The 125,221-nt window shown below is 36.3% G+C and overlaps 1 pseudogene; it reads right to left on the bottom strand.

Moving 5' to 3' along the window:
* Positions 1–16,524: 16,524 nt before the first annotated feature.
* On the bottom strand, positions 16,525–124,813 carry LOC109453548 (peptidyl-prolyl cis-trans isomerase D-like; annotated as a pseudogene).
* Between the last annotated feature and the right edge of the window lie 408 nt (positions 124,814–125,221).

Below are 125,221 nucleotides of genomic sequence, written 5' to 3'. Positions count from 1 at the left end.
TCTATATATAGCATCATGTCATCTGCAAAGAGTGATAATTTACCTTCTTCATTCCCAATTTGGATGCCTTTTATTTCTTTCTCTTGCCTAATTGTGCTGGCAAGGACTTCCAACACTATGTTGAAAAGCAGAGGTGATAGGGGACAGCCCTGTCATGTTCCTCAACGTAGAGCAAAGGGCTTCAGTTTTTCACCATTAATTATGAGATTAGCTGAGAGCTTGTCATATATGGCCTTTATTATGTTAAGGTATTTTCCTTCTATAACTATTTTATTAAGTGTTTTAATCATAAATGGATGTTGTATCTTGTTAAATGCTTTTCTGCATCAATTGACATAATCATATGATTTTTGTCCTTTATTTTATTTATGTAATGTATCACATTGATGGATTTGCAGATGTTGAACCATCCTTGTATTCTGGGATGAACCCCCTTAATCGTGATGAATAATCTTTTTGATGCATGATTGCATTCGATTTGCTAGAATTTTGTTTAGGATTTTTGTGTCTGTGTTCATCAGAGATATTGGTCTGTAGTTTTCTTTTTTTGTGTTGTCTTTACCAGGTTTTGGTATCAGAATAATGTTGGCCTCATAAAACGAGTTAGGGAGTAATGTCTCTTCTTCAATTTTTTGGAAGAGTTTGAGCAGGATTTGTATTAGATCCTCTTTGAATGTTTGATAGAATTCACTAGTGAAGCCATCTGGCCCAGGACTTTTGCTTTTGGGAAGGTTTTGGATGACTGATTCGATTTTGTTACTGGTGCTCGGTCTGTTTAGATTTTCCAGTTCTTCATGGTTCAGCCTAGGAAGGCTATGTGTTTCTAAGAACTTGTCCTTTTCTCTAGGTTATTGAATTTGGTGGCATATAGTCCTTCATAGTATTCTTGGATGATCCTTTGTATTTCTGTGGTGTCCGTGATAACTTCCCCTTTTTCATTTCTGATTTTGTTAATTAGTGTCTTCTCTCTTTTTATCTTAGTGAGTCTAGCCAAGGGTTTGTCAATTTTGTTAATCTTTTCAAAGAACCAGCTCTTTGTCACATTAATTTTTTCTATTGTCTTTTTGTTCTCTATTTCATTTAATTCTGCTCTGATTTTTGTTATTTCTTTTCTTCTGCTTACCTTGGGTTTCATTTGTTCTTCTTTTTCTAGTTCTTTAAGGTGTAACATGAGGTTATTTATTTGGGAGTTTTCTTGTTTCTTGAGATAGGCCGGTAATGAAATAAATTTCCCTCTTAAAACTGCTTTCGCTGCATCCCCAAAATTTTGGTAGGATGTATTTTCATTGTCATTTGTTTCTATGTACCTTTTGATCTCTCCTCTAATTTCTTCTTTGACCCAGTCCTTCTTTAAAAGTATGTTGTTTAATCTCCATGTATTTGTGTTTTTTCCTGCTTTCTTTTTCCAGTTGATATCCAATTTCAAAGCCTTGTGATCAGAGAATATGCTGGGTATGATTTCAATCTTCTTAAATTTGCTGAGACTGATTTTATGTCCCAATATACGGTCTATCCTTGAGAATGTTCCATGTACACTAGAAAAGAATGTATAGTCTGATGTTTTAGGATGAAGTGCTCTATATATGTCAATTATGTCCGTTTCATCTAATGTGTAATTTAGAGTTACAATTTCATTATTTATTTTCTATTTGGATGATCTATCCATAGCTGTCAATGATGTATTTAAGTCCCCTAGTATAATTGTGTTTTGGTCAATTTCTCCCTTTAGTTCTGTTAGTAGTTGCTTGGTATATTTCAGTGCTTCCTGATTGGGGGCATAAATATCGATGACTGTTATGCCTTCTTGTTGTATAGTTCCCTTTACCATTATGAAATGTCCATCTTTGTCTTTTGTTATCTTTTTCACCCTGATGTCTGTTTCATCTGATATCATTAAGGCTACACTGATTTTCTCTGGGTACCGTTTGCTTGGAGTGTCAATTTCCACCCTTTCACTTTGAGTCTATGCTTTTCCTTGTAGCTGAGATGTGTCTCTTGGAGACGGCATATGGATGAGTTTAGGTTTTTGATCCAATCTGCTACTCTGTGCCTTTTTATTGGTGAGTTCAGTCCATTTACATTTAGGGTGATTATTGATATGTGAGGATTTCCTGTCATTCTATCTTTAGTTTTCTGGTAAGGCTGTGTCTCCATTGTTTCTTTGCCTTTTTGTTGTTGTCTATTATTTCTGTGTGGTGGTATTCTATGATGTATCCCTCTGTTTCTTCTTTTATTATAGTATATATTTCAGTTCTGGATTTTTTTTTAGTGGTTATCCTTAAGTTTATGTAAAAGAAAGTTTGATAGAGTATTCCATTTTCTTCAGCACGCTTACTTTCTCCATTCCCATGTTCCGGTTCAGGCCTTTATTCTCCCCTTTTTATGTTTTGGTTGCCACAAAATGTCCCTGTTGATGGTGGTCGAATAGCCTCCTTTAGTATTTCTTGTAGTGCAGGTCATGTATTAGAATATTCCCTCAGCTTCTGTATGTCTGGAAAGGTCTTTATTCCTCCTTTATAACTAAAGGATATCATTGCGGGATATATTCTTCTTGGCTCATAATTTCTCTCTTTCAATAGTTTGAATATTTGCTTCCACTCCGTCCTGGCTTGTAGAGTTTCTGCTGAAAAATCTGATGATAATCTAATGGGCTTTCCTTTGTAGGTTACCGTGTTCTTTTCCCTGGCTGCCTTGAGGATTCTTCCTTTGTCATGGATGGCTCTTGAGAGTATAATGCTAAGCGAAATATGTCAGACAGAAAAAGCAGAGAACCATATGATTTCACTGATATGTGGTATATAAACCAAAAACAACAAAAGAGCAAGACAAACAAATGAGAAACAAAAACTCATAGACACAGACAATAGTTCAGTGGTTACCAGAGGGTAAGGGGGGTGGGGGGTGGGAGATGAGGGTAAGGGGGATCAAATATATGGTGATGGAAGGAGAACTGACTCTGGGTGGTGAACACACAATGGGATTTATAGATGATGTAATACAGAATTGTACACCTGAAATCCCTGTAATGTTACTAACAATTGTCACCCCAATAAATTTAAAAAAAAAAAGAAAGTGGAACTCTCTGGTGACTTTGACAACAATATGGTCCTAAAATACTATATTAAATATTAATACTACACACTAAATTCTATATACTATATTCTATATGAGTATATATACTATATACTAAAAATATATATTAAATCTTTGATACTATAAGTTTTTCCTTGTGCTGTGTCATGAGAAAAGTAGTTGGGCACTGAGTTATGGAATCAGGTCCCAAACCTAGATCTTCAGACCCTAACTTTCTGTTCTCTTTCTTCATACTATGCACCCTTTTTAATTTATCTTGTCTGCCAGGATGGAGGCAGTTTTCATCACAACAACTCTCTAAGGGTTATAGTCTATTTCTTGAGTTGGGTAGTGATTAGTTTGTAATAAATTATCAAGAGGTAGACAGGATTTGTGTGTTCTTCAGTGCGCATATTTCAATTTTAAAAGTTTATCAAAAGTCAGTTTCTGGCTGCTGTGTGAAAAAATGGATTGACAGGAGCAAAACTGGCATCAGAGAAACTAGGTAGATGTTCATTTGATTACAGATAATTTTCTAGTCCTACATATGGAACAAAGAGCAAATTTATTCCTGTAGTTGCACCAGACTTTGCACACATAGTGCAGACTCCCAAGAGAGCAGTAAACCAAGAGCCAGCCTTACTGCTTCCTTCTGTGTCCCTAGAATCAGTGAGCAAGGAAGAAGAGAGCTTAGGGCAGGGCGTGAGGCAGCCCATACAATGGGAGGACGGGCACCAATCTGTGAGCCATGAGTTTTCCAAAAAAGACTGGTCTCGCTTCCTGTGGTTAAGGGGAGAATAACAATTGACCTAGAAAGTCTTAGCAGGTGCAGAAGAAGCAGCATGGCAAAAATGGGGGTCTGGTTGCCTCAGGCTGTCCTAGCGATAAAATTTAAAAACAAAACAAACAAACCAAAAAAATCTTGCTTCTATGGGGCCAGCCATGTGTCATGTTGGATCCTATGGAGAGAATCCAGGCATTCAGAGTCTGGCCTGGTCAGGCACATGTCATCCACAAATTCTTTTACAATATTTTGTCATATTCCAATAACCTCCTTATATTGTAAACATAGCATTGGTACCTAAATTCAAAGAAGTACGTTACAGTGTTAATTTTCTGTCCAAAGCCCGTTAGCTTCTTTTAACTTAAGTGATGTAGGGAGAAAGTGTCGTTAAAAACCGGCATTTGGAAGAGATGCAGGCCCCAAAATACATCTACTGATATTTGAGCTCGGCAGAAATCCAGATGAGAGATGAAAGACTAAAACGATGGCACTTGTGATACAAAAGCATGGGTGATACAAAATACATTTTGAAGACAGTAGTGACAGGATTATAGAAAAGGTGAGTAAAAGGAAGAGGAAAAGAATGCGTAGGTTTCTAGATTTCATATCTGGACAGACAGTGGAGTGCTGTTTATTGGGAGAGGGAAGGAAGGTTGTAGACCTGACTGTAAGACTATCAAGAGCTCTGTTTCGGACTTTGAGGAGATACTCACATGAAAATAACAGCTGGGTATCTGAGTCTGGAGGTCAAAGGCGAGGTTTGACATGAAGATATACATTTGGAGAATGTTGACAGATACACAGTATTTAAAATCATAGTTAAGAGTGAAATAACCTTGTTTGGGAGAAATGAAGATAAATAAAAGATGTTAAGCACAATAGAAACAAAGACAAATCAACATAAATACAGCATGAAGGTCATTAGTGAAATTAACAAGAGAAGTTTCAATGGGGTGTCGGGCAAGAAGCCAGATTACAGTTGGTTTAAGAGTGGAGGTGAGGAGGAGGAAACATATAGAACATGTCTTTCAAAGAGTGTTGTGTTACATGCATTAATTTGTTTTATTCTCTCACCAACTTTATGAAATGGGTACTGTCATTATTCTTATTTTGCAGATGAAGAAACTTAGGCTTAGAAAGAGTAAGTAATTTGCCCAGGGTCACACAGCTATTAAGAGCCAGAATTGGGATTTGAACCCAAGTGACTCTAACTCCTAAACCCATTCTCTTAACTACTATTCAATATGGCAAGCTACATGGCACAAGATGAAATGCAGATTTTGGTATTCCCTAATTCATTTGTTTAATGTACAAGTTAAATCAAACAATGAATTCAGAGATGTTTATCTAAAACAGAAGTAATGTTAAATACCTGAAAAACTAGATTTGGTGTTCAAAAACAAGTATTGTAATTGGGGTTGAAATGTTAATTAATTCATCAATTTCTCATCCTATAGAAAAGGATAGAATGCAATATCAATTCCTGGTTAAAAAGAAGAAAAAGAAACACTCAGCTTCCTCTACGGATAAAGTATTTCTCAAAAGCCAACAGAAACCATAATATTCTAGGCTGAAACAAAAGAGCACAGATCCTCAAACTGGTATTAAAGGAGGAGATGTCCACAAGTAGCTAAAAAAAAAAAAAAAAGAAAACAGTCTTCCCAAGAACAAATAAGTTCATTTGTTTAGCCATTAAGCAAATTAAGCAGGTTTCTTTTATACTGGGGTATTTCTCAGGAGTTTTTAGTTGCTAATGTGTTTTTTCTGTGACTTCCCTGAAAGGAAATTTAATGGACTGTTTCCCAAGCTTCTTTTAATATGAACCCTTTGGGAACCAGTGTCCACACAGTTTAGAAAAGGCTGCTCTACAGCACTGAAAGCATGTGCACTAAAATTACTAACAAATAAGGATTCCCACTCTGACAGCTACTATCCACCATTACTCTAGATGACCTAACTGATGCAATAAGAGGAAAAGAATAAGAGATAAACATTGAAAAGGAAGAAAAAATACTATCTGTAAATGATATGATTGCCTACATAGAGAACTTAAGATCAAGACAGTCAATGACAACCTTAAAAAATACAATAAGTTAGATAAGTTGTTAGATACAAAGTAAGTATGTATGTGAACTGGTTTCTACTCTCAATGAGCTCACAATTTGTCCAGGCAGGTTTATGTGTAGTCACAAATATCAGCTGGAGTATCATTTTATTGATGTAGTATTCTTGCTCAAACTTTGAAGAATGAGTTGTCAGAAGACATCCTGCCTTTGCTAGTGTAAAATAGGCATGATTTTAAAATAAGTTGTTCAAATTATTGATCTATTTTTGAAATATTCGGTGACCATCTATCAAATGTCTATTCTGGGGTTAAGGTAAGTCACAGCCTGAAAGATGTTCAAGTAGCACGACTACATTCTTCATTGCCACTTTGTTCTATTGTTCAAGACATCCCATAATAATTCCATCTACTGAGTAAGGAGTCAGCCAAAAGAATTATACCACCCATTTCTACATGGGAGATGAGAGAGAGAGAGAGCCCCATTGTTAAAGAGAAATTTCTTAGTCCCAAGGATTTATAAAGATTCCTAGTAACAGAATAGCTAAACAAAAAAAAGTTCCAATAAAAGCAAACAAAAGTATATAAATCATCCATGCAGCCCTTGTAAAACCTACTTAGTCATACAAGAAGACTTACAGTATAAAAATAAATAGACAGAAGAAAACAAAAATATGGTATTGAAATACAGGCTTGAGGAAAATGTGGTCACATTCAAGTATGATAAAGGCTGAAAGACACCACACCAGTCACATCTCTGGACTGAGGGGTGGGTGAGAGCCATGGGAGGAGAAAGCAGGAAAGCATAGCCGTCAGTCCTCTCACCCTGAAGCCCTCTCAATTACTGAGACACCTTGGTGTATAGTATAGGGAAGACAACTCTACACAGCAATGTCTGAGTTGTCTCCAGTTCCCTGTGGTATTTTACAACTGAGAGATTAAGAACACAGTAATCTTCCCTAAACTTTGTTTTTGCAGTTATCCCCGCTGTCCTGCCTTATCAATGTCTCCCCCTCTATTCAATGCTCCTGAAGCATTCAGACATGCTCGAAGGTCTTCCCTCCTGGACCCACACCCCCTCTAGCTATCGTCCCATATCCCTGCTCCACTTCACAACAAAGGTAAGCAAAAAGTTTCACAATATTCTGTCACCACTTCCCTACCCTCCATTCCCTTTTCTTCTCAACATGCTTATTTATTTTTAATTAAGTAAATGATACTTATTCATTGTGCCTGGTAAAGAAATGCTAGGGTATAAGGATGTTTTGTGTAAGGTAACCAATGTTAATAACATGGCTTGTATTGGTCCACACCTTCTTCCATGTGCACAAACATATACGCATGAATAGAGGGGTTTTGTTGTTATTGTTGCTTGTTCTTACAGTGTGAAATTGTATGGCAAGAAGTATTTGTTATTTGCTTTACTGATTTGATAAATTATGATAGAACCCACATCAATCTAGCTTCTGTCCTTCTTTCCATGCCCTTGAAACTGCTTGTCAATTGCTATACTACCCCCCATTATTACCTATCTCCATGCTGCAAGTACAATGGTCACTTCGGTGGTTTCCACCTCACTCTGGCAACCAGCTGAGTGGGAGAGGTGACTACCCCCAGCTTCTGAAAGCACAGTGCTCACTAGTTTTGTGATGCCTCAATTCCTCTTGATCTCCCTATCTCACTGGGTGTCCCTTCAGTCTCGTTTGTTGTCCCCTCCTCTACTGACCCATAAATGATGGAAGTCTTGAGGCTCCATCCGGGGCTCTTTTCACTTTTCTATCTCTGCAATGTTAACTTATATCTGACAGAAATTTTATATTTCTTATGTTCAAAATTGAATTAATTTTCACCAACTAACCATTCACTCCAACAAACATCCAAGTGGATCATCACAATGGCAGTTGAAGATCAAGGAAGAGTTGTAATATATTAGCCATCAGTAATAAATGGTATTTACAACCTCAGACACGAATGAGATAATCCAAGGAGAGATTATAGTCAGAGGCTTTCCCGTCTTTTGTAGAAATCAAAGAAAGGATTATTTTATTAATTTAAAGCTTGAGTGTTTTCCTAAAAGGAAAAAGCAGTGTGGAGACCGCAATATATTATGTCATGACATGGATTAGTCCTCCAGCCCTAACAAAGAAGAGGCTCTCATTGCAGCTATTTGAATAGCTCAGAAAGACAAGACAGTCAGAGGGTTGTAAAGGTCTACAGGACCCAAACTGAGTCTAGCTGCCTCCAGTTAGGGCAGCAGATGTAATGCCTTGGACCCCTTTTCCTAATCAGCTTTTACATACAACCTTTACTCCAGCTACATTTATTTATCAAAAGCCAAAGAATAACTATCCTCTTCATTAGCTTTAGAAGGAAACTTATACCATGAGTTACATGCTGTTTTGAGAAACACAAAAATATATAATGAGCTTCTCTGGGTTTCTTATTTGAAACTCAAGCCCACTGCTAGAGCTATAGGTACCGACTGAGCCAGATGAAATACTTACATCAAGTGACTGATCCATAGAATATATGGGCTGAACAATAGTCACATAAAATCCATGAAATAACCATGAACTCCTGCCTGCCAGATAAAATTAACTTTCAGCCTTAAAAAAAAAAAAAAAAAAAAAAAAAAAAAAGTGTAATTACCATAAACAGATTGCTCAGGATAGTAGTTAGCCTTTTTGGAGAAGATAATGTCATATGTGTAATTTAAGATTTACGTCTGAGTTATGGAAAACTCAACTAAATACATTGTGAGGCTGAGCCTATGTAATAACATTTAACCAATATGTCCAAACAAGGATTTAATGTCATGTATTGCAAGAATCAGGAGAATGAACTACTGTTTTGAATGACGTTGGTTCCATATGAGGAAATTAAGAATATCACCTATGAGTGTTCACAGAATAAAACCATTCATATTCTACCCTAGCAGTTCATGCCAACCCATTATCATATCAGATATCAAGTAAACTCTTGGAGGGAGAATCTATAATCTAGGTAGTAACCCAAAGAAGCTACATCTCTCAAAGCAACACTCATTCCTTTGTTCAATAAACACTGATGGACAGCTGTGATGTGTTTGACACTCAGCACTGGAGAGACAGCTGCATGACACACAAGCAAAGGCATCATAGCCTAGTGGGGACACACTTATGAACTCAAAATATTGTAAATACTATAATGGGATATATGTATACTATGAAGATTTGTTTTTCACCTTTGACTAATGAGAAAGGAGCTTACACAAGACTAAAGATGAAAGGGACCTTCAGAACAATAGTAAAGTGATGATGGTAAAGAAAGGGTCAGTACAAATCACTGACATAAGGAAAAAGAGTAGCAAGAAGTTCAATTTCAGAAAAGGATAGCATAGAAAAAAGTTCAATGTATAGGAAGTTTATCCATGTCAGAGTTGAGAAAATTAGCTTATCTTTAAGAAAACAATGCTCAGTACACAAGATGATATTTTCCCTCTGTAAAAGCAAGTTCAGCAACCTAGAAAAAGTTCTGAACAAAAGATGTCTAAACACCAGAAAAACACAAAGGACCATGTAATTCCTGAAATGGGGTCGAATAACATGGGAACTAAGAGCCGAGACCCCTGAGACAGATTCCCTAAGTTCGAACTCTGACTCCACTGTCTATTATATTGTGTGACTTTGGGCAATTACTAAACCTCTCAGTGCATTATTTTCCTTGGTTTTATATTTAGACAAAGTCAATAATAGCTTCTACATTATAGATTTATTGTGAAGCTTAAATTAAGTAATCTACTTAAAGCACTTAGCTCAGCTCTTAGCATATAGGCAGGACTGAAATAAGCATTTCCTGTTATTACTAGTTTTTTAGGGAATTCATATTTTAATTTTTCACATATTTACTGGGCACCTTAAATAGATTATACTCAGCCTGAGCTGTCACTGAGGAGACATTGGGAAACTAAATTGACAAGATCCTTGCCCACAAAGGGCTTTCAATTGGCAGAAAGAGGAAGAAATATTAATAATAGGTAATCGCAATGTAATGTGAAGATAGAAAAGGAAAATGGGGATATATGTAATTCCCATAAAGATAATAAAAACTAAAAACTTTTAGTCAAACATTGGATTGACTGACTCTATTTATTAAATGTACTGATTGATTAGGCAAATTGAATTGACCATCTGTTTCAGCATCATAACACAGCATGCCAGTTTTCTAAGTTAAGGTAGCTGTAGTAGGAAGAAGGCAAAGTAAAGAATGAAGCAGGAATAAGGGGGTGAAAAGAGTCCAAAAAGATCAGGCCGCATCCTTCCTGTAAAGTGAAATAGCAAATGTGCGTTCTCTTCTCTATGCTTTCTCCTTCTCTGACCTCACCTGGTGTAGAAATTTGCAAATTAAAAACTTGGTAATGGGTTATGGGGAAAACAGTCCAAACAAACAAAAAATGGGAATTAAAGAAGTTTTAATTACAGTTTTACTACTTTTAAGCATATAAAATAATGAAGTTATTTTATAGGCACCAGGGAGGATATATATCTTGAAAGCAGGAACTACATATAATCACACATATTTATATATATATATAAAATCATAGTGTATATATATATATATACACACATACATGTATGTATATGCACACACACATATATAATTATATATAATTCCCTGCTTTCAAGATGCTCAAAATCTAGCGAAGAAAATAACGTAGTCTCTGCAATTGTGTCTAACTTATCTCTGCCTCTATTCTTTCTGCGTTCCAATCCATCCAGGAACCTGGATGATCTTTCTAAAAGCCATCTGATCAAGACCCTCCTCTGCTTAAAAGCCCGCTTTGCTGTTAGGATAAAATGCAAATTGTTGAGCATCATACAATCCCCCTGTAATCTAGTCCCTATTACTTCTGCAGTTTCATCCTTTGTCATCACCTCTCCATCCTCCTCTTCCTCCCCTCCTTCCCTTGTCCTGGACCCTACTCTCCCAGCCACACTAAGTGACATACATTCCTTGAAAGTGCCTGGCTTTGTTTATGTGCCTCTCTCTGTCTGGAATACCTTTCCTTCTATTCTACCTGATAAACGTCCATTGCACAGGGCATCCCAAGCATCGCCTCTTCTATGGAAGCTTTCTCTGACATAGATAGACACACACACACACACACACACACACACACACACACACACACACACACTGCCTCTTCATTCTCCATAGTATCGCCAAACTGTTCCACTACTGAGTTATACTATGTGTACCACGCTGTCATGTGTGCTGTCCAGATCCCCACTTCACAACTGAGGCACTGAGTCTCAGTTGAATACCTTCAGGGAAATTTTCCTTCACTGAAATGACCCTGTTTTTCCTAAGGCAACTCAAATCCCATGATTAGTCAATGAAAAGGATAGGATACAAAAGTGCCCTTGCTGCAAAGTGAGACAGGTGTGAAGTGCCACCCCTGCTCCAGGACCCCTGGAAGGACCATAAGGTAAGAGTTCGACTCCTTCCTCTGCCCGATCCTCTTCTGTTCACTTCCCACAGGGGTTGATCAATGCACTCCCCAATAAACCTCATCTCAGAGTGTATTTTCCTGGGATGCTAAGTTGAGACACTCTGTTTTACACTTACGTTTTTAGAGCTATTTTCACAAACCATCTGTAAGCATTTTAAGGCGTGGTCTGTGTGCACTGTTATGTCCCTCAGTACTGCCTGTCAATAAAGGCACGCAAAATAACGAATAAACAATATATGAACCAAGTTATACGAAGTTTGTTCCTGGTCAAGACTGCATGATATCTCCAATAATAATCTCCCCTCTTCTACACTCAAAAAAATCTTTACATTTTAACAGACCCATGACCACCCAGAATGGAACCTACATTTCTCAGCTACCCTTATACCTAGCTATGGCCACACGACTAATTATTGGTCAGTGGGATATAAGCAAAAGTGATACGTGCAACTTTTGCATCATATCCTTAAAACAGAAAAATGTGCCCTCCTTTGTCCCTGCTCTGCCCTCCTCCCACTGGATGTGATGTGGATGTAATGATTTATAATGGTTTGGACAAGGCCAACACCTTGGGATGGAAGAGCCTGGGTCCAATACCAAGGAGCTTTAGGCTCAGTCTGTTAAATGAAAGAGATATCAATTTCAATTTTAAGGCCTCAGATCTTAGAGTCTATATTATAGCATCCTATAACATTAACATAAACAACAACAGAATGCTAATTTGCCTAAAGATCAATTTGTTAAATGCCAACTTGTCAAATTTACCACATGTATCTATTAACCAAGAACTTTTTCTTTTACATGTTTATAAAGTTGTCATAAGTTTATGGTCCTACAATAAAATACTGTGGGAAGCCAAGACTCGAAGCTCCTCAGACTCTCCTCTGTCTCCATCCCCTCCTTGTCTGTCTGCTCCTTAGTCTCCCCACTCTCCAGAAGAGACAGTTGAGGCTGTGCTTGACCTACTCTTCTTCTTCCTTCAATAAAAGGTTGCTATCTCTGCCCTGCCTCATTTCAGCTGCAGTAGCGTGGTGGGGGGGCAGAGACAAACTCAACATTCCTTTAAAAACTGTTGTGAAGAAAAAAGGAAAACACATCAATACCTAACAGAAATTATCAAAAACTGCTAAAAATTATTAAAAGCATTACTATGCTATCCAATATAAACTTTTATAAACTTTATAAATATCTAAAAGAAACACAAGCATTTAGTAAAAGATAAATTAGGAACTTGTGTTAAGTCATATTTAGGCCAGGAGCAGAAACCTTATCTTCAAAGCCATCTTGTCTTGATCCTGTCTTGCTTTATCTCCTTGGAGCCTGTGATCAGCCGGCCTGTGCAGGCCTGGGAGGTCCGGATGGTGACCTGGGGCCAGGGTGTGGAGCCGGAGGGCTTGGTCATGCCCTGAAACTTTGTCAACGAAAAACCCCTGTGAAGCATTGAAGGGGGAACAGCTGTGTTCACCCCCTCCTATAAAACTCTAGACCCCTCTTTGCTTGGGGAGGTTATGATCTTTTCCCTCTGCTCTAGCCTGACCTCCTGCAGCTCCAACATGCCAAATAAATTCTAATAGACCAACCTTGGTCTCCTGCAACTCATTCCTCTGGCTGTGCCTAACAACTTGATCATTTGATTCTTTGGTGGACAGCAATTCAAATAATTGATTTCAGGTACTTAGACTGGGATTTCTCTTTCCGGAAATTATGTATTGGCTTATTTCAAGTCTACCTTACAGCCGAAAACAAAGAGAAAATGCGCACATACCAGTTTTGCAAAACTCTACTTGAGGGTATCAGTAATGCAAGCTCAAGAGAAGGAAAGCACAGAGAAGTTAGCCTGGAATTTGAATTGCTATTCCTCTTGAAGTATTTTCTGATATAACACCTGCAGCTGAGGATCTGAAGCGACAAAAATTGAAATTCAGGACCCACCAAGGAGGAGGAGGGGGTCTTGTAAAACAGCTAAAGTTTTCAAGCAGGTCCTTGAAAGCATATACCTTAGAAGTAGAGGAACATTTGTGACAACATGGATGGATCTTGAGAGTATGATGCTAAGCGAAACAAGTCAGACAGAAAAAGCAGAGAACCATGTGATTTCACTGATATGTGGTATATAAACCAAAAACAACAAAAGAACAAGACAAACAAATGAGAAACAGAAACTCATAGACACAGACAATAGTTTAGTGGTTACCAGAGGGTAAGGGGGGTGGGGGGTGGGAGATGAGGGTAAGGGGGATCAGACATATGGTGATGGAAAGAGAACTGACTCTGGGTGGTGAACACACAATGGGATTTATAGATGATGTAATACAGAATTGTACACCTGAAATCTATGTAATTTTACTAACAATTGTCACCCCAATAAATTTAAAAAATAAATTAAAAAAAAAAAAAAAAGAAGTAGAGGTAAAGTAGACCGGATCAGTCCTTCCTAAGACTGAAGACCAGCTGCTATTCAGATCAGTCCTTGACTGAATTAAAGAGATCTGCCCCCTGCTCTACGTGCTTCTCAGAAGTAAAAGTAAATTCTCTCTGAAAAAGAACATTATCCACAACTTCAAATTATCTCTACAATTCTTCATAAATAAAGCTGTTATAGTGAAATTGTATCACTTAAAATTCATATGCCTAAAGCCTAACTCCCAGTAGCACATAATGTGACTGTATTAGGAGATATGGCCTTTAAAAAGGTAATTAATTTAAAACAAGGCCATTAGGGTGAAGCCTAATCCAATCTGCCTGGTGTCCTTATAAGAAAATGAGATTAAGACACAGAGAGACACCAGGGATACACAGAGCAAAGACCATGTGAGGACACAGTGAGATGGCAGCTACGAGTATCTCAAGGCCAAGGAAAGAGGTCTCATGAAAAAACAAACCTGATACCACCTTGATCTCAGATTTCTAGACTCCAGAACTGTGAGAACATAAATTTCTGTTATTTAAGCCACCCAGTCTGTAGTAGTTTGTTATGATAACACTAGCAATCTAGTACAACTACCTAGAAGTTAATTTTTAATAAGAAAAAAAAAGGAACTGACCACAAACTAAGGGGAGAAAAACAACACAGAACAGACCCATGGGAGATCCAAATATTAGAATTAGAAAATATTTTGAAATAGTTGTTATTCATATGTTCAAAAGGTGAAAAGAATAAAAAAGAAAGAATAGACATCCTAGAAATTTTAAAAAGGCAACCAGTTGAAGTTAAAATGAGTTTAACAGCACAGGAGACACAGCTAAGGAGAAAATTTGTGGATGGAAGACTAATCAGAAGAAAGTGTCCAGATTGATGCAAAGAGAGACATAAGGGAATAGTGTAAAGGTATAACATACATGTAATTGGAGCTCCAAGAAGAGACAAGGAGAAAGAACTGAGCAGAACCAATATTTAAAGCGACAATGGCTGATAATTTTCCAAAATTAATGAACGACATCAAGCCATACTTTCAAGAATCGCTACATATGAGATGAGCATGATCTCAAGGATGAGAGTGATCAACTATGTCAAATGGCCCTAATAAGTCAAGAAAGATGAGAATTAAGAAATGACTATTGGATTTAGCAACAGGGGTCACTGGTAACCTTGACAAGAGCAGTTTGGGTGAACTGATGAAAGTAAAAGCATGATTGAAGTGGGTTCAAAAAAGAAAAAGACAACAGGCATCAGATACTACAAGCACAGACAACTATCTGAAGCAGTCTTTCTCTAAAGGAGAATGGGAGATTGAGACAATGGCCAAAACAGAAGTGGGATCAAGAGAAGTGCCTTTTTGTTTGTTTTGTTTTTTTAAGGAGGATGGAAAGAAAAGAAAAGAAAAAAAAACAGCCCATCTCTGTGCTACTGGAAATCATCCGGGAAAGAGAGAAAGGAAAATTTCTTAAGTGACACCTTAAGTAGGTGGAAAGAGATACAAACACATGTGCAAGGGGAGACATTAGCTTTAGATAGGAGCATGGACATTTTATACACAGTAATAATATAGAAGACACAGAGTCCGTGTGTACAGATGTGCATAGCTGGATGGATGCAATGGAAGCTCAGGGATGTTTCCTGCACAATGCTTCTATTTTCTTAGTAATATAGAAAGTAAGGTCATTACCTAAGTGTCAGGATGGAGGAGGAAATGTTTGAAGTTTGAAGAAAGAGGAGAAATAATGAAATTATCGTCTAGGAGAGTGGAAGAGAGGAGACTAAAGAAACAGGGTGTTATTGCTGAGCAGCATTGAAGCTTCCAAATAAAGTCAGCCTGCAAAGTATAAAGGGAGTAATACTAAGCTAGCTAAGGTAAGAGAAAGGAAAGGCCAGAGGGAGGGAGGGAGGGAAGGAGGGAAGAACGTAAACTTGTAAACTACTTCCACCTATTTAGACTCAGGATCTTGCTTGGGGGTCTCTTCACAGACTCTTGTCTCATAAATCCATGCCTATGATCATATTTCTTTTGCCTAAAGTAGCCTTTCTTCTTTTTTTCCTGGCAGAACTCATTTTCATTCTCTGTGGCTTCCCCTGACCCACAGAAAATCTTTGTTTTTTTCCATCCTTTGTGCCACCATTGTCCTTAGTACATACTTCTATTACTGTATTGAGCACAATGTGATATTTTTAATGTTAGTCTTCCTACTGAACTATGCGCTCCCTTAGGGCAAAGACTATCTCAAGCATCTCTGTATTCTTACCTAACACCCTGTCTAGGTATTCAATAACTGTTTATACTGGGAACTGAATGGACATTTTCTTATCTTTAATGAGAGTATCAGAACATTCCTAAATCTTTTTTCTAACAAGGAAAATTAAAACCTGCACAAAAAAAATTTTTAAAGCTTTCATCTGTTTATTCAATAAGATGTGTATTTAGGAGTTTAAAAATAGGTTGGACCCCATTATTCTTTGTGAATAATGCACATCACCGTGAAAAAAAATCAACTTCACTATATTTTATAACACTTTATTAAGACTGAACCCATATCAGTATTCCTAAACTGTAAACCATGGGGAACTGAAGTATCAAAGGATACACATTAGGGATTATATGTAATAGATTAAATGCCTTAAATTTCCTTATTGCCTTAATACAATAAATGTATAATATTTAAGCAAAATTGAATTCCTTATTAAGCAAACATGTTTGCATACACTGCCTTCTCTTTATCTTTCTGTGCCTTTTTTTAAAATTCAACTTTCAGCAATTGTGCCTGGATAGCTTTAGCTTCCGGTGCTATCTCCTGAGCTTTCTTAAAATCAGCTAATGCTTGATTGTGTTCCTTTAATCCTTGCCATCCTTGAGCTCTTTAGTTCAGTGCTTTGGTATTTGATGGGTCTATTTCAAGAGCCTCCAACTGTCAGTTGCTCCCTGCCAATTTGATATCTTCAGTTTACGAATATCGACATTCAGCATAGCATGCAGCTTAAAAGCTACAGGTTGCAGTTTCAATATATCTGCTTTCTCAGTAATACCCTTTGAACCATCCGCATATCCTCAAACTTCCGTATATTTTTTAATGGTCATTGCTTAGTTCTGGGATTTGAAAAAAGTATTTCTGGTGTTTTCTAAGTCTCCTGTTATTAATGTCTCATATGCATCTTTTAAATCTATATCTACATCCTCGGGGAAATCTGGATGACTGTCACCAGAACGATCTTTTGGGAATATTCCCCAGTCATTCCCTTTCCTTCAATTCTCCGCATTCTGCAGTAACGCAAAACTTGGCCAGTTTTTCACCTTTCACTTCTACACTTTCCAGAATTTTTCCCACACCAATTCCTTTAAATACTGGCCAAGTACCACACGTTTCCCATTCAAGTGAGGAGCTGGAAGTGTTGTGATAAAAAAACTGAGAACCATTTGCATTTCAGCCTTCATTTACCATGCTCAATAAACACTCCTGGTCATGCTTATAATAGAAATTTTCATGTTCAAATTTTTTACCATAAATACTTTCTCCACCTGTCCCTTTCTGATTTGAGAAGTCTCCATCCTGAACCATAAATTTCTTAATAATTCAATGGAACAACCATCCTTTGAAACAGAGAGGTTTCCCAATGGTGGCTCCAATGCCTTTTCCTCCTCATATATAATGCAGGAAAATTTTCTGCAGTTTTGGGTACAATTTCTGCAAACAATTCTAAGACTTCAACCAACTCACTCACCTCCCATGTCTACATCAAAGAAGACTTGTGGGTTACTGGGGTTGGAGGGGTAAGCTTGGGGGTACGGATGTGGCAGTTTGACTGCAGATGCACTTGGAAGCAGGCTCAGAGCACCTCGTGGTGGCCAGGCAGCTGAAACCCCAGAGCAACTCTCTGAGCAAAGACCTGGTGGCCAAAACCTGCACAAATTTTTAACAAAATATTGTTTACGTGATCTGTGTAATTGTCTACAACTGTTATATGAAAAGCAGCATTGTACATGTCCTTTCTCTTTATTCATCTCTACCAGCTTGTTGCAATGCCCAATAAAATCTACATTAGAAATCCACTCTTTCAAGTACATAAAATATAAATAAGGAATATCCTAATCTTTTTAAGAGGAAAAGTAACAGTTAAACATAAGCAACTTTTCTAATGTGTACCTATTGAATTGTCCCCCAGCCCCTCTTTCTGCTCAGCATCCTCCCTCACATCCACCCAGCCCCATTTACATGGGGAAAAGAATGGCTCCCAATAATCATGCTTGTACATATGACTCCCATCTACTGGCCACAACGGACTAGTGTGAAAGTAAGTATCTTAACCAAGTTGGGCTAGTAAGAGTTCTGCCTCTAAAATTTGGAATTTGGGGCAAAAGAAAAATTTAGCCTCTCTTCTGGTGGCTGAACTTGTTACAAGTAAATTCAGAAACTAGGAGCCATGTTCTTCCATGTAAACCAAAAAAGTAGAAGAAATCTGTCTAGAGGAGAGAAAACTGATACAGACTCATCGAGGGTAGTTAACGAGAGACCCAGACAGAGTCTGATAGTATACCAGCACCTGGTTCTAGATGTCACTACTACTCAATCCTTGGGCGCCATGAGATATCTATGCATCTTCTTTCTGCTTTAACTGAGCTCAAATGGAATTCTGTTGCTTGCACCAAAAGAGTAATAAGAGAAATTTATTAGAAACTGTCCAATTAAAGCCTAATGTCATTCTTCAACAAAGTAATGTGAGCAATTATCATTAAATAGTGGAAGACATTTCCAACACTCTTCTCCCCAGCATGGTGCTGGCTATCCACACGGTAAACTGTGATGAGAGAATGGTTTAGGGACCCCACAGTGGTGAATTTAAATAAATCTGTGTGGCCGAGACTGTAAAGAGTAGGCACAGCCACAGAACACTGGGCACCTGGAGAGAAGCTAAGAGTTACAAAGGAGGAATAGGTTTGCTGAGTAGAAGGAGAGTAGGGTTGACATTTGCCAACTTTGCAATTCACAACATCAAATCAAGGATACTATTATTGAGATATACTCAAGAAAAACAATGAAATAAAAAAAAAAGAGGAGCAAGAGGAAGAAGAGTAGAAGGAGGAAGAGGAGGGGGGAGGGAGAAGAGAAGGAGAGAGGGAAAGGAAAGAATAATGAAGGAACAAATGAGATAAACTCTCAAGTTCTCTTCAAATTTCAAGAGGAAACGAGCTATGAATGGAGAGAAGCCAATTCTTGAATATAACAGTTCAACTGTAATAAGAGTATTGCTGCAGATTTTTAAAATCAAGCAAACAACATGCCTGTTAAATTACTGGGTTTTCAAACTCCAGCAATTCACTGAAAAAAGAAAATTTGATCTCCCTCAAATTTCTTATAATTGGATTTTTTTCTTTAGTAAAAGAAATAAATGATCAGACACCATCACAATAAAAAGTTTCTAAGTAATGGGCTAACTTCAGAACACTTTAGGTTTGGTGATTATTTCAAGATATTTTTCAAATGTCTGCGGCTTTACCAAACCCAAAACATGTTCTGTGTTTTACCAAACCCCAAATAAATTTTGCCAAGTTCTTTTTTTACATTTAATTTTTTAAGTCATGTGTATTTTATGTGAAATTTAATTCATATGTTTCTGATTTTATACACAAATAATCAAAATTGTTTTGTAAGAACTATTTGATGTTCACAGACACATTTCGCAAACTATGAAAAGAATTTTAATAATCTTTTAAAGCCGTTTTTCCTAGAAATGGGCAATTTTTTTTCCTTGAATTTAGTTAATGTTTCTCCTTTTCCCCCAAACTTAGACCCCAAAAGTAATTAAAATATAAAAGGCTAGATTTTTTGTTTGTTATTTTTTTAATTACAAATGAAGAAAGTTCCATGTTTTTCTGAGTAACACAAAGATAGAAAACTGGGGAGATTTTCTTACTAATCCCTTCCTCCTTTTTGCTATTCTTTCATTTCTTTTTTTCTACACTTTATTAACGAAAAAAAATGTTATGTATGTTTAATGGGAAAATTTAGTGCAAAGAATTTAATCTCCTAAAAAAAAGTGGCAACTTCGGTAAAGTCTGTGTAGAATAGGCAAAGATGAACAATAGTTACGTAAAGAAGTAACACCATAGTACCATATTATCGCTGATAATGCTAACACCAAAATGACACTAGGCAAAATTGACAAAAAGCCATCGTTGATGGTCAGCTCTCTAAAATAAGATGTAATCAAGGGAGTTAATTAAAATATTTTTATGCATCCTTTACCATTCGCTCTTTCACCTGTCTCTCTCTCTCTCTGTCTCTCTGTCTGTCTCTCTCTCTCTCTCTGTCTCTCTGTCTCTCTCTCTCTCTCTCTCTCTCTCACACACACACACACACAAACACTTTTAAAATGAGACCTTAGAATTTAACATTTGAAATCACAATATAATCCTTTTTATCTTTTCTTCTAAATAACCTGGAAGAACTATGCAAACTGTCTTCATTAGTTTGAAGAGGTTTTTGCTTCTCTGTAATAAAAATACCAACAATAATAAAATTTGTCTATTTCATTAGAAGATTTAATTCTGTATAATTACTTATGTTCCTACATTAATAGTTTACCCCTTTAATATTCCCTTCCTCTGTGAGAATTCTTCCTATTCCTACATTACTAGAGCTTACTTCCTTAACCTTTTATCCCTTTGCCTAAATATTTCATTCATTTTTTAAAATAACATTTATTAGACACCTACTATATGTCATTCTATTACATTCTAGGGATACAGACGTGACCAAAACTGACAAAAAAATCTGTCCTTTTGGCCTATGTTCCAAAATATTATCATAAAATTAACTAGAAAGAAAGGATAGTAGTAGTTACATAACTTACAATTAAATGTTTTGTTTAAGGATATGATTAAGTGGATTAACTATGGCCACATTGACACTTTTATAATCAAAAGTATTTCATTCTTAAGTTGTTTACAATTTTACCTGATACTTGAGCACCTTTCATAATGTTTGCATCAAAAAATATCATGAATAAATATTAGGACTAAAAGCCACAGCCCTGACATCTCTATGAATATTAAGTTTCTGCTTATATAGCATATCATTCTATTAGATCAAGAAACTATTTAAAGGATTCCACCCGTGAAGGCTTAGAGAAATTAAATTATCATCACAAGAACACAAAATTCTCAAATAAGTGTCACATTTATTTCATTACACAAAGTTTGGGATATCAAATTTCCTCAAACTGAATCTCTATATGTGGATTTAGAAACACCTTGCCATTGGGAAAATACAGCTTGCCTGCAGCACTCAGCATACAAGAAGGAAATTAAGAAATTTGCAAAACATTGCATTTCAAGAGTAAAAGAGGCATAAAAATACACGCCTCCCAGTAACTACAAATTATTACTCAGAATAGATTTTAACAATAATACACTTTTTGTTTGGAATTTCTGGCCTGAGAGCCCTCCTAGTACATGTGTTGTAGACAATTATCTAGCAAATGCACTATTTTGTAGTCATTCAGTGTGGCAGGAGTGAGGGCTGTGGGGTCAGTGCAGATTAGAACACTACCTTGATTACTTTCTAGCTGTGTGACATTGGCTGGGTCACTTTAACCTTGTTGAGATTTATAGGGTTGTTATCAAAATTTAATGAACCAGATACTACCTATTTTATTTCATTTAATCATCACAACAATCCTGTAATAATTCAATAAGTAACACCCTGTAATAATTTAATAGGTATTTTAGAGTTAAAGAAATTATTTAAATGTCTGTCATAGTACTTGGCACATAGTAAACACTCATAAGTTAAGTCCCTTCCCTACTGCGTGAGAGTACACAAAGTCTCTTGTATGCATAAGGAGAGCAAAATGTATATTCAGCTGTTTAGTTACTTAATACTTGTCTTAGGCTTAATAAACACTGTTCATTCTTTTTAGAATCAGTTTGCATGACTAACAGATGGCCGTAAAAAGTAGGTCCCTAACCTTCTACTGCTTGGTCTATCCTTTCACACGTCAAAAACAGCAAGGCTTATAGTAAAGACTAAAGACAAATGAGTTTAGTCATCTCACATTCCAGTAGATTCCTATCTTTCTTTTGGTATCTCTTCAGGGAAAAAGAAGGGCCAATTCTCCTCTTCCTTCCATTTCCCCCATTTTATTTCATTTTTGTCATATATTTTATTTCTACATGTGCTATAAATCCCATAACAATTTATTCATTTTACTTTAAACAGTTATCTATTAAAAAATAACAAAAGTTAGTACTTTACAGTTATGCACATATTTTTCATTTTCTATGCCTTTCATTCCATCCTATGGGTCAGTATTATTCACAGTGCTAAAACATGGAAACAACCAAAGTGTCATTCCATAGATGAATGGATAAAGATGTGATTCATATATACAATGGAATACTGCTTGGCGATAAGAAAAAATGAAATACTGACATTTGTGGGAACATAGATGGGTCAGTCCTGAGAATATCATGCTAAGTGAAATAAGTAAACAGAAAAAATCGAGAACAATATGATTTTACTCATATGTGGGTTATAAAACTGAAAGCAACAATCAAACAAACAAAAAGTCACAAATACTGAACAGTACAGTGGTTACCAGAGAAAAGTGGGGAGAGGTAGAAAGGGTAAAGAAACTCAAATATATGGTAACAGAAAAATATTTGACTTTGCGTAATAAACACACAACACATTGTACAGATGATGTATTACAGAACTGTACACTTGAAACTGTATAATATTATTAACTAATGTCGCCCCAATAAATTTTTATGAGTTAAAAATACATAAATAAATGCGATTTTAGTCTAAAGGGAAACATATGGCTTATGATACTCTATATAGCTTTACTTACATATGTATTATACATATTAAAATATATATAATATGTAATACATATCCTTGTGTGTGTGTGGGTGTGTGTATGTGTATGTGTATATATATATGTAAACTCAAGAAGGGTCAATTCTTAAGAGTGACATCTTCCATAAAGAAAGGTGAGTGGGTAGATTTCCGGTCAAGACAGTGAAGTAGGTGAACACTGTGCTTGTCTCCTCTCATGACTACATCCAAATGACAACTAAACTATAGATCAACATTGAGAATTGCCTGAAGTCTAGCTGAACTGAAGTCCAACAAGTAAGGACATACAGAAGATGCCTCAAGACTGGTAGCAGGAGTAGAGACATGGAACAGGTTGGTATCAAACCTATGTGAGACCATTAAACATCAGGAGGGATATCTTGGCTGCCACGGTGCTCCCAGAAGAGTGACGGGTTCCAGACCCCCACCAGGCTCACCAGCCCAGTATGCCAGTGACAGGAAGAAAAGGCCCCATAACTTCTGGCTGTGAAAACCAGCAGAGATTGTGGCTAGGTGAGACAGAGAATGACTAGAGTTCGAAGGGTTCCTCTTAAAAGGCCAACACATAGACTTACTCGCTGACAGACTCACTCACTCTGAGCTCCAGCTCTAGGGCAGCAGCTTGAAAAGTACCAAGTACATACAGGGCAGAACTGAGTTGTCTGGCTTCAGAGAAAGCAGGAGGCACAGCTTTCTCCCAGAAGAGTGCTAGCAGAATGTATTGTTTCTTTGTTGTGCCTTCCCTGTTCCCAGAGTGCAGACACAGGTGGCTGCCATATCTGGGTTTCTATCAACCTGGCTCACATCATTTGCCTGCCCCACCTTCGTGATTCCCTGAAACCCCAACCCACCCAACTTTTGGGTACACCCAAGCCACTTCCAGTAGCTTTTCCAGGCAAACAGCCTATCTTGGCTCCTGCTGTGTACTTTATTAAAATCTCTCAAAGGTTCACAAAACCCAAATAAGCAGCATCTGATTTCCACATGTCTTATATATCTTGTTGAGTAGCTCCAAGCTTGGCACTAGTGGCAGCTGGCCTCAGTTCTCAGCTTGGCTTCTTAAGGCACCTCCAAGCCTAAAACAAATGATGACCATCTGTGTATTGCTTTGTGGCTCATGCCAGGTGGCTCTGGGCAGGGTACAGGCTGTGGCTGAACTTGTCCTAAGGCTGGACCCCTCCCAGGAAGCCCTGAGGCTGGCATCCCCAGTGGCCAGCTTCAGAAGAAGTGGGAGCATCACCCTGCTACCCACAAAGACAACACACCCAAAGAACAGACTTGGCAGGCACCAGAGCCCCATTAAAGCAAATCCTGCTCTGCACGGTTAGCCCCTGCACCACAACTCCTCCACTGCAGTCATGGCCAGTCCTCACAACCAATGAGTGTCAATACCTCCTATTGACATGCAAACATCAACAAAGACTCAAGAACAACAGGAGGGCATATGCAACCCACACAAGGACACACATGAAGTACCCAGCTCAGGTGACCAGGAAGACTGTGTCACTGAGCCACACAGCACACCTACTACATAAGACCACTCTAATAAGACTGGGAGACATAGCAGCTCTACCTAATACATAGAAGCAAATGCAGGAAGGCAGGCAAAATGGGGCGACAAAGAAACATGTCCCAAATAAAAGACGAGAACAAAGCTCCACAAAAAGAGCTAAACAAAATGGAGACAGGCAATCTACCACAAGCAGAGTTCTAAACACTGGTCATAAGGATGTTCAGTGAGCTCCTGGAGAATTTCAATACAGAGAAAACATAAAAATGGAGATACAAAACATAAGAAAAAATTAGTCAGAAATAAAGAATACAATAATGGAAATGAAGAATACATAAGAGGGAATCTAAGTAGATTAGAGGAAGCAAAGGATCGGATCAGCAATTTGGAAGATAATGTAGCAGAAAACACCCAATCAAAACAGCAAAAAGGAAAGAAAAATGAAGGGTTTAAGGGGCCTCTGGGACAACATCAAGTATACCAAAATTTGTATCATAGAGGTGCCAGAAGGAGAAGAGAGACAGCAAGGAATTGAAAACTTATTTGAAGAAATAATGACAGAAAACTTCCCTAACCTGGCAAAGGAAACAGACATACAAGCAAGTGCAGAGAGTCCCAAACAAGATGAATACCAAAAGGCCCATATCAAGACACATCATAATTAAAATGTCAAAGCTTAAAAACAAAGAGAGAATTTTAAAAGCAGCAAGAGAAAAGCAGTTAGTTACCTACAAGGGAGCTCCCATAAGACTGTCAGTTCATTTCTCAACAGAAACTTTGCAGGGCAGAAGGGATGGGTATGAAACATTGAAAGTGATGAAAAGAAAGGACCTAAAACCAAGACTACTCTACCCAGAAGGCTATCATTTAGAATCAAAGGACAGACAAAGAACTTGCCAGCCAAAAAAAGCTAAAGGAGTTCATCCCTACCAAACCAGTATTACAAGCAATGTTAGAGGGACTTCTTTAAGATAGAAAAAAAAAAGGTCAAAAATATGAATAGTAAAATGGTAATAACTACATATCTATCAACAATTACTTTAAATAAAAAAGGATTAAATGCCCCAATCAAAAGACATAGGGTGGCTGAATGGATAAGAAAACAAGACCCTTACAGATACTGCCTACAAGAAACTCACTTCAGATCAAAAGACACACTCAGACTGAAAGTAAAGGTATGGAGAAAAATAGTTCATGAAAATAGAAACAAACAACAAAAAAAGTAGCAACACTCATACAAGAGGAAATAGACTTTAAAACAAATGCTATAACAAGATACAAAGAAGGACGCAGTAATACCAATTTTGGGTAGTTTTTCAAAGAAACCCGACATGCTACTTCGAGGGGACATGTGTATCCATAAGTTTATTGCAGCATTGTTTACAATGACCAAGATGTGGAGGCAACCTGACTGTCCATTGATAGATGAGTGGATAAAGAGGAGATGGTGCATGTATACAATAAAATATTGGTCAGACATAAAAAAGAATGAGATCTTGCCATCTGTATCTACAAAATGGACCTAGAGGATATTGTGCTGAGTAGAGTAAGTCAGATAGAGAAAAATGGACATAATGTGATTTTGCTTATAGGTGGAATTTAAAGAACCAACAAACCAAACATACAAAACAGAAACAAACTCACAGATACAGAGAATATTTTGAAGGTCACCAGATGGGAGGAGGGTTGGTGGATTGGGAAGAAATTAAGATATACAAATTGGTGTTAGAAAGTAGTCATGTGGATATAGAGTATTGCATAAGGAATATGCTAATATCTACATATAGTACCAGGTGGATACTAGACTAGTTGGGGGATGATTTCTTAAATTATATAAATGTCTAACCACTATGCTGTACACCTAAAATTAATATAAAATAATATTCAATGTCAATTGTAATTGAAAAATTAAGAAAGGGGGGAAAAGGTGAAGGGGAAAAAGAGGTTCAAATGTCCAGGTTTAAAATAAGTCATGGGGATATAATGTAGAGCACAGGGAATACAGTCAGTAATATTGTGATATTGTGATATGGTACCAGATGGTTGCTGGACTTATCATGGTGATCACTTCTTTAGGTATATAAATGTTGAATAACTATGACGTACACCTGAAACTAATATATATTAGCTATATTTTTAAATAAAATATTAAAAATAAATAAATGTTATTGTTCCTCTTTTTTAAGCATTACAAAGGGTGGTATGATAAGACATTGAAGAGAGAAATTAAAGAAGAGACAAATAAATGGAAACATATACCATGCTCATGGATAGGAGGAATTAATATAGTTACAATGCCCATACTACCCAAAGCAATAAATAGATTCAACAAAATCCCTATGAAAATACCAATGACATTTTTCACAGAACTAGAACAAATAATCCTAAAATTTATATTAAACAATAAAAGACCTCGAATAGCCACAGCAATCCTGAGAAATAAGAACAAAGCAGGAGGGTACCATGCTACCTGACATCAAATTATATTACAAGACTATTGTAATCAAAAGAGTATGTTGTTGGCATAAAAATAGACACATAGACCAATGAAACAGAATAGAGAGCCCAGAAATAAATCCATGCCTATATAGTCATTTAATCTATGACAAAGGAATCAAGAATTCACATTGTTGTAAAGATAGATGGTGCTGGGAAAACTGGACAGATGGACAGACACAAGCAAAAGAAATGAAACTGGACCACCGTCTTATGGCCTATACAAGAATAAACTCAAAGTGGATTATTTAAGACTTAAATGTAAGACTAGATATCATAAAACTCCTAGAAGAAAATATAGGAAATAAACTCTCAGACATTACCCTTAGTAATATTTTTACTGATATATCTACTCAGACAAGGGAAACAGAAGAAAAAATAAGCAAATTGTACTACATCAAACAAAAAAGTTTTTTCACAGCAAAGAAAACTATCAACAAAACAAAAAGGCATCCTACTGAATGGGAGAATATATTTGTCAAAGATACATCTGATAAGGGGTTAATATCCAAAATTTACAAAAAACTCTTATAACTCAATATCAAAACAATCTAATTTAAAAATGAGCAGAGGACCTGAATAGACGTTTCTCCAAAGAGGACATACAGATGGCCAAGAGACATATGAAAAGATGCCCAATGTTACTAATCACAGAAATGCAAATAAAAACCACAACGCAATACCACCTCACTCTTGTCAGTATGGCCATCATTAATAAATCAACAAACACGTGCTGGTGAGGGTGTGGAGAAAATAGAGCCCTTGTATACTGTAGGTGGGATTGCAAATTGATGCAGCCACTATGGAAATCAGTATGAAGTTTCCTCAAAAACTTAAAAATAGAACTGCTTTATGACCCAGCAATTGTACTCCTGGGAATTTATCCAAAGAAATTCAAAACACTTAGTCAAAGAAATATATGCATCCCTATGTTTACTGCAATGCTATTCACAATAGCCAAGATATGGAAACAACTGAAATGCCCATCAATAGACAATTAGATAAAGAAATCCTGGTGCATTTATACAATGGAGTGTTACTCTGCCATAAAAAAGAATGAAATTTTACCATTTGCAACAACATGGATGGACCTAGAGGATATTATGTTAAATAAAATATATCAGCTTGAGAAAGACAAATACCATATGATCTCGCTTATACATATACAGAACCTAAAATAAATAAACAAACAAATAAATAAATGAACAAACACAGTAGAAATAGACTCATAGGTACAGAGAATAAATTAATGGTTGCTAGATGGGATGGGGGTTAGGGGATGGGTGAGAAAGGTGAAGGGACAAGGAAGTATAAATTGATAGTCACAAAATAGTCACAGGGATGTCAAATACAATATGGGCACTAAAGTCAATAATGTTGTAAAGACTATGTAGGGTGTCAGATGGGTACTGGACTTTACAGGGGCTCACTTCATAGATTATATAAATGCCTAACCACTGTGCTAGACACCTGAAACTAATATAAAATAATATTGAATGTCCAAAAAAAAAGAAAGATGGTGACTACCTACATTTTTTTTTTCTACCTGAAGGGGAAATGCACACAATAGTTGGGTTGGTTAATACTGAAGAAAAGTACCCAGAGAGGAGACAGAGGAATCCCTACCCGGCCAATAAACTTGAACATTTTTGAAGGGTACTGGGAGAACACTTATTTAATTGTTGCTCTTATTGCTTTCTTCTCTACATAACACTGAATTCTTAGTTACTGACTCGCAAGAAATGTGCCCACTGAAGATCCCTGAAGAATCACAATGTTAGGACAAACAGCCAGGCAACAACTCTCTTCATGTATCTCCCTGTCTGCTCTGAAGTTTAAATCCTGAGTACTGTTTCCATTTGGAGCTCCCTGACCCACAGGGACCACTTAATGGTTTCCTTGTACTGCAGGGTTTTCCTCCTATAACTACAATACTTAATAATGCTATAACTACAACAGAGCCAAATTTTAGGGTAGATGGTTTCTCTAGTCATACTGTCATATTTGTATTCTAAGTTTAAACTCCTTATTTGTATGGAGTTATTTGTATGGCAACTTATTTGTATGTTTGGAAAATTTTTCTGTAAAGAGTTGTCTCAATATTTATAATTTTTTTTATTTCTTAAGACCGATATTAATGTCTAATTCATTAATATAATGCAAGTCCTCTACCTTTATACTTATTTTATACTTGAGATTTCAAACTTGTTAATAATTTAAAAGTGAATTGTTGACAGTGAGTAAGCTTTTGGCATATATTTTTAAGTTCTAACCTTTATTAAGCTGCCTAAAGAGTTACTGAATTGCTAACATGTATTTATTGAAACTTAAGAAACATCATACTTCCTTTGTGCATAGCACTATGCTAGGTTCTACAAAATAATATGTTTGAGATTTAAACCAAAGTAACTGCAGCAATGTCCATGTATTACTAATACCAACAATAATAGAATCTCTACAATTCAGTTAAGAATATAATTGCATATAGTGTAATAATTATTTCTCCCCTATGTCAATAGTTTTTAAACCCTTTAATGTCCTAAAATCTTTTCTTTCCCTACTTTAGTTTGGCTATCTATTATTCTATTTTAGTTTAGCTATTTATTACTCTATCCATGTGACTAGGATACAAATTAATTTGTTAAACTAAACAGTAAAATATAGAAACAATCTTACTTTTTTTTTAAGTGGTGGCCCTATCTCCCACTTCTGTAGAATATATTGTAACTACCTCATAAGTACCTGTTTTCAGCATGCAGCCATACTGTTTTCTTCCAGCAGCTGAATAACTTGTTTTTCTGTTTAAGACTAAATGGTCCAACAGTTTATCACCAATATGAAGCTCAGTCATAAAATTTAAATCATCTTCATAGCAGGGTCCAGCTCTCTGGCAAAAACAAAAACCACATTAGAACTTTATAATTCACAGAAAATTTAAAATAATTTTCCAAATAAATAGCCCTAGATTGTTTTACGAGATGACTGTTAAAACTTTCTAACTTGAAAAACCAACGAATTGCTCAATTCTCCACATCACTTCATAGAGACAAGGATCAATTCCTCCATCTACACAATATGTACAGTGATATTTGTTGCTCACCCACCCAGGCATAAAGTCAAAATATATGAGTTAGTGTTAAAGGCAATGAGTGGCTCATATAAAAAGATAATGAAAATACCAAGTAACATCACATCATTAGAATAACGACTGCTTGAGTAAACACAGCAAATGGAAAGACCTCTAGAACCTGCCACACGATTTTATTCCCTCCGCCTAGAGCCAAATTCAGGCTGGCCCTCCTCTCCTATGCTTGGTTCCAAACATTTTATAATACCCTACAAAGTTTCATAATTTTATGGGTTAGGCTGTCTAGTGGAATTTGTTTTAAACTCTGGGCCAGACTCCTATTTTCATTTACAAAATCTTCTTTCTTAATAATTGGGTGAAAGAGAGCTATAAATTTCTTTTTGCATAAATCACGTTTTGTTTATTGTTGCTTACTTGAGGGAAACTATAAAACTAAGACTACATTCTATTTATTATAGAAGAATTAAAGCATACTAATTGAATAATTACAACAGGTGCCAACACCAGACTAAAGCAAAATCCTGGAAATCTAAGCATGTTTTCCCCACTGTGATGCTGGTATCCAAACAGGGTGGTGTCAGCAATATTATGTGACATACAGATCATCAGAATAATTTTCTGCTACTCAACTTCAATGCAGATGTAGAGAGAACATTGACAAAATGAGAGATTCTCAATGCCCCTGGAGCCATCACCTAACTTCAGACATAAATATTTGTTGAAATTGTCATGATCTCACTTGGCTCCTGACCAACAGAAGTTAAAGGAGTGGGAGGTGGCCTTTGGAATCAAAACAAGGCAATGATACAAATATTTATTAGCTCTTTCTTTCTACAGCTTTCATAATGGGGATGAATATTCTCCCCATACAGATTCCTCTAAATATAAAATTCGTACATCAATACTGAGCTAGACGTTAGATAGATGGGTAGATAGACGGAGAGACAGTAAGTTTGATAAGGAATGGGGGTGTCAAGATAGTCTCAAACTATGTCCTTACAAAATGCTTATTACAAAGAGTAATAAATCACAAAGACAGACTGGCAGATACCACCTTAAAGTGAACATCATCAATAATGGGACAAATAGAAATCATGATGGGATACAATGAGAAGAACCCTGCACCACTTCTGTGATATTCCTGCCAAAGACACATAAATGGAATCTAATCAATAGTAAACAAGGAAGACATATATTGAGGCCACACCTCCAAAATAAATGCTCTATAATCTTCAAGGTCAGAGAAGTCAAGGAAAAAGTGAGGAACAGTTGAAGGAGACTAAAGAGGCACACGTGGCAACTGAAGGCAACGTGAGATTTTGACCTGGATCCTTTTGCTACAAAGGACATTTTCAAGATTATTTATGAAACTTGCATGGTATTTGAGGACAAGATGATAGTCAAATATCAGTTTTAATTTCCTAATTTTGATGTTTTTTTGTGTTTGTGTGATTCCTTAGGAGAATGCTGGCAGTAGTAAGAAATAAACTAAAGTATCCAAGGGTGATGGAATTATGAAGGCAACTTGCCCACAAATAATTTAGGGGGAAAAAATTTTTTTGTATGCTCTTCTTGCAATTTTTCTGTAAATTTGAGATTGCTTCAATGTAAAATATGTTTTTATAAATTAACACACTGATGTAAATGCACTGATGTTCAATAACTTGAAAAGTTCAATAATGAAAAGACAAAAGCAGAGCTGTCAGAACAATAATTGCTGCAAGCTATCTGGCAAGTTTTACATAAAGGTTTGTAAAACAAAAATGCTTTTATTGTTTGTTGTACGGCCATTTCATTTCTGATTGTCTGGCTGCTGCCACCAGTGCTGATTCTGCCACTGCTTTTCAAGTGGAGCACATACGTAGTAGACACTGGAGCAGTAAAGTGACTCTGTCTCTAGTAAGAGCACAGTATGTTCCCATGACAACTTTGAATTCCAAGATCCACAAGCACAGCCCATACCTTTGTTTACCTACTGGCATGGGAAACCCTTCACGTCATCATGATTTCATATCCAAGCTAATTTTTTAAAACTAAAATTGGCACTCCATAGGAGTAATTCAGTATCCGACAGACAGCTTGTGATACATGTAGTTTTAAGAATGTGTCATTCAAGAGGTGACAAGTACCCTACACTAAAGTGGCTGACAGGTTGATAGTCAATAGCAGTAAATACACAGCCTAAGGATGCATGTGATGTTCAGCCCTGGTGACATAGAATGCAGTGTTAAAAAAAAATCTTGGGCTTTATGTCTCTGGTGATGAATCATTTGAGAATTTTCACATATAAAATGTATCTAATCAATGATCTCATACAAATCCTACTTCTCAAATATAATCTAGGTCTAGGCCACGGCAAATGTGAATCTATAGCTAACAACCACACAGATATAGTGATATATCTTTTCTTGTTTTAATTAAAGTTTATTGGGGTGACAATTGTTAGTAAAGTCACATAGGTTTCAAGTGTACGGTTCTATCTTTAAATCGACTCAAAAGGCTCTGCTGCTCCAGCACAAGCTCCCAGCTCCAGGAGGGAGTTTATAACACATCACAAGTAAAGGTAATCTCAGTCATTTTCAAAATTAATGATTTTTTTACTGTAGTGGTTTACATCCTCTCAAGTTTCCCCAGGCAAGGACATACATTGATTTTAATTTTATTTAAATGGTATACATATAGTCTATGTATTTACTTTGGTCTATTTTTTTCTTCCCTTAGCAACATATTAAGACAGAATTATTTCTTATGTCAAGAAACATTTTTCAGAACCTGGCTGCATAGAATTCCCCTGAATAGATGTACCTATCCTATTTCCTTGTTAGTTGACAAACAGTTGACGCTATCTGAATCTCTGATTATTTCCTTTGATAATAAAAGTTAATTTAAACCACTGAGTCCAAATGTGTACACACAGTATGGCTTTTGATAGTACTAACAAATTGCCCACCAGCAAGGTTTTAACAATTTGTTGTCTCATGAGCCTCTTCTCCTTCCCCTTGTCAGCACTATTATATGTCAGTGAAACAAATTGAATTATTAAGGAATTAAATAATTATATCTAATTGGGTAGGCCACTCCTTGAAAAAAAAATTACTTAGAGATTGATGTCTTTTGAGCACCAGAGAGTTTTTTGTTTGTTTTTCAGAGAATACTATTGCCTTAAAAGGCTGGTTATCTGCTTATCTCAAAGAATAAGCATATCCTTCTGGATACTACCAGCCTTCACAGAGATGGCTGGCTAAAGAGATGGATAGCTTTGCCCACAAAGCAAAGAAATATTTCTTGGACTTCTTTCTGAGTTCTACACCAGTCACTTCAAATATTGCAACTCGTTTCCTTTTGCCAAAATCAGGTCATTCACCAACTGTTTTTAATTAGCTATGGTTGAGATGATGTTTTCATTTTGCCCCCTCAATCCCCTTTTCTGAAACCTAAGTTTCCAAAACAATTACCTATTAGGCTGGAAGTCTCATGCTTTTTGCTAAGCTTGAGGGTGAAGCAAAGTTTTGTTTGTTTGTTTGTTTGTTTTTGGTTAGCACTTGTTTTGGAAAGTTTGTAAACCCATCTAGTTCTTTCTGAGGATCAGATAGCCAAATAAATATAGGTGCCATTTTGATAGTATAGTTATTAAAATACTGTGCATTCTTGTTATTCTACTTGGTGTTGGCTTTCTAAAGTACTACTACAGAAAACACATAAGCTTATTGACTCCATTCACATTATTATAAACATAAAGGTGCAAAGACAAGATAAGGCACTTGAATTTAGCTAATTAAATATATTCAGAGAAAAGCATACTTAAATGTATGTGAGCAAACGTCTAACTTATTTACTTGGGCTTTTCAAAATTAATCTTTCTCATATTACCAAGAAGTAGAAATTTCTCTCCTCACTATCCCATTATTATTTTTTATTTGAAATATGTTATAGTATAAAAGGTAATATACTATTAAGAAAGACATTGTAAGTGAACTGAGGGGGAAAATCTTTATATGATTATTATTGTGTAGCCCTTTTCATTTTAATGTTTGCTGTGGTATAATGAAAATCTCAACTTAATGTTGCATAAAAAATCATTTTTGTATTTAAATTTTCTTTCTCCTACACAATACCCATTTGGAATAAGGCACATGGAATTGGATTTTTTTTTATTAATTAACCTAGAAGAATGATGCCTTATGAATGGTTTTCAGCTGCTATTGCATGTTCCAAACTACATCTGCAAAATAGTTCAGTCTAGTGACACAAGGAAAAAAATAACCTAACAGTTGTATTTCTTCAGAACTCCTAGACTGAGCATGTGAAACCAGGAAGCAAACTTCACAGTTTATGAGGCTCCACAGTATTCAGCTTGACTCTGTAATAACTCAACAACAACAAAAAAATCCATTTTAGCTTCAAAATGGAGCTTTTGTTCTTCTACACATCTCTTTTTTTTTTTTTTTAAATCTTGGAGTTCTCTTATCTGATTCTTTTAAGATGGTATGTGGATATTTCTTTTGCCAGAGCAAATAATTTTGGGTACGTCACGGAGAACAAGTTAATTGTTAGCTGGACTCAATGTATTGATCATTGGCCCCATTTCTGCATGTTGTCAGGACCAGTTCTCAGAGGAGCTATGTCCACCAAGCTCAGACTGAGTTTTGGACGCAACAGACAAACAGGATCTCCGGATGTGGTGTCAATCCCATTCCTGTCACTTGCTGACTGTTTGACCTTATGTATGTCATTTGACTTTCATGTCTCAGCATTTTCAACTGTAAAATGGAAAGAATAGCAATACTTGCCCGACAAGGGTGTTATGAAGATTAAGAAATATAATGTATATAATCCTTTGCAGGGTTTGGGACATTATATGCAGTGTAATCTGTTAGCTATGTTTATTATCCTTTTATTTTACTCTGCCTATAGTCCAGAAAGCATTCACAGAAAACATAGAAACTGGATTATATTCAAAATTTAAGTTCACTGGAATGTTTCAAATTTTATCATTTCTCTTTTTTTGACCACTCATGATATAGCCAGCTTTATAAATTTCAGCATTTCAAATACTTATATATAAGATGTAAATATGAGATTTTCTTATGTATACATTTCTCACATTTTAAAAATATTTTCAAAATTTAAAAAATGACAAAATTGCATGTTTGGAAAGACTCAGGATAGCTTTAAAATATAACTATTTAAAATGTTTTTGTAAAGTAAAATTATTGATGAAGAAAAAAATTATCTTGATGCTCAAAGAAGTATATTTTTCCCATATTAAAGGCTAATTAATTTATTCAACAAAAATCTCATTTAATAAGCATTATCAAGAACCTACTATGGTAAGTACTGCTAAGTAGGTATTAAGTACCTTCTTCAAGGAACCGTGCTTGGTGATGAGCAGATAGAAGCAGATTCTGGCTTCCTCACAGAGCTCACTAACACCATTCAGATCACTTTGTTCACAGTCTTAGCACACTTGATAGGAAAATCCTAGGATTTATCTTTTCAAACATATACCTGTTTTTAAAAATGAACAAATAAGACACTCAGATTCTATTTACAACTCTTTTTTTCCTGGAGCTTTTCCCATATAAAACCACGATTTCTAAGGTCTGTGAAGAGAGTGGATATAGCCTAACTTATTTTTATAAAAATCTAATGGCTGTATCTATACAATGACAAAGTAAATTATTTTTAAATTTTCAATTTCAGCTGAGCTCGTTGCTTGAAATCACATAAACTGCCCCATAGAATAGTTCTGAAGATTAAATGACATAATGTTTATACAACACCTAGTACAATGTAAGAACACAATAAATGACAGCTATTAGTATTATTATTTACAGCTAAGGCAATAGAGAAAAGGATTCTTATCCACATTTTAGGTGGCATAGCATTAATCGTTCGTCTTGTGTGGCCAGTATGCTTCACAGTGCAAATGTAACCCATGTAATAACAACTTTCATATTATAATTATAAATATTTTCAATTATTGAGAGGCTTTCTCTGGTCTAAATTTCCATACATTGATTTCTCATAATAATTTTGAAAGGTAGATATTCATTTCATCATTTTACATAGGAAGAAACTGAGGTTCCTCCAGAGTGAAATAATCATGCCAAGTTGACATGGTTAGTAAGTGACAGAACCAGGATTCAAACCTAGACTTGTCTGGCTCCAGAGTCTTTCCATTTGTCATGCTGCCTCTATTGGAAAAATTTGTTAATAAAATTGAATTTATAAAGTTGTTTTCTCTTCAGTCCAGAATTCCTAAAGACTCCAAAAAGATGTCTGGGATTTGCTCACCACTATTTCAACAAAACTATACACAACTCTTTAGTTTGATTTTGTTAAACAGAATAATTTCCCAATATCAGAAAAAATGAAGATGATTTTAGAGTGCAAAAGCATTACCTGGACAGTTTAAGGTTTGGGCTGATAATATACAATTCTTTTCTCTCTCTCATTTTGTCTCTTACATAACAGAAACCAAAAGACAAAATGCAGGAATCTCAGGTAGAGGTTTTCTCACTAAAGTGAACACATCCTGCTGATACCCGCAGTCTTCTCACATGGCTGAAAAGACTATGGCAACTTAGAAATCAGACCAAAATTAGGTGACAAACATGTTCTTACAGCAAATAAAAAGTATGAAATGTCTTTTATTTCAAAATGGAAATACAGTCACGGCTAAAACGTCTCGTACTTGTCAGCTTCTAAACTGACAAGCTAATTCTGTAGGGAAAACTTTGATGGATCAAATTTGGTTCCCATTAGAAAGTCCAAGAGAGATAGAGAGGCAAGCTGAAGAGTTACCCCTGAAATAAATAAAAGCATATTCTTAGGGCAGGCAAGGAATATCGGTGAAGTACAAAAAGGAACAAGACTTGAAGTACGTTTTTTAAGGCAGAACATAAAATTAAGCAAATTAATATGATTCAGTAGTGAATTCATGATTTTTTTCAAATCACATAGCGGTAACTTTAGAGGCAAGTATTCATTTACGTACTCTGAATTTCCCTTCAATCTGATTTCTCATTTCCTTTCTTATTTAAGCAATTTTTTGAGGACACTTAACATATTCATTGATGGTATATATTTTGTCCAATCTCTTACCTCAATACAGAATCAATATCTTTAATCTGTTCAATACTCAGGAATTACAGTGGAAGGGAGAGGAAAACCCCCAGAGTTCTTTTGCCTGGTCACTCTAGTCAGTCCTACAACCTCAAGCAAAGCTGATTGAGCCAAACACTTATCAATACAAATAAAACACTGCAAGAGACTTGGCAGGCCTTCGTGTGTTGTCTGAACATTTTCCACTAGGCAAAGCCAGCTCCATCACCACTTACTACTCCTATTCATCTTGCAGTCAAAACTCCAACATCTGGAAAGAATAATCATAATTTTTAACATGTCAGTCCTTAGAGGGCTCATGAAAGTAGAGAAAATAAGAATCCCCCAGGATGTCTAAGTCACTTAGAAAGTTAAGTGGTAAAAACTAGTCCTTCTTTCCCCTACATTTGTAATTAAAGAGGGAGAGCAAAAATTAAATATGCACAGGGAGCTGCCTTTTATTGGTATTTACAATGTCTTACAAATCTTGTAGATTCTACTGGCACTTGCAGTTTAGCAGGAGTATTCTCCCAGTAAACTCTTAAATGCTAGCTGCAGGACAATGTCATTCTTTCTTGTTAAATCCTCTAAATCTTAACTGACTATAGATCATGGTGGTGTCCATACTGGGAAGTAGCATGAGGCAACAGAAAGAACAAAGGCGTTATGGTCAGATAACCCTAAGTTCCAATCCTAGTTTTGTCACTTAATGGCTTTATTACCTTGGGCAAATTATTGAACTCTCAGATCCTAGATTCCCTCATTTGTAACAGAGAGCTAATTGGGTAACCTTCAATTTCAAGAAAATTAAATGGAACACGCTACGATCTAGCATATTGCCTAAGACATAATAAGTGCAGAATAAGTGTTGGTTGAAATAAAATTAAATAAAAAATCTACATGTATCAGACCTGTAAGCCCCTTGGAAAAACAATGAGGAAGACTGTGGTATAATGTTCAAGATGAATACACTAAGCATAACAAAGAGTTGCTCCAACTTGAGTAGGAAATGCCCACCAAAATACTATAAGAAAATCACTTTACAAGTAGGAGTCTGTCAAAAGAGTCAGGTGCGGCCTTAACTGGATCACTGCTAGAGAGTGACGACTTTGAGTTCATAGGGGTGAGGCCCATCCAATATCCCCAGGTTACCTTTTGTGGACACAAAATCTCATGCCCTGTGGAAGAATATTCCTCAGTTCTAAGAACTGGGCCACTGACACTGCTCCAAGAGCAGTGGCAGAAGTGAAGACACTAAAAGATGGCAGCCTGGGGTCAATGCAAGAAAAACAGGCTGCAGCAATATGGCAAACCACAGCTCACAGCCAGGAGCACTCAGGTTAGAGCCAAAGAGACCAGTTACCACCTTGAGGAATCAGAGTGCAAACCATCCTCATGACTACCCATATTCTTGGATAACTTTGTCACAAGGACTACAGAAAGGAATCCTACATATTTTATTTAGTCAATATTCAATGCAGTGTAAGAGCCATGGCTTGGGTTCCACTTCTGATATGACTACAGTTTTGTGGATAGTAATCCTATAGAATTTTTGGTGTAGACAGACAGAAAAATGGAATAAACAGAGCACTTCCTTGATTGTTTTGAAACAAACACTTCACATATCTGAGCTTCAGATTCCTTGACGGTGAATTAGAAACAATTCTATTTTCCCTCAGTGCTCCACCAGGTAGTTCTAAGTTTCTAATGAGATCATGTGCACAGCAGTTCCTGAAGCGGTAGGACATAGTTTTGTTCTTGCTTTGGGAAACTAAAGCAATCTCCTAGGAGTTAGTATGGAGGAAGCCCCAGCACTAGAGATCATTTAAGCTTAAAATGCATCCAGTTTAGAACCCTCAAAGAACTTGTTATCTAATCCAGGATACAAACAGAAAAATAACTATAATAAATTATGCAGTACATGCATAGATAAAGTGCTATGGAAACATAGTAAATTATGCTTGAGAGATCACTGAAGAGGTCACATATGAGTAAGGAGGAGTTTTCAAAAGCATGAAGTGTGGAGGACATGTGTGTGCAAGTAGGAGGGGTAGGACCTTCTAGGTTAAGTGGAACCATGTGAGCAACGGCAAAGAAGCATGACAGTGCATGATATATTTGGGGACCAGCAAGTATTCTTGCTTGGCCACAGCCTAAGACACATGAGAAGGAGTAGGTAGAGACTGGAAAATTAATCTAGGATCAGAATGCAAAACCGTACTAAGGAATTTGACCTATTTTCATTAGGCAACAAGAACGTCACTCAAGGTTGTTAAGCAAGGAGAGTGACATAATCAGATTCCTGTTTCAGAGAGCTCACCCCAGCAGCAGTGAGCAAAACAAACTGGAGATAATTGCAAAGGGCTTCATATTTATTACCAAATATGTGTCATTTAAGTGCTTTTCTCCAGCAGACCAGAAAGAGTGCATGTTTTGTCTACTGCTGTATCTCATTGGATACACAGTGCCTAATATCGTGCCTTGTTTATGGCAGGGCTTCGTAAATACTTGTTGAATTAATTCATTGTTATATGAATGATTGTGGAGATTCGTTACAAATGTACCTACACCATATGTACCCCTAATCTGCAATATGCCACCCTGTTCTCACCCTGTATTTATATCTTAGTCATCTTTATATTCCCAACAGCTGGCTCACTCTCTGGCATACAATATAGGAGCTCAGTAATTCCTTGTGAACTGGACTGAACATAACAGCATTCACATGACCTGCCCAAATGGACACAGGAGATGTGAATACTACTCTTGATCTTTAGCAAAATAAAGGTGCCCAAATTATTACTGGCACTTTTCATTTTGACCTGAATTTACAAAACAGGTAAGTCCACTCCTGAAAAGTAAAAATCATATGTATGTTTTCACTGGTATGTGCACTTTGTGATATAAAAATGTGACAAATCAGTTAACCAGACAATGCAGAAGCTCATCATTGACCCATTGGACTTCTAGAAGTAAATGAGCAGAGCACTTTAATTTCAAATTTGTGATGAAAACATTAAATTTTGAAGGGGAAAATCAGTGAGTTTGTAAAAATAATTATTAGTATTAGTTGCCATTTTTGTAAGTCAAAAATGGCCCAATAGCAATTTCACGTTGATCAAGCTGTTTGTTCAATCCATATCTGTCAGGTTTTTTGAGTAACTCTTCATGACAATGTATCTCAATGAATTCAAAGACAAGTAAAAAAAATAAATAGACATGAATCTTTCTTGCTGTATATGTGAAACCAGAGAGACTATGTTAGGAAGCTTATTACACATTAAATTCTAAAACTTATTAGCAATGTTAGGTAGACTTAGGTACCAAGGAAAATTTTATTTACTTTGTGGTAAAGATTTTTAAAACTTGAAAATTTTCAATAAGTTAACAATTCTTATAGGTCATATCTACACATGACTAAATCCAACAGCCACAAATCTGAAAATGTCGTTAAATCAGTTACTCATCATTACAAAGAATAATGAAACTTAATGGCTGAATTCAGTCAAATTGATCTGCATGTGTGGATACAACCACATCATGGGAGAGATTTGCAAATGATATTAAGACTTATTATATCCTAAAATGGCTTGCCCCAGAGGGAAACTGACTTGACAAACAAAATAATTTATAAACAAATAGAGCTTAGCAGTCCAAGAGTTGCTGCTTGAACAAAGAACGACTAATTCACCAGTAGAAAAAATATAAACACAATTCAGGAAAAGAGAACTTTGGTTATGGGACATGTTTCCAACAATCAGGAAGAGACATGGTAAATATGAGAAAATAAAAGCAGACAAACAACATACAAGTCCCATGGAACAAAAGGAAAGCAAAAGGACCCCAGTCAACAGGGGTCCCCACAGTCATAGTCAGATCAGGTTACTATAACAAAATACCTTAGACTGAGTGGCTTAGACAACAGACACATTTCTCACAGTTCTGGATGTGTGTCTGATGATGGCCATTTTCTTGGTTCACAGATGGCAGCCTTCTAGTGATATCCTCACATGGCCTTTCCTCAGTGCCTGCACACAAAGAAAGATCTCTCTCTTCTTCTTCCAAGGGAACTAATCCCATTATGAGAGTCCATATTCATGAACCAATCTTAACCTAATTTCTTCCCAAAGGTCCTACCCGCAAAAACCATCACACTGGAGATTAGAACTTCAACATTTGAATTTTGAGGGGACACAAACATTCAGTCCATAACACCCATAAATCCCTAAATTTCATCATTAGCAATTCCTTCCATAATGTTAAGTTCCAGTGCCTTCTGTCTAGAGGTACTTTAAGAAATATTATACCTGGGAGGGGTAATACTCCACCTGGAAGATGCTGAAGGCTATATGTGAGATGAGAGAATGTCTGTATTAGGGGCACAGGAATGAAATACTAACAGGCACAAAAAGAGAATGTAGGGTCACTGAAGACAAAGAACTTACATCCCATCATTTACACTGATAAATCGTAAAGACTACATATAACAAAAATATTCCAATCAATTCTTAAACAATACATTGTGTAATTTTATAACCATCATTTTAGGAATGTGCAATATGGTCTATCTTCTAACTATGTTCTCACATGCCCATTAAGAATTTCTTCTTCATTTGCTATAGTTTTGTGGGTCCCATGGACATAAGACCTGTTGGGTTTCAGTACTAGGTATGCGGGTAGATCACCCCTTCAGTGGGAGTCATAAAAGTTGGAGTGCTAGGTGTAGGGCCCAAACTTCTCCTCCAGGAGAAGCTGGGAGTTGAGGGTTCCCTCCCAATGTTGTGACACTGTGCTGGCAATGAGGTTTATGGTGACAATGTGCCTCAGCCTCTCCTACCTGTTTCTATGGGGGTATTTTCTCAGTTATCAGATGTATAGGAGTCACTCAGCCAGCTTCTGGATCTCTTTCAGAGGGAATTGTTCCATGTGTAGCTGTACATTTGGTGTGTCCACGGGAAAAGTAGAACTCAGGAGCCTCCTGTGTTGCCATCTTGGAAAACTCCCGTTGTGAACTCCAGCATGAGATAGTCTTAATGAAATCAGGTACTTTACCAATAAGAAAACTAAAAATTAGTTTCCACAACAAATCACCTTTCATATACTTAAATTTTTCTGGTTATATGGCATAATGTATGTTTTCCTTTTTTAATTCAATAAAAAAATTGAAAAAATATAAAATTTTTAAAATATATAAAGAACATTTCTCCATAGTACTCTGCCAAAGATAACTAAAATTAACATTTCAATGTATTTCCTTTTGTTGTTTTTTTTCCCTATTTATATTTTAAATATAAATATATATCCAGATTTTTCTGAATCCAAAGTCAAATAATATTGCAGTGGACATGCATAAGACTTTTATTTTTCTGTTTTTTGTTCTTTATATATTTATTTCTTTAGGATACATTGCTAGGACAGGAGACTATAAAGCCAGGAATGGGCCATGAATAAGGAATGGGTCAAAATTACAGTATATGATGTATATTACCAAACTGTCTTTCAAAGTGTAAACAATTGCCTCGTCACTCTCTCCCTAATATAAGATTATCATTTTTCAAATCTCTACTAATTTAATAGGTGAAAATGAAATCTCATTCTTATATTTCATTTATTTGATTATTAGCTGTATCAAAGATTATTTCACATGTCTATTGGCCATTTGTGTTTCTTCTCTTAAGGTGCTTTTTCTTTCCATGCCCTTTAACCATCTACTATTGAGATCTCAGAACTTCTATCATTAATTTCTATACATCCTGCATATATTAAGAGTAATACTGTTTTATCATATTTGTTATAAGTAGTTTCCTATTTGTGTTTATTTTTAAATTTTTATTACATTCGTTAAGATATTTTAAGTATTTGTGTATTGAAATCTGTGAAACTTCCCATTTTTTAGCAGAATATATTTCAAAAAAGAGAGTTTAATCTGCCCCCCAGCTCATTTGGGGTAAAAATAATAAAGGCATGCTCCTGACATATGTAATGCGAGCTCTTGTTTTCTTTGACTTGGAAGAGTAATAAATTCTAAGACATGACCTTCTGCAAGATGAGGTTCAAATAGAAGAGTCCAAAGCATGAGATAGAATAACAGTCATCTTCCCAGATCAGTCAGTTAAGAATCACTCAAAACCTGTGAAAAATGCATGCCTAGTATTTTCCAAGCCTAAGAATCTATCCACTATTTTTTTCTGGGAAATCTTGCCCTTTTGAAAGACCACAAACCACTTTTAGGCCTTCATAATAGTAGGGAAATTATGCCAACCAAGCTTTGAAATCACATAACATAAACACAAGATAATAATCCCAGTAGGGCAACCACACACCACTATCAATATGCTTACTCAATTGATTGCCAGGAAGAAGACAAAGCTGTTCTAGAGACAAGGCCATTTCCTTTTTCTATCTGAAATTTCTTTCTGTCTTCTCCCCTGTTGCCTCCACCTATTGAAAACATTCAATATCCACTGTGATATCCCAGTTTCGCCATGTAGGATGGGGAAGTTGGGGGAAGATGCCACCTCCAGCAGGAGCAGTGTCAGGATCCAACCTGGTGAAAACCACTGAAAGTCAAAAATAGGCCCATCAGAACCAGTAAGACCATCTACCACGGTACAACGAAGAAATCAAATAGACACTGTTTATTTTTTCAAAATTCAGCCAAAGTCCTCCTCTGGGTCTATTCTATGCTGGGCACCTTTGAGGAATATGATGTATGATGATAAAAAATCATTTCTATTGCACATTAGAATTCTGGAGGTGTTCACACATGCATTAACCAACTGAATTCTTGGAACAATCCAGTATGGAACATAGTCGAATGCTCATTTAGAGGTAGGGAAACTAAGGCTCAGTTTCTAAGAGGGAAGGTGGCAGAGCTCAGACTAAAAGCCATTTGTTCCTTCCTTCCTTCTTTCCTTCCTCCCTCCCTCCCTCTCTCTTTCCCTTCTTTCTTTCCTTCCTTCATTGAGAAGTTGGGATTTTTCAGAATTGATTTTGGTGTAGATCTGTCATCTTTCAGAAAGACTGGCTGTTGAGACCAGAGGATCCAGGAGCCTGTGAGTGAAAAGAATGTCTGTTTTGTTAATGTGGACTCCCCAGGAAAGTGGCTGCTCTCTTACATCCAGAAGGAGGTAGAAAAGTGAACTTTGCCTCCTTCAGACTGTGCTTCCTCCTTTTGCCCAGATCCCTATAGTTAAGAGACTGAGCACACTGATGAAACCAAGGCAGCCAGCAGCTATCAGTCACACAGGCAGTGAGCTGTCACTTTACACTCTTGTTTCATTTCCTTAATATCTCTGTAAGTGTGTGTTAAAACCCCCACATTACAAATGAGAAAAGCAGGAGAGAAATAGGAAGCCAAGGTCTGCTGCATTCTTACCACTGCTCTGCAGGTCACCAGAAGCCCCCAATTTTCTCTCTCCTATACTACTGCAATAATTTCATTTGACATTCTTTTAAAAATGTATGTATATATTTAGTGAGAACCAGCAGTGTTCCGAGCTCTGCTGGACATTGGGGATATAATGATGAGCATGACATAGTGCCTGCCATTACAATGAGGGACACTACAGCAGAACAGACACGGCTAACTAACATGCGGGATGAGGATTGTAGCAGGGAGAAGTCCAGGTACAGCAAGAGCTCATGGCAGATGCACCAGTCCAGCTGAGGAAGGTGCTGGGAGATGCAGATTCTTCATGGTTCAAGGGAGGCCTGGCCCTCCATGATGAGTCCAAGCCAACCATCTTCCTAACAACTCCTTTTGTGGGTACTTTAGAAAATGGAAATCCAAGCAAACCAGTCCTCTTTCTAAAACCCTTCAGTGGCTCCCTATCACCAACAAAATGAAGGAGATGCTCCTTCATGAGGCCCACACAGTTCTCCATGTTCCGACCTCATCTCCCACTGTGCCCCAATATTTATACATATCTGTCTCCTCCACAGTGGAAGCATCTTGAAGGCAGGGCCTTGGGGCAGTTTAGTTCTTCATATCCGGGGCTCAAAACAGGGCTGCTATATAATACGTACATAATTCTGTATTTATTAAAAGAATGAATATATTCCTGAGGTATGAATCATTGTCCCCAAAGAGAAGGCCAACTCTGTTTTCCTTTTGTTCTCAGGGTAGAAATGGCCCAAGCCTCCTGCAATTTTGTTTAGTCAGTGAGGGGAGAAAAGGGATTTAATAAGGAATGGGGCACATGACTTCCCAGGATGCAAGCACCCTATTTTCTGTGGAGAACCCTATAAAGAATTCTTCCTAAGTCTTGACACAGAGGAGTGCTTGGTCAGTTTACATGTCCTCTGAATGCAGAGTCCATGGAAATTCCTCTGTGTGACCTGTCCCTTCCCCCAGTCCTTCATATTGCATCCCTAGGAGGCCCAGCCCAGAAACAGTGCTGTATGTATACCAAGCACTTAGAAAGTTCTGTTTGAAAGTTGAACACTCTACACATCCCACCAGGATGGGATTTATAATAGAGAAAAATTCTCCCCCACTAATTTTCTAGGAGAAAAGAAATGCACAGCAAGCAAGAAAATTAGGTGTCTGGAAAGGTCTCCAGCCAGGAGATTTTTTATTTTTACCTTTTGACCCCCTTTACCATATAACCTCTTTGTTATTACTATTATATTTCTTTGTGAGATGGCAAACAGCAAGAGAAGAAAAAGAGAAGAAAAAATAGGAACCATTGGGCAAATGTACGCTATAGGCAGGCACTATTCTGGGCCTTACCGGATTTAATCCCCATCAGAATCACCCTTCAAGGAAGGCAACATCATCCCTTTTTTACAATTGAGGAAATTCAGGTTCAGGGCCTTTAAGTAGATTAATTGCCCAAGATCAAAGTGAGAAATCCAATGTCAGTAATTTGACTGCTTCCTTCTCACTTAATCATCTAGAAAGTGATTGGAACAAGGATTTGAGCTCAGACTTTTCTGCTCTTGACTCCAAAGGCAATGGAGGTAAAAGCTAAAATAAACGAATGGGACTATATGAAACTTAAAAGCTTCTGCACAGCAAAAGAAACCATTGACAAAATAAAGAGGCCACCAACTGAATGGGAGAAGATTTTTGCAAACAGTGCCTCCGATAAGGGGCTAGTATCCAGAATATACAAGGAACTCATGCAACTCAACAACAAAAAAACAAACAACCCAATTGAAAAACGGGCAGAGGACTTGAAGAGACATTTCTCCAAAGAGGACATACAAATGGCCAATAGACATATGAACAAATGCTCAACATTGCTAATCATCAGAGAAATGCAAATCAAAACCACAATGAGATTTCACCTTACCCCAGTCAGAATGGCTATCATCAACAAGACAAATACTAACAAATGTTGGAGAGGCTGTGGAGAAAAAGGAACCCTCATACACTGTTGGTGGGAATGCAGACTGGTGCAGCCGTTATGGAAGGCAGTGTGGAGGTTCCTCAAAGAATTACGAATAGAATTGCCATATGACCCAGCAATCCCTCTCCTGGGTATCTACCCAAAAAATCTGAAAACATTTAGAGATAAAGACACATGTGCTCCAATGTTCATTGCAGCTTTGTTTACGGTAGCCAAGACATGGAAACAACCAAAATGTCCTTCGATAGATGAATGGATAAAGAAGTTGTGCTATATATACACAATGGAATACTATTCAGCGGTAAGAAAAGATGATATAGGAACATTTGTGACAACATGGATGGATCTTGAGAGAGTAATGCTGAGCGAAATAAGTCAGACAGAAAAAGCAGAGAACCATGTGATTTCACTGATATGTGGTATATAAACCAAAGACAACAAAAGAACAAGACAAACAAGTGAGAAACAGAAACTCATAGACACAGATAATAGTTTAGTGGTTGCCAGAGGGTAAGGGGGTGGGGGGTGGGGGGTGGGAAATGAGGGTAAGGGGGATCAAATATATGGTGATGGAAGGAGAACTGACTCTGGGTGATGAACACACAATGGGATTTATAGATGATGTAATACAGAATTGTACACCTGAAATCTATGTAATTTTACTAACAATTGTCACCCCAATAAATTTAATAAAATAAAATTTAAAAAAAAAAAAAAAGCTTAAAATATTCTGCAATTCTGATGGACTACAGAGAGCTGCCTTGGGAAACAATCACCCAAACAATTCTAGAAACTTCCATATGTTATCAGATATTTGACTTAAGAAGAGATTCCATCATTTTCCTATCTAGAGTTGATCAAATCCTCCAGTATTACCTCCACATCATTTCTCTGTCCAATACTAAAATGCAAACAAAGAACCGATTTTTTACCAAGAGTTTCGAAAATCCTACAACTGTCATAAAACAAAAAGTACTTAATATACAGTCAGTACTGAATATACATTGTACTGAATATACATTTTAGAGCGTGTTGGCAAACTCTAGTTTTAGTTGAAATATAAAGTAGACAAATCTGTATAACAAACAGTCTCCTAGAACTATTTGTCACTTGATAACAGAGGCTTCCACAATATATGACTGGAGAGCACTTTTCCATTATAAAGTATTACTACATAAGTACCAACTGATAGTAATAGAAAACCATGCCAAACTGCAATACGATGGCCCTTATGAATTGTATAAGCAAAAGCAGGATCAAGCATAGCCACTTTTCTATATCCTTTACAAACTTCAAGTGGACTAATAAATACTGTTAGACTTAGAAAGAGAAAATTTTAAAGACATACCCTTCTAGGAGTCTTTAAATAAGGTACTTTGGTTTTTGTAAATGGTGAGAGGAAAAGATGCTTTCGGCCTAAATTTTACTGGCTAGAAATGGGAGGCCATTATGGTACATAAGGCAGCCATAGTTTGAGAAAAGTGTTCAGAAAGTCAAGACACATCCTTTGAACCAAGTGCTTAAAATTTTTCAGAGCTTTTCACATCTGGTAAGTCAATTTCATTCTTCCCAAGATCCTAAGAGACCAAGTTCTTAGATTTTTCATGTTCTTCTAGTAGACATCAGTGGAAAGAAAAACAGAGTTCTTTGCCTTTTTTATGCGACCTCACCATAGGCCAAAACAAAGCCTGAGAGCTGATCAAAAGAGCCACCAGTTTCTCAACATGGCTGCTTTCAGAGAAAGGAACACCGCATTTGGGGATAAAATTTAAAAACCAACCACTCTCCTCAGCACTCTTCACAAACATATTTATTAACTCAATGACTATTTATTGAGCATCTACTGCATACCAGACACTGTGTTAATTGCTGAGATAACAGCAGAAAACCTTCATCTAATGATTCAGCATTGTTACCACCCCCATTTTCCGAAAAGAAGACTGAGGTTCAGAGGAGTTATGTACCCAGCCCAAAGAAGTCGAGTAGGAAGTAAGGCCCAGAGCTGGCATCCCAGCCTTTACCTGACTCCTCACCAGCTGAGCTCCAATTAACTGAATAATTAGTTATTCAGTTATAAGGTTCACTTCTTCCCAGTGGCTGACCTCCAGGCCACAGGGAAAATCACACTCTTCATCTCCAAGACTGAAGGAATGAATTATGGCTGAAAGGAGACAAAGTAAAGAGTCAAATGTGCGGACTTCTCCTGTAAATGAATAAACTGCAAATTAACTTGTTCTCAGTTCTGACTACCCAAATATTCTACAAACACAAATAAGCAACCCATCACATCTGAATTCTCATTCATTTTTTTCATTTCTATGTCTATATTTCTTTCTGCTCCATTAGACCATCCTTCCAGTTCTCTTACACAGTCTATCTTCAAACTTGGCTTTACCCAATCCCTAATATAAAATGTTCCTCTCTCTAGTTATTTCCTTTAATGGCATTTAACACAATGTGTAATTATATATGTATCTGTGGTTTTAACATCTCTCTCCTGTACTAAAATGCAAGCTCCACACAACCAAGGACTATAGTTCCTTTTTCCTAGCTCCTGACACAGACTAAATATAGTAGGTGGTCAATATATATTTGTTAAGTTACTAAATGAATGAATATATATTTACCTATACTCTGAAATTATAACCAAATATTACCTGTACCCAACTACTTATTTAACATTGTACCTTAACCCTGGAGATGAAAATTACCCTTTTATATCTCCTTTTTTGTCTTTTTCCCATGATTATCACTGTCTGATGCATAAGATTATATTTATTTATTTACTTACTTACTTATTTATAGTTTGTTACCCTCCACAAAAATGTAAACCTAACAAGGGAAAGGATGACAAAGGCCTAGATCTATGCCTAGCTCATAGTAGATGCTCAATAAATATTTGTTAAATGAATTAATGAAAACCTCTCTTAATCTCTTAAGATTAAGTATTCAAAGATAAACTTTTTTTAATTGTGATACATACATTTTTTAAATTGTGATGTGATATATAATATATAACATATAACATATAATATATATAATTTAATTTCTGTAAGCCTCAGTTTCCTAATGGACATTGGAATAACTGAACTCCAAGAAAAAGTTTTCAATGATTAAAAAATAGATTCACCTATTTGCATGTTATTACAATTATTAAGATAGAAAAGCTAATTAATATATTTTTAACTGATGTTCAACAAAATGTCTTTTCAGTAGATTATCCAGGGTTATCAAAGTCTTCTGTCTCTCAAAGATCCGAATTAACTGAGGCCTTATTTTTTCTCCCAGATTCCTCCGATGAAATTGAAGTTTGAGAGAGACATTATGCTGTCATAAGTCTCATGTGAAGATATATACTTTGCTATGTGACCAGATGGATAAATTGAGTCCACAAGTATTTATTGAGAGAGTATTTTATGCTTTGCACCATGCAAGTCATGGTGAGGTGTCAAAGTAAAAATGCTATTTTCAAGGAGTATTTAGTATCTTTCACTAAGGATATGGGGCACACTCATAAAACTATGAAAAACAGCAAGAAATCCTCTCTATCCAAAGTTAATGGTATAATAGCTGAATTAGGTTCTATGGGGGTGGGAATGGGCAGGGATCTGTAAGAATCATAATATTCAGAAAAGATGCCAAAGAGAATGTATGACAAACTTTTTTTTAAATAATATTAGATATCAGTCATCTACATAAGAATGTGTATACTGCCTGAAATAACGAAATAGCACTGAGAAGTTTTAGTATTATGTAGACAATCACTAGCTCATCAAAGATTCTAACAGCCTCCTCTCCTCCCTCCACGGGCTTGAACTGTCTTGAATAGTTATGGGTAGTGTTGAGTAGTTTAGGCGGCTAGGAGCTCTTTAACTTTGCTGGAAATCCCACATTTCTGTAAGAGCTCCTATAAAGTAGTCTTGAAAGATCATAAATAGGTCAATGTCAATATAATTGTATCCATCTGTCAAGAGAAATTTGCATTTAATGGGAATATCGAAATGCATCATCCACAAGGCATCTGAAATACTTCAGGAAAATCAGCATGGAATGTGTAACAAAACTTCCCCAGTGGTTGAGAGAGCCAACACATGTTAAGTTGGCTCAGCCCTCACCATTTGATATGTAAACACAAACATCTAGCACTGCAGACAGTTACACAAGAGAGACAGGGGAATCATTTCTGCCTTGGGAATGTGACCAGACTAACAAGATTGCACCATAAATTCACACAATAGAGCCATGAGTTGTTTCAGCAAATCACAGGACTTATTATACATTAGTCTTAGTCAACATTACCATCCTTAATGCAATCATGACTCATGACTCTAAAGAAAGCTGTCAAATAAAGAGTCACTGTCTTCAGTTTCATTTATTTAAAGAAAAATTTATATTGTAATATCTCAATATAATTATTTTCTGCATTACATTTGAGTTTTAGTGTTAAAGTTTTCTTTCCCCTCTATTGCTTTTTCATAATGTCCCTGTCCTACAGTGAGAAAGAAGGGTAGAAGAATCATAATGGGAAGTGATGGATAATTGTGCTTCACTCCCTGGCCTCTATCTCCTCCCATCTACAGATGTGGTCAGTCCCATGATAAACTCATCATTTGGCCATCTCAGTACCCATTTACAGCAACTGAAACTTTTACATTGAAGTTTAAGGGAATTCTGTAACAATTTCAGCCAGTTCATTAATATACAGCACCAGAAATATTGGCAAGTATGACAAGGCAGCAAAGAAATTGGGTGTCTTGAACAAAAACAGATTTTCTGAAAAAATGTGAATCAATAATTATGTATTATTATTTTATTAACAAAAATGTAATGAGTTATACAATGTATACTGCATATGTAAATTGATGAAAGAACGAAGGAAAAAGATGTACTTACAGAGCCTATTTGATAATTCTATATATAATGCAATAATAAAGACTATTTTCATTATACACTAAAAGGGCAGACTGGGCAGGCACCAGAGCCCCGCTAAAGTGAGTCCTACTTTGAAGGGTCAGCCTCTACACAACAGCTACACTGTAGTCATGGCTAGTCCTCACAACCAATCAACCTGAGGGTCAATCCTTCCAATTGATGTGCGAACAGAAATCAAGGCTCAACTATAATAGGAGGACACATACAACGCACACAGGGGACACAACAGCAGCACCCAGCTCATGTGACCAGGGAAATTGCATCACTGGGCCCCACAGGACACCACTACATAAGGCTACTCTACTAAGAGCGGGACATATAGCAGCCATACCTAATACATAGAAACAAACACAGGGAGGCAGCCAAAATGAGGAGACAAAGAAACATGCCCCAAATGAAAGAACAAAACAAAGCTCCAGAAACAGAATTAAAAAAAATACAGACAAGCAATCTACCAGATGCAGAGTGCAAAACTCTGTTTATTAGGATGCTCAATGATCTCAGTGAGAACTTCAACAAAGAGGTAGAAAACATAAAAATGGAGACAGAAACCATTAAAAAGAACCAGTCAGAAATGAAGAATATAATGACTAAAATGAAGAATACATTATAGGGAATCAACAATAGATTAGATGAAGCAGAGGATTAACTCAGTGATTTGGGAAATAAGGTATGAGCTGTGATCAAAACATATAGTGAATATTTAATTTTTTTAAAAAATTATTACAGTAAAAGACACATTGCCATTAATCCCCCTCAAAATACCCCCCCTTGCTTCGAACACACTTATCCCACTGTTCTTGCCACTTTCTGAAGCAGTTCTGGATGTCCTCTTTCACGGGTGTCTTTAGTTGTGCTGTCGAGGCTGCCTCGATGTTCTGAATCAATTCAAATGTTTACCTTTCATGGTCATTTTGACTTTGGGGGAAAGCCAGAAGTTGCACAGTGCCAGATCCAGTGAATACTGTGGATGAGGACACATAGCAATGTTTTTATTTGACGTAAATTGCCTTACCAGAAGTGATGTATGACACAGAGCCTTTCCAATGTGATCACATAATATGATGAATGCTGCTGCCAAGTGCCATGTCCAACGGAAAGGCAGGGATTTTCAATACAGGAAGCAGCATGTCGAACCTTAGTAACAGTATGTGACAAGTTTCAACTTGTTTGGTACAGTTAGTCGGGTGTGAGCTACAGTTGAGAGAAGGTGTGTTTTAAAGTGTGCTGTAAATCATCCTCCATGATGAGAACACTCTGTGTCACACATCACTTCTGGTATACGGCAATTTCTTTTAAATAAAAACATTATTGTGTGTCCTCATCCATCTTATTCACCGGATCTGGCCCCATGCAACTTCTGGCTCTTCCCCAAAGTCAAAGTGATTCAGGACATTGAGGCAGCCACGATAGCACAGCTAAAGACACTCACGAAAGACGACTTCCAGAACTGCTTCAGAAAGTGGCAAGGGTGATGGGATAAGTGTGTTTGAAGTGAGGGGGAGGATTTTGAAGGGGATTAATGGCAATGAGCTCAATGGCCATGAGCTCAGCAGTATTGTAATATATGCAGAAAAATTTAGAAGTAGAAAATAGAAAAAGAACCAAGAGAAAATCTGTTTGCATTTTCCATGATTATACTTACTATGTACTGAATTGTTTCTCTCCAAAATTCATATGTCGAAGCCCTAATCTTCAACGTGATGGTGTTTGGAAATGAGGCCCCTTGGGAGATAATTAAGTTTAGACGAGGTCGTGAGGATGGGTCCTCATGATAGGATTAATGCCCTTATAAGAAGAGACATCAGATAGCATGCTCTCTTTCTCTCTCCACCATGTGGGGATACAGCGAGAAGGCAGCCACCAGTCAGGACGAAAGCTCTCACCAGAACTTTCATCTCACGCTGCTAGCCTCCAAAATTGTGAGAAAACAAATTTCTGTTGTTTAAGCTACCCAGTTCATGGCATTTAGTTATGGCAACTTGAGCTCACTAAGATAATACTTTTTCAAAGGATGCCCCAGTTTTTGGTTCCTCTCTCCAAAAACAAAGGCTTTCTTTACCTACTGTGTCAAGCACAGCTTTGAAAGTGGCCCCTCCTGTCCCCACCAACCAGAAAGCTAAGGCTTGTCTTCTAAGACCTTTGTCCTGTCCTTCCTACCAGAAGACCTCCTTGATTTTTTTTTTAAATTAAAGTTCATTGGGGTGACAATTGTTAGTAAATTATATAGGTTTCAGGTGTACAATTCTGTAATACATCATCTACGTATCACATTGTGTGATGAGGGTAAAAGGGATGGTGATGGAGGGAGAACTGACTCTGGGTGGTGAACCTCCTTATTTTCTATTCTTTCTTCCCTTTGAGTCCTACTTTCTATGTCTCAAAATAATAGCAACCTACCTGATAAACGCATCCCTTCAAAGTAATTAACAATAAGCTTCCTGTTAGCAAGAACATTTTCTTTTTAACCAGGACCCACCACAATGACTTTCTCCAAGAGGAACCTCTCATTGTGACTATTTCAGGTATTATGACAGCTTAACTTGGAAGACATGACTGAGTAATAACACATGTAGGTGTCCACTCAAGTTATGCTTCATCTATGCACAAAGCCAAGCTTAGTCGTACTGATATTTCTAGATCAGAAATTTAATGCTGAATTTTTTTCCTCCTTTGCATTTTTATCACCTGCAAGAAAGATCCTATTAGGCTTACAAGAAGTCAAGAAATAGGTATATTTATTCAATATACATTTTTTGCATGTGTCTATATATACATTGTAAAACAAAATAATGACATTATTTTAGCACTTAACTGAAGGAGAGCTTCCATAATCATTAATCCTTTTAAGATTCATAATCATTAAAATTTGGTAACATAGATAATGCTATAACCAGTATGAACCTCATCAAAAAGTTCTCAACAGGAAATAAGAAATTAAGGGAATGGATAAAACTAGTTGGGGCTGAAGTGAGCATAGTTCTGGCTCATAATAAACACTCAACCACATGTTGAAATAATTAATACCCTCAAATCCTACTGGAGCCTAACAACAATGCAGATGTTCAACTGAGGATGGACAGAATGATGGGAAAGTAAAAGCAACTAAGCGGCATCAGAGCAAGGAGATCCATTTCAGATGATACAAAGAGCGGGAGCAGGGCTAGTCCTAGAGGTAAAAAAATGGCCACTAATAGGTAACAGAAACTAGAAGCCAGGCTATAGTCCCAGCAGATAACTAACTGAAAATCAGGTATTAGCTCAGAAAATCAACTAAAACACGAACCACCCATGATAAAGGTTAGGTAGGAAGGCTGATGTCTAAAATTCACTCACGTGCTCTCTGTACAAAGATTCCCCCAACACAGACACTAGTCATAGGATCCACAAAGCACCATTGTCAAACTATACTTAAGAACTGAGAGGGAACTCCAAACCAAGATCTAGAATTACTTCTTACTGACTAATGGTTTTAGGGGGACTAAGCTAGCAGATAGCAAATTACTAGTGGCAGTTGGGCCAACTTAGAGACAACAGAGATAGCAGAGATTGACAAGCAGATTACTACACTCATTTTTCAGAAGATGAAGCTAAAGCTTAGTGAAATTAATTGACTTGCATAAGACCACACAGCCAAGAAATGAAAGGGCCAAATATGCAACCTAAAGCCATAATCAAATCCTAGATTAGTTTAGCACAGTAGAACCTGCTTAGCGCTGACCTGCAGCAGGCTTAAGCAATGGTTATTCTTTTTGTTCATAGGCATTATTTCAAATCATTATTCACCCTTGCTACGCACAGCGTAGCCCATGGAGCCACACAGCAACATCACGGAAACTTGCTAAAAATGCAGAATCCAGACCCCAGCCCAGAACTACTGAATCAGAACCTCATTTTAACAAGATTCCCAGGTGATTTGTATGTACATTAAAGTTTAAGAAGCATTGCTCTATTCTATGTTGTTTCTCTTCTTTTCACACAAGTTTCTTCTCTCTCCTGAAGAATAACACATTGCTTTTAAATCAAGAGCAGAAATACTTTGCATCATGTAGGAAAAAGTGAGGAGGCAAGGAACTTCCTGAAGAGTTCAACAGTGCATTCAATGTGATCTTTGAAGAGATTTTGACAGTGCATTCAATGTGATCTTTGAAGAAAGGGTAGAATAGGTACACACAGTAACTGGGGACAAGGAGTGTACCTTGCACAGGGAACAGGTTCATGAAGACACATAAGGCAGGAGAGTGCAGAACATGTAGGAAAAAGGCAGGTGGTTCTGGCTGGCTGGAGCACAGGGTGGGAAGAGCAATGAAATACGTGCTTAAAAGAAACATTAAGGACAGGATAGGGAGGTTATCGGGTGACAGGAAATGGAACTTTATTGTGTAGGAGTGCCCTACAATTGAAAGGTTTTGAGCAGAGGACTAACAGGTTCACAATTAACCTTTAAGGAGGTTAATTGATATTAGGTTGCAGAAACAGAGGTAGAAGACCAACAAGGAAACTAGAACTCTAATGGTAGATGAAAGGCAATAAGAGACAACTTGGGGGAGGTGGCAGTAGGAATAAAGAGAAGATGGCAGGTTGAAGAGATGTGGCATGGCAACCTTCAAGCTAATGCTGCTAACAGGATGGAGCTCTTCAGATTGCACAGCTCCTTTAGCACTTGTTTATTAACACCACAGTGCTATATGTAGGCAGAAACTTACAGTAATTCTATCACTAAAACATGAATATTCAAAACCCAACAGAGCCCCTGCAGTGTCTTACCCATTGTAAATGTCCCAAATTTGTGCTGAATATTGCTGAACATTTGCTGACAACAAGTCATATGTACCCTGAGAGCCAAGATATGAAAAACATATTCTCAACTTGGTGATTGTCACGTTTGGTAGAATTCTCTCTCTTCATAGATTTTGTCAATCAAAATGGCATTTAACACAAAAGAAACATAGAAATATAAATTTACATTGGAAATTGTCCAATCTAAATGACTGACTACTGCAGCAAAGTAGAAGCTCTTACAGATATCTGATTGTCCTTAATGAGCTGCTGAAGTTTAATTTTCTGAACTTCCGACATTAAGGATTAGCCTGAGTTCATTATGACCCCACTCAACACATCTCTTAGATGGCATGCTCACTCTCTCTCAGAAAAATACCATCTTAACTGCAATTACTACTCCTTCAAATCTCTGTTTTTCTCTCTGTGTCTCCCACTCCCCTCCTCCCTCCTATAATATAAAAACTCATTAAGAACAAGAATCAAGATTACTTGTTAGTTATCTATAGACAAGTGTTAACAATGCAAAGTTGACATTTTGGTTCAGCTAAATCTTTAGGGAGTATAACGCAGAGGTGGGAGAAGGGACTGTTCTGTGCACTGTGGGATGTTTAGCAACATCCCAGACCTCTACTCACACTAGATGCCACTTTCATCTAGATGCCTCCACTGGTTGTGACAACCCAAAATATCTCCAGACATTACAAATGTCTTCTAGGGGGCAAGATCGCCCATGATGGAGAACCCCACTGTTCTAAAGCATAGCACACTGCAGACACGTGTTTTGCACTGAGTGATGTCATGAATGCAAGAGAGACCTGGGGGTTTCTTGGAAGCCTGACAACCCTGAAATGTGTTCGTTATTTGGAGCAGCTTAACTTAGTCAAACCACAGGCCTGCGACATTTATTGTCCAGTTGATAACGTCCTCTACAGAGTTTTCCTATGCCCCACAGAACCATCCAGGATTTCAAGTTAACCTGAAAAATGTTCACTCTACATTGGAAAATGATATTTAAGTTCCATGCCATGAGGACATAGAGTACCTAAGGTATATTTATAAGAGGCTGCAACTACAAATCTCTTTAACGATAACTCTAGGGTGGTGAGTAAAAACAAGAATAGAGGACTACACCCAGCAGACCAGGAATTACAGTTACCACTGGGCTGGGGAACTTGAAAAGAAATAACCGAAGTACTGTAAATATGCCTTTTCATCAGAGTTGATTCCCATAGCCTCAAACCTCAGGAATTTCAGCCAAAGCTCTCAATGCAATTTAGTAGTAGCCAAACCACACAACTGAAACATTGAACTTCAGAAGTAAAGCAAAACCCAGAGAAGTTTTGCCAGCTCAGACCAGAGCCACACTTATAAAAATGGCCCGCTTAATAAGAAAGCTATCATGGAAATGGAGTTTTCAGCATTTCTCCATTTGCTGGCACTGGTTATTGGTCTTGCCAAGTCTTCAGTCATATATTCAAGCCTTTGAAAATGTAGAATCCTTTGGGATTCTAGAGTGCCATTCACATATTGTTTTGCTGTTATTGTGGACCAGTGGGTAAATACTGCAGCAAATCTTTAAGTTATCTTAAATGGTTATAGACTTTAGAATTTGGAAGGAACAGCTACAGATAATTTTTCTCTAAAAAATTTAGTTGCATTATTATAGTCTGTTTCTTATTGTATTTGAGCTATTCAAATTATGTACAGCCCATAAAAGCTCAGAAAGAGCCACAGATAAAATAACAAGAGTTAAAAAAGCATAATAGGGTTTTATACTTCCAAATAGATCATAGAAGACAGCTGCAATAACATACAGCTCTTATTTGTCTTGCTCTGGATCAAGGTCTATATAATTATTCTGATAGAAGTTCTCGCTATCCTATATGAAGGGTCACAAGTGACAGATACTCAGAAAATAGATCAACAACCAGAGTATATAAATGAACATTCAAATGCATGGACTAGTCAGATAAACAAGTAATTGGAATAACTTCTTCTTGTGTGTGGCTATGATGATACACAGGGTGAGGCATGAAGTCATCATCATTTCAATTTCCGTTAGGAAAACACATGTATGGAAGAGAGATATTAGTAACCATGTCAACTGATTGTCTCCACGGTAGGTTTACTGTTTATTCACTTGAGAAACATTTTTTGAATACCTACTCTGTGTGAGTCATGCTTCCTGGCTTCAGTGAGCTTATGATAGCAAGGAGAAATAGTTTCATGACAATGACCTAGTAGTAGATAAGGCATAAGACTCAAAAGCACAATAAGAGATGTTAGAAAGATTGCTGTTGGAATTTAGAGGAAAGAGAGATTAGTTCTTGCTGTAGGAATCAAACCAGGCTCCACGGAGAAGACGACATTTTATCTGGAACTTCAAGACCTAACTGGAATGCATTCCTAAAGGAAGACTTCATGATTCCTATTGTCAAAAACTCCCCAGAGCACTTTTTTCCAAATTCTACTGCAGCTTTGGCATTAGTAAGTGTCTATCTGTCCTCCCACTAGAATAAGGCTCCTTGAGGGCTGGAGTATGTCACTTGTGATATTTCTATTCCCCCTGCTGTTGCCCAGCACAATACCTTAAGTATCACAGCTACTTAATAAACATTATAGATTTGATCTGACCTGAAAAATAAGGTGTTTTGTTGAATATTGTTATCTATGTGATTCCCTGGAGTGGAAGCTTACTTCCCCTTGCTTTTTCCCTGGTCTTGGAGTTCTCACATTCTCTCATGAACCATTAAGAACACCATCCCCAACACCTAGATTTAGAAGGGAACGTGGTTTCTATACACCTCTAACACTCCCTAAAACTCACCCAACTTCTCTCTTTGACTCACATCACCACAAGAGAGATGGAATGGCTTATCAGACTAATGAATTAGAGAATAATTCGGCATTCTCCCCATTTTTTCTTATAGGGAGGCAGCTGTCATCACAGACTTTTCCCCACGTGAGAAGGTCTATCTAGCACTGCCTGGGAATGGGTCGATGGGAACGTCTAACTAATCCCAGGATTAAATTTAAAGACAAATTCAGTCTCACACTAAACTACTTCTTCCATTTTTATTATTGAGAAAGATCATCCTTCGTATTCGATCTACCTAGTCTTAGAAGAATATAACCAACTGCACGACCAGGAATTTGGGTCTGTTTTGTTCAATGAGTATATCCCAGCTTCTAGAACAATGTCCAGCTCATCATATGCAGTTAATAAATACTTGACCATTTGTTGAATTAATTTGTTCAAAACCTGGTCGAGAGGGGGTACTATTTATTGGTCTCCATCAGAGGTCCCAAAACTACATCAAATCAATATTTAATAAAAGAGTGAATGAATGAATGAATGATCCTCTCACCAATCACAACTTCCATACATATATTGCAAAAATCTTATCCTGCTTATTATCTTTAAAAAGATATACGGTTTAAAACATGAATTTTTCCTATACTCTAACATAATAGTTTTATTTAGCCAAAAAGAATCTCGAGTTTGCCTGTTAATAGAAAGTGCTCAGTGTTTAGTCTAATTACCCCCGCCTTCAGCCCAGCTCCAGTCTTTGACCTGTGAAATAGATTTAACCAAGGATAGCTGTTCTTCTGTTCAGCCAATCAAGTGCAGCCTCATGTACTGCCAGAGTATAAACTGCTCAGAGAAAAATAATATGAGTGTGTTTGAACTAACAGGAATCTTAACTCTGAGATTCTAATCTAAGGTTTCCATTTTGAACATAAGTACAAAGAAGATAGGAACAGGTACTTCTAGAACCTGACCTTCAGCAAGTAATAATGTGAAATAAACTCATTATCTTGTTATCTTTTTGCTATTGTATTATCTGCTGTTGAAGAAAAAAAATGTTACAAAAATGGAGACAGAAAAAAATTACTTTTTTCTTCTTTGGAAATGAATCATGAAGTCATTCTGGTAAATTAAGACCAAAGTAAGGATCCAAAAAAATGCATTATCAATGAAAAGCTTTAAGATAATTATTCAATGTTTTAAAGTGTTTTTTTAATATTTAGACTAATTTAAGATCAGTCTAATTTGTATGTTTAGACTAACTTAAGATCCCTATGTGGACAAGAGCTCTGATGCAATTGACAAAAACTCCTTAAGATCTTGAAAACATTAAAACTGACAAAGATCTCCAAGATGCAAGTAAATAGCTGAAAGTATATTTAATGTATCTAGGTATACGGTAGTATTAGGTTGCCTAATAAAATAGATGATTCTAACAAGAAATGCTTTTTGGCTCAAGATACTATTATTTCCATTTGTTTTTTGTTGTTGTTATTGTAGTTTTTGTTTTCCTATGATAAAGCATTTTAAATCAATCATTTGTCTTCTCAGTATGTTCTTTGTGAGCCAAATTAGATAGGCAAACATTTTTACCACTTCTGTAATTTTATTTAAATTACAGAGAAGTAGATATGAGGAAAGATGAAAGAAAGGGGGCAAGAATATGGAATTGGTGGTATGGTCTAAAAATATATAGAAAAAAACAATCATCAGTCTGAGAAATGAACACAGAGCAAGCAATAAATAGGACAGAATGAAATCGGAATCTGGAGTTAGCAAAGATGAAAGCCTAGAAAGATAGAACACAGGTAGCAACTTCTAGAAAGATGAGTTCACTAAAACTGACCTGAAAGGAATCTCTCCTACCGCTTACTTCTCTGTCCCTATATCTCTGCAACAGCAAATGCAGTAGCATTCCTTACAGAGAGTAGTGTTAATAAAACCACAGCAAAAATCATTTATGGATGCAAAAGCCTACTGTATCTGGATTTATCCTTCTCACTCTCACTCATCTATTCCTTAGTATGACCTCCCCTTCCATGTATTTGACCTCAAGATTCATTATACTTAATAATGACAGAAACAGGACTGGGCTTTGACATCGTGGGGGATTAAAGACGTCCACACGTACTCTGACACTCCTCCAATAGAAAGAGGGAGACTATGTCCCCTCCCCTTGAATGTGGATGGACTCTGTATCTACTTTGACCAATAGATTACAGAAGTAACACTGTGACAGTTTCTGGGCCTAGACCTGATTAAACTAACAGTTCTATTTCCTATGTCTTGAAACACTTGCTCTCAGAACCCAGAGACCACATTTTGAGAAAACCCAAGCATCCCAAGGGAGAGACCCAAATGGAAAAGAAACAAGACCCCCAGCCTTGTTTCCCAGCTGAGCTACAAACTAACAGTCAGCACCAGCTTATTAGCCATGGGATGAGCCATCTTGGAAGTGGATCGATCCATCATCCACAACTGCCCCAGCTGACACCGTGTGAAAAAGAGAACAGTCACCCCTACCAAGACCTGTCCAAACTGCATATTTGTAAGCAAAATGAATAATGTTGTTTTAAACCACTAGGTTTTAGTGTAGTTTATTATATAATAATAAATAACTGGGATAGTCCTCCAGCAAAATAAGTACATTTCATGTAAACAAAACATCTCTGAAAGTAGATAAATGTTGAAAGAGGAAAGACATTTTAGTATCCAGATAAGAGTGAAGACATTTTCTTCTTTCTTCTTTCTTTTCTTCTCTCTCTGTCTCTTTCTCTCTGTCTCTCTCTGTCTCTGTCTCTCTCTGTCTCTGTCTCTCTCTGTCTCTCTCTCTCTCTCTCTCTGTCTCTCTCTCTCTCTCTCTCTCTCTCTGTCTCTCTCTCTCTCTTTAAGGACTCATCCTTCAATCTTTTGTTTTAATATTGTGAAAGACAAAAAAATAAATAAATACCCTTAAACCAGAACCTTCTGTCCTCGGTTACATGTGGTGTATTGACTCACATGGCTCTTTAAGACCTCAAAACATTAGAAACAATGACTAAGCTAAGCAAGTTAAGAGAGGCTCACATGTTATGGTCTATTTGCTCCCAGGATGCCTGTTTGCCATGTGTAGCTGTAGTCTTCAGGAAAGTCTTACTGACAGAGGCATTCCTTCAGAGGATATTTAACTGACCTTGTTTTGAATCTAAATAGCTAGTCAAAGAGATTTCTATGAGCACCATCCTAGACATTTGTGCATGGCCCACTTTGTTTTCTTCAGTAGTTATTGATTTGAAAATCAGCAGCAAAATGACAAGAATCAAACTAATGTGGTAGATTCACTCAACATTTTGTTTGGCTTCTGCATCTAGAAACAGTTACTTGCCTCTCTGCCCACATCACATGGTATCATGAGCTTCCTTATGGCATTTCCCACATTGCTTTGCAATGTTTACTTATCTGTCTCCCGTACTGGTCTGCCCATACCTGGAGAGAAAGAGCCAGGCCTCACAGACTTTGTACGCCCACTTCTTAATAGTACCTGGCATATTATTAATTGCTCAATATAAGTTTGTAAGTGAACTACTTAGAAAAATAAATATTATGCATATTAAAAGATAGTCTAAAATTCCCTGCAGATGAGCAGATAACTCCTGGAGGAGAAATAGGAAACTAGCTTTTGTCCAGAGCTTTTCGCTTCACTCTTTTTAAACACAAACATGGATCCTATCTCTGACTCGATGTCTTTGGGTGTACTTTGATATTCAGTTTTATGACTATGACCAAAGTATAATATTTATTCTGGGTAATGTTTAATTTTCCAAGTTGGGGCCACTTCATTCCAACCAGAGCCAGAGGATGAATTAGACATGAGAGAAGTTTAGACAAATGTTCTGCATTTAATGGTTCTTGGCTTCTATTTTGACTTCTTCACCTTTCATAGGTAATAGTGTTTGTTGACCAAAAATGTAAGAACATTAAAATTCTAAAACATTTTTAAATTGAAGAAAAATTTATTTCCAAAGGGAATTAAATTCTGTTCTTTTTAGAACAGAAGTCTGAATTTTCAGAGATAATTTCCATCAAAGAAAAAAATTAAAAAGATGATTTATTTCAACAGTATTTTGATTCTTTCAATAGAATAATGAAAGTAAATTTAACAGATTTTTCTCTATCCCTATAAATAATTGCCTCAAATTCTTTTTTTGTATACTATTAATATTGCTTCCTTTCTTTTTTGTTAGTATTAGCCAGTACACTTTTTCCATGCCTTTAATTTTCAAACTTTATGTATGAGTTTCTTTGAGATATTTGTCTTATAAGCATCACATAATGCTGGATTGTTCTAATCCAATCACATAAACTTTTAAGATATGTTTAATATATTTCCATTTATTGTTATTACTGACATATTTGAAGTGATTTCTACTCATCCTGCATTTTCTGTTTTCCATCTTCTTTCTTTGGTACATTTTTTTTTTCCTTTTCTGCCTTCTATTGGATGGATGAAGATTTCTATGATCCCTTTTTTCCTTCTACATGTTTGGAAGCTATAGATTATAATTTTATTCTGGGTGTTACATTTAATTGTCAAAATACATATTTGTGACAGAGACTGACTAACTGTTCATAAACCCTATTCCCCTTCTCTCCTGGGCACACAGCTAAACTATATTTTCCAGCCTCCCCTGAAGATGGGTGGGTCTGATTATTGGGCTGAGCCATAGTCAAGCCAATGGAAAGTGGGTAGAAGTGAGGAAGGTCACTCCTACGCTTGTCAACACCTTTGAAAGCCTTATTAGAAAATAGAGCATTTATCAGCCTGGTTCATTGAATGATAACATGGAACAGAGACATCACCACCACCTCCCTCTGCCACTAATTGGAATATAGGTTATCAAGAAATAAATTGCATTGAAGTTCTGAGTTTCCACAGCTAAAGTTACTTCAATTAATATAATGCTTCATTGTAAATTTTCATTTAAAAAATTAGACTTATTTAGTATCTCTGGCATTTTACACAAGAATTTAATATGATATGGCTACTCACTGAACTCTTCTTTCATAGTAGTAGTAGTAGTATTTGGAGCTTCTTTTCACATTCCTTTTTACAGTCATTAATTAACTGCACTTATTCACAGATTTTTAGAAAATTCTGAAAGTGCTACAGTGATTTCTTCCAGGACCTTAAAATAAAAGCAGTATCAAATGTCTTTTTGAGTATAGGATCTGTGTATTCATGTGTACATTTAAATATACTTTCTAATATCTTCTTTTAAAGTAACAGAAGTGTCCCCTGAGGTCATCTTATGCTCATTTTTAAGGCCATGAGATGGTTTATATCAAACCAGATATGTTGTTGAAATTTCTGCTCCTAAAGCTGTTTTCCTAATACTCCCTCCATCAATCATGGACTGTGACCCAGAAGAGTTACTTCAAAAGAGAGGCTTCCTAAGGTACACCTTTGGATTAAAGCCTCCTCTTTTTTTTCCTATGTACAGATTCTCTATAAGATATCTTACTTCTAAACTGATTTATAAAACTTTTTTCTTCCAATCAGCTTCTGAAAGTCTCATTTTCTAATGACTCCAAGAAAAAAACTTTAATTAGAAACTCAGTGAAGCTGTAGCCATAACAGCAACAATTTATAAAGAGCCCATTATGGAGCAGGCACAGCTGTGCTAAGAGCTATCATAGTCATTTTCTCATTGAATTAGCTCAACAATCCTAAGGATGCTCACTTTTATTCTCATTTTATAAATGAACAAACTAAGGTTCAGAGAGCTTAGGTAATTCATTCGATGTCCCAGTTAAATATGGCTGACCTGGTACTCAACACCAGGACTGATTCTAAATCCTACAGTCTACTTTACAAACTGCTCAAGGACTTTCTAGGTAAATGTATGCTCTATTATTAGCTAAGATTTCGACTCCAAATTACTGTCAGCTTCTTTTCTTTGTTGAGATAAGCTGTGCCTTGTGGGCTTCAAGTACCCCTCTGGCCCATTTGCAATAATGTGTAGGCTAAAAATAAACCTTTAGTAACCTAGTCCATCATCCCTTCACCCTTAGGCTCATTCGATAGTTTTTGGCTGTCGGGATCTTCCCACTCTAATGTGAAAGAAAGAAAGAGAAAAAGAGAGAGGGAGAGAGGGAGGGAGGGAGGATACCCTTCTCCCTAAGACGTCACGCTGATCATGCCAAGCAGGAGGGAGCTGTAGGCACCCTGGATGCTAAGAGCGTAAGAGAGAAGAAAGCAAAAGAATAAATCATGAAAAAAAGAAAACTTTGACTCCATTGTATTATACCCCCTTATAGTAAAGACTACTAATGTGACCTTGATAACTCCATTTTGTTTTTGACAAGGCCAGAGCTTTTGTATCTTGGGGAGAAGGGAAGAAATGCCTTGAGTCACTCCTAAAGCAGAGCTGACTAAACATTTTTGTCTCCATCTTTATAGGTTGTGATATTGTCCCCCTTGGGAGACAGTGCCCCAATTGAGAATCACTGTGATTTCTCTACATCCTCATCAAGTAAGACTCTGTTGAATTTTACTTTTTTGTAATTTGTATGATTAAAACAGTAGGTTTCCTTTTCATTTTCAGATGTGAACTTATGTACTTTTATGTACTGAACATACTTTTCAAGCTATGTATGCATCTTACCACAGAGTCTGAGGTTATTGAGAAACCATGATTGAGAATCACTACTCAGAAAGATAAAGTGAATAATCAACTGTTCTGTCTTTAAAATACAGTACTTTATGAATTTGCCTTGAAGTTTTAGAAACATGAGACTATAAAATGAGGTTACATAAAGAATTTGGGGTTTTTTCTTAGTCTTAAATTGCAAACACACAGTAATAAGTTCATAGCATTCCTATTGTCAATTTTACTACAAATGAATTTAATTCCCCATATACAAAAAAATTAATAATGCTGACACTTATTGAGTGCTTATAAGTGCCAGACACTGTGCCATGAGGCTTTCATGCTAAGAGTTCTCTCTTTCCCTTATCCCCAACAACGAGTTCATTAGCAAGTTCTGTAGGTTCTACCTACAACATATACAGAGTTCATTTCTCTCAATCTCTACTGCTGGCACTCAAGCCCCAGCCACCATCCTTTCCTGCCTGCCTCACTGCGATATCTCCTAATTGCCTCTCTGCTTCCACACTTGGTGCCTTACAATCCATTTTCTAGAATATATTTTTATATCATTAATCAATATTATACCACACATATCAACCCAATCCTCCCTGCACACACACAACTGAGTCATACCCACACTACACCCTGGCTTAAACTCTTAACTGGCTAATTATTACATTTAGAATAAAACCCAAATCTTGTCTGGTTTAGAAGGTCTTCCTTAATCTAGTTCCCACTTATCCATCCAAACTTATCTCATGCCACATTGAATTCTCTCGACAATTTTGAGGATGCTCATTTTTATTCTCATTTTATAAATGACAAACTAAGGTTCAGAGAGCTTAGGTAAGTTACCCAACCTCCGTAAATTTTGTTTTTCCTAAACACACCAATCTCTTTGTGCCTTCTGGCTTTTGCCCACCAGTTCTCTCTGCCCAGAAGTCTTTCTTTGCTCAACTTTTGACGTTTGTCTCCCTCTTATCATTAACTCTCAGTTTAAACATCACCTCCTCAGAGAGGCCTTCCTTATAGAGTTGCCAGACTAGCAAAAATATAGGTCTTCTAGGTAAATATGAATTTACAATTTTTAGCGTAAGTATATCCTGTGAAATACTTGAGACATAATTATACTTTTAAAAATTTATCATTTATCTGAAATTCAACTTTAATTGAGAGTACTATACTTTTTTTCTGTCAATCCTACTTCCTTGACCATCCAATCAAAAGTAGCCCTCATGCAACTCCAGTCATTCTCCATCAAGTTCTCTGCTTTTTCACTCCCAACTCAAGACTACCTGATAATATTTTATTTGTTTATTGTTTATTTCTCCAATAGCTTTCTGAATTGATATCAAAGTCAAGCTCACTATAATTAACCAATTTCTGTCTATCACACGTATTCTTATCCAGGGCTTGCTCAGATTTGGGTGAAGCTTTAATGCATAGAAAGATCTTGATATATGACTGAAAATGTAAAATATTATTTTTAGGATACCATTTTAAATACCTTTGATAAGTTTCCATATTGTCAAATATATGTGTTAACTATAAAACTTTTTTAAATTATATGGTTATTGACCCATAAATCAATAATTTTATTTTAATTATATATATAATTTTATCAAATTAAGTTCTTGATATTAGAAAAAGTATATGGCATAAGTGTTATCTTCAGGAGAATCAAAAAGAAAAAGAAGCAACACAGTCAGAACAAAATAGCTTTTTAAAGCATCTAAGTAATATATAATTAAATCACATGGTATGCTTGCACTTAAATATCTACTCATTCATTTACAGGATTGTCAGTTCTCCTGAACTTCTACTGTTCTGACCATCAAAAATATCCAGACAATTCTAACCCAAGGCAGAAAGAAAAGGAAAGAACTGCTATTCCTTAGATGGGATCTAACAATGTATTGAAGGCAAACGATATAAAAGGAATAAATGAAAAATATTCTGGTGGTAAAAGGGGTGTACAGAGAAAGTCACACAAAAGAACAACATTCTTTGGTAAATTAGGCAAGTTTTTTATGAAACAACCAAAATTTATTCACCTTAGATGGCCACAAAATAAAAATGCAGGGCATAAAATGGTTTTAATTGCTGTCAGAGTTAAATTTAAAACCATAGAGCAAGATTGGCACATTTTGTTCTCCACAGGGACACTCCAAAAATATTGTGGGACACTGCAAAAGTATTTGCCCAAGCCTTCTTAAGCTTTAACACACACGAAGACCATGCATATTTGCAGATCTAAAACCAACTATTTTTCAAAAAAAAATGTCTCCTGAATTTTATAAAGAGAAAATTTTGCACATAAAACACATTTTAATGTAGCTGTTTTTTTGTTTTGTTTTTTACAGTAGGTAAATATACATTTTAATAAGATAGTAAGCCTATAAAAATGGTTTGAAGATTGTTTTAGATGGATGTGCATGGGTATGCATGTCTGTACCTAAGAGAAGAATCTTTGAAAATAACTTTCATTAGAGAGTAAATTGAGAATTGAAGTGACTTAAGAACCAAATCAAATTATTCCTAAGGATCACTTTTGAGCAGGGAATAATTTAACTTAATTTAATTTAAATTAAAGTCATGACGGAGATTTCTAGTCAAGATGGCAGAGTATGTAAATACTGTGCTTGCATTTTCTAATGACCACATCAAAATTACAACTAACCTACAGAACAACCATCTTTGAGACTCACCTGAAGTCTAGCTGAACAAAGTCCTACAACTAAGAATATACAGAAGAAACCACACCGTTGAGACTGGTAGGAGAGGCAGAGACATAGAACAAGCTGGTCCTACATCTACCTGTGGCAGTTAAAAATTGTAAGGAATATTCAGCTGCTAAGGTTCCACTCAAGAAGTAATGAATCCCAGCCACACACCTAGTTCCCCAGCTCAGGGTTCCAGTGTCAGGAAGAAAAGTCTCCATAACGTCTGGCAGTGAAAACCAGGGGAGACTGTGGCTGAGTGAGATGGAAGGCTGCTGGACAACCAGGCGTTCCTCCTAAAAGGCTCATACAGTGGACTTACTCACTGATAGACTGATAGACTCACTCATTCTGAACTAACTCCAGCACTGGGGCAGCAGCTTGAAAGGTTTAAGGGACATATGGAGAAGAAATGAATTGTCTGGCTCCAAGATGAGGGCTGGAGGGACAGCTTTCTTCCAGACAGAATTGCTGGCAGAAGCCACTGTTCGTTTTTTGAGCCCTCCTCACTCCCAGCATGCAGAAGTAGGAGGGTGCCATTCTGAGTCTCCATCAACCTGGCTGACACAATTAGCCTCACCCTGGTGATTCCCTGAGAACTTGCCTAACTTTGAGACCAACCCAAGTTGATTCCACTGACTTTTCCATACAAATGGCCTGTCTTGGCTCATGCTGCAGACTTTCTTAAAAATCTCCCAAAAGTTCACAAACCCCAAACAAACGATATCTGGCCTCAGTGTGGCCTACCCATACATCTTGTTAAGCAGCCCCAAGCCCAACATTAGTAGCTGCTGGCCTCAATTCGAGACTTGGTTTCTCAAAGCACCTCCAAGCCCAGCATGGGTGACAACCATCTGCAGATTACTTTGTGGTTCATTCCACATGGCCCTGGCAGGGCACAGGCTGCAGCTGAAATTGACCTGCAATGGGGCCTCTCCCTGGAGGCCTCAGGGCCAGCACGTCCAGTGGCCAGCTTCAAACATAGCCAGAGCACCACCAGGCCACCTCCACAGATGACACAACTAAAGGGCAGACTGGACAGGCACCAGAGCCCTGCCAAAATGAATCCTGCTCTGTAGGGTCAGCCCCTGCAGAACAGCTCCTCCACTGTAGGCACATCAATTTGTCACTACCAACCAGCCTGAGGGTCAATCCCTGCCACTGACATGCAAACAGCAACCAAGACTCAACTACAATAGGAGGGCACACACAACCCACACAAGCGACACACCTGGAGTACCTGTTTCAGGTGAATAGGCAGACTGTGTCACTGGGCCCCACAGGACACCTACTACATAAAGCCATTCTACCAAGACGATGAGACATAGCAGCTCTACCTAATACCTAGAAACAAACACAGGAAGGCAGCCAAAATGTAGAGACAAAGAAACATGTCCCAAATGAAAGAACAGAACAAAGCTCTAGAAAAAGGCCTAACAAAATGAAGACAAGCAATCTATCAGACAGAGAGTTCGAAACACTGATTATAAGGATGCTCAGTGATCTCAGTGATAACTTCAAGAGAGAATCTTAAAAGCAGCAAGAGAAAAGCAGTTTTTTACCTACAAGAGAGCTCCCATAAGACTGTCAACTGATATCTCAACAAACTTTACAGGCCAGAAGGGATTGGCATTAAATATTCAAAGTGATGAAAAGAAAGGACCTACAACCAAGATTACTCTACCCAGCAAAGCTATCATTTAGAATTGAAGGAGATAAAAATCTTCCCAGACATGAATAAGCTAAAGGAGTTCATCACCACCAAACCAATATTACAAGAAATGTTAGAGGGACATCTTTAAGAGAAGAGGAAAAAAGGATCAAAAATATGAATAATAAAATGGCAATAACTACATGCCTATCAACAATCACTTTAAATGTAAATGTATTAAATGCTCCATCAAAAGACTGAATGGATAAGAAAACAAGATTCTTAAATATGCTTCCTATAAGAGACTCACTTCAGATCAAAAGACACACAGAGACTGAAAGTAAAGGGATAGAAAAAGATATTTCATGAAAATGAAAACAAACAAAAAAGCTTGGGTAGCAATACTTATACCAGAAAAAATAGACTTTAAAACAAAGGCTATAACAAGAGACAAAGAAGGACCCAGTAATCTCATTTCTGAGTGTTTATCCAAAGAAACCCAAAACGCTACTTCAAAGGGAACTATGCATCCATATGTTCACTGCAGCATTATTTACAACAGCCAAGATATGGAGGCAACCTGGGTGTCCATCAATGTAGGAATGGACATAGAAGAGGTGGTTACAAATATACAATGAAATATTACTCAGCCATAAAAAATAATCCCATAATTAATGCTACAATGAACATAAGGATACATATATCTTTACAGATAAATGTTTTCAGGTTTTTTGGGTAGATACCCAGAAGAAGGATTGCTGGATCATATGGTAATTCTATTAATTTTTTTGAGGAACCCCCATACTGTTTTCCGTAGTGGCTGCACTAGTTTACATTCCTACCTCATATGATGCTAACTTAAAAAAAAAAAAAATTAGTGTACAACTCATCCAAATATTTTTGATCCACAAGTAGGCAATATAATCGAGTGGGTATCATCAGGAACTCTAAATTAGCATGGATTCAAATTCTGGATTCACCACTTACAATCTCTTAAGTCTTGGGCAAATTATTTAACTTCCCTAAGTCCCAATTACATCATTCTTAAACATAGATCTTTACCATATCTGTACATCACATTGTGATGAGAGTTAAATAAGGTATCTCATGTTAAATGTTTACATGGTATCCACCTTGCATACTGTGTTTCTCTGTTTATCATAATTAAGAAAAGCCTCCATATCAGCCCAATAAACACTATGAAATGTATTATTTATAAGGAAAAAGTAAAACAAATAAAAAATTTGACCACAACTTTCAGATTCAATTAATATATGTTGAACACCTATTGGATACCAAACAGTACCATACTTAGTGATTTTATATTCAATCTTATTTATGACAATTTATTCATAGTACAGAAATCCTCATAATTTCATTCAAATATGGTAAGAGTAATTTGAGTTAAGAGAGAATAAGTAATATATCTAAGGTCATACAAATAGGTAGCAGTACAACTAGAACTAATTCTTGCACCTTCAACTTCAATCATAATTCACAATTAATAATATGGCATATATATCATAATAAACTTTTCAAAATAGAAAGTATAATGATACATTTTCACAATTTGCTTCCATTCAACATGACATGGTTGACTAGGAAAATATAAAGACTTTGTAATCATGAATATAAAGTAGGAGGCACTATATTATGGATAAACTTGAACTACAACCTAAGAGACCCAGCTTCAAAATGTAGCAGTCTAACAACATAAACTTAGCCAAGTCATCTCTTTGGCCTCAGTTTCCTAACTTGTCAAATTAACATATTGAACTAGATATTTTCTCAGATTGTTTCCAGGTCTGATTCTAGGCCATTAACTAAAATTTGCAAAATAGAGCAAAACATCAGTGATTGGACTTCAATCCAAACACCATCACAGTGACTTAGTTCTGTTACTCAGCTAAGAACAATAAGAAATGTGGGGTCTGGAGTCTGAAAAAAAAAAGATGGCTCTGCAGCTGAAAATCAAGCTTATTCTCCATTCCTGGTGATGTCTTCCAGTCAACCACAACAGGTGAGCACTTTCATGAGTGTGCCTCCCCTTCATTCATAAGCATCCACAACTTTCCACATACAGATAAGCTATCACCAAAAACCTTTTTGGGAAATCAGACCACTGAGTGTCAGCCTTGAGCTCTGGCCTAGTTCTAATGTACAATTGAGTGAGTTGCCTTTGATCATTAGTCAAACTGTATCTCCTTTGAAAATGTTGCCTACTCAGGACCCAATCAACTAAAGTTTTTGCTTTACACTGTCAAGAGAAGAAAGACTCTAACTAACCACCACCAAATTTTTATGCAAGGAATTTTGAAATGCGCTGAGTTCAGCTTTGTCATCATGCTTATGTTAAGCAGCAATTAAATAAATTCTGTGGGCATCTATTCCCTGGAATACTAAAGTCCTACTCTGAAGCACATGAAGCCTTATTAGTCTCACCGAAGCACTGTTCTAATGCAGAAGAATCCAAAATGCCATGAGTCACATAGAAAACAGTTCTGTTTTTCTATTTGAAAATTCAAGCTTCCATCATCCACAAGCAGTACTTTTTTGGCCTAAAAATAATAATGACAAAAGCACTTTCAGCCCTAATACTCATATTTTTCATTAGTTATGAAATTCTATTTCTACTGCTTCCTTCATTAGATCTTTTGCATTCCCTACTGGTATGTTTCCTAGGGCTACCATAACAAATATCATAAACTATGTAGCTTTTAAAAAACAGAAATTCATCCTGTCAAATGGCTATCATCAACAAATCAACAAACAACAAGTGTTGGGAAGGATGTGGAGAAAAGAGAACCCTCAAGCACTGTTGGTGGGATTGCAAATTGGTGCAGCCACTATGAAAAACAGTACAGAGCTTCCTCAAAAAATTGAAAATAGAACTACCTTATGACCCAGCAATTCCATGCCTGGGTATTTATCTAAAGAAATCCAAAACATTAATTCAAAAAAATATGTGCATCCCTATGTGTATTGCAGTGATATTCACAACAGTCAAGATATGGAAACAACCAAAATGCCCATCAATAGACAACTGTATAAAGAAATTGTGGTGCATTTATACAATGGAGTATTACTCAGCCACACACAAAAAAAAGAATGAAATCTTACCATTTGCATCATGGGTGGACCTGGAGAGTACTATGCTAAATGAAATAAGTCAGACTGAGAAAGACAAATACCATATGATCTCGCTTATATATGGAATCTAAAGAACAGAATAAATGAGCAAACAAAATTGAAATGGACTCAGATATAGAGAAAAAACTGATGGTTGCTAGATGGGAACAGAGGTTGGGAGGTGGGGGAGAAGGTGAAGGGATTAGAAAGTACAAATTGGTAGTCACAAAATAGTCATGGGGATGTGACATACAGTATGGGGAATATAATCAGTAATGTAAAGATCATGTAGGGTGCCAGATGGATACTGGACTTATCGGGGGATCACTTTATAGATTATGTAGATGTCTGACCATTGCACTGTACACCTGAAGCTGATGTAGAATAATATTGCATGTCAACTATATATACATATATAGATATAGATATAGATATAGATATAGATATAGATATAGATATAGATATAAAGATATAGATATATATAGATATATAATGTAAAGTATAGTATAGGGAATATAGTCAATGGTATTGTAACAGTTATATACAATATCAGAGGGGTAGTAGACTGGGAGGGGGATTATCACTTTGTGAGGGGTATACATGTCTAATCATTATATTGTTTTGTACACCTGAAACTAATTTAAAAACTAAAAACTAAAAAAAAAAAAAAGAAGAAGAAGTTTATTCTCTTACAATTCTGGAAGGTAGAACTATGAAATCAAAGTGTCAGCAGGGCTATACTCCCTCTGAAGTGTCTACACTATGAGCCTCACTTGTCTCTTCCACCTTTTAATAGTCCCAGGCATTCCATGACTTGTGGCAGCATAACTTTCTTGTCTAGTCTATGAGCTCCTAAAAGGTAGGGACTGGAAGGATTGGACTGGCAGGACAGAAGTGGACTAGAGAACCCTGATAAAACGATTGTCCCCCACTTCCTGGAAAATTGATCAGGCTTGAGCACTAATCCAGCCATTTTGTGCTCTCTGAATAGCCCTCCACTCCCACCTGAAACAGCTAAGTCATCATAAGGGTCTGTAGCCCTACACCACCTAGTTAGATAGTGACAATCACAATCCTAATCATAGCCATCATTTACTGAACGCTTACAGTGTGTCAGGCATTTGCTGCTGTAAATCTTGTGTTATATGCGTTATTTCATTCAATCCTCACAGATGATCCTTAACCTTCAAATTGTACTGACTCCTATTTATTCCTCTGTGCACAAAAACAGGAAGAGAATGCACTGCTAATTCTAATTCATTCCTCCTATTCACAGTGATGCTGTCATTTTTTTGTCCCCACCTCCACCCCCTTACGTGGCGGTGTCCTGTTTATACGGAATAACCATGAGAGACGAGCCTGTTCCCATTCAGCCTTCCCCAATGCAGTAACTTAACAAGGCTAATATGGACAAGCAATGATCTTCCTCAGTCACTATGGATTCAGTTTTTAAATTGAAGGCCCCAAAGCGGAGGTATTTTTGTTCAAGATACTGAGGTAACTGAAATGATTAAATAGCTTAAATGCTAAAGATGTGGTGACTAGAGCTATAAACAGAAACTAAGATTGTTTCAAGCTGAAGTTAATCCATGTATTTTAGAATATAAACTTGTTATTTTGAGCTATTTTCCAAACCTGCCATACTTCTTAAACTTAATACTTGCAAAACTTAACTATTGGCCCCTATTTGGCCATGTTTTCAAACAAATGTGGTTAGAGAATCAGCCACAAAAGGCTAAAGTTTATCTTGTGACCCAGAGATCTGGGCAGCATGAGATGTTCCAGGGACCTGCTCTGGATAGTTTACTTAGAGTCCTCTGCCCAAGGTGACCAGTCACATATGCTGTAAATGCAGCCAGCCTTCTTCTTAGATGAAGCTAGAAGGCTTAAAGAATGCCTCTCAGTGTTTTTGTGTGTTGACAAAACTGTAAAGTTCATTAAGTTGGAATCTCAGATTTAAGACTATTCATCCTTCTGTAGCATTACTGGCTGAGTAACTGTCTAGTCCATTCTTAAATACTTGCTTCTCCAATTCAGAACTCTATAGAATTCCTCATTATGTTGAGCTGAAATCTATTATCATAGTAGATAATAGTTCTTCACACACCACATGATAGTTCTTCAAATGTCTGAGGACAATTCTCGTTTTCTCCGAATCTTTTGTTTTCATGTGCCTTCTGCCATCATTCTGAGGCACAGTTAACTAATTCTCCCATCCTGGTCATTTTCTCTCACATCAGTCTCTCTTTGTGTTTAATATTTGTCACCACAATATGTGATGTGCAATTTGGCAAATATTAAGTAAGAAATGACTACTACTTCTCCCTCTTCTGGGCACTATAATCTTCCTAATGCAACAACTAAGAGTTGGCTTTCTTGGTAGGCATATGTTGATTCACACTGCAGTTACTGACATCTTCTAAACAATTTTTAGATGGGCTTCTTAGTCATATTTCCTTGATCTACCAGTTATGCTATTTATTTAGTGGGAAAGCATAATTTACATTTATTTTCATCAAACTTCATCTATGAAGATCTTGCCTATATTTTTATATTAATTATTTTGCACAATATATTCCTAATGCTTATCTAATGCAAATTAATTATCAAATAACTATTCTGAGGTCATTGATAAAATTTGAACAGATTAAACCAGTGGAAGAATTTTGCCACTATTTCCCTTACGCTCAAATTAATCCATTTATAGTTATTGTTATAGGTGTTGTCTATCAAACGATTACACATTTATCTAATTTCACAAACATCCAACACATATTTCTATCATGTCTACAAGAATGTTGTGAGAAACACACCATTTCTCTATTCTAATTTTTAATAAAATAAAGCATTAATTAAACTGGAGATGAGCTATTTTTAGTGAACCCACACTGGTTACTAGTGATCACAACAAGTACCTTTTTAATAACCCATTCTAGAAATCTTCTTGAACCAAGCTCATCATTCTAACATCTGAAAACTATTCCTCTGCCCCTTTTTGAAAATCGAAACTATATTTGTTCATTGTCATTCTATTTTCTCTAATTCTTCCAAGACTATTCAAGAAAAACTAAAATTAGAGAGGGTTTTCCAGTTTCTTTTGCTGGTTGTGTCGGAAGGCTAGTGTTACCGGTCCAAAAGTTTGCATGCCTGATGTTTCAAAAGGCCAATATTCAAAATGTGAGAGTTTGGATAAGGAAAGTTTTATTGATCGAGAAGGTGTCAGCTCAAGAAGATGGGGGCCTTAGAGATTCCTCAAATCCATCTTAAGAGAGACCAGAATTCAGGCCTCTTTTATGTCAAAGGAAAGGAGAATAGGCCAGGCAAGAAGTGATTGAATACCCAGACATCTGGGCGCCAACAGGGATCCAAAGAAGAGAGCAAAATCTCTAAATCTCTTTGTTCCCTCTGGACCACTTCTGATCTGAGTCTGGTCTTGTGGTTCCTGTTTGATAAGCAATCATTATTTTGTACATATTTCCCCACCTCCTCGAGAAAGGCACCCTCTGGCAAGAGGCTGTTCTTCCAAAAACTTAAGCCTCATGCAGAATTCCTCTAATGACTAGCATACCTATAGCAGGAGATATTTGCCTGAAGGCCATGGAGAAAATGCAGGCTAGAATTAAGATAGAATCAGAGGGACCCCAGCATGTCACTGTTACACTAAGGCCTAATTCATCATGGCAAAAAAAACCTGTAAGCCACTTAACCAGTTTCTTCACTCTTCCTAAAACTTTGTTTTCTCTCTCTAGTGTACACTTTACATTTCTAGTTCAAAGTTTGCTTTCCTTGACAAAGATGTTAAAAACAAAAAGACAGTTGAGAAATTCAGCTTTCTATAACACCCACAATCATGACACTTCATAGGTGAATATTCACCCAAAATATAAGGGGGAGGCAGGCCTTCCTAAGCACAGCACCAAAGGCAGAAATAAAGTAAATTGCATACTGAAAAATCAAAACCTTATGTACGTGAGAAAATGCCATGTAAACAACATTTTCAAGAAAATTACAAACTTTCGAAAGGTTTGTAAATTAATATTTTCAAAAAGGTTTGATAGCCTTTTATAGAGAGTTTTTACAACTCAGCTAGAAAACATAGACATAATTGAAAAATTATGCAAAGTTCAAGGAAAGGAAATTGAAGGAAAAAGGAGCCAATTAACCTACAAAAAGATGTTCATCCTTGTTAGTAATCAAGTAAATTAAAATTTAAGTAAAATATTTTATGTTTAACAAATTAGGAAAGTATTTTGTCTTATTAAATACAAAACATTTTGATCTTCTAAAAGTCAGAGATCTAGAAACATTGACAGTCTCATGTACAGTGCGATACATTGGAATGCTAAGAAGTAATTTAATATCTATCCAAAACCTTGCACCAAGTATTTTACAGGCATTATCTTAATGTGTCTTCAAACATTCAGTTCTCCTACAGCTAATGTTTATTTTATGAATCAAGAGATCTGGGCACTAAGATGACAGGATCACTTTGGCATACAGTTCTTGTTATTACCACCTCATTAATCAGGTGCTCATTCTTATTGGGAAATGAAGCTGTCAGCATCACAAGCCAAATAGTCTTAATTAGATGGATGTGCTTAGTTTAGCTGAATAAGACTTTCAGCGCGTGTCTTGACAGTTAAAGTGCTCCTGACTATGACATTCAACCTGATGTCAATCTTATATTTTGAATTAAAGGACCATTAATCACTTTTTCCTGTCTGCTCATATATGAGGTATGATCAAACAATACAGTGAATGTCTAAATTTAAAAAAATTATTACAGTAAAAGACACATCGCCATTAATCCCCCTCAAAATATTCCCCTCGCTTCAAACACACTTATCCCATCATTCTTGCCACTTTCTGAAGCAGATCTGGAAGTCCTCTTTCATAAGTGTCTTTAGTTGCGCTGTCATGGCTGCCTACATGTGCTGAATCAATTCAAAACGTTTACCTTTCATGATCATTTTTACTTTGGGGAAGAGCCAGAAGTCCCATTGTGCCAGATCTGGTGAATAAGGTCAATGAGGACACACTGTAATGTTTTTATTTGACAAAAATTGCTGTACCAGAAGCGATGTGTGACACGGAGCGTTGTCACGATGGAGGATGAAATAAAGACACTCATGAAAGAGGACTTCCAAAACTGCTTCAGAAAGTGGCAAGAACGATGGGATAAGTATGTTTGAAGCAAGGGGGAGTATTTTGAGGGGATTAATGGCAATGTATCTTTTACTGTAATAAATTTTTTTATTAAAATATTCACCGTGTCTTTTGATCACACCTCATAGTCCCTTAATATAATTTCAAAATGTTAGTTCTTCTATGATCCTCTCATTTTCACCTAAATATAATTTTCAACAGTATGTGTCAACTCTATAGTGGATTTCTACTTGTGTACTTTGCATATAGGATATCTATTCTCTCCTCTTTAGCAAATTTGTATCTTTTCTAACACAATGTGATATTGTGACTTATAATAAGAAGTATATATTTGGTCTTTGTCCTGTTTCTGGTAGGAAACTCTTAAAAGCCTTGGAATGTTCTGTGATGAGAGTGATTGAAATGTTTTTTGTTATATTAATGAGGTGACTTTTAGAAAGCACCTAAGGATAGGGGCTGGTCACCAGAGGAACCAACCATGTGATTAGAGAGCTGGAATTTCAGTCCCATCCCCCCTAATTCCAGGGAGGGGTGAGGGCATAAAGATTGAGTTCAATTACCAAAGGCCAATGATTTTTTTAATCAATCATGATTATGTAATAAAACCTCCATTAAATAAAAATTTTTTTAAAAAGGTCAGGATTCAGGGATTTTTAGGGTTGGTGAACACCTGGAGATTTAGGAAGAATGTTATGCTTGGAGAGGGCATTTGAAGCTCCACACCATTTCTCCATACTTGGTCCTTTGCATTTCTTCCACCTGGCTATTCCTGAATTATATCTTTTTATAATAAACCCATAATCTAACAAGAAAAATGTTTCTCTGAGTTATGTGAGCTGCTCTAGCAAATTAACTGAATCCAAGGGGGAGGAATTATTGGAACCTCCGATCTATAACCATTCTGTCAGAAGCACAGATGACAACCTAGACTTGCGATTGGCACCTGAAGGGAGTGAGAGGTAGGGGCGGCAGTTTTGTGGGACCTGTGGGATGTGATGCTATCTCCAGGTAAATAATATTAGAATGGAGTTGAACTATAGGACACCCAGCTGGGGTCCAAGAATTGCTTGGTAGTGTGGGAAAATTTACCCCACACATTGGAATTGAGTGCAGAACCATTCTATAGACCCCTCATTTTAGGTTCCATCTCACTATGTATCATTTTCTCCTATTTATTACCTTGTGTTATAAGTCAAATGCATTTTGTAATTAACTATGCTTTTAGACATATTGGAGACACAACTATTTTTATGACTTCCCTACCAATTATTTTCTTCAGTGAATTTCTACAAACAATTACAACTGTTGTTGTTTTTTTTATAATAAATGGTTTGATAGCTTTACATGGATGGCTTTTTCCCTCCTGTTCCACATGCATCACAAATTATTTCTACTTAGGATGGAGGAAATCACTCAAGAAAGAAGCCGAAAGAAAAATATTCCAAGGAGGCAGACAAGATTCAAAAGTCAAAGTCAAGCTGCAAGTGAGTAGAAATTTTCATGGCAAGTTAAAAGAAGTGAAGAAATTCAGTAGCATTGGAATAATTGAATAATAGTAAAATGTTACCCATGGAAGACTAATTTAGACTTTCTACAAGAGATAACAGCCAGTTTTACATGAAACATGAAGCCGACCACACACAGAAGGAATAGGGGAAAACACTCTGTCCCATCTCAAGTCTTACTAGAAGAGGTATCTGGCATCTATCAGAGAAACAAAAACTAACATTCTATAATATTTCACAACAAAACCTTCACATAAGAATTTCATTTCAGACTCTTAAAAACCATGCAAGGAACATATTATCTTGCAGATAAGAGAGCTTTCCTAAAGTTGTTAGGTTGCTAAGGCTAGTAAGAGCTAAAGCTAGAATTCTAACCCAAACTAAACTAAATCCTATGTTTATGTTATTATATTACTGTACCAGACTTCCCTGAAAGAGAAATCAATACTAATAAATTGATAAATGGTAAAAAGGAAAAACCTAGTCTCAAGTTTCTCACCAGCCACCTCTCCCAGACAATTCATTAGTAGTAGGTGACACAAACAATGCAATCAGTCAGAATGAAAAGTAAGCTTAAACCATCAAGTGGGTAGATTTTAGATACATGATATTTTTTGTTTCCGTTTTTTGCTAAATGAACCAGTTCTTGGCAAGAGTATTAATTCATCACTAGGTTTCCTGCTGAAGTTTCCAACAGTCAGCTATAATATTTATGCCTTGGATAACCTGAACGAGGCCCCTTTACTGTGAATAAATCTGTACTGTGGATAGAATTTATTGTCCAGATAAGAGACACATTTTTTTTCTATACCTGAATTCTCACTATAAGAGATCACATTCGGCATGACCATGAAAAACATAACTCAGTGTTTACTTTTATGCTTACCCATGAAATGATTAAATAATTAGATATCTCAGAGTTAAGTGACATTAATTTTAAGACTAGTGACCTGTTGGTTCTGTACTAATTTGGACAAGGCCCACACTGCTTCATTGGACTGTTGACTTTTGAAGTTCTTTTGTGTTTCAGGGCTAGGCTAAACTAAGAGTTTTTGTAGCATAATTTGGCAGGCAGTTTATTCTGCTTCTTTTGTAACACTCCAGAGCACCTGCTAGAGAGAACCCTCTGACCCCAGAGATGAAAGGGAAGTAGAAAACAAAGACATCTGGTCTCCCCGAATCTAACTGGGCAGCAGGAGACAGCCACACTCTGCTTTGCTAGTTCTTGCTTTGTCCTACCAATGTGTTCTGAGATTTTCCTCAGAGGCCTGGCTCTCTGGGACCTAAATTCAGAACTCTAAACCCTTGTGGAGAACCCCAGGCTTCAAACAAAATTTATAACACTGTTATGCTGAAGAGAAGCTGTTTCTAATCTAGTACATCTCACAAACAACATTCCTTTTATGTGGTGCTGATAAAGTGCCAAATTCTGTACTTCTGAGTACTGTTGTTGCAATATACAAAACCAGATTCTGCGGCAAGATAGACTTATTTTTGACATCATTTCGGATATTTTGCCTTAAACAAATTTCCTAAAACTCTTCATTTCTCTAACAGCTTTCTGGTCACTCTATGATACCCACCTCCATTGTGATAAAGACAGAGCACTGGACTATGAATCAAGAATACTGAATTCTGACACATCTTCTTCCATTGAGTAGCTAGTTGTGCAACCTTGGAAGTCACTTAACTTCTCTGTACCTCTTTTTCCTCCAGTGCAAAGTGAGAACACGGACTAGATCCATGACTTTCAAGCTCTTATCCTTGGACTATAGAGATCAGGGCTCTGGAAACAGCAAAGTACTGTCTGCAAAAAAGAAAAGGAAGAGGAGGCCAATGAAGACAAGGAATAGAAGGGAATTTATTCCATGCAAGGGACTTATGTATTGCTTTTACCTTTTTCTATAGATTGAGATTCCTAAGATTTTATATGGGACTATATGTAGGTCGTTCTGCTGCTGAAAGAGGTAAAGAAAGAACACTGGATACAATGATCACTAGGGTTGTTCCCAGGTCCAAAACCTTTAGCTACCATTTATTTAGTGTCTCCTATGTGCCAGGTACTGGACCAGGTCCTTTTTATCTATTATTTTATTTAAACTTCATGACAGCTCTGCAAGGTCATTAATATTCCATTTTCTTTTCCATGGCTCACAGCTTCTTAGGATTTATACCACCATGATCTGTCAAGTCCAAAGCCCATGTCTTTTTTTTCTCACTATAGAATTCCATAATTGAAGTTAAATTAAAATTATCTTTAAGGAAATTATTTACAATATTAGCAAGGTGGGTTGGAGAATAATGACTCCCAAAGATGTCCATTTCCTAATCCCCAGAACTTGTGAAAGGGACTTCACAGATGTCATTAATTTAAGGAACTTGAGATGTTAAGGTGGGCCCAATAATAAAAAGTGTCCTTACAAGGAAAGAGTCGGACAAAAGAGTCAGAGGAGGAAATGTGATGATGAAAGCTAAGAATCAGCATAATGCAGCATGACAGAGACTCAAATAGCCCTTGCTGGCATTGACGATGGAAGACTGGGGCCATGAGCCAAGCAATGGGGGCAGCCTCTAGAAGCTGGAAAAGGCAAGGAAATAGATTCTCTCTTAGAGCTTCAGAAAGGGCACAGCCCTGCCAATACCTTGATTTTATCTTGGCAAGATAATTTTGGACTTCTAACTTCCAAAACTGTAACATAATAAGTTTGTATTATTTAAGCCACGGAGTTTGTGATAATTTATTAGAACAGCAATAGGAAACTAATAGACAGGGTACACTTAAGTGGTTGTCTGTAATTTCCCTTAAAGGTCATCAGAATAGACAATGTGACGGCACATTATTACGTTGAGTTATAAGCCAGGTACGAGTAGATACTCTAATCAGGAATTTGAATTCCAGAGGCGGTCAGCTAGGTTTACACACCTTAAGACCATATTCCAGAGGTGGTTATTACAAATGCTCCTGTTGCCAGTTTCACTGAACATCAATAGATGTTTTATTTATTAACATACTTCATGTCAAAAATAGAATCCTATTGGTAAAATTAGGGCTTGTTAGTTGCAAAATGAATGTTAGAATCCATTCACATTTGGTGAATTCAAAGGATTCAAGATATGTGGATAGGAAAATGTTTTGGGAACAGTCGCTGCCCTTGGATGAGCAGAGTATAAGGATCTAGTGAGACCTTCAGCCTCACCAACCTGTTGGGGTGGTGCTTGTAGCTTGATCTTCAATGGTCCTGGGTCCAGTTATTGGAGGATTTGGGGTTGTCTAATATCAACCACAACAGAAGCAGAATCCTGCCTCTATAATGTCATTGTGTCCACCTTGAGAGAACCATTCTTCAAAGGTGGTGTCAGATCACTAAAATGATCAGAAAACTAAGACTTCATCAACACAGGATATACAAAGTATTTTATGCCTGCTAGCTAATGAATATTTGTTTAACAAATGTCTATTTGTGTTAGACCCAGTGTGGCTTCAGATGTATATCATTACAATCTTATAGCAAAGCTGTAAATGTTTAACACCTGAAAATGTTTAACAGCTATCATTAATTACCAAAGAAACCTGAAAACAGTATAATGGAATTAATCTAGGTTGGTTTGCAATACTAGTCAATTTGCAGAAGCTACAAATATTTGGAAAACATAAAACTGAGCGTTTATTTGAAGCAGTTGAGACATGCTCTATTACTAATGGATCTTTAGAAGTAATAAACTGTTGTTTACTAACAATGAATAAATTTCTGGGCTTGCACTAAATTATACATCAGGTGTTTCAATGGAAGAAAAATGACACAGATTTTCATGAAGGTATCCCCTGAGTTATCACCATGACTGTTTGATATATAATCTTCTATTATAGGCAGTCATGAGATCATCAGCCTTTGTCCAATGTTCCCAGTGGAAATTTTCTGTCCAATTTACAAGCATGAAAGTCAAAAAGCCAAAAAAAATTTGTCAAGACGCCTGCAGGAGGCCAAAGAAAAAAGAAGCAGCTAACATCTAAGATACAAGGAAATTTAGCACATGTGAAGATCTGCCAAATTTCAAAAGAACAACTTATCCTACCTGATTCATGTACTCCTGGGAAAAAATCCTGGAAAACAAGCTCAACTAAGATAAACTGTATTTGACAGAACAGTCACCTGTATGAAGTTGTACTGATCTTTAAGGAAGGATGAAAGTAGAGGAGATAATAGAGGACACGATAAATCAGATTTTTCACACACTCGAAAACCACCCCAACAAGTGTTTCATTGCAACCTGCCGTTTCAATTCTCATTCTCTTCAACATTTTGAGGGGAAGTTTCCAGGCAAAATGCCCTATGATGGCTACCAATAGGACATATGGAAATGATGCACAAAATCTCCATGTTTGCTTTCACACACATGAACCAGTCTAAATGATTTGACTTTACCAGACTTCTCAGTCAAAAAGAAAAACTGTGTAGTCAGTTCCTTGTTTTGCTTCATAGAATGCTAGGCTAGACTCTTAAAAGCCACCTACCCTATCCCTTTTATTTTGTAAAGTAATTAACTTGCCCAAGGTCACATGGCCATTTAGTGTCAAAATGAAGTGATCATTCCATACCATCATTGCTCTATCATATGTATTTAATGTATTTGCACAAATTCTTGTATTTTCACAAAACTGATAGTTAATCTAACGGCAGTCTAAATAAGATTTCTTCCTTAATTTGTTGACACTTTGAATAAATCGTATTTTCATTGTCGAAACATGCTTTGCTTCTGTTCAAATAATACATGCAACATGCTCTTTTCCACTTGCTTGCCTTTGCCTAAGATTTTCTATCTGCCTGGAATTTCATTGCCCCAGGTCTTTGTATGGCCAACTCCCATCCTTACAAAGACTCAGGTCACTTGTCAGTCCCTCTGTGAAGCCTGCCTTGAGTGGCTCAGGAAGAGCCGGCCAACAGTGCTCCCTCTGCACTCATTTTATGCTCTGCACATACCTCCATAGTGTTTCTCATGCAGGTTTTAGACATTTTCATGTGTCTACATCTCCCAGTAAATCACAAACTTCTTAAAGTCTTTAGTTATTACTAGTCCTGTTTTCTTTCCACCTTCCACCTTCTTCCCTAATACCTAGCACACTGTCGGTTATATAATAAGGCTCACAAAGTGAACTAAATTTTGACAATAAGGAGACACACTTTAATGTCATTATAACAATTATTAATATTTAAAATGCAAAAAATAAATAAATAATAAATATAATTCATTTATTATGTAAGATGTGAAAAAAGGGAGCTGCGGATCGTCCTCCATAGGAACTCACAGTCTGGTGAAGACAAGTAAACAGCTGCAAACACTTGTAGCATGGATGTTAAAAACATACAACTCTACAAAACTAATTGATTTCAAAATCTTTTCCCTGTTTGTTTGCTTTTTCCATTATTTTCATACATTAACACCAGAATTTGGTGACTATATTTTAAATTAGCTAGCCAATCACATTCTTAAACAGAGTATGAGTTTGAGCAATAGCAAACAAATGTCTGTTCATATTTGGATATTTTCTATTCCAACTTTACATTAAAAACTATTTTGGTAGGCGTAGTAGGCACCATAATGGCTCCCTAAGATGTACATATCCTACTCCCCAGCAACAATAGGAAATTACACAATGAGAATCTAAGTGAATGCAATCATGTATATAGGTATTTCCAAATCTGAATGTAGGTAGCCAACAATTTTTGAATGACCACATTTCACAAATCACTAAGTTACTTTCGGTCTTTGATTTTTATTTTTGGCAAATATATTTATCAATTTCAATTCAATTTTACCTCTTTATGGCAATGTCCCTGATTTCCCTAATGAAGGTTAGCTTATAAAACTAATAAAATGTCAATGGTATCAGGTATCACTAAGCAATGACCAGGCACTCCATTGATAAATCTTTGCAGAGATATGAAAAGGGAACAAATTCTTAGGGATAATTATGAGGGGTAAAGATTGGGTAGTAAAAGAAGCACTATATAAGATCATTATTTATAAATGATACTATAAAGAAAGAAACTATGTTCTAATATGAGTTACTCTGATATAATTATATTCATGGATTTTTCTACATTTATAAATAACAGACACAATGGAGAAAACATAAACCTCAGTAACTGATATATAGTTCTGCTTCCATTGCCAGTGTTACAAAAATAGTCTCTAAACTTTTTTTTAATCAAAGTTTATTGGGGTGACAATTGTTAGTAAAGTTACATAGATTTCAAGTGTACAATTCTATAATAGATAACTATATATCACATTGTGTGTTCACCACCCAGAGTCAGTTCTCTTTTCATCACCATATATTTGATCCTCTCATCTACCACACACCTCCCCCGTTACCCTCTGGTAATCACTAAACTATGGTCTGTGTCTATGAGTCTTTGTTTCTTCATTTGTTTGTCTTTTTCTTTTGTTGTTTTCAGTTTTATATACCACATAAGTGAAATCATATGGTTCTCTACTTTTTCTGTCTGACTTACTTTACTAGCATGATAATCTCAAGATCCATCCATGTTGTCACAAAAGGTACTATTTCATCTTTTCTTATGGCCTAATAATATTCCATTGCATATACATACCACCTCTTCCTTATCCAATCATCTATCGAAGGACACTTTGATTGTTTCCATGTCTTAGCCATCATGAATAAAGCTGCAATGAACATTGGAGCACATATGTCTTTATGGATAAATGTTTTCAGATTTTGGGGGTAGATAACCAGGAGAGGGATTGCTGGGTTATATGGTAATTTTATTCTTAATTTTCTGAGGAACCTCCACACTGCCTTCCTTAGCAGCTGTGCCAATCTGCACTCCCACCAACAGTGTATGAGGGTTCCTTTTTCTCCACAGCCTCTCCAACACTTGTTACTATTTGTCTTGTTGATGATAGCCATTCTAACTGGGGTAAGGTGAAATCTCATTGTGGTTTTTATTTGCATTTCTCTGATGATTAGCAATGTTGAGCATTTGTTCATATGTCTATTGGCCATTTGTTTTTCTTTGGAGAAATGTCTATTCAGGTCCTCTGATCATTTTTTATTTGGATTTTTTGTTTTTTGTTGTTGTTGAGTTATATGAGTTCCTTATATATTTTGGATATTAGCCCCTTATCAGAGGTATTGTTTGCAAAAATCTTCTCCCATTCGTTTGGTAGCCTCTTTATTTTGTTGAGGGTTTCTTTTGTTGTGCAGAAGCTTTTTAGTTTGATATAGTCCCATTCATTTATTTTAGCTTTTACTTCCCTTGTCTTTGGAGTCAAATTTATAAAATGCTTTTTGAACCCAAGTTCCATAAGTTTAGTGCCTATGTTTTCTTCTATGCAGTTTATTGTTTCAAGTCTCATGTTTAGGTCTTTGATCCATTTTGAATTAATTTTTTTACATGGTGACAGCAGTCTAGTTTCATTCTTTTACATGTGGCTTTCCAATTCTGCCAGCACCATTTATTGAAGAGGCTGTCTTTTCTCCATTGTATGCTTTTTGCTTCTTTGTCAAAAATTATCTGTCCATATTTATGTGGTTTTATTTCTGGATTCTCAATTCTATTCCATTGGTCTGTGTGTCTGTTTTTCTGCCAATACCACACTGTTTTGATTATTGTTGCTCTGAACTGAAGTCAGGGAGTGTGATACCTCCAATATTGTTCTTTTTTCTGAGGATTGCTTTGGCTATTTGGGGTCTTTTGTGGTTCCATACAAATCTGATGGTCTTTTTGTTCTATATCTTTAAAAAATGCCATTGGGATTTTGATGAGGATTGCATTAAATCTGTATATTGCTTTGGGTAATATGTCCTTTTTAACAATGTTGATTCTTTCAATCCATGAACATGGAATGTCTTTCCATTTCTTTGTGTCTTCTTCAATTTCTTTTAAAAATATCTTATAGTTTTCAGTATATAGGCCTTTCACATCCTTGATTAAGTTTATTTCTAGGTATTTTTTTTGTTGCTATTGCAAAGGACTTTTTTTAATTTCTTTTTCTGAGATTTCCTGTTTCCAAAACTTTTGTGCGTATATAGCCAGCCTTTTAAAATGACAAATGCACACATAATTGTGAACTTTCAGTAGGAAAGTTTTGGCCATGGCTCCCCAATCTATTTCACAGCTCCTGGTCCACATCCAAGTACAGAATTATTGAAGATTATGAATGATAAGAATAATAAATCCTACAGCTAACATTCATCCATCGCTCTCTGGAACTATTATTAAGTCAATCAATAATGGTAATTACTTTGATTTCCATCCTCTGAATTAAGTTCAAGTTATGTTGATCAAAAACTAATTCATGCTCAACCCTCATCTTCCAAGTATGTCAAAAGCCACTAACATTTGATACTTAACTTATACATATGTCTTGGTCAGTTTGGGCTGATATATCACAGACTGTGTAGCTTATAAACAACAAAAGTGTATTTCTCACAGTTCTGGAGACTGGAGAGCCTTCTTTTGTGTTGCAGACTTTCTGTTGTATACTTACATAGCAGAAGGCAGTAGGGAGATCTATGGAATCTCTTTTACATGAACGTTAACCCCACTCATAATGTCTCCACCTTAATAACCTAATCACCTTCCAAGGGCCTCACCTCCTAACACCATCACATTAATCATTAGGATTCCAACATGTGAATTTGGGGGTTCAGGGCATAAACATTGGCCATAGCAACATACTAGCCAACAGCATTATCAACTTCTTCCTGAATGTCACCCTCTCTATTCTATCTCCATCCCAAATCCAATTAATCACAGTCAATTCTATGTCAGCATTGTTCCTCAAATCTTATGCCTGAGTTCATCCCATTATAAATGTTTTAGTTCAAGTTGTTCTCTTCTTTTAACTCCAACCTTCTGATCTAGTCCATTGCCCATATCACCTCCAAAATCACCTTCCTTCTCTGCTTTGAAGCTTCTTTGGCTACAAGTTTCCTACAGATTAATCATCAAATCCTTTATCAAAGCATACCAGATTTCAACAATTCTGTGCCAAACTACTTTTCCAGCAGCATAATCCATTTTTCTTTACCTCCTACCATGCAGCCAAATAAAACTTTCCATTATGCCCCTCAAATAAGTCATGCCATTTCACACTTTGGTGCCTCTGAACAGTGTTTCATATTCATGTATTCCCTGCTTGGCAAACTTCTGTCATCCTTTTATATTTGACGCAAATGGGACATCTTTGAGAGGTCATCTCTAGTTTCCCTGAGTATCAAATCCTTTCTCTATGATTCCACAGGTTTTTGCTAATACATTTATAGTAGTTATCACATTGAATTATAATTGTCCTTTTACATATTGTCTTAATGAAATACAGACAAAATCTCTGACTTAAACTGAGCTCCTTTTCTTTGGAGCTAACTACCAAATAATTAGTTTATATCTACCTTCTAGTTTGTGCAAAATATATAGGATATGTAATGAAAAGCCCTATAGAAGGATGACAAGCGAAATCTCTTCTTTAGCAAGGGAAGTGCCACTTATATTTACCGTGTGTGTGTGTGTGTGTGTGTGTAAATTAAATTAATATTATATATTTGTCAAAAATCACCTTAGAATCACTAAATGCTGCTTCCTTTGGAGGACAGGCATAGTGGGAATAGCTCAGTAATCTGGATGAAGGATAAGTATTTATTTCCAAGGGCTGGTGACTTAAAACAACAGAAAATTCTTCTTTCAGTTTTTCGAAGCCAGAGGTCTTAAATCAGTTTCACCAAGGCAAAATCAGTGTGTTAACAGAGCAGCAATCCCTTCAAAGGCTCTAAGGAGAATACATTTTTATGCTGTTTTCAGCTTCTAGTGGCTGCTGGCATTCCTTGCCTTTGGCTACATTGTTCTAATCCTTAATTTAATCACACCTACAGAGACCTTATGCAGCCTAACATAAAGACTTTTTTTGAAAAATTTTTTTTCCTGATTAAAAAGAAAAGCAGAAACAGGTGTCATCGATAAAAATGGCAAAACAAGAAAACCCAAATTTTCATCCCTCCAGAGAGAACTGAATAAACCCACAAAATGGTTATAATTACCTTGTTTGGAGCTCTATAAACTAATCAAAAACTTACAACATGCAGGGAAATAGTGAAGAAAGATGATGCTAAATTTCAGTATTTAAGAAATCACTGTGAAATCACTAGCTGATAAGCAGACACTTCAATGGCCACACACAAAAAGGAAGTTTTGAAAAGCTCCTAAACAAACAGACATTAACAACCTACAACATGCAGCACACAGGGGAAGAGGAGTAATTTGAGTTCCAGAGTTGCCACATTATAATATGAAAATGTTCCTTTTTCAACAAAACATTGCAAGTCATGCAAAGAAGCAAGAAAATGTGGCTCACTCATAGAAAAATCTAAATTAATAGAAACTGTTCCTGAGGAAGCCCAGACATTGGACTTACTAGACAAAGATTTTAAATCCACTGTCTTAAATATACTCAAAGAGATAAAGCAAACCAAGTGAACAATGTCTCACCAAATAAAAAATATCAATAAAGAAATAGAAATTGTAAAAAGGAACCAAAACAAATTTCTGGATGTGAAAAGTACAACAACTGAGATGAAATGTTCACTAGAGGGGTTAAACAAAGATTTGAGCAGGCAGTAAAAAAGAATCAGCAAACTTAGAAATAGGTCAGTTGAGATTAACCAGCCTGAGAAGAAGAAAGAAAAACGAATGAAGAAAAATAAACAGAGCCTAAAAGACCTGTAGGACACCATCAAGCACACCATAACGGCAGTCCCAGAAGGCGTGGAGGAGGAGAAAGGGGCAGAAAGAATATTTGAAGAAATAATGATTGAAACTTCCTAAATTTGGTGAAATACATGAGTCTGCACATCTAAGGAGCTCAATTAGTTCTAAATAAATTCAAAGAGATCCACAGCCAGGCACATTATAATCAAACTGCCAAAGAAAAAGACAAAAAAAGAACCTTGAAAATAGCAAGAGGGAAGGGATTCATCACATACAAGGAATCTTCAATATGATTAACAACCAATTTTTCATTAGAAACCATGGAGCCCCAGGGAATTGGATGATATTTTTAAGTGCTGAAAGAAAAAGAAAAATACTGTCACCCTAGAATTCTATATATTGCTAAACTATCCTTTAAAACTAATGGAGAAATTAAAACATTTCCAGATAAACAAAAAACTGAAGCAATTCATTAGTAGTAAAAGTTTCCTACAAGAAATTCTAATGAGAGCCCTGCAAGCTGATACTAAAGACCACTAGATTGAATCAGTAATCAAAACTAACCAAACAAAAAAAAACCCAGGACCAGATGCCTTCACTAGTGAATTCCACCAAACATTTAAAGAACAATTATCACTCATTCTTCTCAAGCCTTTCCAAAACCGAAGAGGAAGGAACACTTCCTAACTCATTCTATGCATCTATCATTTTCCTGATACCAAAGCCAGACAAAGATATCACAAGAAAACTGTAGACCAATATCCCTGATGACTATAGATGCAAAAATTCTCAATAAAAGACTAGTAAACCAAATCTTGCAGTATATGAAAAGGATTATACACCATGACCAAGTGAGATTTGTCCCAACAATGTAAGAATAGTTCCATTTAGGTCTTAGATCCATTATGAGTGAATTTTTATATATGGTCTGAGGTAAGAGCCTAATTTCATTCTTTTGAATGAACACTCTTTTGAGTCACACACACATACACACACACACACACACACACTCACACAAACAAACAAAAAAAAAAAAGAAACCACTACTATGGCTAATAAACAAATTCAGCAAATTTGCAGGATACAAGATCAACATCAGCAAAACTATGTTTCTATTCACATCAATGAATAAAGGAAATTTAAAAAAACAATTCTATTTACAATAGTATAGACCTAAAAGAAAGAGTTAAAACTATAAAACTTTTAAAAGAAAACACAAGGGTAAATCTTCAGTACCTTGGATTTGGCAAGTGGTTCCTTACGTATGACACAAAAAACACATGAAAAACAGAGAAAAAATAAACTGGACTTTATCAAAATTGAAAAATTCTGTTCATCAAAGGACACTATCAAGAAAGTAAAAATACAATCCACAAAATGGGAGGAAATACTTGCATATAATATAACTGATAAGGATCTAGCAGCCAGAATATATAAAGAATTCTTACAACTCAATTAAAAAATTGGGCAAACAACCCAATTAAAAAATTGGGCAAAGGACTTGAATAGACATTTCTCCAAAGAAGATATACAAATAGCAAAAAAAAAATACATAAAAAGATTCTCAACATCATTAGTCATTAGATGAACGCAAATCAAAACTTCAGTGAGATACCACTTTAGACTACTAAGATGGTTATCATTTTTTAAATGGAAAATAAGTTTTGGTGAGAATATGGAAAATTTGAACTGCTCATACATCACTGGTGGGAATGCAAAATGGTGTAGTCACTGTGGAAAACAGTTTGTAGTTATCAAAAAAATTAAACATAGAAATATCATATGATCCAGCAATTCCACTGCTAGGCATACATCCAAAGTAAATGAAAACAGGTATTCAGGCAAAACTTGTACACAAATATTCATAGCAGCACTATTTGCAATCAACAAAAGTTAGAAACAACTCAAATGTCAATCAACTGATAAATGGATAAACAAAATGTGGTATGTGCATAAAAACGTGAAACCTACTCTTAAAAAGGAATGAAGTACTAATTAGTCTACAACATGAATGAACCTTGAAAACACTATACTAGGTGAAAGATGCCAGACACAAAAGGCCACATATTATATTATTCTATTTATATGAACTATCCAGAATAGATAAATCCATAGAGACAGAAAGCAGATTAGTGGTTTCCAGGCACTGGAGAAAGTGAGGGAAATGGAGTGACTGCTTAATGGGTTTGTGGTTACTTTTGTAGTGAGAAAAATGTACTGGAACTAGACAGTGATAATTGTTGCACAATATTGTGAATGTACTAACTGCCACTGAATTGTACACCTTAAAGTAGTTAAAATGGTAAGATTCATTCTATGTGAATTTTACCTCAATAAAAAAGTAAACAATTTTTAAAAAATAGAAAATGCACCTTATCCATTAGAAAGTCAGTACTAAAAGAGACAGAGAAAACAGTGGATCTGGGTCCATGTTATAGTAAACTCTAAAAACCTGGTCCAGTCCAGCACTCCAAGACTGGCTTGCCCTCCAGAACGTGCCTGTGAATTTGAACTGAAAAATCTTATGAGAAGGGCTGTAATACCCTGACTGATGCCTGATAGAGCATGAGGGTCTCACGTCAAAGCATACTACTGAGGGGGCATCTTCCTCACTGGCCCACATCGAATACTCATGGTAGCAGCTGGAACAAGGATCCAATTTCTGCCACTGTGCTCCTGGTCCCAACTTTATAACTGGCTTCATTACACTGAACAACCTTGTGTGTTCCACTGAAGAGCTTTATCTGCCACCATATTGCTGAGCTGTCCAGAAAGTGGTGTCCAGCAGCACTGGCCCCTCCAGATAAATCTCTCTTGTCTTTACCCAACATAACATTGGGGGTATAAGAAGACTGTTCTCCAAAACACTAGCTACTGCAGGGTGAATGCTCTAATACTCACTGCTGACTCTACTGTAGGTCAGAATTCAGGAAGGCCAACTTCTACTCAGTCACTACTATAATCCCTCAGCTGAAGGCCACATATCAAAATTAAAAAGAGCAAGACTCATTTTCTCCTCCAACACACTCATAAACACAAGGGGACTCTGGATAAACTGGACTGTTTAATATCCTCCTCTTTCTGACAAGTGGGGTGCTCAAGATTTTGCACTCTGAAAATTGAAACACGTTGTTATGCTAAGACAGTGTAGAGTGACAGCAAGTGATAGGAAGATACTCAAAGTTATTTTTTGCTATTAGCTCCCCAAATGGGGAACTAAGCATGTGTCCTTCCTTTTGCAGAACTGTTTATGAGACCATCACATTCTACATGGATTGCTTAGTGGCACCTACAACAACTAAGGTCACGTTGCCCTAATGTAAACCACAGCTAGAGAAACAAAAAGTCAGAAATAGGTAAGATAAGCCTTCAGTGCCTTTTGTGCCCTTTGTCACCAGTTCCAAAAAATTTAATATGACCAACAACTTCTCCCCCAAAGATGTGGAGAAAATGAAAATACAGCAAAAGGTACAGAAATGGCTGGGGATGAGGCTTGCCCACATGTCACCATGCTCATCCACCAGGGGATCCAACTAAGATTAGAAGCCATATTCTCCTGGATTCAGGAAGATATCCTCACTGCTAGCCAAATTATTTTTACTATGTCTTCCCTCTCTCCCTTCCCTGGGGCAATCTAAGGCTGCTTTGTTTTGCTTTGCTTTGTTGTTCTTGGTGGTGGTGGTAGCAGCAATGAAAAGGAAATGCAAAGGTGATTTGAAAATAATTTGGGCACTTTTCTGTAGATCTAACACAAGCACTAAGATATTATGTCTCAAAACCTAGTGTATGTATAAGAATTACCTGGGATACTTGCAATAATGTAGATTTCAGGGCTTTGCCCCAGGCCTATTAATGATATATCTGTATGACAGACTCTAGAATCTGTAAATTTGCTCTATTTCGTAGGTCATCCTGTTACACACTAATGTTTGAAGCAAAGGCAAAAGGCACAAAAGATATTCTAAAGAGATCTTTTCTTTCTGTCCTCCAAACAATTTATCAGGCCCACTGTGTATAATCGCCTAGAAGGCGTAGACCATGTATTTACCTACAAACTCATTCCTCAATCCATTATCCAAACTACCTTTGTTAAGCACCCTGTATGTGCCAATCATTGGATTATATGCTGAGTAAACAAAGCAGAATAAACACAACAGGGATTCAACAAATATTGAATGAATAAATGAACAAATGAACAAGCTGAATCTTATGGGTAACAACCTTGGAAACATGTTTTCCATCTCCTATTGGGAAACAAACTCATTTGGAATCTTCTGGTCAACAATTTATTGCATTAGATATCATTCCAAATCATTTTGGTGAATAAAAATAGCAACTGCACAAGAATATACATCCCAAATCTTATCAACGCTTTCCTCTAAATGTGTAAATGGAAATGAGCATTGCTGCCATCTATGAAATTGGTTATCATTCTACATGCTTGAGAAGGGTAATGCTAACTAGAACTGTTCTTTATGTTGTGGAAGGTAAACATTACTCACAAGAGATCTTTACCTAGTATGTGAGGACCAAAAGGATCCCACACATTTCCAGAAGTCATCTGCCTGGAGGCACTACCCTCTTCCCCATTCTACTCACATTGAGAACCACATTTATGGGTTAAATTTAATAAAAAATATAATTCATCCATATACATTCCTTGCCTTATTTAATATATGAGTTCGTAGAAAGGTCTGTGTAAATCGATTCACTTAAGTGGAGCATAGCGTTTGAAGGAAATCTGTGGCAAATCCTTCCATAATGAAGAATATTAATCTTTATTGAGTATTCATTATGTGCCAGGTATTAAGCTAAGTGCTTTACATGCCTTATCTTATTGAATTCTCAAAACATCTCACTGAAGTAATAACTATTATTAAATCCAGTTTATTGATGGGGAAATTAAGGCTAAGAAACATTAGATAACTTGCCCAAAAGTCCAACTAGAAAAGAGAGAAGTCAGAATTTAAACAAAGATCTGTCTATGTCTACTCTTGTGCCCTAGCTCTTAACCATTAGGATTTTTTATAACTGATTTCCTTTAATAAAACACAGCCCATTAATCATTATTTATGATTTACTTAGCAGAAAGATAAACAGCATACTGCTAGGAATACTGTATAAGCTAAACAAATGTTAGTTCTCTTCTTCCCATTTAAATGAAAGATTTGTTCAGGTGCCGTTTTCTTAAAAAGCCACGTCCCAAACTATAAAAGGTAGTTAGTGATCAGGTGAATGTAACTATCAATGGGGATAATAACAAAATTGTGATGGAAAAAAACATCTTACAAAATTCTCATGAAGCCATCTAGTAGGCCTATTATTACTGAACTACTTAATCACTGAAATAATTTTCTTACAAATGGCTGTGGTTTTATCACCATAGTTATTTGAAATTGTACTATGTGGGGGAAAGGGGAAGATATTCAATCAGCACAAGTGTCCTTTTGCATGGCATGCATCCTTGTATCTTCTTGTTTCTAAAAAGGATTTCAAAATGTTGTCTTGTCATCCAACTACTTCTTAGGTGATTTATTATTTGATCTGCTAGGAAAGGCTTGAATTATAAGCACAATAAAGAATGGTATCTATTTCTATTTTTTTGTTTGTTTGTTAATATTCTTTATATTTTTTTAATTTATTTTTAAATTTATTGGGGTGACAATTGTTAGTAAAATTACATAGATTTCAGGTGTACAATTCTGTATTACATCATCTATAAATCCCATTGTGTGTTCACCACCCAGAGTCAGTTCTCCTTCCATCACCATATATTTGATCCCCCTTACCCTCATCTCCCACCCCCCACCCCCCTTACCCTCTGGTAACCACTAAACTATTGTCTGTGTCTATGAGATTCTATTTCTATAGAGAGAATACACACTAAATAAAGTATTGCTGCAGATGACATCTGTAATATCACATTGCATCATCTCACCATCAGATGACGACTTCTCAAAGACACACAGAACCATCTCCCTTCATTCATTCATTTCAAGAGTACTTATGAAAAATCTACAATATGCCAGACATTTTGGTTAGGTACTGGGGATACAGTGAATAAAATAAACATACATGCTACCCACATTTTCAGAGAATTTGCAGATCTGAACGAAGTCACATAAGCAAAAACTTCAGAAAATAATTTCAGCTAAGCAATCCAAGTGACAGCTCTATGCTTTCCAAAGGACTTCTCCCACAAAACTTTTTGTAAAAATTTCACAAGAATGCTACTGTCAGAATAAACTATCCACCCAAAACTTAACTAAAACAGAAGAGGCAAGCCAACCTACCTTTAATTGACCCTAATTCCACCGTCAAAATTGTTGTCAGATGGTTTGACAAACTGTAAAGATGAATCACTTGGTTTGACTCAATCTACTGAATCATTCTTACTGGAGCAAATCATTCTACAATGTTATATTCGTTTACTCCAGGTCTATAATAATACTGCTACTTTTCCAATTGTTTGTGGACACAGCATTGAGTCAAATTCTCCTCAAGAAGTTAGTCACTTAGAACAATTACTTCCATTTTTTTCCAGGCTGTAGATTAGTCCAAGGCATTTTTAATTCCTTTTCTTCCTCTTTCTGATCCCTAAATACAAACACATAAACACTCTTCCCAAGGTATTATCTAGTTTGCTTTTTTTCTAACTTTCAACCTCCTCTACACCTACAGTTTCAACAACCACCCTTCAGAAATGATTCTTCATTTGGTATCACTTGTCCTATCCTTTTCTCCTGGGAAGAGTTGTGGTTGCTGCAGAAGCAAGTTGAGTCAGAAGGGAACTGCCCCTGAACTGCTATCTAGCAGCCCGCAGGTGAGATGGCGACGTGGCACATGTTTAATCCAGATGCATATTTAGTGAGTACAGATGGAGCCAAGCAAACCACAAACAGGAATGAGTAAGAAATCGTGATGAACTGGCAATATGCATGATTCAATGAGCAGGCAAAATTGGTCAGCATTGGAGGCAGAAACTGGGATTAGGGACAAATTCCAGCCACACAATTGTTTATTTCTCTTTTCCTTCCCTTCCTTTCACAAACAATTCCATTCTAAAGCCATTAGTGGGGGGCATACCAATATAGTCATTTTTGCTGAAAGTTGGAGGTTGCCATGGTGACCCTGGGCAGTATATTAAAGTCCAGCCAGGGTGAGAAGGGCATCTACCCTGAGTGTCAGACTGCTGTGGGGTATCATTATCGGAAGAGATTAAGGAGGACAACCTTGTGAAGGTAAGGTAGGATAAGGAAAGTATATGCCCTGGAGGGTGATCAATGTGTGGTTTCAAAGCCCAAGTCGGGTAAGGAAGACATCCACAGAAAAGACAGACTGGCATAAGATTGTTGGGGCCCAAAGAGGGTAAGGAGTATGTCTCTGAAGGATGACCCAGTGTGTGGAGAAGGCATCTATGTGAAGGGGGTGATAGGGAAGAACAGCCTGCCATGAATTACTAAAGTCCACAGAAATGTAGAAAGGGAGCCTGACATGCGGTGTCAAAGTCTGAGTGGGTCAGGAGGGCACCTCTACAGGGGAAGGAGTGACAGCTGAAGTGAGAGATTAGTTATACTCAGGGAAATCAATCAAATAAGTAAAAAGTATTAATATTAAAGGGAGCCAAGTATTAATTGTCAGAGAAAGGAGGTACAAATATGGAAGGGAGAAAACTAGAATGATCCATGTGGCATTGGGTTGGAATTGGAGATTTGTGTCAATTCACGATTTTCATTATATAGATATATATCAAAATATTGATACAAATATGTATATGCATATATGCATTTTGTGTGCATACATACATATATATGGGGATGTGCAGATACATGCACACACACACACACACACACACGCGCGCACACACACACACCCACACACATATCACCTAGCTTTGTGTGTGATAAAAGGTCCTGAGAGCAACGATACTTTCATAGTAATGAGTATAACTAATGTCAAGATCTTGGCTTTTAAATACTATTCTCCACTACAAGGAACATGGCTTTCTTTCGTTTCTGTTTAGCTCATTTTTTTCAGCAGTGTTTTGTAGTTTTCATGTACAAGATTTTTGTCTCTTTGGTAAAGTTTATTCCTAAGTATTTTATTCTGTTGATGTTATCATAAATAGGATTGTTTTCCTAATTACCTTTTTATTAATAGCTAGTATATTGTTAGTGCATAGAAATGCAACTAATTTTTGTTATGTTGATTTTATATTCTGCAACTTTACTGAATTCATGATTAGTTCTAACAAATTTTGTGGGGTTTTTTCCCTTTGGTATGGAATGTTTAGGGTTCGACATTAAATCTTGCTTTGTTACTGATCTTACAAGAAAAGCTTTCACTTTTCCACTGTTGACTATGATGCTAGCTATGGACTTTTACATTTGAACTTATTATGTTGAGGCCTTTTCTTCTATTCCTAGTTTTTTGAGCGTTTTTATCATAAAATGGTGTTGAATTTTGTGCTTTTTCTGCATTTATTGACATGACCATGTAATTTTTATCCTTCATTCTGTTAATGTAGTCTATCACATTTATTGATTTGTGTATGTTGAATTATGCTATGAATCTATGACTAAAGACTCTATGACTAAGAATGTAGCTAATAATTTTTTTTAATTAAAGTTTATTGGGGTGACAATTGTTAGTAAAGTTACATAGATTTCAGGTGTACAATTCTGTATTACATCATCTATATATCACATTGTGTGTTCACCACCCAGAGTCAGTTCTCCTCCCATCACATATATTTGACCCCTTTGACACTTGTCTATCCACCTCCCTTTCCCTTACCATCTGGTAACCACTAAACTATGGTCTGTGTCTATGAATTTTTGTTCTTCATTTGTCTGTCTTGTTCTTTTGTTGTTTTCAGTTTTATATACCACATACCAGTGAAATCATATGGTTCTCAACTTTTTCTGTCTAACTTATTTCCCTTAGCATAATAGTCTCAGGATCCATCCACGTTGCCACAAATGGCACTATTTCATCTTTTCTTATGGCACAATAGCATTCCATTGCGTATATATACACCACATCTTCTTTATCCAATCATCTATCGATGGACACTTTGGTTGTTTCTGTGTCTTGTCCACCATGAATAAAGCTGCAATGAACATTGGAGTACATATGTCTTTATGGGTAAATGTTTCCAGATTTTTGGGGTAGATACTCAGGAGAGGGATTGCTGTGTCATATGGTAATTTCATTCTTAAATTTTTTAGGAACCTCCACACTGCTTTCCATAGCAGCTGTACCAATCTTCATTCCCACCAACATTGTTAGAGGATTCCTTTTTCTCCACAGCCTCTCCAACACTTGTTACTATTTCTCTTGTGGATGATAGCCATTCTGACTGGGGTGAGGTGATATCTCATTGTGGGTTTTATTTGCATTTCTCTGATGATTAGTGATGTTGAGCATTTTTTCATATGTCTATTTGCCATCTGTATGTCCTCTTTGGAGAAATGTCTCTCCAGGTCCTCTGCCCATTTTTCAATTGGGTTGTTTGTTTTTTTGTTGTTGAGTTGCATGAGTTCCTTGTATATTTTGGATATTAGCCACTTATCGGAGGCACTGTTTGCAAAATTCTTCTCCCATTCAGTTGGTTGCCTCTTTATTTTGTTGATGGTTTCTTTTGCAGTGCACAAGTTTTTAAGTTTCATACAGTCCCATTCATTTATTTTAGCTTTTACTTCCCTTAAAACGCTCTTTGAACCCAAGTTCCATAAGTTTAGTACCTATATTTCCTTCTATGCAGTTTATTGTGTCAGGTCTTATGCTTAAGTCTTTGACCCATTTTGAATTAATTTTGGTACATGGTGACAGATAGCAGTCCAGTTTCATTCTTTTGCATGTGACTTTCCAATTCTCCCAGCACCATTTATTGAAGAGGCTGTCTTTTCTCCATTGTATGCTTTTTTGCTTCTTTGTCAAAAATTATCTGTCCATATTTATGTGGTTTTAATTTTGGGTTCTCAATTCTATTCCATTGGTCTACATGTCTGTTTTTCTGCCAATACCATGCTGTTTTGATTATTGTAGCCCTGTAGTACAAGCTAAAGTCAGGGTGTGTGATACCTCCAGCATTGTTCTTTTTCTTAAGACTGCTTTGGCTATTCAGGGTGTTTTGTGGTTCCAAACAAATCTAATGGTCTTTTGGTCTATTTCTTTAAAAAATGTCATTGGGATTTTGATGGGGATTGCATTAAATCTGTATATTGCTTTGGGTAATATGGCCATTTTAACTACGTTGATTCTTCCAATCCAGGAACACAGAATTTATTTCCATTTCTTTGTGTCTTCAATTTTTTTTTTTTAAAAAGAAGTCATAGTTTTCAGTGTATACGTCCTTCACATCTTTGGTTAAGTTTATTCCGAGGCATTTTATTATTTTTGTTGCAATTGCAAAAGGAACTGTTGGTTGTTGTTGTTGTTGTTTAATTTCTTTTTCTGAGATTTCATTATTAGTATATAGGAATGCAATGGACTTTTGTACATTGATTTTGTAGCCAGCAACTTTACCGTATTCATTTATTGTTTCTAATAACTTTTTAGTGGAGTCTTTAGGATTTTCTATGTAGCATACTGTCATCTGCAAAAAGTGACAATTTAACTTCTTCATTCCCAATTTAGATGCCTCTTATTTCTTTCTCTTTCCTGATTGCTCTGGCTAGGACTTCCAATACTATGTTGAAAACCAGAGGTGATAGGGAACAGCCCTGTCGTGTTCCTGAATGTAGAGCAAAGTACTTCAGTTTTTCACCATTAATTATGATAGTAGCTGAGGATTTATCCTATATGCCTTTATTATGTTAAGGCATTTTCCTTCTATACCCATTTTATTAAGTGTTTTAATCATAAATGGAGGTTGTATCTTATCAAACGCTTTTTTTGCATCTATTGGTATAATCATATGATTTTTGTCATAGTTAGTAAATTTTAATTGCCATCCTACTCAACCATGAATTCTGGGCTTCAGTTCTTGTGGCAGCTCAGAAACTACTTACAGTTACCAGCATTATGTGATAACAGGACAAGAATAAGGCAGGATATGGGTTAGAGTTAAATATTAACTAAATAAATAGACAAAGCCTCAATACTGATATTTTTAGGGATTGGGATGCTTGAATATGCTTTTAAACTGAAGAGAAGAAGGCATGGGGTGAGATGGATTAAACATAGATGGTATATAAAATATAGCTCAAAATCTTAGAGGAAATGGATAGGAAATAGTAGAATATATGGAAAGGGTAGAATAATATCTTTCCTAGGCAATCACAATAAAAACAAGAACTAGTCCTGCTAACTAGCTTACTTTGTGCTAAGCACCACACACTTTATGGATATTACCTCATTTCTTCTAATATTAAGCCTATGTAGTATTGTTATTACCCCTATACTGCAGAGAAAACAACTTAAGCACAAAGGAGTAAGTAATATGCCTAAAGTCACACATCTAACAGCTTGAAGAGCTGAGATGCTCAGTCTGACTCCGGAGCCCCTGCTTCCTCTAAGGAATAAAGGAAAGAATACTTAAGTTCAGGAGTGATACTGGAATACTGAGCAATGCTCACCTGTCGGCCTTGATGGTCTGAGTAAAGGTGGAATCATCACCCGCTCCTGTAAGGGACATGGGTGAGGCTGGGGATTGAGAAAAGGAATAGAGGTTTACAAAATACATATAAAACTAAAGCAGGAACCCTACTATGAATGAATAAAAGAATTGCTAAGCACCATTAGAGATCCAGCTGAGTTTGGAATGTGTGCACTGGTAATGGCACCATCAGCATGGCTATGCAACTTTCTTGAGCACTTCTCAGAACCCAGAGGCAGAAACCAAGAAGACAGATTATTGATCCATAGCTGGGGGCCTAGAAAAGGGGTGAGATGGATAGTAAATGTCTTAAGGGAATTGAAGATGATGGTGAGAATAGTTGAAATAATTGACTATTGAGTCCAGGCCAAATTGGAAGGGAAGCAAAACCAATGAATGTCTGTAGACTCAAATAGTAAAAACGAAAGGCACTTTTCTTTTAGTATGTAGGAACTTTTGAAATTATCTTAACCATTCTATTTTGAATCTTTAATTATATAAAGCAATTTTTTCCCATGGTTGAAAGTTACTTTACATTTTATCCTTTAGTTGAAAAACACATATATCCATTAATTACTAAATATACAAGGTTAAGCATCAAGAGACTTGGAAATAGCACAGCTTTGTATTAGTGGGGGGGCCTAGAAATTATGTAATCAACTAAACCACCCAGCTACTTTCTGTCTCAGTTTTCTTATCTAAAAAAAAAAGAAGAGAGAGAGAGAGAGAGAAAGGAAAAGGAAATTAGATTTAATGATCTCATAGTTTATGTTTCATTTCTTCCTTTCATTCCATAAGGAAAATGAATTACAGAAATTTCCAAGCTAGTTCTCTAGCTTTAACATAATTGGAAAGCTACTTTCTTGAATATGTATTAAAATAAAACACTTTTAAACCAAAGAGCTGCACATCCTTTAATATCAACTTCATAGTTTTAACAACTAGTAAAATGATCTACAAAATACAATAGAAACCATTAGCTGCTCAACACCTCCAACATCAGGGTCTCAATTGTCTTAAAATAAAATGATTAGCCACACAGCAACATGTAAGACAATCCCTAGTCTTAAAGTTGACTAAATTAGGTTTCATTGTTAGCCCCATGTCCAATGAGTCTGTATTTGTTTTTCAATTATTTAATTTCAATTATTGTTTTATTTCAATTTCCTCATCACTGCTTTATATCATAGAGTTCTTATTGTTCAGAACTATATGTACTTACTGATCAATATTTACTAAATGTTTTCTGAATTCAAAGGGTAAAGGGGATCAAATATATGGTGACAGAAAGAGAATTGACTCTGGTTGTGAACACACAGTGTGATATATAGATGATGTATTACAGAATTGTACACCTGAAATCTATGTCATTTACTAAAATTGTCACCTCAATAAACTTTAATTTTAAAAAACAAAAAATAATAATTATATATATATATATATATATATATATATATATATATATATATATATAATAACTGAAGTCCTTATAGGCTCTAAAAGCCACTGAATTACATAATAAAACAAGGAGATTAACTTCTTTCAAAAAAAAATGCAGAATTGTACACTTGAAACCTATGTAATTTTATTAACCATTGTCACCCCAATAAATTTCAATTAAAAGGAAAAAAATTATTCTAAACTTGGAGTTAATTAAAACCAATGTTCATTTAGTCCAGAGCTTCCTGGTCTGTGCTGGACTCAGACAGGGAGAAGAATATTTAAAGGCCCTTCAGCAACCTTCATGGCTGTGTGGACAGTACCTGGTATCCTTGATGCAGCATGCACTTAGGATTGAAGCAGACATGACTCTAAGTCTTAATTCAGCTGCTTACTAGTACTGGTGAGAACTTGGAAACATTCCTTTACATATCAGAGCTTCAGTTTTCTTCTTCATTAAAAATGGGGGAGAGTTTCTTTCCTTGAAAGTATGGTCATAAGGATTGAAATAGATAATGCATAATCTAAAATTTCTACCAAATATTAGAAAATAAATATTTGTTCTCTCCCCAGTCCTTCATAAAGGAGGTAATAGAATATTATCTTTACAAACACGAAGACTTACAAACAAGAGACTGACATACTCAAAGGGTATGCTGGAGAAATAACCAAGCAAAAGCTTCCACATAGGCAATGCTGCCTCTAGTGGACTGTCTGAGGAAGTACTTCTCAATTACAAAATGGATTAAAAATGCTGGGAAGTGGAATGAATACATTTTACAATGAGAAAGAAAGCATCTCTACGAAGACAATATTATAAATGGATTTATTTAGTCAACAAATGTTCATGTAGTTTCCTACTATGTGTCAGGGAGTGTTCTTAGCATTGACAATACGACAGTTCTGCTCTCAAAAAGATCTCAAGAAAATCCCTACACATTCCCATTTATATAGGTATGTTTCTAATAGTTGTGTCACATCCCAACTTGGGAACTCAAGTTATGTTGACTTTAGCATTCAGATGTGTTTAGGATTCAGTTGTGTACAGAGGATTAGGTGGACCCAGCACAAGTTTATTTAACTAGAGATCAAGAAACATTAAAAAAAATCACCCCTAGTTACTAACAAACTTTGTCCAGGGATATTGATTCAGGGTTAGGGAAGGTGTAAATTTGAATTTGTAGCTGACTTTATCCTATGGGCCAGATCATATAGGCTAAAACCTGAATTCCGGGGGAAAGGTGGATATAAGAAATGAGCAATTAATATATAAAAGAGCTGTTTCACTGAACTCTCATGGGGATATTTTAAGGGAAAAGTTGACCATTAGAGTCAACAATTTTAAGGAAAAAAAATTCCCTTCTGACTTCGTTTTACAAATATATACACAGCAGCTAGCCTAGTTCCTGCTGCATAGAAGGCTCCATAAATATGTGTAAATGGATTAATATTGTATTTCTTCTTTTATGTTTTGTGAACTCTGGGAATATTAGGTTGGTGCAAACACAATTGCGGTTTTTGCAATTATTTTTAGCCTTTTCAACTGCAATTACTTTTGCACCAACCTAATAAAAGAACAAGACACAGTCCCCGTCTTTAAGAGACTAATTACAGTCAGCACTGTAAAAAAAAAAAAAGAAAAAGAAAGAAAGAAAAAAAAGTATGCGTGAATAGTTATAGAATAATAAAGCCAGGAGAAATTCGTTTACCTGATGAGGTTAGTGTGGGCTTCAAAAGATGAATTTACAGCTGAGCAATGAAGGGTAAGGAGAAGATCAAATGTGCAGAGGGGGCTACCAGGTAAAGGAAGAAAACAAACAAGGCACCTGAAAAGTTTGATGAATTAGGAACAACAGTAGTCACTAATGAATGCAGAGAATCAGAGTTTTCTTCTTTATTTACTTTTGACCTCTGAAAGTGAAAAAAAATGGAAAAAGTATAGAGAATAATAACTCATTTTATTATAATAAGTTTCCTCACTAGCCTGATATATTTCATGTTATTCCTTGACTGACTATGTAAAAAATACGAATTTTTATTTTCTAAGAATCACACAGCCCTCTGTAAAGACCCATCATAAGTTATACACACTGGATTAAGTCATGTGTATTTTCCTTGGGAAAAGATGTTTTTACCCCAGGAGGTACCTTCATGCCTCAAGGAAGTAAGTCTCTACTAGGCTCACCCTGCAGGATCTCCAGATAAGCCTCTACAAATGGGTACATCAGGGTCACCTGGTTCCTTATGCAGTACATTCTTAGCAATGTTATCAGCACATCTAACTCAAAATGGAAGAGATTGGAGGAAAAAAGAAGGGAAAGATAGGGAGGAAGACAGAGTGGGGAGAGAAAGAAAGGCGGAAGTGAAGGAGTGAGGAAAGGAGATTGGAGATGGAAAGGGAGAGACAAAAGAAGAAAGAAAAAGAGAAAGAGGTCAAAAGTGAAAGAAAGGGAGAGAGTAAGAGACAGAAGAAGAAAAAAGAAAGGAGAAAGTAAAGAAGAGCGAGAGGAAGAGAGAATAAATGAAAAGGAAAAAGAGATAGGGAGAGAGAAGGAAGAGTTAAAGAGGAAGAGAAAAAAGGGGAAAAATGAAAGGAGAGGCAAGGAGAGAGAAAGAAAGAGAGAGAAGAGAAAGAAGACAGAAGAGACACAGGGAGAGAAAAAAAAATGGGAGTAAAGAGTTGACCTGATGAGGACTAGTAAATCTAATTCTGGAATAAATGCATGTTTCTATATATAAGATTTGTGTGAATAATTTTCATTTAATATAATCTAGACAACTTTGGGATCCATTTGCTAATTAAATGCCTATCTAATATAACGAACATGATGCTTTGGGCATAACTTAATAGTAAGTTTTAAATGGAAAAATGAATTCTTAATGCTAATATAGTTTACTTTTGGTAGCATATGGTAACCTTTCCATTGGCTTATATTTTCTATTTATGCCCTTCTTTAAGAAAAATATCTCTGGATTTCTATTCCAAAGAATATCACAGGAAAGATTTTTCTCATAGATTAACTTTGGAATAGATTGATTCTTCTTGCATCTTGTTTCAACAATTTCTCATATTGTACATGGGAATTTATAAAACTTTAACTTTTTCTGGAGAGCTTTATTCAGTGTCTACATGCTGACCTGGCTAATCTTTTTGGTAGGTGTGGTTATTAATTATTAACTAATTTCTATCAGCAAGCCATCTAAAGAGATAAGAGTAAACTAGCACTTCATTGCAAAATATATTACTTTATAAAATCAGTAAAGAGAAACATTCTCCAAAGATAATTCACGTGAAATCTAGGACATTCTGCTTAATTTCACTTAAAATCTACCTCCAAGCTAAAGCATAGCTTCACTTGTAAGCATCTAGGAATGAAAACTAGAGAATTTGCTAAATATTTTAAGTTATAAAAATGTTTTATGTTCATAGTAATTCAGTCCAATATGAAATTCAAATGTTCAGTTCTACTACCAAATCATCAATAATAAAAATTACTATTAAGGGAGTGACGTCACCAAGATGGCAGAATTGGTCATTCCTGACTTAGCTCCCCCTCACAAGAAGAACAACTAACAACTATTCATGAACAATACACCACTAAGAGAATCCTAGAACACAGGGTAAGGCTGAATCACATGCCTGTACCACAAAGACCAAGACAGACTGCATTAGAAGGATGAGAGGAGCAGCTATACACTGATCGCATTGCCCCTTCCCCAGGTCAGCATATCACCACATGAAGAAGTTTCCCTGAGCCTCTGATTCCTCCAGTTGAAAAAGAGAACCCAGGGGGACAACTATCCCGCCAGCTTTAGGGTTGTTCTGTGGGACCCTTTCCTCTGATCTTGTCTCACAGGGGTTGCAAGGGAATCTGCAGGGTTCAACCACTGGGAATCTGACTGTGGTGGAGAAGGGGAGGGGGCTTGCAAAAGCCAGCACATGGATCTTGGCAAATTGAGTCTTTACCCACACTGTCCAAGTAGTAATACCAACCAGCAACTTTGCTCATCTGCAAAACCAAGCCGGGGTTACACTCTAGCCAGGGAATTCAGTAGGGTACAGATCTGCCTGATTTGGATCCTCAAACATTGCCTAGAGCCTGGTTGTCCCAGGCAATGAGCTGACTCTCAACAATGGATAGATCATACAGATAATCAATAAGGAAACAGCACATATGAACAACAGTATACACAAAATGGACCTAACAGACATATACAGAACAATCTGTCCAACAATAGCAGAATATACATTCAGCTCAAGAACACCTGGAACATTTTCTAAGATAGACTGTATATTAGGCCATAAAATAAGTCTTGGCAAATTCAAGATTTAAATTATACCAAGTATCTTCTCTGAGCACGATGGCATGAAGCTAGAAATCAACACCAACAGGAAAACTGAAAATTTTATTAACACATGAAAATTAAACAACACTCTCCTGAACAACAAATGGATAAAAGATGAAATTAAACGTGAAATTAAAAGGATTCTTGAGACAAATAAAAATGGCAATACAACATACCAGAATGTACAGGATGCAGCAAAAGCAGTTCTAGGAGGGAAATGCATCGCAGTAAACACCTACATTTAGAGCAAAAATGATCCTAAATAAACAACTTAATTTTATGCCTTCCAGAACTAGGAAAAAAAGAACAAACTAAGATTAAAGTTAGCAGAAGAAAGGAAATAATAAAAATTGGGGCAGAAACAAATGAAATAATGGACAGAAAAACAATAGGAAAGATTACCCAAACTAAGTGTACATTCTTTGAAAAAATAAACAAAATTGAAAAACCCTTATCTAGACTAATCAAGGAAAGAAAAGAAAGGACCCAAATCAACAAAATTTTAAATTAAAAAGAAGACATTATAACTGATACCATAGAAATTCAAAGGCTCATAAGAGGCTACTATGAACAATTATATGACAACAAACTAGACAACCTAGAATAAATAGAAGCATTCTTAGAAAGATACAACTTACTACTGTGTTTCCCCGAAAATAAGACCTAACTGGACCATCAGCTCTAATGCATCTTTTGGAGCAAAAATTGATATAAGACCCGGTTATGTTATGTTTTATGTTATGTTATGTTATGTTATGTTATGTTATGTTATGTTATGTTATGTTATGTTATGTTATGTTATATTATATTATACCTGGTCTTACATATATTAAAATAAGACTGGGTCTTATATTAATTTTTGCTCCAAAAGATGCATTAGAGCTGATGGTTTGGCTAGGTCTTATTTTCGGGAAAACACAGTAAAACTGAATCAGGAAGAAACAGAAATCTGAATATGCCGATTTCTAGTAAGGAGATTGAATCAGTAATCAAAAATAGCCCGATGGAAAAAAACAAAACAAAACAGGAACAGATGGCTTCACTGGTGAATTTTACCAAACATTTAAAGAAAAACTAACACCAATCCTCAAACTTTTCCAAAAATAATCAAAGAGGAGGGAACACTCCCAAACTCATTTTACAAGGCCAGCATTACGCTGATACCAAAACCAGAAAATGACACTACTAGGAAAGAAAACTAAAGGCCAATATCACTGATGAATATATATGCAAAATTTCTCAATAAAATACTAGTAAAGCAAATTCAGCAGCACATTAAAATGATAACCATGGTCAATTGCAAATTTATCCCTAGGATATAAGGATGGTTCAATGTATGCAAATCAATCAATGTGATAACATCACATTAATAGAAAGAAAGAAAAGAATCATATGATCATCTCAACAAACACAGAAAAAGCATTTGACAAAACTTGACATCCATTTATGACAAAAAAAAAAGACATCTTAACAATTTAGGCATAGAAAGAACATATGTCAACATAATAAAGTCCATATAGTACAAGCCTACAGCTAACATCACACTCAATGATGAAAAGTTGAAAGCTTTTCCTCTAAGATCAGGAAAACGACAAGGGTGTCCACTCTCACTACTACTATTCAACATTGCGCTGTTGTAGTCCTAACTAGAGTAATCAGGCAAGAAAAAGAAACAAAAAGTATCAGAATTGGAAAGTAAGAAGTAAAATGGTCTCTAATTGAAAATGGCATGATTTTACATGTAGAAAATCCTAAAGTCTCCATCAAAAAAACTGTTAGATCAATCAATAAATTCAGTAAAGTTTCAGGACAAAAACTTGACATACAAAAATTAGTAGTGTTTTTATACACTAACAACAAAAGATTATTAACAAATAAAATATAAAAAAGAAAAATCAGTATGGTACTGTCATAAAAACAGACAAATAGACCAATGGAACAGAATTGAGAGCCCAGAAATAAACCCAAGCATATATGGTCAACCAATATTTGACAAGGGAGTATTATTCTTATAATACTCAATGAAGAAAAGGCAGTTTCTTCAATAAATGGTGCTGAGATAATTCGATATTCGAGTGTAAAAAAAAAGAAACTGGATCTGTGTCTTACACCACTCACAAAAATGGTAAAATCTGATTTCATGAAACTCCTAGAAGAAAACATAGGAATAAAGCTCTTTGACATGTATCGTGGTAATGATTTTTTGATATAACACCTAAAGCACAAGTAACAAAATCAAAAATAAGTAAGTTGGACAACATCAAACTAAAAAGCTTTTTCACAGGAAAGGAAAACATAAAAAATGCAACCTACAGAATGGTAAAATATATACCTGATAAGAAGTTAATGTGTAAAATATATAAAGAATTCATACAACTCAATAACAAAAACAAATGAAACAAACAACAAAAAAACAAAACAAACAACCCAATCTAAAATTGAGCAAAGGACCTGAATAGACATTTCTCCAAAGAAGATATATGAATGTCAACAGGTACATAAAAAGATGCTCAATATCACTAGTTATTAGAGAAACACAAATTAAAACTACAATGAGATATCGCCTCACACCTGGTAGTATGGCCATCATCAAAACGACAAGATGTAACAAATGCTGGCATGGATGGCATTTGTGGAGAAAAGGAAATGCTTGTGCACTGCTGATGGGATTATAATTCAGTACACCCATTATGGAGAACAGTAGAAAGTATCTTCAAAAAATTAATAACAGAACTATCACATGACCCAGTTCTACTCCTGGGAATATATCCAAAGAAAATGAAAACACTGACTCGAAAAGATATCTGCACCCCATGTTCATAACATCTTCATTTACAATAGTTAAGACATGGAAACAACCTAAGTGTCCATAGATGGATGAACAGATAAAGAAGTGTGATATATATATATATATATATATATATATATATATATATATATATATATATATATGTTTATATATATGGAGCTATGCACCTACACCAACGCCTAGTCCACCCATCAAAGCAATTTTGGAACTCTTTCTGGAATGGCCATCAGAGCTGGTGTCTTATTATCCTCAATGTCCCGAATGTCATCAAAATGTCTTCTTTTCCATATTTCCTTTATCTTCGGGTAAAGAAAGAAGTCATTAGGGGCCAGAACAGGTCAGTAGGGAGGGTGTTCCAATACAATTATTTGTTTACTGGCTAAAAACTCCCTCACAGACAGTGCTGTGTGAGCTGGTGCACTGTCATGATGCAAGAGCCATGAATTGTTGGCAAAAAGTTCAGGTCGTCTAACTTTTACACGCAGCCTTTTCAGCACTTCCAAATAGTAAACTTGGTTAACTGTTTGTCCAGTTGGTACAAATTCATAATGAATAATCCCTCTGATATCAAAATAAAAAGGTTGGCAACATCATTGCAACAAGTTCGCAGACTTAATAGTCAGACCATACACACACACACACACACACACACACACACACACACACACACACAATGGAAGACTATATTCAGCCATAAAAATACAAGGAAATTTTACCATTTGCAACAACATGTATGGACCCTGAAGGCATTATGTTAAGTGAAATAAGTCGGACAGAGAAAGACAAATACTGTATAATTTCCCTTATACGTGGATTCTAAATAAACCAAAAAAAAAAAAAATCAAATGCATAGAAAAAGAGATCAGACTTGTGGTTACCAGAGGTGCAGGGTGGTGGGGAGGGAGACTTGAAGGAATGTGATCAAAAGTTATACAAACTTCCAGTTATAAGATAAGTAAGTACCAGGGAGGTAATGTACAACAGGATGACTATACTTACCATTGCTATAGGATATACAGGAAAGTTGTTAAGAGAGTAAATCCTAATAATTCTCATCACAAGGAGAATTTTTTTTTCCTTGTTCTTTCCTTCTTTCTTGTCTTTTTATTGTATCCATATGAGAAGATGGATATTTGCTAAACCTATTGTGGTATACATTTCACAATACATGTAAATGAAACCATAATGCTATATGCCTTAAACTTATACAGTGATTATGTCAGTTATTCCTCAATAAAACTGGGGGTAAAAAACTATTGAAACATAAAAAAGTGTTGAATAAGATAATGATTTTTATTAATTCAAAAACAGTTTACCTTCCTACTCCATTTCAAAGGAAAGTTGGGAGCCTGAAATTGAAATCCTGATTTTAAAAAAACAACACTCTAAATCTGATTACTTTGTATCAAATTAGCATTTTCTTCAAAAGATCAAAATAATTATAACTATTTGACTCTAATTTTTCCAACATGAAAATATTAGTGATGTTATGAAATCCTATCTCCAACAACAGAGAAAGTTATGACAACCATAGAAACAAATATCAGCAATGTCAAAGAAACCACTGGCAAGCCCATGAAGTAAATTTTGAAATTTACTTCTCTTTTCAGAGGATTTTTTCCCCCTAAAGAGATTGACTGGTTTCCATAATCACTCACATTTACATCACTTAGCCAAATTGCTATTGTGTAGTTTTGACTGCTATGTGAGATTCTAGTGCCAGTGACTATGTGATGATATAATTTTTAATGTTTATGAGACCAAGGAATGAAACCAATTTTTTTTTAACCCAATTAATCCCAAAGAGGCTTTGAACAAAGACTTTAAATAGATCACTCAAAGAGCTATTGTCATCATGATTAAATATTTAGGTGTGAAATTTCTGGATCAGATGGTAACTCTATATTTACCGTTTTGAGGAAATGACAAACTGTTTTCTTCATTTTACGTTCCCAGCAGCAATATATCAGGATTCTAAATCTCCACATCCTCACCAACACTTGCCTGTATGTTTTTTATTAGAGCCGTTTCAGTAGGTGTGAAGTGGTATCTCATGGTTTTAATTTTCATTTCCCTAATGACTACCATTGAGTATCTTTTTGTGTGCTTACTAGCCATCCATATATCTTTTTTGGAGAAATGTCTGTTCAAGTCATCTGCCATTTTTAAATTGGATTACCTGTCTTATTCTTGAATTAAGTGTTGTTTTTCTATTCTGTATACAAGTACAGTACCTCATCAAATACATGATTCATTTTCAAATATTTTCTCCCAATATGTGTTATATTTCCAATTTCTTGATGGTATCCTTTGAAGTAAAATGAAACACACACACACACACACACAGAGACACAAAATATGTACATGAATGTTCAAAGCAGTATTATTCATAATAGCCAAAAAGTGGAAAGAACCCAAATGTCCTTGCACCACTGAATGAATAAACAAAATGCAGTACATTCACACAATGGAATACTATTTGGCAATAAAAAGAATGAACTACTCAGAGTTGCAACATGGATAAATTTCAAAAACATTATGTTTAGTGAAACAAACAAGTCAAAAAAGACTACATATATCATCATAGTTATTTAAAATGTCCGGAAAAGGCAAATATAGAGAGATAAAAAATATATTACTGGTTACCCAGGGCTCGGAGGCGAAGGTAGAAAGTGAAAGGGGGAATGAGGAGTGGCTACCAACGGATACAAGGTCACTTTATGGATGCTGAGACTACCACCTGACCACTTTGGGTTCCACATGCCAGTAAACCAACAGAGAATGGAGATAATCGAAGTGCTTGATCCTTGCTCATCAAAACAAAAATGGTTTGCTACTATAAAATGAGAGCAGGAAAGAGCATGTCTAAAATGCAGGAATTCCCTTAGAGTACATCTTAGTAGTTCCAAGACCTATGATTTAAATCAATAGAAAGCTACAACTCAATGCAGAGAAGACTGCTAATGACCCACACTGTTCATTTAGGAAGATTTGGGTCACCCCAATATACAAAAGAAGTATGATAAGCTGAAATGTTATAAATTATTTTTGTTTCTATTTTTCCCTTTCCCATTTCCCTACTACTGAACATACAATGTGTTAGTAGTGATTAATTTTATAGTTCAGTATTTAAGATACTGGCTATCAAAGAGGAAGTGTGACTCACACAGAAGAGAAGTGAACATCATCTAAAGGTGGATAAAGTGAAACTTTTTGTATACTCACTCCACTGGGGAAACGATTAGCATAATTTTGGTGGTATAGGGAATTGAATACATTATGTAAACTGGAAGAATGATTTTGCTATTGAGTTTTTTTGAATGTTAATTGTGGTCAAAAGAAGTATGTATAAATGCCAAGTTAATAGAAGTGGACTGTGCTGGATTGTGCTATCGTTAATTTGGTTAAAATGCAAATTACAACTCCCAGAATCCTCTTCTCAGCATAGTATGGAAAGGAATGTGTGCAAGACTTTAAAAGCACAAAAGCAAAACTCTAGGAAGTTCATCACAGTCAGACACAGTAACGATGCACAGCATGTAAATCTCTCATCCACACCTCAGTTTATCTTCCAAACTACTGTCCCTGCTAACCAAAGCAGACCTAAGCCTTACACAAGAAACTTGGCTATGAACCTACAGAGGCTATTGTTTCCAACAGATCTCTCCACAAGCACCCACTTTGAAGTCCCACATTAACAGCTGGATGTACTTGGCCTCTTGGATTTTTTTTCTTTTTTTTTTTTTTTTTCCAAACTGTGACTTCTCCACCCACTCGAGTGCTTCAGAAGGACTGGTTAGTGAGTTGCTTTGTGGTTCTCTAACTCCCTTTTCAGACCTTCTTTTCCTTAGTTTTCAATATTTGTCTAATTCCTAAAATAAATTCCTTATTCCCATAATATTAATAGTGATTTGGCTTCCCTGAAGAACCCTGACTGAATCCTATCTGATCCTGTTTCTAGCCACAAGGGCCTAATTGTTCACCAGTAATTCCAAGAATTATGTCGGGTGGGGTAGGGACCCAGCTTTGTGTAACTGTCACCCAGCTGTTCCAGCTTCGTGCGCCATTAGCATGTTTGAAAGCATTTTAAGACCCATATTTGTAAGTTATCACATTTACCTCCACTGCCGTAAGAAGGTGTTCCCTCAAGCCACAATCACCTTGTGGGAGAGAATTCATTTTTGCCCAGTATCTTATGTCACTGAATGATTTATGTCTAGAATGTCATATGAAGTAAGTATGTATATACTTTTGATTGACTTGTCATTAAAATTCTCCTTTAGGAGCTTAGGTTGATCTACTTGCTTTAAATCTTCTACATTTATCAACTCAATTTGTGCGTCTTTGAAGTTGCCTCCCCTAAAAAGTTTAAAAGTTAATTAGCCTTAACACAAATATAAATTTTACAATCCATATTTTAACTACCAAAGCCACTGTCACCTGAAGAATGAGATAATAGTAACATATTTATTCGATCTTATATTTGACATTTTCAAGCACTGAAATCTAAACTAATTTCTGAAGGTCTCTAAATTAACTTATATCAAGTCAGTAAGTTTTTACAACAATGAAAAAATCTTAATTAGTTGTTAGAGTGCTTATCTGGTTTTGTCTCATTTATTTAAAAATAATGTCATGAACTTAAAACCATAAATATTAATAGCTGAAAACCTTGACATAAAATTTATCTTTAAAACAAGCAGCTCTGACATGAGTAATAGAAGTCTTCATGTCCCCACGAAGCATGACCTTTGATCATGCTAAAAGTTCCTTTCTCTTCTTAAGACTGGTAGCAACACTGTGATGTTAAGGAGGCTAAGGAAAAAAAACAAATAGGGTTGGTTTCTATTCCTCTGGCATTCAAGAAATTGAAAAACAATCCAATAAAAAAGTGTGATTGGACAGAGGATGCCATCTGCCCAACCACAGACAAACTCATTGACTGAATAAATGATACTTTTCTATTGAAAGCAGACCCATGTACAACCTCAGGATGACCTGGATAAAGCTGTCAAGAATATATACTCTGCCTATTAATTATATAGTCTTCAACATACATATTAGAATAAGCTTATTAATTGCATTTTCTAATATGTAAAGATTTTCTTTTTTGACTGCTTAATTTATTAGTTTCTAAGAGGTGTTAAAACCTCCACCTTCATTGTTGATTTATCTGTATTACCCAAAATTCTGAAACTTACTGCTCTATACATTCTTATGTGTCATTTTCAGTACATATGTGGTTCATAATAGTTATATCTTCTTGCTCTAATTTATCTTATACCTGTGTTATTAGAAATACAGGTGGGGGGAGATACATCATCAAAATGGTGGCATGAGGTGAGCCTCTGGAAATCTCCCCTGCAATTTACAACAAATTGAAAAACTATAACTCCACAAAGGACTCCCTGCACAGCAGACAGGCAAGACGAAGAGTCTTACTACTGAATTCACCTAAAAGTGGGCAAATTGTGTGAGCAGGGGAGGAGGGAAGGGAGAAGTGCGGAGACGGAGCCCCGCGGGCGCAGGACTCACACCTAGCTCAGTGCTCCTAGCTCCCTGCATCCCAGAACTACCACAGCTGCGGGAGAGGGAAGAACTCGGACTGCTAGGGCTCCGCTTATGGCCCACAGGGCTGAGGGGGCAGCATATAACACAGCTGAACCCAAAGCTCACAGCAGAGACCTCGAAGCAAAGACTGAGGGAAGAAGGCTGAAAACGGTGGTTTAAGCCCTCACTGCCGAGCAGAGAACGGAAGCCTTAGGCACTGAGACAAGCCGCCCCCTTCCTGACCCTCCCAGATCTCGCCCTGCCCCCACCTGCTTGGTGCTAGAAGCAGAACAGTAGCCGTGTCAGATCAAAAGAACAGAATATTGCTGTTCTGAGAACTGTGGACCACAGACAGAGATTCGTAGCCCAACTAGTTCGAGCAAAGGGGAGGGAGCTATGGAAGCAGGACCAGCTGTGGTGGTGGTCGCCACCATTGCTCTGGGCCAGTTCTCACAACTCACCCTGCCCCTGTCCCCATCTATCTGGGCAGATCCCTGCAGGAGTAAACAGAACTGCTGAAACACATGGGCTCCAAATCTGGTGCAGGAAGAGCTTTGGAACTTCAAAAGCTCTCCGCATCCCCACAGGAACGCAGCGCCCTATGACCCAGGCAATCTGTTCACAGAGGAGAAGCCCACCTTCCAGGGAATCCCCCCATTGTGTGAGAAGCTGGAATAGTGCAGAGAAAACATAACACTATACTGTGAGAGATAAAAAAGGCTGCAGTCGAAGAGAAAACAAAACATTCTACAAACCCGTACTGGAAAACAAAAGAAAGACCTCTTCCTACCAACCTGTTGCAGAACCCAGTCTTGTAGATGTCTAGGAAGAGAAATAATAAATCATTAATTGTCATGAATAACCAAGGCAACAAGACAGCTCAGAAAGAAAATGAAAAGTCTTCAGAAAATGAACTTAAAGATAAGGAAATATGTGACTTAAATGACAGAGAATTTAAGATTGCAGTTCTGAAAAAATTCAATGAGATGCAAGAAAACCCAGAAAGGCAGTTTAATGAACTCAGAAACACAATCAAAGAACAACATGAACATTTTACCAAAGAGATTGAAATTTTAAAAGAAAACCAAATAGACTTTCTGGAGATTAAGAACTCAATAGAAGAAATTAAGAATGAAATAGCCAACTTAGGTAGTAGAGTTGACCAGATGGAAGAAAGAATCAGTGACATCAAAGATTGAAACTTGGAAATGACACGAATGGAAGAAGAAAGAGACTTGAGACTTAAAAGAGATGAAAGAACTCTACAAGAACTTTCTGACTCCATCAGAAAGAGCAATATAAGAATAATGGGCATACCAGAAGGAGAAAAAAGAGACAAGGGAACAGAGAGTATATTCAAACAAATAGTCAATGAGAACCTCCTAAACTTGTGGACAGAACTGGATCATCGAATCCAAGAAGCAAATACAACACCTAATTACCTCAACCACAACAGGCCTTCCCCAAGGCACATTGTATTGAAGCTGTAAATAATCAACAACAAAGAAAGAATCCTCAAGGCAGCCAGGGAAAAGAAGACAGTAACCTACAAAGGAAAGTCCATTAGATTATCATCAGATTTCTCAGCAGAAACCCTACAAGCCAGGAGGGAGTGGAACCAAATATTCAAACTATTGAAAGAGAGAAGTTATAAGCCAAGAAGAATATATACAGCAAAGATAACCTTTAGATATGACAGAGGAATAAAGACCTTTCCAGACATACAGAAGCTGAGGGAATTTTCTAATACACGACCTGCACTACAAGAAATACTAAAGGAGGCTATTCGACCACCATCAACAGGGACAATTTGTGGCAACCAAAACTCAAAAAGGGGGAGAGTAAAGACGTGAACCAGAATATGGGGATGGAGAAAGTAGGCATGGTGAAGAAAATGGAATACTCTAAATATCAAACTTTCTTTTACATAAACTTAAGGGTAACCACACACAAAAAAATTCCAGAACTGAAAAATACATTGTAATAAAAGAAAAAACAAAGGGAAACACCATAGAATACCACCACACAGAAATAATAGACAACAACAAAAAGACAAAGAAACAATAGAGACACAGTCTTACAGAAAACTAAAGATAGAATGACAGGAAATCCTCACATATCAACAATCACCCTAAATGTAAATGGACTTAACTCACCAATAAAAAGGCACAGAGTAGCAGATTGGATCAAAAAACTAAACCCAACCATATGCTGTCTCCAAGAGACACATCTCAGCTACAAGGACAAGCATAGACTCAAAGTGAAAGGGTGGAAATTGACACTCCAAGCAAATGGTACCCAGAGAAAATCAGGTGTATCCATAACGATATCAGATGAAACAGACTTCAGAGTGAAAAAGATAACAAGAGACAAAGATGGACATTTCATAATGGTAAAGGGGACTATACAACAAGAAGACATAACAGTCATCAATATTTATGCCCCCAATCAGGGAGCACTGAAATATACCAAGCAACTACTAACAGAATTAAAGGGAGAAATTGACCAAAACACAATTATACTAGGGGACTTAAATACATCATTGACAGCTATGGATAGATCATCCAAACAGAAAATAAATAACGAAATAGCAGCCCTAAATGTCACATTAGATGAAATGGACATAATTGACATTTATAGAACACTTCATCCTAAAGCATCAGACTATACATTCTTTTCTAGTGTACACGGAACATTCTCAAGGATAGACCATATATTGGGACATAAAATCAGCCTCAGCAAATTTAAGAAGATTGAAATCATACCCAGCATATTCTCTGATCACAAGGCTTTGAAATTGGATATCAACTGGAAAAAGAAAGCAGGAATAAACACAAATACATGGAGATTAAACAACATACTTTTAAAGAACGACTGGGTCAAAGAAGAAATTAGAGGAGAGATCAAAAGATACATAGAAACAAATGACAATGAAAATACATCCTACCAAAATTTTTGGGACGCAGCGAAAGTAGTTTTAAGAGGGCAATTTATCTCATTACAGGCCTATCTCAAGAAACAAGAAAAATCCCAAATAAATAACCTCATATTACACCTTAAAGAACTAAATGAAATAGAGAAGACAATAGAAAAAATTAATGTGACAAAGAGCTGGTTCTTTGAAAAGATTAACAAAATTGACAAACCCTTGGCTGAGCTCACTAAGATAAAAAGAGAGAAGACACTAATAAACAAAATTGGAAACGAAAAAGGGGAAGTTATCACAGATGCCACAGAAATACAAAGGATCATCCAAGAATACTATGAAGGACTATATGCCACCAAATTCAATAACCTAGAAGAAATGGACAAGTTCTTAGAAACATATAGCCTTCCTAGGCTGAACCATGAAGAACTGGAAAATCTAAACAGACAGAGCACCAGTAACGAAATTGAATCAGTCATCCAAAAACTTCCCAAAAGCAAAAGTCCAGGACCAGATGGCTTCACTAGTGAATTCTATCAAACCTTCAAAGAGGATCTAATACAAATCCCGCTCAAACTCTTCCAAAAAATTGAAAAAGAGACAGTACTTCCTAAACCATTTTATGAGGCCAACATTACCCTGATACCAAAACTGGTAAGGACAACACAAAAAAAGAGAACAATAGACCAATATCTCTGATGAACACAGATGCAAAAATCCTAAACAAAATTCTAGCAAATTGAATGCAACAATGCATTAAAAAGATTATTCATCATGACCAAGTGGGGTTCATCCCAGGGGCACAAGGATGGTTCAACACACACAAATCCATCAATGTGATATATCACATAAACAAAATAAAGGACAAAAATCATGATTATATCAATTGATGCAGAAAGAGTATCTGACAAGATACAACATCATTTATGATTAAAACACTTAATAAAATAGGTATAGAAAGAAAATACCTTAACATAATAAAGGCCATATATGACAAGCCCTCAGCTAATCTCATAATTAATGGTGAAAAACTGAAGCCCTTTGCTCTACGTTCAGGAACCTGACAGGGCTGTCCCCTATCACCTCTGCTTTTCAATGCAGTGTTGGAAGTCCTCACCAGAGCAATCAGGCAAGAGAAAGAAATAAAAGGCAACAAAACTGGGAATGAAGAAGTTAAATTGTCACTCTTTGCAGATGACATGATGTTATATATATAAAACCCTAAAGACTAAACCAAAAAAATATTAGAAACAATCAACGAATACAGTAAAGTTGCCAGCTACAAAATCAATGTACAAAAGTCCATTGCATTCCTATATACTAACAATGAAATCTCAGAAAAAGAAATTTTTTAAAAATTCCTTTTACAATTGCAGCAAAAAGAATAAAATACCTAGGAATAAACTTAACCAAGGATGTGAAAGACCTATATGCTGAAAACTACAAGACATTTTTTAAAGAAATTGAAGAAGACACAAAGAAATGGAAAGACATTCCGTATTCATGGATTGGAAGAATCAACATAGTTAAAATGGCCATATTACCCAAAGCAATATGCAGATTTAATACAATCCCATCAAAATCCCAATGGCATATTTTAAAGAAATAGAACAAAAAACCATTAGATTTGTTTGGAAGCACAAAAGACCCTGAATAGCCAAAGCAATCTTAAGAAAAAAGAACAATGCTGGAGGTATCACACACCCTGACTTTAGCTTGTACTACAGGGCAACAATAATCAAAACAGCATGGTATTGGCAGAAAAACAGACATGTAGACCAATGGAATAGAATTGAGAACCCAGAAATAAAGCCACATAAATATGGACAGATAATGTTTGACAAAGAAGCAAAAAACATACAACGGAGAAAAGACAGCCTCTTCAATAAATGGTGCTGGCAGAATTGGAAAGCCATGCGCAAAAGAATGAAACTGGACTGCTATCTGTAACCATGTACCAAAATTAATTCAAAATGGATCAAAGGCTTAAGCATAAGACCTGAAACAATAAACTGCATAGAAGAAAACATAGGTACTAAGCTTATGGACCTTGGGTTCAAAGAGCGTTTTATGAATTTGACTCCAAAGGCAAGGGAAGTAAAAGCTAAAATAAATTAATGGGACTATATCAAACTTAAAAGCTTCTGCACAGCAAAAGAAACCTTCAACAAAATAAAGGGGCCACCAACTGAATGGGAGAAGATTTTTGCAAACAGTCCCTCCGATAAGGGGCTAATACCCAAAATATACAAGGAACTCATGCAACTCAATAACAAAAAAACAAACAACCCAATTGAATAATGGGCAGAAGACCTGAAGAGACATTTCTCCAAAGAGGACATACAAATGGCAAATAGACACATGAAAAAATGCTCAACATCACTAATCATCAGAGAAATGCAAATAAAAACCACAATGAGATATCACCTCATCCCAGTTAGAATAGCTATCATAGAATAACCAGATAAATAGTAACAAGTGTTGGAGAGGCTGTGGAGAAAAAGGAACCCTCATACACTGTTGGTGGGAATATAAACTGGTGCAGTCGCTATGGAAGGCAGTGTGGAGGTTCCTCAAAAAATTACAAATAGAATTATCGTATCACCCAGCAAACTCTTTCCTGGGTATTTATCAAAAAAATCTGAAAACAATTATCCATAAAGACACATATGCTCCAATGTTCATTACAGCTTTATTTACGGTGGCCAAGACATGGAAACAACCAAAATGTCTTTCGATGGATGAATAGATAAAGAAGTTGTGGTATATACACACAATGGAATACTATTCGGCGGTAAGAAAAGATGAAATAGGACCATTTGTGACAACATGGATGGATCTTGAGATTATAATGCTAAGTGAAATAAGACGGACAGAAAAAGCCGAGAACCATATGATTTCACTGATATATGGTATATAAACCAAAAACAACAAAAGAAAGGACAAACAAATGAGAAACAAAAAACTAACAGACACAGACAATAGTTTAGTGGTTACCAGAGGGTAAGTGGGGAGGAGGGTGGTAGATGAGGGTAAAGGGGATCAAACATGTTGATGGAAGGAGAACTGACTCTGGGTGGTGAACACACAATGGGATTTATAGATGATGTATTACAGAATTGTACACCTGAAATCTATGTAACTTTACTAACAATTGTCACCCAAATAAACCTTAATTAAAAAAAAGAAAGAAAGACGGTGTTTTATTGCTTTAAATTCTATTGTGTCAGTAATTCAGCTGCTTACCCCAGCTTTACTCTGAACTATGGTTGGCTGGTCTCTTTTTGTAATCCTTCTATCTTTCTGTGTCTTTTGTTTTAATTGTGTCTGATGAAGATCACATATTCTTGGATGTTGTTTTCTTAATCCAATCTGAGATTCTAGATTTTTAATTGATAAACTTAAATAATTTGTATTTATTTTATCTTCAGATATGCATATATTTCAGCCACCTTATTTCATATTTTCCATTCATTGTTTTTTTCCCTTTTTTTTTTCTCTTCCTTGATTTCCATCTGGATAGAATTACTTTTCTTCTGTTGGTTTAAAGGGAAAACATCCTATTTTTATTCCTATGGTAGTTGCTCTTAATGGAAGACTTATTTATTTATCCTTATTGCATTCTTGAAGTTATCAAGATGGATATCCCTGTCAATGAAGGTCCTCTAGCATGCTCTCATGTCCCTTTAATTTCCTATACACAGCCATTGTTAATATTTAGATATTTTGTTCTGGTTCATTGTATTTGTACTTTCCTTTTTTGATTTCTTTGATATTGCATTCATTTTTTACAATAAACTTACATACTATTTTATTACTTTTAACTCCCAAATCTCTGCTGTTTGAGGACTTTCTCCAAGATTATTTGGTGGTGATTTGTGTGACAAGGCCTTGTTGACTGAGAGTATTTTTATTATATTCTCACATTTAATGACATTTAGCTATATTTAAAAAAGAAAATTCTATTAGTAGTTCCGTGACTTTTCTTCAATTCCTCAAAAATACTACTTCATTGTTTTCTTATATATAATGTTGGTATTGAGAAATGTGATGTTGAGAAATCTGGTTCATTCCTGAGGAATCTCTTTCTGGAAGCTTTCAGAATTGTCCCTTTGCCCTCAATATTCCTAAATTTTGCTATTAAATTTCTGGATATGGATATTTCCTCCTCTCTCTTTTGGCCCTATATGAGCCCTTTCAAGCCGGGATTTTTCATCTTCAATAATAGAAAATTAATCCTTATTATTTATTTAAGTTTTTAATCCTCTTTTTCTTTTCTCCTTCTATGAATCCTATCAGCTGGATATTTGAACTTCTCCTATCTGTCATAGCTCTTAGCCTTTATTTTATTTTTTTCCTCTTTATTGTATTGTGTTTTCCTCTGGATAAATTCCTCAATCTTGTTCACTGATTCACGCTTCTGCTACACCCTTGATAATACCCCAATGCATATACTGTATTTCAATATCACATCCTTCATTCTGGATATTTTCCCTTGGTTCTTATTTATAATTTCTTGTTCTTGCTTCATATTACTAAGTACATTTATCAATCATATTTCAAATTCTTGATACTTTTGCCCAAATAATACTGCTTAAGATGGTATATCTTGCTCAGTTTATTGTCTTTCATTTATAATAGTTCTACTTATAGGGATCTAGTGTTATTTTGTTTTGTATTGTGTGCTTGCAAACAGCAGAGCATTAGCTATTCTGTCCAGTATTGTGTAATGAGAATGGCTTGAAGGCCAGAGGATGAGAGGAGGGAGGGCAGGGAGCCCTAGGCATTACAAAACCACTATTGACACTTCACTTTGCTGCCCCTCCAGAGGCAGATCCTTTAGTTAGGGTTTGACCCTTAAATACTTAGGAAGAAGTACCACTGGAAGGAGGCAGTCTACCTACATTGTAACCCCATTATCCCTGGGACTTTGAAAGGGGACGGGATGGAGGATGAAGGTCTAAGTGTAGATGATTTCTCAGTGGCGACTTTCAGCCACATCTGAACCCAGCAGAGCTTTTGTGCTACGCTGTTATTACCCCTGGGCTGTTGTTGCCAATTTCTGTGGCCATCAATCTCCCTAAGGAAATGGGGAAGAGGCAAGAGCAAAACTTGAAAAATTCCCTCCATCCTCTCACTGCCTCTGAGACTGCAGCAACTACACACCACTAGTTCCAGACAGCCTTAGCTCCACTCCGTCATTTTATAGTTTCTTCAGGGTTGATTTCTCCATCTTGACAGGAACCAAAAAAACAACTTTATTTTTTTCTGGAAGCCTTGTGCCTCACAAGCATGTTACTTTTGATCATCATCCAAAATATAATTCCCAGCAGTGAGCTCTCATTTTCCCCAGTCTCACTCCCATTTTGTTTGGGCTTCTTTCCTCTAAACCAATTATAATGCTCCTCTGTCTCTAAAACTTATTTATTGTATCTCACATAAGTTCCTCTCAGAGTAAATATATCTTTACAACATCCCCAATTTCTTCCAACTCCTTGCCTTAACTGAAACTTGGATGCACAGCCTTCCCCACACTCCACTCAGGGACCAGTGCTCATTCTCCGATATATACCAGGCGAGGTTTTAGGATCAGCCTTTTCTTTATTCCCCACTGCTGTTGTCCAGATCTTTCTCCATTGCCTTCAGGTAAAACTCCTTGCTCCTTTAAGGATCATGCCTCTCTTATTCCTCTTCACTGTTGTTTACCAGCCTCCGTCCACACCTCCCTGATTAACCAAACACATTGGCAGACAACTCAGATTTTCTGCCCCTCTGCTGCCATCATCCTGAATGACTTCAACAACCACTTGAACAGCCCATTTATCACATTGCATCCCTTTAATACTATTAATTCCTATATTCCAATGTCTTCAACTCTAAGCCACTGCAGGTACTATCCCAGTATTAATAATAACAAAAATCATGTTCATTTATTAAGTACTTACTATTCGCTAAGAAATATTCTTAGTGTTTTAAGTGATTCTCTTATTTAACCCTGACAGCATTACCATGAATTAGGTACTGTTATTGATTCTATCTATTTACCAAATGAGAAACTGAGGTTTTGAGAGTTTAGGTACATTGTCCAAGGTCAGCCACTTAGTTTGTGATTAAAAGAGACAGGATCCAGGAAGGAAGTGAAAAATGTACTCGAAAATTTCAAAGTCCAAAATATATGAATTTTTATTATATTATTTGTACTCTTCTCTCCTCCCTCTGGCACTCAAAAAGAATCAAGAATT

Source organism: Rhinolophus sinicus, chromosome 14 (assembly GCF_057876585.1).
Source record: "Rhinolophus sinicus isolate RSI-liver-muscle chromosome 14, RSI-T2T, whole genome shotgun sequence".
Classification (NCBI taxonomy): Eukaryota; Metazoa; Chordata; class Mammalia; order Chiroptera; family Rhinolophidae; genus Rhinolophus; species Rhinolophus sinicus.
This window is presented reverse-complemented; position numbering and strand designations above follow the sequence as displayed.